Here is a 119,107-nt window from a genome sequence, read left to right as displayed (position 1 = left end):
TCCATTTTTTGTCTACTTGATACTCATACTCCATACCATGGACAAAGAATAATGATGCTGAACTAAGCTCAAGTAGTTATGGTGTTAGCTTCCTGTACATACCAAAGGTTTTGTTTGTACACTGGACATGTCAGTTCAATTATAAAAGATTTAACAAAGTCAATTATATCTTATCTACAAGAAACCCACTTTAAATATAAAGACGTATCAGTCAGTTCAATCGCTCAGTCATGTCTGACTCTTTGCAACCATGTGGACTGCAACATGCCAGGCTTCCTGTCCATCACCAACTCCCAGATCTTACTCAAACTTGTGTCCATTGAATCCGTGATGCCATCCAAGCATCTCATCCTGTCGTCTCCTTCTCCCACCTTCAATCTTTTCAGCATCAGATTTCCCAGTCTATTCCAATGAGTCAGCTCTTCACATCAGATGGCCAAAGTGTTGGAGTTTCAGCTTCAGCATCAGTCTTTCCAATGAATATTCAGGACTGATTTCCTTTAGGATGGACTGGTTGGATGTTCTTGCAGTCCAAGAGACTCTCAAGAGTCTTCTACAATACCACAGTTCAAAAGCATCAATTCTTTGGTGCTTAGCTTTCTTTATAGTCCAACTCTCACATCCATACCTGACTACTGGAAAAACCGTAGCTTTGAGTAGATGGACCTTTGTTGGCAAAGTAATATCTCTGCTTTTTAATATGTTGTCTAAGTAGGTCATAGCTTTTCTTCCAAGGAGCAAGAATCTTTTAATTTGATGGCTGCAGTCACCATCCACAGTGATTTTGGAGCCCAAGACAGCAACATCTCTCACTATTTCCATTGTTTCCCCATAAATTTGCAATGAAGTGATGACCCTGGATGCCATGATTTTAGTTTTTTGAATGTTGAGTTTTAAGCCAACTTTTTCCCTCTCCTCTTTCACTTTCATCAAGAGGCTTTTTAGTTCTTCTTCACTTTCTGCCATAAGGGTGGTGTCATCTGCATATCTGAGGTTATTGATATTTCTCCCAGCAATCTTGATTACTTCTTGTGCATCATCCAGCCCGGCTTTTTGCATGATGTATTCTGCATATAAGTTAAATAAGCTGGGTGACAATATACAGCCTTGATGTACTCCTTTCCCAATTTGGAACCAGTCTTTTGTTCCATGTACAGTTCTAACTGTTGCTTCTCGACCTACATACAGATTTCTCAGGAGACAGGTAGGTGGTCTAGTATTCCCATCTCTTAAAGAATTTTCCACAGTTTGTTGTAATCCACACAGTCAAAGGCTTTGGTGTAAGTCAGTGAAGCAGAAGTAGATGTTTTTCCAGAACTCTCTTGCTTCTTTGATGATCCAACAGATGTTGGCAATTTGATATCTGGTTCCTCTGCCTTTTCAAAATCCAGCTTGAACATCTGGAAGTTCACAGTTCATGTACTGTTGAAGCCTATCTTGGAGTATTTTGTGCATTACTTTGTCAGTGTGTGAGATAAGTGCAATTGTGCGGTAGTGTGAACATTCTTTGGCATTGCCTTTCTTTGGGATTAGAATGAAAACTGACCTTTTCCAGTCCTGTGGTCACTACTGAGTTTTCCAAAATTGCTGGCATATTGAGTGGAGCACTTTCACAGCATCATTTTTCAGGATTTGAAATAGCTCAACTGGAATTCCATCACCTGCACTAGCTTTGTTTGTAGTGATGCTTCCTAAGGCCCACTTGAGTTCACATTCCAGGATGTCTGGCTCTAGGTGAGTGATCACACCATCATAGTTATCTGGGTCATGAAGACCTTTTTTGTTTAGTTCTCCTGTGTATTCTTGCCACCTCTTCTTAATATCTTCTGCTTCTGTTAGGTCCATACCATTTCTGTCCTTTACTGTGCCCATCTTTGCATGAAATGTTCCCTTGGTATCTCCAATTTTCTTGAAAAGATCTCTAGTCTTTCCCATTCTTTTGCTTTACTCTATATCTTTGCACTGATCACTGAGGAAGGCTTTCTTATCTCTCCTTGCTATTCTTCAGAACTCTGTATTCAGATGGGTAAATCTTTCATTTTCTCCTTTACCTTTAGCTTCTCTTCTTTTCTCAGCTATTTGTAAGCCCTCTTCAGACAACCGTTTTGCCTTTTTGCATTTCTTCTTGGGGATGGTCTTGATCACTGCCTCTTGTACAATGCCGTGAACCTCTGTCCGTAGTTCTTTGTGCACTCTGTCTATCATATCTAATGCCTTAAGTCCATTTGTTCCTTCCACTGGATAATCATAAGGGATTTGATTTAGGTCATACCTGAATGGTCTAGTGGTTTTCCCTACTTTCTTCAATTTAAGTCTGAATTTGGCAATAAGGAGTTCATGATCTGGGCCACAGTCAGCTCCCAGTCTTTTTCTTTTCTTTTCTTTTTTTTTGCTGACTGTATAGAGCTTCTCCATCTTTGGCTGCAAAGAATATAATCAATCTGATTTCAGTACTGACCATCTGGTGCTGTCCATGTGTAGAGTCTTCTCTTGTGTTGTTGGAAGAGGGAGTTTGGTATAAACAATGTGTTCTCTTGACATAACTCTGTTAGCCTTTGTCCTGCTTCATTTTGTACTCCAAGGCCAAGTTTGCCTGTTACTCCAGTTATATCTTGACTTCCTACCTTTGCATTCCAGTCCCCTATAGTGAAAAGGATATTTTTTAGGGGTAATAGTTCTAGGAGGTCTTGTAGGTCTTCATAGAACTGTTCAGCTTCTTCAGCATTACTGTCTGGGGCATAGACTTGGATTACTGTGATATTGAATGGTTTGCCTTGGAAACAAACAGAGATCATTCTGTCATTTTTGAGATTGCATCCAAGTACTGCATTTCGGACTGTTTTGTTTACTATGATAGCTACTCCATTTCTTCTAAGGGATTCTTTCCCACAGTAGTAGATATAATGGTCATCTGAGTTAAATTCACCCATTCCAGTCCATTTTAGTTCACTGATTCCTAAAATGTTGATGTTCACTTTTGCTGTCTCCTGTTTGACCACTTGCAATTTGCCTTGATTCATGGACCTAACATTCCAGGTTCCTATGCAATATTGCTCTTTACAGCATCGGACTTCACTTCCATCACCAGTCACATCCACAGCTAGGTGTTCTTTTTGCTCTGGCTCCATCTCTTCATTCTTTCTGGAGTTATTTCTCAACTGATCTCTGGTAGCGTATTGCACACCTACTCACCTGGGGAATTCATCTTTCAGTGTCCTATCTTTTTGCCTTTTCATGCTGTCCATGGGGTTCTCAAGGCATGAATACTGAACTGATTTGCCATTCCCTTCCAGTGGACCATGTTTTGTCAGAACTCTCCACCATGACCGGTCCATCTTGGAGAAACCTATAGGGCATGGCACATAGTTTCATTGAGTTAGACAAGGCTGTGGTCTTTGAGATTAGTTTGGTTAGTTTTCTGTGATTGTGGTTTTCATTCTGTCTGCCCTCAAATGGTTATGGATAAGAGGCTTATGGAAGCTTCCTGATGGGAGAGACTGACTGAGGGTGAAACTGGATCTTTTTCTGATGGGTGGGGCCATGCTCAGTAAATCATTAATCCAATTTTCTGTAGATGGGCAGGGCTGTGTTCCTCCCTGTTTTTTGACCTGAGACCAAACTATGATGGAGGTAATGAAGATAATGGCGACCTCCTTCAAAAGGTTCCATGCACGCACTGTCGCACTCAGTGCCCCTGACCCTGAAGCATCCCACTGTGGACACACGCATCTGCCAGAGACTCCTGGACACTCACGGGCAAACCTGGGTCAGTCTCTTGTTGGGTCACTGCTCCTTTCTTCTGGGTCCTGGTGCACACAAAGTTCTGTTTGTGCCCTCTGAGAGTCTGTTTCCTCAATCCTGTGTAAGTTCTGGCGGGTCTATGGTGGGATTAATGGTGACCTCCTCCAAGGGGGCTTTTGCCATACCCAGATCTACTGCACCCAGAGCCCCTGCCCCTCGGCAGGCCATTGCTGACCCATACGTTTGCAGGAGACACTCAAACACGGTCTGGCTCAGTCTCTGGGCACAAGGGTTTGGGCACTTGTTTGAGTCCTCTGAGCTTCTCTGGCCGGTAAGGGGTTTGAAATTTCTTTCCCTTGGACATTGCATATTTTTTTGTGTGGGGGATCCAACATTTTCAAGTCAATGGTTGTTCAGCAGCGAACTGTAGTTTTGGAGTTCTCGCAGGAGAAGATGAGTGCACGTCCTTCTACTCTGCAATCTTATGCCACAAACATCGCCAAAGACACACACAGGATAAAGTAAACAGATGAGCAAGAATGCCATGCTAACACTCAAACTCAGAGCAGCTATATTAATTTCAGACAAAGCTAACTTCAAAGCAAGGAAAATTATCAGAGATAAAGAGGGGTATCACATAATAAGGGATCAGTCGTCCAAGAAGACATGTGCTCAGTTGCTCAGTCATATCCAACCCATGGACGATAGCCCACCAGACTCCTCTTGTCCATGGAATTTTCCAGGCAAGAATACTGGAGTGGGTTGCCATTTCCTTCTCCAGGGGATCTTCCTGACCCAGGGATCAAACCTGCATCTCTTGTATATCCTGCATTGCAGGCAGGTTCTTTACCACTGAGCCACCTAGAAAGCCCCCAAGAAGACATCAGTTCAGTTTGGTTCAGTCACTCAGTTGTGTCTGACTCTGCGACGCCATGGACTGCAGCATGCCAGGCAAGAAAACATAACAATCATTAGTGGCTTCACACCTATAAGCAAAAAGTCAAAATACATGAGGCAAATACTGATAGAACTACAGGGATAAATAAGTGAATCCACTATTGGAGTTGTAGACTTCAACACTTTTCTATCAGAATAGACAGATACAGTAAGGAGAAAATCAATAGGCACATAGTTGAAGTCAACAATACCATTAATCAACAGACTGTAATTGACAACTATAGGCCACTTCATACAACAATAGCAGAACAGGCATTCTGCTTAGACCCAGCGGAGAAGGCAATGGCACCCCACTCCAGTACTCTTGCCTGGAAAATCCCATGGACGGAGGAGCCTGGAAGGCTGCAGTCCATGGGGTCTCTGAGGGTTGGACATGACTGAGAGACTTCCCTTTCACTTTTCACTTTCATGCATTGGAGAAGGAAATGGCAACCCACTCCAGTGTTCTTGCCTGGAGAATCCCAGGGACAGGGGAGCCTGGTGGGCTGCCATCTATGGGGTCGCACAGAGTCGGACACGACTGAAGTGACTTAGCAGCAGCAGCAGCAGCTTAGACCCAGATGGAATATTCGTCAAGGTAGACCACATTCTAGGCCATAAAAGCATTTTAACAAATTTAAAGGATATAAGAAAATAAATATTAAAATCATATAGACCAGAATGGAATTAAACTATAAATCAATAACAGAAAAATAGGTGGAAATCTCAAAATATTTTGAAATAAATGAAAATATAACATCAAAATTTGGGGAATGCAGCAAAATTAGTATTTAGAGGAAAATTCATAGAAGTGAACACATATATCAGAAAAGAAGAAAGATGTAAGTCATCTAAGCTTCAATCATCTAAACTTCCACCTTAGGTAACTAGAAAAAAGGAGCAAATTAAATCCAAAGTAAGCAAAAGAAGAGAAACAATATAAATATAAATTAGAGCAGAAATTAATGAAATTGAAAACAGAAAATTAACAAGACCAAAAACTATTTCTATGAAAGAGTCAATCAATTAATAAGCCTCTAGCAAGGTTAAGTAAAAGAAAAAAAGGAGAGAAGTTGCAATTACTAATTCAAAAATTAAAGATATAATACTAAATGGCACCCCACTCCAGTACTCTTGCCTGGAAAATCCCATGAATGGAGGAGCCTGGTAGGCTGCAGTCCATGGGGTCGCTAAGAGTCGGACACGACTGAGCGACTTCCCTTTCACTTTTCACTTTCATGCATTGGAGAAGGAAATGACAACCCACTCCAGTGTTCTTGCCTGGAGAATCCCAGGGATGGGGGAGCCTGGTGGGCTGCCGTCTATGGGGTCGCAGGGAGTTAGACAGGACTGAAGTGACTTAACAGCAGCAGCAGCAGCAGCAGCAGTGATCCCATAGACATCACAAGGATAATAAAAGGCACTATGAACAAGTCTATGTTTGTAAATTTGATAACTTAGGTAAAATGGACCAATTCCTTGAAAAAATCAGTCTGCCAAAACATACATAGACTTATATATATAGGCAATTTCCTCATATGTGTGTGTGTGTGTGTGTGTGTGTGAATCCATTGACTCAGTAATTAATAATCTTCAAAAATAAGCCCAGATGGTTTCACAGGTGAATTTTACCAATTCTCTACAATCTCTTCTAAAAAACAGAACCAGAGAAGATACTTTCTGATTCATTCTATGAAGCTAGAGTTACTCTAACAACAAAACCAGACAGACATTACAAGAAAAGGAAACTACAGATAAATACTTCTTGAGAATATAGATGCAAAAAACTCTTCCTTATCATCCCTTTCTCCTGGTCTTACCACCCTGCTCTGGCTTGTCAGTCCAAGGAAAAAGCCTCCATCACTTCTTCCAGCTTCAAGGGTGGAGAGAATAGAACTATGAAGGGGAAAAAAAATGCTATCCCCTCTTCAATCCTTGTACCAATGACAAAAAATAAAATCTCCAATTTATAATTCTAGCTTATCTTTCATTTTGTTTTTTGAATCTATTCCAAGAGCTCTAATCTGGGGCCTCTGACTTCAAGCAGTCCCTGAACTAGAAGAAATTACATACAACATTCTGTGTGTGCACACCCATGTACATTTTGGGAGGGGTAAAGATCCACAACTTTGAACAAAGTATTGAAGAGGAGTTCTGTTCTTTTGAATTCATAACTTCTTTCATGAAGTTAGAATTTATGACCAACAAGTTGTTAATTAGAAGTTATACCAAGTATTAATTGGCTTGTTTTAAAAGAGAGATACAGAACAAATTAACATGAAAGACTTTAATTAATTTACAGTTTTTAGTCAAGGCCAGGTATGTATGATTCCATCCTCTATACATTCTTTTTGTTGGGGATGGAATAATTAATAGTCATAATCATGACCTTGCTGCTGCTAAGTTGCTTCAGTCGTGTCCGACTCTGTGCGACCCCATAGACAGCAGCCCACCAGGCTCCCCTGTCCCTGAGATTCTCCAGGCGAGAATATTGAGGTGGGTTGCCATTTCCTCCTCCAATGCATGAAAGTGAAAAGTGAAAGTGAAGTCACTCAGTCGTGTCTGATTCTTAGCGACCGCTTGGACTGCAGTCCACCAGGCTCCTCCGTCCATGGGATTTTCCAGGCAAGAGTACTGGAATGGGATGCCATTGCCTTCTCTGAATCATGACCTTAGATACTGCAAAATTATGAAATCACAGGTGTATTATAAAAGAAAGATAACATTATACTAATATAGTTTTAGGGTTAATTTGAATTTCAGTTATTAGAAAACAGGTAACCCATGAATTATCTATTTACATAGGGTAACCTTCTCATTGCCTTCCCTCGAAGGTAGTTTTTTGCCTACTTATCTGGCAGATTCCACAGGAGGGAGAAGAGGAAAATCAGGACTCCTTTGTTTACTGTCCAGAAGTTGCCAGTTTGGTTGGCACAAACGAGACACCTTTGATTTCTGAGTTTTGGACCCTGATGTTCTGCACACTGTAGTCTCCTTGTCACCTGAACCTCCAGATTTCCAAGGTCTTCACCTCGCCCTGACCCCGTCAGTCTCTTCTCCGTTACACACACACACACTCTCTCTCTCTCTCAAACACACACAAGCTCTGTAAATGCATTCTCCCCCGCCCCCATTAATGTAAGACTCCCTCCTCAACGCTCAACTTGAATAAAAACACTAGTATCAGACCCTGAAAATTCTCCCGGGCTCCTCCTCTGCGTCGGCCCAGTTCTCAGGTTTCCAGGCGGGCCTGATGGACGGCAGATTAGATTGGCTGAGCTACTGGAGAAGCAGAGGCTCCACCAAATCACAAACCCAGGATTTTCATCCTTCTCGGCCTCCTCCCTAGACTCCTGGCAACAGGCGTGCGTCGTTTCTCTTAGGGGAACCCAGCCTGGGGTTGCTATGGAGACATGACGCTGCGACTTGCAGAACAACTAGGACCCAGATATCGCCTAGCAAACCTAAGCAAAGCCAGTGCCCTGCGTTGCTGCCTTCCATATCTGCACGCCCTCTTCATCCAAAACTTTTTTTTCTCTTAACTCCTTCCATGGAAGATTCCATCCCCGTCAACCAAAAAATAGAACACCAAGAACTTGGGGAAACAGTGCGGCCGTGGGAAGAAACGGTAACTACTTCCCAAGCTCCTGAGCTTGGATTATCCGAGGCCCTAGAGTTGGAGCAGGGGCCAGAAACTGGACTCCAGCCCAGGAGCAGCCCTCCTACGATGCCCCTCTCTGGAGCCAGAACGCCGGATCGACCTGTGGATGACCTCGTAGGACTACGCGCATCATTTCCATCTTCCGCATTTCAGGAGCTCCCTTCCACTCTTTCTCCCCTGGCTCTGGCCAGGCAGGACTTTATGGCACCATGGCAGTCAGACAAGACCACTAGTGTTATTTCTGAAGCTGAGACACCTCATTTTGGCCATTTGGAACAATTATCTGATAAAGGTGGATCAACTCTTCATCAAACATGTCAATCAAAGGGAAACACCTTTCATCAATCTCAGCAAACTAAATATCCCCTGTATGAACTGAGGGATGTGAGCGACCACACCTCTAAACAGAAAGAGCTGAGATTTGACATTTTTCAAGAAGACGACTCAGACAGTAACTGTCATCTAGATCAGCCTGAGTCTGGGGCTTCTCAAGTGGCCCCCAGCATGCTTGAGATTGCCATTCAGAATACTAAGGCTTACCTACTGAAGACCAGTAGCAAGTCGGGCTTAAATCTGTAAGTCTTGGAGGAAAAGAGAGAGGAAAATTTGGCAAAGGGAGGGGCTATGATTATCTTTGTGTGAGGATGTGCTTCTGTGGGTGAATGAAAATATATCTGAAAAGTCTGAATTAGTGAGAGTAATTTCATAACTCTTTGTATTGTAGGACTCAAGACAGGTCACTGGTGGAGTTTCTTTTAGCTTCTTTAAAGGTCCTAGATACACAGAAATAAAATCTAGGAATTATGGAATCTGGGGTTTGAAAGAAACCATTAAGTATCTCTCCAGGATGCTTATTTAAAAGGACTGTCTACCAAAATCTAAGCATTTTCAGTGCCTGTATGATGTGGTTTCAAGTCCCTACCCAGGCCAGTGCTGGAGGGATAAATTACCTGCTTCACCTGGGACTGTCCCAACTAAGCATGGCATCCTGAGAAACTTCTCAGTCCGAGGCAAATCAGGAGAATTCCTTGCTATACAGGCCACCCAAGTACATGCCATTTTATCCAGATCTCTTTTAAAATAACCAATGACCCAGGAATATTCTGACCATCCTATTATAGCTAAGATTCAGATCTCATCATTGAGTCCAGATTTCTAGAGGTTCTTGCTTCCAGGATTACATAATCATAGGGTCAACAAAATTACAGGGCTAGAAGGGACTTGAGAAAACATCTAATATAATCCACTTGCTTTTTAAATGAGGGGACTAAGTCATGGAAAAATTAATTTGCTCAACATTTCTCTGACTACAACACTCTCTGACTCTTACCTTTCCGCCATCACTCTGCTTCAGCCACATGGCCTTGTCAGTTCCAGTGTTGCTACCTTGGCCCAGATGGCTTCTTCCCTAAGTCCTCCTTAGTTTTTGCTGGCTGTCTTCACATCTTAGGAATCAGCTTCCATAGAACTCTATTGTAACTGCCTGCTCTTTGCTTCATAGTACTTAAGGTCATTTATAATTGTATAGAGACTTACAGACTTATATTTAATGTTTGACTCTCCCACTAAAGTGCAGGTCCCCAGAGTACAGGGACCGTTTGATTTTTGAACGCCACTATATATTTAATGCCTCAGAGAAGGCAATGGCACCCCACTCCAGTACTCTTGCCTGGAAAATCCCATGGACGGAGGAGCCTGGTAGGCTGCAGTCCATTAGGTCTCTAAGAGTTGGACATGGCTGAGCGCCTTCACTTTCACTTTTCACTTTCGTGCATTGGAGAAGGAAATGGCAACCCACTCCAGTGTTCTTGCCTGGAGAATCCCAGGAATGGGGGAGCCTGGTGGGCTGCCATCTATGGGGTCACACAGAATCAGACACAACTGAAGCGACTTAGCAGCAGCAGCAGCATATATTTAATGCCTAGCACAGTGTTATCAGCTATTTACTGACTAAAGAATTAATTAATTAATTAGTTAATGACAGTACAGGAGACACAGTCTAGACCTTTTGAATATAGTTAATCCTCAAATGGGGGCTTCCTTGGTGATTCAGCGGTAAACAACACGTCTCGCAATGCAGGAGATGCAGGTTCAATTCCTGGGTTGGGATCTCCTGGAGATCCCCTGGAGAAGGAAATGGCAACCCACTCCAGTATTCTTGTCTGGTAAATCCCATGGACAGAAGGAGCCTAGCGGGCTACAGACCATGGGGTCGCAACAGAGTTGAACACAACTTAGTGACTAAACAATGACAACAATCCTCAAAACAATTTGCTGAGATGCCTACTGATTACTCAGCAAACATTAATACCATTCAATATACGTATGTGGCAAAAGCTTGTAACTATTACTTGGCTTTTAAAAATGTGAAGTATAATCTTATAGTCTGAAGAATAAGATATCAGTTAATATATAATGTGAGGAGTCTTCACAAAACCCAAATTAAAATATTATTTATAAATTACTGTCTTTAATTACAATTTACTTAAACTTCAGGTATGTAATTTGCTGGATTCTACTTGAATTGCTGATATAAACTTCTTGTCACAATTCCCTGGGTTAAATAACAAGCAAGAATTTACAAACTTTGATAAAATGTCAAAAAAGTTCATTATAAATACTTGAAAGTTCACAATTTAAAACTGAATACAAAACATAAAATGGGAAATTTTCTTTTACTGAATTATTTTATAGCTGACGTTGCTTAAATAGCTAAATTTAATTTAGTGTCCAAATGCTAAGTCTCTGAGGTGGTAAATGAATTCCGTCCATAATATTCACTATTACTTTCTAAGTGCTTTATAGCCTGTAGTTAAAAATGGCTCATTAAAGATGAACTAAACTCCATATCTTATACACAGCTCTTATTTAACAACCATGAAAGCTATTTTTTATTGAAGTTAAAACAATTTTGACTAAAATACAAAATTGGTTTTCATTTTGTGGAATAAAAAGCCTGCAAAAAAGACTGCTTCCTTCTTTTCTGCCAGTCATAACATTTCTGTTCATTTATAAAAATAGCAATTTTTGGAGAAAGAAGAAGATATTCTTCATATATAATATTTGCAAACTGTCCTTCACATTTGTCGTGCATATAATTTACCTATTTTCCTTTGACATTCTTAAGATCCACTAGACAAATACAGATATTAAAGAAAGAATTAAATAACTAGGGCAGGGTAAAGATAGTAGGAATTTATTGAACATCCATTTTGTTTCACTATGATAAGGAAGGAGATGTATTAAAACACCAAACAAAAACCTAATTTCAGCCCTGGAAGAACCTACTGCAGTTGCTGAATGAGAAATACATAATGTACACAATCACACCACAGTGTATCAGTGGTCTTAGAAAGGCCCAGTCCACACTGAGGAAGAACAGTTTCAGGAATAACCTGAGTGGTAAGGCTTTGAAGATTAAGTGTATAGTAAATCATTTCTTGAGAAAAATATATATAGGACACCACAAGCAAAGGCTCTCAAGTCAGACAGCAACAAGATGCTGGACAGACATTTACCTTGCTGGGCAGACATTCTAACTGAACTAATTGTTAGAAATGAAAATGGAGAGATATAGTGCTTATCCACCAGAGAGGTAATTTATGCAAGTCCTCACACTGGACAGAGGAATTTCTATCTCTCCTGAGAGCAGTTTGACAGGCATTTTGGGTTCTTCAGTAGTAAATTTCACGTTGAAAAACTGGTATCTTAAAAAGCACCTCCTAGCAGTTATGTGTAAAATGTAATGAATTAATGAGAGCTTAGAGATTAATTAATGAATCAATAGAGAGGTTAGAGGCAGCTTCACTAACTCAGTTATGAAATAAAAAGCTACAGCAGTGGTTTTAACAGAAAAGGACAAAAAATATTAGAGTGCATCACATTTTAATAAACGTGAGAACATCAGATGACATTTTTCTCTCCATTTGTGTGTGTGGGGTGGGTTGGGGTTGCAATATGAAATGTATTTCTTGTAGGTCTAAAAACACTGAAGTATATAACTGGCTTAGGAAATGTGAAAAGAGAATTGATCTTAAAAGAGTCAGCTGGATTTAAAAATCAAGTTGGATTTGATAAGGGGTAGGAAAGGGGGATGGAAAAGAAGTTATGTTAAAAGAATGAAAAATAAGCTTAGTCACTTTTAAATATATAACTGAGAGATTTTGATCTGAAATAAAAAGTAAAAATTGTAGCTGATGTAGAACATGTATCTTGCTGTAACGTGTTTTTCTTTATTAAGTTAAATATTCATATCATATTGAAGGAATTTCTTAAAAAGTTCTAGGATAAGTTATTCTTGACAATGGTAAAAGTTACTGAGTTTTTCCACTAAAAATCTCTCAAGTCTTTAGGTTGTTGAAGTTTCCTAAAAACTCACTGAATATGTATGAAATATTTCTTCAAATGCTTTAGACAGGGATATTATCTGGACTTTTCTCTTTTCGGGTAGATATGATCATCTTTCTGAAATGCTGACCAAGGTTTTAGATAAGCGTCCTGAAAATGCTGTGGACATCATTGAAAATATTAGCCAAGATGTCAAGATGGAACATTTTAGTAAAAAATTAGATACACTCCAAAATGAGAATGAGATGCTTCCAACCTATGAAATGGCAGAGAAGCAGAAAACTCTTTTTCTTCAGGGAAATGTAGAAGGAGCTGACCAAGAACTGGAAGATGAAATAGTAAGTCACTCTGTAAATTTGAATAGGTCAATCTTAACGGTTTTTTTGAGGTGAATGGGGTGTGGCTTTAAATTCATACCCACTGCCTTTTTATAGCTTACTAAATAGTATTTGCAACCTCATTTCACACCACTCATTTCCTTGGTTAGAGTTTCTTATGTTTTCACATTGTGTTTTAGTATTTCACAGATTTAGCTATTTTATGTTTGTGGGGCTAAATTCCTTGGTATCAGTGAAAATGGTTTCTTCATCTTTTATATTTTCCAAAGTGCCTGGGACAGCCTGAGTGCATAGCTATTTCTTATTGAGTATTGTTGAATGAATGAATAAATGGCACATAATTTAAAATTTGGCTTTAAATCAAGATGCATATTTTTCCCTTTAATTTACTGGAAAAATTAAAATAGCTTCTAATGTCATTTGCATTTTCTTCCAAGGCTACTTCTTCATATTGTAACTTGACAGTATGTATATCAATGAGACATAATAGGAGAGAAATAAAAGATTTCTTTTAATCCCCAAAGATAAATTGTTGAGAATATTTACCGAGAAAGTTGGTGACAGAGATTAAAAGCTATCATTCAAGAATGAAATCAGCTGTATTACAGAAATTTTACTTTCAAGTATTTCAAATCAGTATCCGCTTTGTTTCCTAATGCCTGCATTTTTGCAATTTATTCTACTGAGTAATTTATACTGTACATCTACTGAGCTTCTATGTTCCATTACTCTTAGGCTATCTAAAACTGTCTACATACTTACAAATTTGATGTTTGGAGTAAGACACGTTCAAAAAAGGACACAGAGTTCAGTCAAGCAAAGATAGGAGGGGTAGGGATATACCACATGGAACTAATGGTAAAGAACCTGCCTGCCAGTGAGTTAGAGACGCGAGTTAGATATATAGGTCGGGAAGATCCCTTAGAGGAGGGCATGGCAACCCACTCCAATATTCTTGCCTGGAGAATCCCATGGTAAGAGGAGCCTGGAGGGCTACAGTCCACAGGGTCACAAAGAGTTGGACATGACTGAAGCAACTTAGTAAACACACACGCAAACCCTCTAGAGCTCTGTAGCCTTCATAAGGAGACACAAATGACACAGTGAGATATAGAAGAGTCAGAAGGGACAAGTGATAGGTGTCAAGGACTTGACATTAGCTGATCTTTTCTAAAAATATCTTACTCAAAACACTTGGTTATGGAGCTGTATATAGCATTGACAAGTCTGGGGACAAACAGCATGTGGGGATCAAATATTTGTTATTTTTGCTTTTATTTCTTTTGCATTGGGAGACTGATCTAAGAAAATATTGCTATGATTTATGTCCAAGAATGTTTTGCCTATGATCTGTTCTAGGAGTTTTATGGTGTCATGACTCATAATTAGGTTGTTAAGCCATTTTGAGTTTATTTTTGTAGATGGTGTGAGGGAATGTTCTAATTTCACTTATTTGTATGTAGCTGTCCAGCTTTCCCAAAACCACTTGTGGAAGAGATTGTCCTTTCTCCACTGTACACTGTTCTTGCCTCCCCTGTTGTAGATTAATTGACCACAGGTACACAGGTTTATTTCTAGGCACTCTATTCTGTTTCATTGATCTATATGTCTATTTTTGTGCCGGTACCATGCTGTTTTGATTATAGTAGCATTTGTAGTATTGTCTGAAGTCTGGGAGGGTTACACCTCCAACTTTTTTTTCCCCTCAGGATTACTTTGTCTATTCTGGGTCTTTTGTAGCTCCAAGTAAATTTTAGTATTAATTGTTCTAGTTCTATGAAAAAGGTCATTTTTATAAGGATTGCATTAAGTCTTTGGGTTGAAAGCAGTTCTCTTATGGATAAAATATTAATCACAGTGCTTGTATTCCCAGGCAGAACACGCTCTTCCAAACATAATGGAATCAGCTTTTTATTTTGAACAAGCTGGAGTTGGTTTGGGCACAGATGAGACTTACCGCATATTTCTTGCCCTCAAGCAGCTTACTGACACCCACCCAATCCAAAAATGTCGTTTCTGGGGCAAGATCTTAGGTCTGGAAATGAATTATATTGTAGCTGAAGTGGAATTCCGTGAGGGAGAAGATGAAGAGGAGGTGGAAGAGGAAGATGTACCTGAAGAGAGGGACAACGGAGATAGTGAAGCTGATGAAGACGATGAAGATGAATTACCAAGGCCCTTTTACAAGGCCCCACAGGCTATTCCAAAAGAAGAAAGCAGAACAGGTGCCAACAAATATGTCTATTTTGTTTGCAATGAACCAGGAAGACCATGGGTGAAGTTACCAGCAGTGACACCTGCACAAATCGTTATTGCAAGGAAAATCAAAAAGTTTTTCACTGGGCGACTGGATACCCCCATTATAAGCTACCCACCCTTCCCAGGAAATGAGAGTAATTACTTACGAGCACAAATTGCCAGAATTTCAGCAGGGACCCATGTCAGCCCACTAGGATTCTATCATTTTGGTGAAGAAGAAGGAGAAGAGGAAGAAGAAATAGAAAGTGGGCGAGATAGCTTTGAAGAAAACCCTGATTTTGAAGGCATCCAAGTGATCGATCTAGTGGAATCCCTATCCAATTGGGTTCATCATGTACAGCATATCCTCCCTCAGGTAGGGGTTTTGCAATTCTCAGCCTATCAGCTAGTCAGTAAATATGTATTAAATTCTGTCTATAATGCACACAGTATATTCAAGACAAAGGCCTTCAGACTGTAGACAAAGACAGAGACAATTAAAAAATCTAAACACAAAGTAGTGTATAATTGCCAAGTCATTTAGACCCAGGATCTTCAAACAGATTTTATTTCTAAATGGAAGTAAAATGGGCTTTATTTTATTTGGGCTTCCCTTGTGGCTTAGATGGTAAAGAATCTGCCTGTAGTGCAGGAGACCTGGATTTGATCCCTGAGTTGGGAAGATGCCCTGGAGGAGGGCATGGCAACCCACTCCAGTATTCTTGCCTGGAGAATCCCCATGGACAGAGGAGCCTCGTGGGCTACAGACCATGGGGTCGCTAAAAGTCGGACACAACTGAGTGACTAAACACACATGGAGTATTTGGCAAGTTATGGAAGAATTTAGGTTTAGGTGTGTTGTGAAATTATTTTTATATGTTAAATATAAATGGGTACATTAATTTTGGGAAGAGTTCTTTTATTCCATTCTTATTAGCCAAGGAAATTTTTTTGCATGAACAATAAAAGATTTTAACAAAAGCAAGTAAAGTGCCATATAGTAGTTACATAGGACCTTTTCTGCCAGTTTTTAATAGCACTTTATATATAGTAGCTCATTTAAGACTCACACTTGTATAAAAGACTAATTTCTTTATTGTACAGGTGAGGAAACTAAGGCAGAAAGCTTAGGAAATGTCACAAGGGAAACAGATCTAATAAGTTTCAGATGTGAATGAGCAGAATGGATCCAGAGTCCACACTCAAAAAATCCGGTAAACGGTCTCATTGGCAGGTAGAATATCTTCACTATACTTTGATATAGATAAGAGATATTCTTAAATATTTCTAGATGAGTTAATTAAATGAGAAATTATAACCTCAAAACTCCATACCTAATCTTATTATCACGTTGTTGCTATTAATAATAATAGTACCTTACCATCATGTAAATGAGTAAAAGGCATTATTACCTTTTTCACTAAGGTTTGAATAATTTTAATATATAAATACCCTGTAACAATATTTTGCTTGAAATAACATAGATCAAAATAGCATTTGGTAAATATACATCAAATGAATGAATGGTCAATATGCCACACAGTGGAACACCATGCAGATTAATTATTTCAATCCAAAGGAATATTCTGGCATTTTAAGGTCCTCATTAGACCTCTAGATCTTGCAGTATTTTTGCCTAGGGTCGCTGTAATTGGTTCAACCCCATACAAAAAAGTGAGGAGGAAGAGGAAGAAGAAGATGAAGAAAAAGAAGAAGAAAAAGAAGAGCCTGACGACACAGAACAGGAAGTGGGGCCTCCACTCTTGACACCAATCTCTGAAGATTTAGGTAATTTTACATATCCTACATATATATGTGTGTCCATAGATGTGTGTATATATATATATATATACACGTGTATATATATATATGTACACATGTATATATATGTGTTTGTGTGTGTGTGTGTGTTTGTGTGTGTGTATACAGGAATACATAAATATGTACATGTGTATATACGAGCATGAAAGTGAAAGTGAAGTCGCTCAGTCATGTCCGACTCTTTGCAACCCCATGGACTGTAGCCCACCAGGCTCCTCTGTCCATGAGATTTTCCAGGCAAGAGTACTTGAGTGGGTTGCCATTTCCTTCTCCGGGGGACCTTCCTGACCCAAGAATCGAACCCCGGTCTCCCTCATTGCAGGCAGACGCTTTACCCTCTGAGCCACCAGGGAAGCCCGTTTACGAGCATACCTTGGAGACATTGTAAGACAGATTCCAGACCACTGCAGAAAATGTGAATATTATAGTAAAATGAGTCAACTTTTTGGTTTCCCAGTGCACATAAAAATTATGTTTACACTTTACTACAGTCTATTAAATGTACAATAACATAGTATCTAAAAAATGTACATGCCTTAATTAGAAAATACTATATTGTTGGGGGATGAGAGAATTAGGTGAGGGAGATTAGGAGAGACAGATTTCTAGTTACAAGATAAATCACTTATGGCTATGAAATGTAGAGTGTGGGGAATATAGTCCAAATAACATAAGATCTTGGCATGGTGACATGCTGCATGCTAAGTTGCTCAGTCGTGTCCGACTCTGTGCCCCCTTGGACTGCTGCCCACCAGGCTCCTCTGACCATGAGGATTCTCCAGGCAAAAATACTGGAGTGGGTAGCCATGCCTTCCTCCAGGGGATCTTCCTGACCCAGGCATCAAACCGGGGTCTCCTGCATTGCAGGCTGATTCTTTACTAACTGAGCTATGAGGGAAACCCATATATGAATATATATACAGGTATTTCTGGCTTTTCAAAAAATCAATTTACAGCACTTTGCTTTTATGAGAGAAGTACATTAGTACAAATTTTCACTGATAGAAATTAAAAAAATAAAAAGGCAAAACAAAAGTAATGTTCAGCATTTTTTGCAGTGAGCAGTTATAGGGCAGCACACACTTCAGGCTGTCAGAGCGGCACCTCCAAGCTCCTTCCCCAGGAACTACACTCAGCATCAAGTTGTCATAGCTTTGCATTGAGTTTGGAGCTTCCGTGCTTTATCTCAGTTTATCTTGGCAATCTATTAGCAAGGTGTGTCCTAAGGTAATTGCTTCTTTGCTCTATGTCATTTCGGCTTACAAAATGTTTCATAGGAGCGCTCTACTTTTGGATAGTGGGGGAAACCTTTACACACACATACACACACACACTGTAGTTAATGGTGGGAGTAAAGACAGAGGTTGCAGGAGTGTATTGCAGAGGGGAAACATAAGTTGGCTCTCTTACTAGAAATGCTGACAGTTATCTTTTTTTTTTTCATACTTGTTTTGCATTCTACAGATCATAAATACATGACATAGAGTAAAATATCATGAAGTACTATTTTTTTTCCAGTATACTCTTGTTCTCATATTCTTCTTTTCTTCCTGTTCAGTTTTGGAGTGTTCATGCTCCAAACCGTAGCTCTCTTTCATAATACTGAATTGGTCATCACATATTTTTCCCTCTACCACACAGGCCTCCTCTCCCTTGGTAAAACTTATTTTCTCTGTTGTTCAAATGTACACACAAGACAAATATATATAAACACACATTTTTTTCAAATTTCATTGTTCCACAATGTTCAAATGATATCCTCCTGATTCTATGTTAAACAGATGTTTTAACCTTTCTATGTCAAGTGTGTGTATGTTTTAAGGTTTATAAATATAGCTTTTCTGTTACACAGTATATGCTTGTCTATTTAGGAGTTAAATCTATTTTGAATTTCTCTTTGGTTTACAGAGATTCAGAATATATCGCCTTGGACAACACGGTTATCCTCAAATCTCATTCCTCAATATGCGATTGCAGTCCTTAGATCCAACCTTTGGCCTGGAGCATATGCCTTTTCCAATGGCAAGTAAGTATGTGCCCACTTGTAAGGCTGTTATTTTGATGATTTAACTTCTAGAAAGTATAAGTTATCACTGGAATGTGAAGTTACTACTGTTTTCACTCTTCTTTGGCATGTCAAGTCTGTAATGGCATAAGATGAATTCAAACAACATCCATCTTATGCAACAAAGCATCAAATTCAGAACATTAGAATAATTCAGACTTCTGTGTTTTCATCTGAATTATCCAATTAACGGAGCTAAAATGTTTTTTATTCTATGGTTATTTGAGTAATTGATAATCATTTCATGGAGGTAATTCTAAGCAGTGTCAAATTGAGTCTTATCACTTTTGTTAGATATCTTGAGAAAAGATAATTTAAAATATGTATGATTTAGGCTATCACTTTCAAGAGAATTAGGATAAGAGGATAGTCAATGTCCATCTGTCACCCAGAGCATATATTTCCATTTGTCTTATGCTTCCATTCCTTACTTAATAACCTAGGGTCAGGAGCTTGGCTGAGCTGGAGAACTGAGTGGTCAAATGTCAGAGTAGCTATGAGATCAACAAGCCAAAAATGAAAGTGTTTTCAAGCTGTTAATCACTTGCTGTGATGGCATAAGCAAGTTGAAGCACTGATTCTACTCGCTGTCCGCCGCCTCATTCCATTTGCCTGCGTGGAACAGCACACTGGTGGAAGGTCAGATGGGTCAGCACAGATGTGAGGGCATCCCACTGACAAGGAAGTCCTCAACATAAGGCTTTTGCAGTTTTATGGACCTGCTACCAGAGGAAGGTAGGGAGGGCTAGGAAAAAGTACTGGGTACTGGGACTTGCCCTGTGGTTCAGTGGTTAAGACTCTGACTGCCACTCCAGAGGATGCAGATTCGATTCCTGGTCGAGGAACTAAGATCCCACGTGCCATAATGCCAAAAATCAAAAACAAAACAAAAAAACTACTGGGTACTGAGTCAGAGTAAGGGAAAGCATCTATAAGATCTCCTCTTCTCTTACTCAACCCCCATTAGGAAGCCTTGGCAGAGGGGCCTGAAGACTTCTGCTGAAGGCGCGAGATGAAGAGGCTTGGGAATAAAAGGCACCTGGGCCAAAAATACAATTCTATCAAGAGCATCTCAGGCCAGAGGGGCCAGAGTCCTTGCCCACAACTCCTCTGAGACTGCAGTGCACTGGCTCTGCACCAAGTCTGTTGCGGAGAGAGCACTTTTCTCCATGAGGTCTACCAGGGAAAGCTTTTGTGATTGCCCAAGGTTGGACCTGAAAAATCATGCATCGGTTTCTAACCACAAGCCCAAATCCTCATGCAGCCAAGTTTGCTAGATTGGCAACTTTTTATTCTTCCTAACACTAAGGAATGTATGCAACCTTTAACTTAGTTGTTTTGTTTTTCTGAAAATAATTAAAAGATCAAAGGCTGTGGTCCAGTCCAGGTGTAGGGTTCATTTTGAGAGTCTGGCCCTATGTTTTCTTAACCAGGTTGAGCAGTTTGGGTCATAGTAACCCGCTGTGGGCTTCCCAGGCTGTGCATGGTAAAGGATCCACCTGCCAATGCAGGAGACGTGAGAGATGTGGGTTCAATCCCTGGGTCAGGAAGATCCCCTGGAAGAGGTAATGGCAACCAGCTCCAGTATTCTTGCCTGGGAAATCCCATGGACAGAAAGGAACCTGGCGGGCTACGGTACACGGGGTCGCAAAGAGTCGGACACAACGGAGCACACACACACACCTCCCTGTGGTAGAAGAATCATTTAGAGATAGTTCATCTCTAATGCATTTTAAATATACTGTACTGTTTTAACATTATGGGGCTATGATACTCTTAAGTACTTTATTCTTCAGAAAAGGATAAGTTTTTCTTACTGAAAACTTATATATGATCTACATTTTATTTTTAACTTACAGAAAGTTTGAAAATTTCTACATAGGCTGGGGTCATAAATATAGTCCAGACAGCTATACACCTCCAGTTCCACCACCTGTTTATCAAGAGTACCCCAGTGGACCAGAAATTACGGAAATGGATGATCCTACTGTGGAAGAGGAGCAGGCTTTCAGGGCTGCACAAGAAGCAGCAGCAAATTCAACGGAGGAGAATGAAGAAACTGAGGAAGAGGAAGATGAGGAAGATGATTATGACTGATACAAGTAGAATTAGCCCAGTCTCATGAGACTGATACACACATACTCCTTATTTGGGACTGATTTATATATATAAATTACAACTATTCATGTGTAGAATATCATTCCCTGAAAATAAAAATTTGGAATTTCACATTTGGAAGTATTATTATGTACTTTTAGAAAGATGCTCAACAGATTTTTCAGATGCTAAGTGACATTTTCTTAATTAGTTTTGATGGCTTCAGCTAACCAAATATGTACTTCTGTATTTTTTAAGCCTCAGGTTGAATTTCTAATAGGCAAATAAGATAATATATACTCCACAAAAGCTACTTGGGGGGCTTAAATATTTTTTGAGTGTCAAGGAATACTGAGATCAAAAATATTGATAACTAAATTAGAGCATGTGTTCTTCAGCAATTTGTGATACTTTTGCAAATACTGTATGTATATACATCTATCTATCTATCTATATATATATTCCCCCAACCCTCTGTATACAGAGGGTATACAATTCTATTACCTGCTTCAAGACTGTAGGAACATTCAAATTTTTTAGCTTTTACCTGTTACTTCTTAAAGAATCTTCTCAATGTAACTCTTCTTTCATCCTATAGAAATTGGTTTTACCTGATTTGGGGAAAAACTATTTGCAGAGATGGCTAGCTGGGACATCAAAAGACTTCAGACTGATATTTTCTATCACTGCTTTTCTAAAACTAGTTATTTTTATTCACTAAGAAAGTATTTTTAAGTCCTATATCCCTGGCACTCCAAGGCTACTGTTAAAAACTAGGCATTGCTTCAGAAATCTTAGGAGCTTACATTCAAGGAGGGAAATATTTTGTGATACAAATATTATGTCATAGTACAGTGTCAAGCCCTGTGGTGAAGAACCAATTAAAAAATGAAAATAAAAAACCCTTCTACTCCATGGTTATTATGTGTAAAATGAAAGTATCAGTAATTGTAGTTTCTGTAATTTTCTTGTCATAGACTGGCAGTTTGCAGATGAGTGATCTTACCTTCAAGCAACATTGCTTATCAAACCCTTAGAAAGGGAAGTTCCTCAGTCGTGTCCAACTCTTTGCGACCCCATGGACTGTAGCCCACCAGGCTCCTCTGTCCATGGGATTTTCCAGGCGCAGAGTACTGGAGTGGGTTAGAAGGTATATTTAATCCAAACTTGAGCAGTTCAGGAAGCACTTCTAAGAGAAGAACTAAGGAGGAAAGGATCCTAGGCAGCACCAGCTGTATTTTGGCAAAGGACTTTAGGCTGAAAGAGTGAAACTTTGAGCATGGTGAGAATGAAACTGAAGAGGTAAGCAGAGCCCAGATTGTATAGGACGTTTGGATTTTAATCATGAGCAATGAAGGGGACTCAATTAGGCAGTCACAAAATCATATTTGTATTTTAGAACAATTTGGCTTCTGTGTGGAAGATGGACTGACAGAGGATCAAGACAAGCAGACCAGTTAGGAGGATATTACACCATCTAGGTAAGAGATAAGGATGGCATGAAGCACCATAACTGCATGGGGATATAGAGTGGAAACCTGTTTACCAGTCTGAATGACAGTATTAGAAAGGAGGTTTTCCAGAATTTTCCAATTGGCAATACTATTCATTCCAAGAGTGCAACACTTAGTATTTAATATAATAGATAATATTCATAGAACTTCATTCAAGTAAGTTCTTGTTTGTTTTTAATGGGGTAGCAGCCCCTTACTGCTTCTCCTTTTTAATTTAATATCTCTTTTTTCATCTACCCAGATTTCTTTTTAAGAAAGTGCCTCTGACCCATGGTAGATGGTCACATGCTAATCAGATGTGCCCTCTATGGAATCTGAAAACTAAGCAGACATTCTACCTCAACTCCTAACTTGATTGCTCTTGCTATAATATTAGGCCATATTCTAGCCTCAACTGTTGCCTTTGTTCTAGAATAGTTCCCTAGTTACCTGTGGATTCTGTGAACTTCTGATAATTTGAACGAATTCTCTTCTGCTTAAAACTGGCCAGAATAAGATTCTTGCTTCAACCTTAACTGGCAAATCTAACGTGAAACTGAAAGATTCCTTCTTACAGGACACATTAAACATATGACTCTCACAGTTATATAAGAGTGCAAATATTTAACAAAAGCAAATTACTCTTTTCAGAACTATGCCTATGAAGTATTAAGGTTCTTTCTATCTAGTGAGGAGGGAATTTCATTACATATATAATAACAGAATAAAGCAGAATGCTATAATGGTAAGAGCTTGGAGGTGAGACAGTCTGGGTTCACATCTTGGATTAGGGCCACTTTCTTGGGCAAATTACTAATCTCCAAAGTTTCAGCTTCCTCATAGGGCTAATAACAGTATTTGTCTCACAGAATATAAAATATTTTGGAAATCAAACTAATTAATACATGCAAAATACTGAGAATACCTAACACAAGTTAGAACTCAACAAATAGTCATATGACTATAACACAAAACTAGTTTCTGAAACATGGATAAATCAAGAAATACAAAACTCACAATGCAAACAAGATATTTTATTGGAATAATTACTAAACAATGAAGCACTAAAGGTATAATTTAGACATTTTAGAAATTAAAATATAAATGGAGTATTTAGAAAATTCACAGATTCATATGTTGTATTAAGGTTAATACTGGAATTTGGAAAACAAAGAAAAATTCCACAATCACTGAAATGCTGACTTCTTCAAGGGATCTTCTCAGCTGTAAAGACTTGAGAAGCTTGTCTCCTAGCCTTGAAAAGAAATTTTAAAAATGTTAAGTGAGAAGTCAATTAATTAAAATATGCATTATCATCTAATATCAAAAAAGCTAAAATCTTGGATTTTTTTCAAGATAATGAAAATTCTGTAAGGAATAGTACAACTTAAATTTAGGAAATTAGGAAATAATTTTTAAAGTCAATGAAAAAATAGAGAAATTAAGGAAACAATTCCATTCACCATTGCAACGAAAAGAATAAAATACTTAGGAATATATCTACCTAAAGAAACTAAAGACCTATATATAGAAAACCATAAAACACTGGTGAAAGAAATCAAAGAGGACACCAATAGATGGAGAAATATACCATGTTCATGGATCGGAAGAATCAATATAGTGAAAATGAGTATACTACCCAAAGCAATCTATAGATTCAATGCAATCCCTAACAAGCTACCAACGGTATTTTTCACAGAGCTAGAACAAATAACTTCACAGTTTGTATGGAAATACAAAAAAAACCCTCAAATAGCCAAAGCAATCTTGAGAAAGAAGAATGGAACTGGAGGAATCAACCTACCTGACTTTAGGCTCTACTACAAAGCCACAGTCATCAAGACAGTATGGTACTGGCACAAAGACAGAAATATAGATCAATGGAACAAAATAGAAAGCCCAGAGATAAATCCACACACCTATGGACACCTTATCTTTGACAAAGGAGGCAAGAATATACAATGGAGAAAAGACAATCTCTTTAACAAGTGGTGCTGGGAAAACTGGTCAACTACTTGTAAAAGAATGAAATTAGAACACTTTCTAACACCATACACAAAAATAAACTCAAAATGGATTAAAGATCTAAACATAAGACCAGAAACTATAAAACTCCTAGAGGAGAACATAGGCAAAACACTCTCCGACATACATCACAGCAGGATCCTCTATGACCCACCTCCCAGAATATTGGAAATAAAAGCAAAAATAAACAAATGGTACCTAATTAAACTTAAAAGCTTCTGCACAACAAAGGGAACTATAAGCAAGGTGAAAAGACAGCCTTCAGAATGGGAGAAAATAATAGCAAATGAAGCAACTGACAAACAACTAATCTCAAAAATATACAAGCAACTCCTGCAGCTCAATTCCAGAAAAATAAACGACCCAATCAAAAAATGGGCCAAAGAACTAAATAGACATTTCTCCAAAGAAGACATACAGATGGCTAACAAACACATGAAAAGATGCTCAACATCACTCATTATCAGAGAAATGCAAATCAAATCTACAATGAGGTACCATTTCACACCAGTCAGAATGGCTGCGATCCAAAAGTCTACAAGTAATAAATGCTGGAGAGGGTGTGGAGAAAAGGGAACCCTCTTACACTCTTGGTGGGAATGCAAACTAGTACAGCCACTATAGAGAACAGTCTGGAGATTCCTTAAAAAACTGGAAATAGAACTGCCTTATGATCCAGCAATCCCACTGCTGGGCATACACACTGAAGAAACCAGAACTGAAAGAGACATGTGTACCCCAGTGTTCATCGCAGCACTGTTTATAATAGCCAGGACATGGAAGCAACCTAGATGTCCATCAGCAGATGAATGGATAAGAAAGCTGTGGTACATATACACAATGGAGTATTACTCAGCCATTAAAAAGAATACATTTGAATCAGTTCTAATGAGGTGGATGAAACTGGAGCCGATTGTACAGAGTGAAGTAAGCCAGAAAGAAAAACACCAATACAGTATATTAATGCATATATATGGAATTTAGAAAGATGGTAACGATAACCCGGTATGTGAGACAGCAAAAGAGACACAGATGTATAGAACAGTCTTTTGGACTCTGTGGGAGAGGGAGAGGGTGGGATGATTTGGGAGAATGGCATTGGAACATGTATAACATCATATGTGAAATGAACTGCCAGTCCAGGTTCGATGCATGATACTGGATGCTTGGGGCTGGTGCACTGGGACGACCCAGAGGGATGGTACAGGGAGGGGGGGCGCGGTGTTCAGGATGGGAAATACATGTACACCAGTGGCGGATTCATGTTGATGTATGGCAAAACCAATACAATATTGTAAAGTAATTAATCTCCAATTAAAATAAATAAATTTATATTAAAAAAATATAATGAGAAGTAATACCAAGTAAAAATGCAAAGCAAATTTGAAAAAAAAAATGAAGAAAATTTGAGATAAAGATAAAACACAAAAAATTAAAAAGAAAATATCACCTTTTTATGGAATAATGAATCAAAAGTAAAAATCTGGCTGAAATTGAGAGAGAGACAAGTAAAAACAGGGAAGGAGAGATAAAGATGAGACTATGAGCAAAGAAATACCACCAATGCCTCACTTTCAAGACCAGAAAGATAACAGCCAAATAAAATACTCAGCTAAACTCCATCTTAGTATCTAACCTCATCTATGATCTCAAGTTATCTGTATACTGGTGAGCAAGCATCTTGCTTTTTCTAACAGTTAAAATTAACCTCTAACTTCATTCAGCCAAATAAATGATAGGGTTAAAAAAAAGGAATGCAATTTTGGTATTTAAGTCATTGCAAAGAAACCTCTTTGCACAAACATTTGCAAAGAAACTTATCATAATTAAATTGAAGAACTTCTTCAACAATCCTTGCCTTTATATCCCAAGTTGTGAGGCTAAAAAGATTACTCTAGCTCTCTCTCTTTTCAAACAACTTTAGTCCTTTCCCTCATGATCCTATTATTCTTCATAAATGCTCCTCTCTACTGCGGTGTCTCTTCTCCCTTTGAAAGTGAAAGTTGCTCAGTCTTGTCCAACTTTTTGTGACCCCACAGACTATATAGTCCATGGAATTCTCCAGGCCTGAATACTGGAGTGGGTAAGTGTTCCCTTCTCCAGGGGATCTTCCCGACCCAGGGATTGAACCCAGGTCTCCCACATTGCAGGAGGATTCTTTACCAGTTGAGCCATAAGGGATGCCCTTCTCTCTTTAGAGGGAAACAAATGTGGAGTACTTAAGAGGGACTTTTTTTCTTCAAGATTAGAGAATTGTGCATTTTCTAGACTTGATATGCTACCATATAGCTTCTGTTTATACAAATGGAGGGGATCCACTTCTTAGGAATTTTTCTATAATGTACTGCTCATCACTTAAATGCAAGGGATAAAGAGGCAACACCACTGGAGTTAATTTCTGGAATTGTATATATCCAGTAAGTATTATGTGTATGCACAGTTCTTGAATCTGAAAGAAAAACATGTCCCTCAGAATACTTAACTCTCTCAATAGTGTGATAATTATATCTCCAATAGTATACCCAATACATCCAAGTGCCTAACATAGAGCCTCAGGAATCTTTAGAATCACATTTAATCAACCGAGACCAATATGAGCTGGAACTCCTTGATTAAGTTAGACTTTCTTATCATACTGTTGCCATTTTCATTACTCCCTGATAATCAAAATTAAATTATGTATTATAAAATTAAATATTTTTATGAAGTTCTCAGCAAAGTATTTGACAATATTTGGGTATCATCTTAAATTTAAAGATGTCCATTCTGGAATTAAATGAACAACAACATATCTTTGCCAATCTAATATTATAAAATGAGGTGTTAGGAGTTACAAAGGAATAACATTGATTTTTAACTTAAAAATTTTACACTTTGAAGTTCAACCTGTCCAAGCGTCACATGAAAAATATTTAGATACTTACAATTTTCTCCTCTGAAGAAAGCACACCTTCTACTGCCACTATCTGGTATTGCTTATGTTTTAAATTCCCCACAAACTTCCGTAGTTGCTTGAGACTGCTAACTTCCATGTCTTGCTTTAAGAGTTTCTGCATTTCTCGAGAAGGACACCCAGGATCAAATACTAGTAAACACAATGTTCGGTTTTTTTTCTCTTCAATTCCAACAACTGTTCGACTATGACCTATAGAAATATCAAAAAAGAGTACATATATAAATGTGAGAGAGACACTTATTTGAGCAGGTACATACAGGTGTAAGTTACTATACACACACATACACACATATATATAGACACCTTATATATACTTTTTATGTGTGTTTCAAATATAAATACAGTCAGTCCCTCTGACATATTGCTTATCTGAGTTCTTTCAGTTCTCAGACACAAAACTTTAGTTCTACTTCCTAACCTCCAGTTTTCTTTCGTTCAATTTTAGTTTTCCAAAGGCTTCATGGCAAAATATTCTACTTCTACTATGCCAAATATTTTAGTTTCTTTTCCTAATCCCATAGTCCTTTTTATTTAAGTGATCTCAGATAAAAGGATTTGAAATTTAACTGCTGGGGGACAAAAACTCATGGTTCCAAGAGGTAAACAAAAGTTAAGCAAAGTAATGCAGGGAAGAGGGAAAGGAAATGCCAGTGCTAGAGAGGGATGAGTAATGAGTTAAAAAATTTTAAAGGGTGGCCAGGGAAGGTCTCATTGAAGTGAGGAAAAGCCCTGAAAAAAATTAATGATGAACAATAAAGGCAGAGGTAGCCCTGAATCAGGTAGCCCCAAAGATATCAAGGATATCATCTATTACTGCAATGTATTATGATGATGCTATAGCTCTAAAAATCAGAGTAATGTCAGTGTACTTCTCTCCTCTCATTATCAGAATCTTAACATACTCTAAAGCAAAAGCTAATTAGTTGTCTTATATAAATAAATCATCTTATAAGTTACACTCAGTATCTATAAATTATACTAACCTTGATGCTGAAGATAGATAGGAGGTTTAGATGTACACACTACTTTTGGACTTCCTTCTCTCTCTGAAGCATAGTAGCTCAATATCCACTCAAATAAGCGAGGGTGTGTACCCAAAGGACCAGTTGACTTGTGAAAGTCAACAATACGGCACCTATAAAATAATTTACAAAATGGATTATTTAGAAAATATTTTAAAAACTTTTTTATAAATGGAGTTATAAAATGCAAACATTTTAAATTAATTTTATTTCATCATTATTTTCCTAAGAAGAAATAAAAGTTTATTATTTATCTGAAAACTGTTATTTTAGGAGGAAATTCTTTAATAACTTAAGGTTGATGACAGCTATCAAAGTTACAAAAATTTTCTCACACAGAAAATCTCCCTTTGTAGTAAATGAGGATCATACCTGATTTTAAAGAGTCTACATATAACCTGAGACATGGGGACTTTTATTCTAAAGTCTCTAAACCTGACGATTACTTAGAAGTTGATTTTTAATTCCTCAGCAGCCATGAGGAGCTATCAAAAATATCCCAAATATTTTTCCTGTCAGTTCTCTCAAATTTCAATAATAGACAAGAAAAGAATACCTGTAAAGATCATAGAAAACCTGTGTGTACCCCCATCTATACATCTATCTATCCTCTATTTAGCAACAGACCATACTGGTACTGTTTCCTCAAGAGGAAGTCAACCATGAATAAATCAAATTATTTTAACCAGGAGCATTATTTACACTTCTCAACAACTATTTTAAAAAGACTGAGTATAAAGGAAAGGAAAAACAATTAAAAGCTTTATTTTCACTTTAAAGTATAGCACAGATATCCTATTCTTGTCTTTCTTGGCCATAAAGTTTCCAGACACACCCACATTGCACTGGTTGCTATCTTCAGCCTCACCAAGTTTAATGTTGATAACTTTCAGCTGATTACTCCTGAGCTTTAAATATTGAAATGAACTTCTGGAAAAGCTATCAAAAAGTAAGAACAGTGATCTGGGGTTAGCAGTTGACTACAAGTTTAGATTGAGAATTTGCATAGTATTCTATGGATAAATTCACAGAGAGCAAAAGGAAGACATTTAAATAACTAGTAAACAAATTGAGGGTATAGTAATAAAAAGGCTTTACAAAGAACTAACTTATTACAGGTACCAAGAAAACAGCTTGATATATCAGGTACTTTAAACAAAAATTTTCCTTTCCTTAAAAATGACTTAAAAGCTCAAAACATGATATAGTATAAACAATCTGAAGGTGTGACCAGACTGGCAAAAAGGAAAAGAAGAAAAATTTAAAGGGCATTAAAACAGTCCTTTGAATTTAATAATTCAAGAAAGTTATTATATACACAGTCATTTTTCTATTTAAAATTCAAGAAGTATTTTCATCTCTGAATATAACTCATATATAGAAATGATGTAAAACACTGGCAAAATGACTTGGAAACAAACATAAAAGGAAATATACAGTCATGAAGCTTAAGGCAAACTTTCTATTAAAGATGATCATAAGCATTTATCTCTGATGCCTCTTGAAAGCCCAACAACATAATACTGAAGGAGAAAATGATTTAAACACCTATGGAGAAAGAGAATAGGGTCCAACAAGAAACTGGCACACATTTCTGGAAAATGGATAGCAGGAGAGAGTAAACATAAAAGTGAATGCAAAGAAATAGAGACAACTTTCTTAAAACCCAAAAGAGGACAGAAGTTTAATGAACACCAGGTATTGGGTAGAATAGTACTGAGGCTGAAAACAGAGATTAACTCGAAGGTTGAATAAATAGAGCAAATCACTAATCAACTCCTCACCTAGTGGAGGAACTATAGGCAAGAATGGACTCTGAGAAAAGAGCTGTCTCTTATACTAATATTGGAGAGTCCCCAACCACACAGCAAACTTCCACCTAAGAAATGAAGTTTTCTCAACTACAAGCGCCAGAAACCCTACAGGACTGCCAATCAGCTTTTTTAGTGCCTCATTCTTCACTTTAGGAAAAACAGTAAGGATTTTTAAAAGTTAGAAGGAAGTCTTCTAAATGAACAGACTAAAATAAATAGACATGAAACTAATTTAACATGGAGGAAACAGAAAAATGCAAGGAATAGAAAAATTTTACAATCATAAAAGGCTATGATGCTATGAAATTACTCCTTAAAATCAAAAAACATTATTGTTAAAATAAAAATTTCAATACAGTAGTGAGGAGATAAAGTTGAGAATCCAGATAGTAAAACAAAAAGCAAAGATCAAAAAGTAAGACATGACCAGTGAACTCAAAAAGTCAAAAAAGTTCAGGGGCCAACAAACAGGAGTGCCAGAAAAAAAAAAAAAAAAAACTGGAGAGATCATATTCATCAAACAACAGTGAACCCTTAAGCTCTTACTGCATGCCAGTCACAGTCTTAAGCACTATATCATCACTACAAATCTATGAAGCAGTCTCTATTTATGTGTTCTTTTTTCAATGGTGGAACTAGGGTACGAACAAGTTAAGTCATAGAGTTAATAAGCAGAGAGCTAGAATCAGTTGTAGGCAATTTTACTCCAAAAAGTCTAAGCTCTTAACCACTATGTGCTTAGTCCCTCAGTCATATCCAACTCTTTGTGACCCCATGGACTGTAGCCCACCAGGCCCCTCTGTCCACGGGATTCTCCAGGTACATCTTGCCTTCTCATTAAGTAATACTTATTGTTAGAAGCTAGTAGAGGAACAACTTGAAGAAGTGAAGTCGCTCAGTCATGTCTGACTCTTTGCGACCCTGTGGACTGTGGCCTACCAGGCTCCTCCGTCCATGGGATTCTCCAGGCAAGAATACTGGAGTGGGTTGCCATTTCCTTCTCCAGGGGATCTTCCCAACCCAAGGATCGAACCCAGGTCTCCCGCATTGGAGGCAGACGCTTTAACCTCTGAGCCACCAGGGAAGCTTAATCTAATCCATAAATGATTTTGAGTTAAGAATAATATAGCAACACAAACTATCACTCAGTAATAAGACTAGGCATCCTTTCTTAGGAAGCTAATAAAGGAAGTGTTCAAGTAAAAGAGAATAATCCAAAAATGAGAAAGACATGGAAGCCAGGAAAAAAATCCAGGATCTAATGCAACAGAATGAAGAACTGCAACACGATTAGAGCTATGGAAAGGATCTAGAAGCAAACAATCCAGACTAGAGAAGAGGACAATCGGGTTCAAGAAAAACGTCTCCAGGAATAAGGAGTACCTCAGATTACATAAATGGAGTTTCTGCAAAAACTTTACCATGATGCAGTCAAATAGTAAAAGGGAAAAGGTAAGGCAATTCTTAAGGAAAACTTTAAAAAGCTTTTCAGGAAAGATATAAAATCATTAGTGAATAATATTTACATAGTTATGACTCTAACTTAATAAAAACTGGAGATTTAACCATATTATAAAAAGTGAGGAGAAACAGGTGGGAGATATAAGGAGAATGCAACAGGTAATGTCTAAAGCTGACAAACCAAGAAAAAGCCATGAAAGCATATTATTTAAAAACAATGAAAGTGACAGCCGTCTCTAAGAAATAAAACTTGAGAATAGAGAAGAGCAAGAAACAGGGTATGTGTGGTTGGTTTTCATTATAAGTCTTTAATTTTATTAATGCTACTTAAATTTTATTTTTAAACTATCCCTTTGATAAAAAGCACAAACAACAAAAACTTCCTAGACATAACAATAACATTAACTTGGCTTTTTAGGTACATACTTTATCCTCAGGGAGGTGAGAAGGGTATATATTTCACATGCTCCAATCCAGGCCTTTGTTCCCTGTAACTTGTCATTAAGCTGAGAGGCACCCTGTGGATCAAAACCTTCCTTCCATGCATCTTCAATCATAGACTGAATTTTTGGAATGCAAGGAACTGACATACCTAAAATTATACAAAGCAAACATGTAATATGACAGTTACTAAAGTACTGAATAATACTAAGCAGTACATCATATATTCTACAAGAAGCTAACATTTATAAGACAGTTATTTCTGACATCTACTATATCATTTTCTCTTCCTACAACCAGAATGAAGACTTTTAATGCAAATATCCACTAAAATACATCTTTATTAAAGCTATCAATTTTAATATGCATATTATATATTAATTCATTCCACATCATATGTATTTATTAGATGGTAAATTCAGAGTCTGTATTTCACATACCTTTCAAGCTATCATCATAAGCATCATTTTGCAATAATGATGAAAGCAGCATTTGGAAATTTCTGTAACCACAACCCCAACCTTTATCACCAAAAGATGAATGAAAGTGATCCACTCCTGCAGAAAGCCACACACGTCTCACATCTGTGGCAGCATTCTGATAATACCTATAAAGTGCTTCCATAATTCCTAAAGTGGAAAAGAGATATAGAAGGTTTAGAAGGGTATCACCTTTCTATGTCTGTCTCATACATTTCCAGTATCAATCTCTTTTTCAAGGGCACATGTAAATCCTGCCAATTCCATCTTCTACCTTTTTACTGACATAGTCTTAGTTATTGTCCTGCTTGTTTTACACAATGCAAGGTTCCTAATACTAGCGTATTACTTATGCTGAATTGAAATTGTTTGCATTTTTCATTTCTGCATCTACAGGGCCTAGCACATAAAAGTACACTGCTGAACGAATGTTATCTCTCCATTTTATTATACATTATGCTGGATATCATTCTCTCTCAAGCTCAGTTCTAATCAGTTTGCTCCCAATTTAAAAACCTCATTATGGTTTATCACAGAGGGTTGATTTTTATGTGATATAACTACTTCCGGTTGGCATAAAAAAATACCAAGATCTACACGAAGGAATTGTTTTTATGTACATCAGATCAGATCAGATCAGTCGTTCAGTCGTGTCTGACTCTTTGCGACCCCATGAATCGCAGCATGCCAGGCCTCCCTGTCCATCACCAACTCCCAGAGTTCACTCAGACTTACATCCGTCGAGTCAGTGATGCCATCCAGCCATCTCATCCTCTGTCGCCCCCTTCTCCTCCTGCCCCCAATCCCTCCCAGCATCAGAGTCTTTTCCAATGAGTCAACTCTTTGAATGAGGTTGTTTCAGCTGGAGTTTCAGCTTTAGCATCATTCCTTCCAAAGAAATCCCAGGGCTGATCTCCTTCAGAATGGACTGGTCGGATCTCCTTGCAGTCCAAGGGACTCTCAAGAGCCTTCTCCAACACCACAGTTCAAAAGCATCAATTCTTCGGTGCTCAGCCTTCTTTACAGTCCAACTCTCACATCCATACATGACCACAGGAAAAACCATAGCCTTGACTAGACGAACCTTTGTTGGCAAAGTAATGTCTCCACTTTTCAATATGCTATCTAGGTTGGTCATAACTTTCCTTCCAAGGAGTAAGCGTCTTTTAATTTCATGGCTGCAGTCACCATCTGTAGTGATTTTGGAGCCCAGAAAAATAGTCTGACACTGTTTCCACTGTTTCCCCATCTATTTCCCATGAAGTGATGGGACCGGATGCCATGATCTTCGTTTTCTGAATGTTGAGCTTTAAGCCAACTTTTTCACTCTCCACTTTCACTTTCATCAAGAGGCTTTTTAGTTCCTCTTCACTTTCTGCCATAAGGGTGGTGTCATCTGCATATCTGAGGTTATTGATATTTCTCCCGGCAATCTTGATTCCAGCTTGTGCTTCCTCCAGTCCAGGGTTTCTCATGATGTACTCTGCATATAAGTTAAATAAACAGGGTGACAATATACAGCCTTGACGAACTCCTTTTCCTATTTGGAACCAATCTGTTGTTCCATGTCCAGTTCTAACTGTTGCTTCCTGACCTGCATACAAATTTCTCAAGAGGCAGATCAGGTGGTCTGGTATTCCCATCTCTTTCAGAATTTTCCACAGTTTCTTGTGATCCACACAGTCAAAGGCTTTGGCATAGTCAATAAAGCAGAAATAGATGCTTTTCTGGAACTCTCTTGCTTTTTCCATGTATATATATAATTTTTTAACTTTTTATTTTATATTGAGTATAGTTGATTAACATTAACAATGTGATAGTTTCAGGTATACAGCAAAGTGATTCAGTTATACATAATTCTGTTCTTTTTCAAATTCTTTTTCCCATTACGATTATTATATAATATTGAACAGAGTTTCCTGTGCTATACAGTAGGTCCTTGCTGGTTATCCATTTTAAGGGTATAAATATTTAAAGAATATAAAAGGATATGTTTATGATATTAAAGATGCAGGAATTTCTTAAATAAGACACTTAAAAGACACAAGTAAAGGGAAAGATTGAGAAGTCTGATTACATTCAAATTTAAAATTCTGCCTAATTAAAGACACCATATACAAAATTTGGGCTTCCCTGATAGCTCAGCTGATAAAGAATCTGCCTGCAGTGCAGGAGACCCCGGTTCAATTCCTGGGTTGGAAAGATCTTCTGGAGAAGGGATAGGCTACCCAACAGTATTCTCAGGCTTCCCTTGTGGCTCAGCTGGTAAAGAATCTGCCTGCAATGCGGGAGACCTGGGTTCAAGGCAAATTATAGATTTGAAGAAGAAAACTGCTCTTCATATCATCAATGAATAATTAATATCTTGAATACTTAATGGACTGCCAAAAATCAATAAGAAAAAGACAAAAAATCCAACAAAGACGAGAAAAGGGACTAGGTTATTTACAGAAGACGCGAACTCAGGAGACATCAGAGAAATACAATTAAGAGGTGTATCTTACCATTAAATGGCAAAAACTTTAAAGAGTCACAATATAAATAAAGTGTGAGTCAAAAACACAATGACCTAATGTAGGTTACAACCATTCTAGAAAACAATTTCATAATACTCAATGAAATTAATTATGCAAATGCCCTTTAATCTAGTATTTCTAGTCTGGATGTTAGAGAAACTTTTGAGGAGGAAATCTGTTCATAATTTTTAAGAATAAAACACTGGAAACAATGTAAGTCATAAAAGCAAATTCTGTTCAGCAAAGTGAAAGCAGCACAGTTTAAGAGTCAACATATTTAAGCAAATTCAATCAGAGCATACATATTGTATACCAACTTACACATAGTTTAAAATATAAAAGATTATATATTATTATGGAAACTTACATACAAGATAAAATTACTAAAACATATATGAGATTGATAAATACCAAATTCAGGATAATGATTCCCTTTGTGGAGGAGGAGAAATTAGAAATCAAAGAGGGGTATACAAGGGGTCTAAAATACATATAAAAGGTTTTACAGCTTGAAAACATTAAGTTTCATAAAAATTGGGTAGCAGGAACAAAGCTGTTTCCATATAATCTTTTTTAACTATACTAACAGATGGTCATGTATGGATGTGAGAGTTGGACTGTGAAGAAGGCTGAGTGCTGAAGAATTGATGCTTTTGAACTGTGGTGTTGGAGAAGACTCTTGAGAGTCCCTTGGACTGCAAGGAGATCCAACCAGTCCATCCTAAAGGAGATCAGCCCTGGGATTTCTTTGGAAGGAATGATGCTGAAGCTGAAACTCCAATACTTTGGCCACCTCATACAAAGAGTTGACTCATTGGAAAAGACTCTGATGCTGGGAGGGATTGGGGACAGGAGGAGAAGGGGATGACAGAGGATGAGATGGCTGGATGGCATCACTGACTTGATGGACATGAGTCTGAGTGAATTCCAGGAGTTGGTGATGGACAGGGAGGCCTGGCGTGCTGCGATTCATGGGGTCGCAAAGAGTCAGACACGACTGAGTGACTGAACTGAACTGAACTGAACGGATATGTTTTTTTAAAATGTGGAAAATATCAGGAAAAAATACATTCTTTGGAACAAGGCAGATCTGATTGTGAATACCAAATGGGCTATGCAACCTCACCTTGTGCTACTTTGCTTCAGTCATGTCTGACTCTTTGCAACGTTATGGACTGTAGCCCTCCAGGCTCCTCTGTCCATGGGATTTACCAGGCAAGAATACTGGAGTGGGTTGCCATGCCCTTCTCCAGGGGATCTTCCCAACCCAGGGATTGAAACTGTGTCTCTTATGTCTCTTGCATTGGAAGGCAGGTTCTTTACCACTAGTGCCACCTGGGAAGCCCAACCTTACCTTAGGAAAGTAATTTAATCTCTCTAAGTCACAATTTTCTCATCCAGAAAAATATAATACACAAGGTTTTTCTTTTGAGAGTTACATGATACAATATATAAGGTCTTAATGTCTAAAACTATACTGAACAATATGGCAGAAACTATTTGCATATGGTTATCTGAACATCTGAAATGTGGCTTGTCCAAACTCAGATGTTCTGCAAACTAAAATACACATTGCATTTTAAAGAATGTACAAAGATTGCAAAATACTGCACTGATAATTTTTAATACTGATTACACATTGAAATATATTTTGGACATATTGGAAAAATATTAAAATTAATTTCACCTAGTCTTATTTTTCTAATGTGACTAATGGAAATTTAAAATTATTTATGTGGCTCACTTACATTCTACTAGACAGCAATTGTCTGGAAAATAGTAAGCTCTCAATAAAAACTATTCTCAAAGGTCCATTTTCAAATGTCAAGTAAATTGATACAAGATAAAAGTGAATCATTTACTATAAAAATAAAAGATCAGGAGTTTTAAAACAACACACAAAAAAATTATTTGAATACATGGTCTCACCTAAAACTATATAAACTGTGGGCTGTGAAAATCAAGCACAATTCAAATAATCCTATTACTTCAGTGATGTATGAAATATTAAAACCATGATTTGGATTAAATACTCACCAGACGTTTTTGTTTTTCCATCATCAACACCAATAGCTAATGATTCCATCATATCAGCTTTTCTTCTGTGAAATTCAGATGGATGCATTCTTCCCCTATTTACTTCTATCTCCATATTTCGTAGCTGCTGTTGTTTGTACCCTCCAGAATTATCTAAACCATATTGTCTCTATTGAACATAAAAACAAATGACTTAATTTTTATGTCCCTTTACATCAATGAGGTGAGAAATTTACCACTATTTTATATATCTGGAAATATATTTTGAAACATTCTGGTTTATTGACTTCTATATAAGTCAACTTACAGATTTTTATGAAAAATAATTACACAACAAAAAAATCCCTGAGTTAATAACAGCCTTTCTCTACAAACAACCATTACGGCAAGAAACTTCTTTTCCTTGAAGTAGGGAAAGTAGAGAATCCAGTCTTCCTACTAATGGTAATGTGAAAAGCAGATGAGTTCTGACCATTCTGCTGATTTTTTTGAAGACAACCTATCAAGGAGCCTGTACTTCTTCCCTGGTTCCTAGGCTAGCCTACAAAGGCCTACTTAATCCACAATTCACTCAGGTATTCACTCTATGCAGTAAATGAACTATATTTTTGCATACTGACAGAAAATCTAAAATAATATGTTAAAACAGCCCCTACAAAAATATTTCTGAGATCTAAACAACTAACCTGCAAAGTTACATAATAAACGTATACTCCCTTAAACATTGAAAACTTTTGTATTGATAATATAAGGTAGAGAAGATATAGGAAAAGTCAACTTTTTTCTCCTCTGAATCTTGGTGGGAAAATAATTATGCAAATAGATGAGCCACAGATGAGAAAAATAGCCTAAATTAGATATTCTAAAGAAAGAATAGCCATGTGCAAGAAATCAGAGGAAAAAAAGTTAGAGGTCAAACAAGTTCAGGAAGATTATGATATGTACAATGCATATTAGTATATTAAAGGCTTTAAGAAGACATCAGGTACACAAACCTGTTTAATTGAACATTTTCAAACCTATTCATTCATAAATCCTTTTTATTCACACATTATCCTATAAGCACATAGAAAAAACATTTAAAATCTATGAGCATTATTAGCAAATGACTACATAGTCTACAGCAAGTTAGGACTGAAAAGAGTAGAAAAAGTTGTTAAAATATAAAAGAAGCTACCAGTTTAGTTCAGTAGATACTACCATTCACCTAAAATAGGCTCAAACTTCATAAAAAAGCATTTTCCATTAAAAATGGTTCTTTCTAAATTCCTGAACTGCAGTCACTAAAAGAATTTAAGACTCAGGAGACATTAATTCTAAGTTTCTGTTTTAAGTATTTATGCAAACATTTAAAATTCTGAGTCTCAATTTCTTAGTTTTCTCCATTAACATAAGTTTAAAAGTAGGTTTCACCATTTAATACTGCCCAATCCTGAACAAGTTAAGCTACATAAGCACTCTTTGTTTCCATTTCTTCCTCTGCTGTTCAAAAAAAAAAAAAAATCTAAAATAACTTTATGGAGTATGGAAGACTATAAGATACTTTACATCAGGGTCCCCAACTCCAGGGCCACAGACTGGTACCAGTTCATGACCTATCAGGAACCAGGCCGCACAGCCAGAGATGAATAGTAGGTGAGTGAAGAAAGTTTCATCTGTATTTACAGCCGCTCCCCATCACTTGCATTACTGTCTGAAACTTGTCAGATCAGCAGCAGCATAATAAATGTAATGCACTTGAATCAACCTGAAACCATTCCCCTGCCACTCCAGGCCCATGAAAACACTGTCTTGGTCCCTGGTGCCAAAAAAGCTGGGGACTGCCGCTTTATAACAAGTGTTTGCTCCAGTATGCAAATGCATACTTATGAATGGTGGTTGTTATGAACAATAAAAAATATATGTAAAAAATATTTTGTATTATAATAAAGACAAAAATAATAAGCTGAAGTCTTAACAGCATGTTTGAAAAATAAGAACTCTAACTAAACCAAAATAATATAATTATTATTAATCTTTGTACCTGCAGCTTCTGAAATTCTTCCATTTCTTGTCTTGATTCTTCAGATCTCCTCTTTCTGTCTTCTTCTTGTTGAAGCTGTTGAGCCAACTCTAGATCTCTAGAACACTGGACTCTATTCACACCTATTATATATTTTTAATATTTAGAATAAAAGACTGAAATCAAGGCTCACTTATATGTTAGTACATATTTTTAAAATGGAGTAAAGGCTATTATTTTGCCATTTATTCATGACTATGATGTCATAGAAACACTGAGTATAAATCCAGCAGAACTTAAACTGCCTCTGTAAGGGTACAACCTCCACTTAAACCACTAATATTCACCGAGTGTTTAGGCTGTGACAAACACTTCTCATTAATTATCATTAATTATCTCATTTGGATCTTCATAACAGTTAGGAAGTTAAGTATTATTATCCATTGAAGAAATCAGAACTTAAGAGAAATTAAGTAGCACCCTGGAGTGGTGCCCCTCATTAATACATATAAGGCAGATTGGTTTTTAAGAGAAATACTTGGTTGCGGTGGGTATGGTGGAAATAATTAAGGAATAAAAAAACAAGTGAGCAAAGTACAGCTATTAGATCACAACCTAATGTCTGACCTCAAGCAAAGAGTATAACTTGCCCATTTTGCTCTCTATCCAGTGTGCTACACATCCATTATTCAGTGCTCTCTGGCTAGCATCTCCTTGACCTCCCAATTTGATGGTTTAATTATGTATCTAAATATTCTTTCTTTTCCTTCAAATCTCTCAGCCTCTGATACCTCTTCCTAATTGGTCCCCACTTTTACTGGTGGAAATACACAATCCAAAACTGATTTTTAGCATACTTATAAGGCTATCTACAGTGATTCACTCAGACTCACCTCAGACTCCAGCCTATGGAGTACACATAGCCTATGTGTAAGCCTATGGAGGTTACAGAATAACTCATGTACCCAAACAAAGCTTGGGTCTCCCTGGTGGCTCAGTGGTAAAGAATCTGCCTGAGACCCGGGTTAGATCCTGGAGTTGGGCAGATCCCCTGGAGGAGGGCATGGCAACCCACTCCAGTACCCTTGCCTAGAGAATACCACGGACAGAGGAGCCTGGTGGGTTGCAGTCCATAGGGTCACACAGAGTTGGACAGGACTGAAGTGACTCAGTAGCAGCAGCAGCATACAAAGCTTATCATAAACAAAGAATTATCAGAAACTCAACTTCAGAGTTATTCTTCCACAGTAATTAGTAAAGAACCAACACAGTAAAGAACTGTCCCATCTTTACTGCAGCAATTCTCATCTTGGTATTAGGCTGAGTGATCAGGTAATGCTGTCCATGGACATCACTAACCGTACCAGGATCGCTGCTAATGAATACTAGAAACCTCTGCAGTAACAGGAGATATCTATGTACCTTAAGAAACTGATATCCAGTAGAACACAATTGGTTTCTCTTTTTGTCTACTTTATATTTTGTTTCAATGGAATTGTGAAACTCAAATAGGATCTTTCCACTTCTAAGACACCATCATGATTACTTAATCAATGCCACTAGCAAAAAAGATAGGGAAACAGAAGAAAACTTTAGAATCTCTTATAAAACTAGTCAGTGGTAATAAAGAAGCTAGAAGAGTAGTTGAAAATGTACTTGAAAAACTTTGAAGTCACATACTTCACATTCTTTTTAAAATTACATGTGCCATATGGCAGCTTCTGAGTTCATAAACAATTTTTACTGTTAAGATGTTAAATTCAATTACTTCCAGCTGCTGAAAGAATGGCCTCAACTTTTAAATCAAAAAGATTTTAAAAATGGTACAATATTTCATTATCTTCTGATGTTCTGGGTCAAAACCCTGGATGCACACCCCTAATTCAATTGTTGGTCACACCAGTTAATCCTTTACATCTTTTCTGTGAAAAATCTTTGACAAGTTGAAGCTGTATTAAAATTTTTTTAAGGGACAGATTTATTTTTAACCAGTGTGTTTTCTTCCCCTCTATAACACTAATCTAAAAAGTAGATAAGTGTCTAGAAGTAGAAATTAAATCATAACATCCTTATCTTTAAACATATAGTCATACCTTGTCCAAAGCTGCTTTCTTCCAAATGCAAGTCAACATGTTCCTGCAGAATATGGTAGTTTGTACAGACGAGCCCACACATAGGGCAGTCATAGAGTAGTTGATTACAGTCTGTATTAGAGATATAATTTAGTTGGTTTTATTTTTAAAATCTTTAGATTTTTCACATCAAGTCAAAGACTGTCTACTACTCACTAACTATATTAAGTAAAAACTCTTTGTAGTTGGATTTAAAGCAATTTTCTACTTCTAGATGAAAGACTGAGCACAAACCTCTTATCACTACAGTGAAAGGAAATATTAATAATAAATATTCAGCTCTGTAGTCAAAATAAGAAAAGGAGAAAGGAAAATCAAATGGTAAATAGTGGTCAGTCTAGATATGGATTTTGGGGGCTGGATTCTCAGTACCCTCCAAACTAAGTAGTGATGTGCAGAATTCAAGCATTTAGCATAAAGCTGGACATGGATCAAATGCCCTAGTTTGCAGCATAAGATCAAAGAGCTGCATCCATTAACCAGCACTGCAGACAGACAGGTACAACTTGCCCAAGAGAGAAATGGTACTTCTATAAGACCAAGACCTAGCTGATACTGGGTACAGATGTTATTAGAAAATTACAAATTAAAATAAAACAACACTACATATATATTAGAATGACCAAAATCTGGATAGTCAAAATCTGTATGATCAAAACTCTGGTTTTTCTTAGTCATGTATGGATGTGAGAGTTGGACCGTAAAGAAGGCTGAGTGCTGAAGAATTGATGCTTTTAAACTGTGGTGCTGGAGAAGACTTCTGAGGGTCCCTTGGACAGCAAAGAGATCAAATCAGTTAATCCTAAAGGAAATCAACCCTGAACATACATTGGAAGGACTGATGCTGAAGCTGAAGCTCCAATACTTTGAGAATGAGATGGTTGGATGGCATCACTGACTCAATGGACAGGAGTTTGAGCAAACTCAGGGATATATCGAAGGACAGGGAAGCCTGGTGTGCTACAGTTCATGGGGGTCACAAAGAGTTGGAGTGACTTAGTGACTGAACAACAACAACAAAATCATAGACAACACCAAATGCTGGCAAAGACTTGAGCAACAGGAACTCTCATTCACTGCTGGTGGGAATGCAAAATGGTCCAATCCCTTTGAAAAAGTCTGGCAATTTCTTATAAAACCAAACATACTATTACTACATGATCCAAAATCACGAATTCCCTTGTGTTCACCAAAATGAATTGAAAACTTCTGTCCACACAAAAGCCAGTACAGTTTATAGCAGCTTTATTCGTAATTGCCAAAACTTGGAAGCAACCAAAGGGACCTTCAGTAGGTGAACAGATAAACTGTGAAACATCCAGAAGAATATTATTCAATGTAAAAAAAAAAGCTATGAAGCCATAAAAAGACATGGAGGAATCTTAAATGCACATTGCTAAGTGAAATAAACCAATATGAAAAAGCTACATGGCATATGATTCCAATTATACAACATTCTAAGAAATGCAAAAACATGGAGACAGTATAAAAAGATCAATGGTAGCCAGTGGCCACAGAAAGGGAGGATGAACAGGTGGAGCACAGGGGATTTTCAGGGCAGTGAAGCTATTCTGTATGATACTAAATACTAAATGGTGGGTTCGTGTCATTATACATTTGTCAAAACCTGTGTACATCACCAAGAGTGAACCCTAATATAAACATGGACTTTGGGTGATATTGACATCAATGTAGATTCGCTGACTTTGACAAATGTATCACTTGGTATGGGTTGTTGAATGCTGGAGGAGTTTAGGAGCATGTCCGTATGGACAGAGGGTACTTGGGTACTCCCTGTACTTTCTACTGAATCTTACTGTGAACCTGAAACTTTCCTAAAAAATAGCATTTATTAAAATTCAAAAAATGAATATATGCCCTCTCCTTCAGTTCAGTTCAGTCGCTCAGTCGTGTCCGACTCTTTGTGACCCATGAATCACAGCACGCCAGACTTCCCAGTCCATCATCAACTCCTGGAGTTCACTCAAACTCATTTCCATCGAGTTGGTGATGCCATCCAGCCATCTCATCCTCTGTCATCCCCTTCTCCTCCTGCCCCCAATCCCTCGCAGCATCAGAGTCTTTTCCAATGAGTCAACTCTTCGCATGAGGTGGCCAAAGTACTGGAGTTTCAGCTTCAGCATCAGTTCTTCCAATGAACACCCAGGACTGATCTCCTTTAGGATGGACTGGTTGGATCTCCTTGCAGTCCAAGGGACTCTCAAGAGTCTTCTCCAACACCACAGTTCAAAAGCATCAATTCTTCGGCGCTCAGCCTTCTTCACAGTCCAACTCTCACATCCATATATAACCACTGGAAAAACAATAGCCTTGACTAGACAGACCTTTGTTGGCAAGGTAATGTCTCTGCTTTTGAATATACTATCTAGGTTGGTCATAACTTTCCTTCCAAGGAGTAAGCATCTTTTAATTTCATGGCTGCAATCACCATCTGCAGTGATTTTGGAGCCTAAAAAAAAATAAAGTCTGACACTGTTTCCACTGTTTCCCCATCTATTTCCCATGAAGTGATGGGACCGGATGCCATGATCTTCGTTTTCTGAACGTTGAGCTTTAAGCCAACTTTTTCACTCTCCTCCTTCACTTCCATCAAGAGGCTTTGTAGTTTCTCTTCACTTTCTGCCATAAGGGTGGTGTCATCTGCATATCTAAGGTTATTGATATTTCTCCCGGCAATCTTGATTCCAGCTTGTGCTTCTTCCAGCCCAGCGTTTCTCATGATGTACTTTGCGTATAAGTTAAATAAGCAGCATGACAATATACAGCCTTGACGTACTTCTTTTCCTATTTGGAACCAGTCTGTTGTTCCATGTCCAGTTCTAACTGTTGCTTCCTGACCTGAATATAGGTTTCTCTCCTTAACCTTTCATAAAAATTATTCAAATGAATCAGACTTAAATGTAAAATTCAAAACTTCTAGACGATAACATGGGACAGGTGACCTTGGGTTTGCCAGAGTTTTGATACAACACCAAAACATGAAAAAACACCAACCCATGAAAAAAGAAATCAAATAAGACAAACTTCATTAAAAGTAAAAACTTCTGATCTGTGAAAGACACTGTTAAGAGAATGAAAAGACAAGTTTCAGACTGGGAGAAAATATCTGTGAAATATTTGCAAAATCCAATGAAGGACTTGTATCCACAATATATAAATTATTCTTAAAACTCAACAGTATCAAAGAGACATATGATTCTAAATGTGTATGCACAAACAACAGAGCCTCACAATACATGAAACAAGTCTGATATAGCCTAAAGGAAAAACAGACAAATATACTGGGATATATAGATATATATAGATCATAATTGGGAACTTTAACCTCCTTCCAAAAACTGGTAGCATTGCTGGACAGGAAATTAGTAAGGACATGGAAGATCTGAACACAAACAACACACAAATATAGACAAATATAGAACATTTGATGCAACAACAGCAGAATATACATTTTTTTCCTCAAATGTCTATGGAACATGTGAACATGTGCTAAGACAGACCATATCCCATATCTTAGGCCATGAAACAAATTTCAATAACTTCAACAAATTCAAAGGAACTTAAATCATAAAGTTTGCTCTCTGATCAAAAACGAATCAAAGTAGAACTCAGTTAACAGAAAATCAGAATCCCAGACAATCCAGATGCCACTGGCCTGGTGGTAAATAAAAGAATACCCTCTGGAAACTGGTCTTCCCTGTGGCTTAGATAGTAAAGAATCTGCCTGCAATGCAAGAGACCCAGGTTCCATCCCTCAGTTGGAAAGATCCCCTGGAGAAGGAAATGGTAACCCACTCCAGTGTTCTTGCCTGGAGAATTTCATGGACAGAAGAACCTTGTAGGCTACAGTCCATGGGATCACAAAGAGTCAGACAGGACTGAGCAACTAACACTTTCATTTTCACTTTCTTCCTCTGGAAACTAGATTGTGAGTCTACTTCTCCTCAGAAAGTTTCTACAGCTACTTTTGAAGTAGATGAAACATTTACTGTTTGCATCAAAACTCTTTTCCATTATAGTAGTTTCATATTATAATAATGGCAAATGAGCAATGCTATAAACTTAAATTAAAAACACGTTTGTAGTGATCTTATTTACAAACCAACTTTTGGGATACTACATATTAAATTGAGATTCATGCTACTTATTATATAAAATGAATACTTTACCTTCTAACGGAGTGTCTAAAAGATCAGCATGCTTTGTTTTCACATGAGTTTCCATATCTTGACTATTATCTTCTATTTTTCCACAGAATGGACATTCAGGAGGACTGTACATTGTTTCATAAATTGATTCTTTAATTTTGGTTCGGTCAGACTGTTTTTCTGTACTTTTCAGGAATTTTCTAGATTCAGTTAAGTTCTCTGAATAAAAGTCTTTATGTTTTAAAGTACCATCCTTAGGCAGGCTTTGAGCTGAAATCTTCGGCTGATTAGATGCACAAGCTGAATGAACACTTGAATTAATGTCTGCTCTGCACTGTAGGCTGCTGTCCTTCCTGTTATCGGAAATTCCATACTGTACTGTATTAATCCTCTCAAAGTTTCTTTCTAGTTCATTTTGCTCAAAATGAGCAGTTTCAATATGAAAACACATTTCATCATAATTCACACCTGACAACTTGCAAAATGGACATATAACTTCATTTTCCATGTGAACAATTAGGAGGTGAGCCTTCATGTCTGGTTCTGAGGATACTGTTTCACCACAAATATCACAAGATAGCATGGTAGAGCCGGTAACTAGAAAAGAATACAATGTTATTTATGTTAGAAAGTAAGAGCTGAAGAAAAAGAAAATACATTTTATAAAAGGATTTGGAACAACTATATTTGTTATTTATAACTAGATTATTTAGATGAAGAAATTTTCAATGTCCTTACTGTTCCTCAAATATACTATTTATAAATCTCAACCAAAACTTCACTACTGTATTTCAAGTTTATGGTTTGGATAAAACAAAGGCAAAGCACAAGTGAAGTTGCTCAGTCGTGTCTGACTTTTATGGCCTGTAGTCCATCAGGCTCTTCCATGCATGGGGTTTTCAAGGCAAGAATACTGGAGTGAGTTCTTATTTCCTTCTCCAAGGGATCTTCCTGACCCAGGGATGGAGCCCTGGCTCAGACTCTTTACTGTCTGAGCCACCAAGGAATCCCTAAACAAAGGCAATGATACAGCAAATTGAAATAAAAAATTTTTCAAAAATTTCAAAGTGTGTCTGGACTGAGGTGAAGAAAAAATAATGTATATAAACTCGCCCAGGTAAAATAAGCCAAGTAAGAGAAAACAAAGAGAAGAAACCTTATCAACCAATATATCTAAATACAAAAATTTTAAAGTTATTAACAATGAGTTGCACAAATAAATTTCATAATAGCAGTTAACAGTTGAAGAGTTTTACATGTCAAACTAATTTAAGCACCATTACTATCATTCTGGGCTTCACTAATAGCTCAGCAGTAAGAATTTACCTGCAATGCAGGATCCAACCTGCAATGTTGGATCCCTGGGTTGGAAAGATCCCCTAGAGGAGGGGACAGCAACCCACTCCAGTATTCTTGCCATGAAAATCCCATGTACAGAGGAGCCTGTCAGGCTATAGTTCATGAGGTTGTAAGGACTGAATTGACTGGGCACACACGATCATTCTAAATGAAGGAAACTGGCTCATAGTCACCAGCACCAGAAAATGATTAGCCAAAATGCTAACCCAGTCAGGCTCCAGAGCTGCACTCTCCACCCAAAATATAAAAAAAGCACAGTAAACACAGTTTCGGAGAAGGCAATGGCACCCCACTCCAGTACTCTTGCCTGGAAAATCCCATGGACGGAGGAGCCTGGTAGGCTGCGGTCCATGGGGTCGCTAAGAGTCCGACACGACTGAGCGACTTCACTTTCACTTTTCACTTTCATGCATTGAAGAAGGAAATGGCAACCCACTGCAGTGTTCTTGCCTGGAGAATCCCAGGGACGGGGGAGCCTGTTGGGCTGCCGTCTATGGGGTCACACAGAGTAGGACACGACTGAAGCGACTTAGCAGCAGCAGCAGCAAACGCAGTTTAAAAGAGCACCGATTCCAGAGCCAAGAGAACTGGGTTATAATCTCAGGTTTCATAATTTTAGATGAGACACCTCACCTTTCTGAGGTTCGGCCTACAAAATGAGCTGTACTGAACCAGCAGTCACTTCTGGGTTTTACAAAGTTCTGGCTATGACACAAATTTTGCTAAGATGTTTTTTAAAAGCAAGCACAGTCATAACCTTTCTACTATCTAGACTATCTTTCAGCTAGGAATTGTTTTAAAACAAACAAAGTGAAAATAAGGAAACTATCCCCACCATTTAAGTAAATTTAGTTTCATAAGATCGCCCAACTTTGTCTCTCCTCCCCCCCACCCCTTTTCCTCAGACAAGTGAAAACAGTCTCTGATTTTGATGTAAATTCTCCCAAACCATCAGTGCAAAGAACGTGACACCCAGAGAAGTTTCTTCTTTTCCCGGGCCAGGACCCAGAAGAGTGTGCTTGAGCTCCCCAACACTTAGATCAGAACAAGTGGATGACAGATGTGTGGAGGTCGGCGAAAGGTGCCGGAGCCTGCCCAAAGGTCCATGCCAACGTCCCAAGGCCAGGACGTGAAACCAGTCCCGATACTAACTGGGTCAAAGCGTTGGGCCTAGGGATCCGGGGCTGGGACGGTCAGTTCCTACCGGCCTGCAGAGCCGGCCGCTGTCACACTTTCCTATGCTTGGCTTCCTCTTCGGATCCCGCAGCAGATGTCGTCTGGCTCGCGGGCAAAGGAGTGCTGCCCGGTGTCGATTACCTTTCCCGGCCTGAAAATCTGAGGTAGGCCCTTATTTTTACCCAGAGACTCACGGTTAACCGAGAAGAGAACCGGCGACTCTGAAAAGCCTCAACCCACAGACGCAAATTCTAAAAAGCTTTTCCTCTCTTCCCCGGAAGAGAAGGAATCCCAGCATGAACCTCTGCACGCTAATCTGGGTCGTAGTGCATTGTGGGAGTCGTAGTCGTTTTCCCGTCAAGGTTCCAACGCCTAATTTAAGAGGAGACACTAGACTCAGAGGTCTCTATAAATGAATTCCCAGGTTGGGTCCTAAGGCATTACGCGAATCCACAATACCCACTGTCTAGGGCCTGACTGAGTAGCACTCTATTACACCATCAATCAAGGGCTTATAATGCTACAGCGTGCCAAACTCCGCGAACTATGGAGGGTGGCAAAGACCTGTTTTTGCCTCAAGGTTTCAAGATAACGCTATTTTGACCCCTGATTAAAAATATGAAACAGCTCTTGGTACTTAAAAAATACAATATCAGAATTTAAAAAATCGTATCAATAGAGAGCTGTAAGGTAACCCAAAAACTTTCTCAGAAAAGAGAACAAAAAAGAACAAGAGATGGAAAACAGGAGCTTCTTTGGGGAAGGAATCATGTGCTAATTATCTTGCATATTCTGTGCCTTGCACTACATAAACAATCTGTTTTCAATACTGCTTGTTCAACCCCAAGGTTGAATCATGTGTTGAACAAGGCTATATGTGTGTTATAATAAATTAAGAATACTTTACTTGGAGTTATTTATTTCATACATCAGTGGCTACTATTTTGCAAAAAAAAAAAAAAATCCACAGATGTTACGGCATCCAAAATTTTTCAACTGAAAGGTTGAAACAAATGAGCAGAGAAGATAGGAAGAAGTGAATGAAGTTGAAGAAAATGAAGCTCCACGAGGTCAGGATTTTTATCCGTTGTGTACACTATTGTACCTCCAACATCAAATCAAGTCTGGCACAGATTAGTCCCTCCGTCAATACTACGTTGTAAAATGAATAAATGAATGGATGGAAGCTTGGATGTATGGATGAACAAAAGAACGAACGGGTGAATGACAGAATTGGCAGGGAGCGCTACTGCTGGCAGGGCAGTAGGACACACTTCTGCCACAGCAACGCACAGAGTTAAAATCCCAGAGTCCAGAAGTCGCCGGATCCTCCATGAGTGGGTGGGGCTGGGGCGTCCGCTTCTCTCCGCCCCTCTGCCTGTCGGTGCTGCAGCTTCGCTGCCGCCGCTGCCGCCACCGCCGCCGCTGCCGCGTGCAAGGGCTTCTGGGAGCCCAGACTTAGGGGTCTAGAGTAAGGGGCGCAGGAGGCCGCCATCTTGAGTTGTGAGCCTGGTCTCTGTACTCATCGCTAGGGGCGGAGTGCTGACCCCACAGTTACCGCAGCAGCCACCACAGCCGGGGACTGGGAAGTCAGGGCGCCGGCTAGTGCCACATTAATGGGTAAGTGGGAGTGACACACACCAGGTGGGGTGAGCCTCGGGTTTGGTCCTTTCGGGAGCTACTAGTTCCTGAGGCCACTGTTTTTATCCTCCACTACAATTGGAGAAAGAAATGGCAACCCACTGCAGTGTTCTCTTGCCTGGAGAATCCCAGGGACCGGGGAGCCTGGTGGGCTGCCGTCTGTGGGGTCGCACAGAGTCGGACACGACTGAAGCGACTTAGCAGCAGTAGCAGCAGCAACAAAGGGTTCAGGGCCGGGCCGGGTTCTCTCAGCTTTTCCAGACGGAGACAGCAGTGGCGGGGGCGTGGCGGCCAGACCTTTCCCTTGAGGACGCGAAGCCGCAAGGAGCTCAGAGCCTCTCCGAGAGCCAGGCTGATGCTCAGGAGCTTTAGGCACAGGATCCTCTCGCCGCTCTGCTCCGCTGTCTCTCGGCAGTTCTTTTTTTTTTTTTTTCGGTACATGGTCTTAACAGACGTTGCCTGTCACTTCAGGGGCTCAGCAGCCTTTTCCGCAGCTCAGCTTGTTAGAAGTTCCTTCGTGTCCAGAATAAGGCAGGTTCAGCCCCAGGGGCCTACGTGTCGCACCCTCTACCGCCAGCGCTGCCGTCCACCTGGCGCAGATGCCTTGGAAGGGCTCAGTCCTGACGCGGGCCAGAGCGGGTTAGGTGGGTGCTTCAGTTAGCTCACTTCCAAGGTGACAGTTTAATAGTGTCTCCTCACTAATGCACAAGACATGAGAGATGAGAGGAATTGAAAGCTGTGAGAAAGGATAGTGCTACTTCAAAAGAATATGACACTGGCATTTACTCTTTGACTTTTTGAACACTTCTTTAAAAAAACCTTCTGATCTGATGTCTCTTAGTTACAGCATTCCATGATTTATATTTTATTTTAAAAAGTGACTTTCTCTCATGGTAAACAGGAAATAGCTCTGTCCTTTAGATCTTCAAGTACTGCTTGTTTGCTTGTAGGGGCTCTGGTTGCTGCACTTTCCCCTTTATACTGATCTTGTCATTTTACTAACAGACACCCAAGCCCATAGAAACGCAGGCTTTATGGAGACAAGAAATTCCGTTAATATGTATTAGAAAAAGTTCAGATTCCAGTTATTTGCCCAACCTCCGCACAGTTTTTTCAAAGAGCGGAGTCAAAAACAAGCTTATGACTGAAAAAAATCCTCTGGCAACTTTATAGTGTTTGAATGGCATTTCTTATATTTGAAATAACTTGTATGAGACAGCAGGCTTTGAAGTACTGTCTTTTAAGCTATATTCCAGAGAAAGAAAATCCCCTTGGGTGAGGCAGCTTTAAAAAATCATTTTCCTTGAACTTACCCCCTTTAAAGCAACTGCAGTGAGGATGCAGATGTTAAATAAGGGACAAGAAGTTAGTACTATAGAAGGAAAACAAACAATATATGAGTTGCTGGGGCGAGATTTTATTTGGTTAGCATTTATACTGAAAGATTTTAATTTGTCATTGCCTAGATTGATGGTCTTATGAGTACTGTCTGCTGTGTGTGTTGGGAGGCACAGGTGATTCAATCAGATGTGGGGAGAAAATATTAGAACTTCTGCTTATATTTTAAAACTTTTCTTTTTTTAATAAACTTCTGTGAATTTATAAGTGGATAGTTTATTAAGTTAGTAATATGCATATATAAATAAACAAGCATATTGAGGGTGAATTCCCAAATGTATTTTGTGTGCATAGGATATGTGATCAAAAGTTTAGAAGCCAGTGGCCTAGAAGATGCCTAATGCATAGGTGGTAAATATTGTAAAGAGGTTTATTGCTGCGAACATTTCATTTTGCTAAGATATTTTATACTGTTGAGTGTAATTCAACAATAAATATGAAGCCATTTGCTCGGTAATTAACTTTGTTTTTCCCTTCCAAGAGCCTAAGCTTTTATTAGTGCAACAGAGCTTTTATATATAAAATAGAGAATAATGCTAAACATTGTTATTAAGAAAGTTAGATTGAACTGTTTCTAGACATAGGTATTTGTAGGTGCACACAATATTGCTAAAATTAATTTATTGACTATTTTATAAAGAGATATTGGTTGATTATACATGTATTTTAATTGCACAACTATATACATGTGTTAAGAGGTGCAAAGTACTTTTTAAATCATTGTAAAGTCCTCAGCCCTTTCCATTCTACCTTTAGTTCCACCACTAAAGAAATTTTTCTTACTTTACCAGTGACCTGATTATCAAGTCTACCTTCCTGTGGCACTTGACTTATTGTAGACACTTAAATATTTGTGGGATAAATCAATGAATGAATAAATTGAGTGACTTTTTTTTTTTTAGGGTCACTGCAACTGAAATATTTCTTTATCTTTTAAATTCCCTTCTTTTTCAGGTCTCTTATTTTCTTCTGATCCTTCTATTTATGTTTGGTTTCCTTTGTTTTCCATTTTCCATGGAAATGTGAACATCCTTAAGACATCCTTTGGGCGTCTTTCTATTATAGCTCTTGTGCTCTTGTATGATCATTCAATACTCTTTTCCTGAGTTTGACTCATAATTTTTAACCATTTATAAATCAAAACCTTCTGTTTGTGCTCTATGTACTATAAATTTAACACATTTAAGATTAAATTCACTATACATCATTAGAGTTGCTGCAGTAAACAATAACAAAATTCTAACAAGGGTAGCCAGGATACAGAGCAACAATAATAGCTAATGGAAATGCAAAGTGGTATACTTACTTTTCAGAATGGCAGTTATAAAATGTGAAGCATATGCTTGTCCTGTTATCCATAGATTCTACTCCTAGATATTTACCTGAGAGAAATGAAAACTTATATTTACACAACCTGTACATGAGTGTTTATAACAGTTTTATTTGTAACTGCCCTAAACTAGAAACTGAAAACTACCAGGGCTTCCCTGGTGGCTCAGAGGGTAAAGTGTCTGCCTGCAATGCAGGAGACCTGGGTTCGATCCCTGGGTCAGGAAGATCTCCTGGAGAAGGAAATGGCAGCCCACTCCAGTATTCTTGTCTGGAGAATCCCATGGACAGAGGAGCCTGGTGGGCTACAGTCTACTGGGTCGCAAAGAGTTGGACACGACTGAGCGACTTCACCTTCACTAAACTAGAAACCACCTAAATGTCCTTCAGCTAGTGAATCAATAAACTGTGGTATATCTGTACAATAGAATATTGCTAAACAATAAAGAATGAATTTTGATACATGCCAACACTATGGTGACTCACAGATACACTATGTTAAATGAAGACAATTAAGACTATATACTGTTGTAATTTCATTTATGTGAAATTTGGGGAAAGGCAGAGCTATGGAAATAGTGGTTGCCAGGTTTTAGGAGTAGGAGAAGGACTAAATAGGAGCAGCATGAGGAAGTTTTGGGGGGAATTATGAAGCTGTTCTGTATCTTAATTATGTTGGTTATACGCCTGAGCATTGTGTCAAGTTCGTAGAACTGTGTACTGAGTGATTTTTGCTGTGTGTAAGTGAAAAATAAAATAATTGAATTCATTGTTTTCATCTCAAAAACAAGGAGGCAAGAAAACAAAACCACTACGCCAATCCTCCATCTGTATTCCCTTCTTGGGTTATTTTGTCATTATTCTGAAAGAGTTCATGCTGGAAACCATGAAATCATCCTCAACTCCTTTCTCTTTCTTAGCACATATTTCTTATGCTCACTTGGCCTCTAATTCTTATTGAATCAGTATCTGAAATGTTTCTGGAATCAGTCTGTCTTCTGTGTTTTTCAGTGCAGCTACTAATTTACTTTAGGTCTTTTATCATCAATGTTTGAAACAACCTTCTCTTTAATTTCTTAATTCTTCTCCTTAGGATCAAGACCAGATTTCTCAGCTAGATTGCAGGAACTATATATTTCAACCTTACCTACCTTTCTGGTTTTATCTCCTGCCCTTTTAAAATATATTTTATGTTTATATGTTTTGTATATTTATAAAATATTTATGTGTTAATTTTTAAAATATGTATAATAAAACTACTTAAAATATAGAAATATTTCAGTATTTTAAATGAACTGATTATACTCTAGTACTGAAAATTGGTATTGTAGTCATAAGTCAAGTCCTGACCTGTGTGGTTTTAGTTCTTTAGGCAGTTCCTTAAGTAAATGAAAGAAGCCAGACACCAATAAATACATACAGTGTGCTTACTGAAACTTGATGCTGTATTTTATTGAAAATAAGACAATTCGTTGCTGATTATTTCTTGATCTTTCCAGAAGCTGTGATTTAGAAGTTTTTTATCCAACTGTTTTCATGACTGTTTCCTGGCTAACAGTTATTTTAAGATGCACCTCACTTATAGAAAGGTTAAAATACCAGGGATAGGAGAGTGCCTCTCCGAATCAGTGAAATTATGGTAATGACTTTGTGTTTAGACCAAAATCTATTATTTGTTTGATAGTGAAGTCCTAAAACATTTGATTATTTTCCTCCAATTTTGATGTGGAGGTGAGAGGATGTATTCATTGTACATAATTTTCAGGATGAGTTTTATTGGTGTATTTAATCCACGAGCCTGAATTTATTGCCCCAGAGTAAACATCTCATGTTATTTTGAAAGTAATTGGTACCTATTTTCTTCACTCCTAATCTTAAGATGCCATGGCCAGTCCAGGGAAAGATAACTATAGAATGAAAAGTTATAAGAATAAAGCCCTAAACCCCCAGGAGATGCGTAGACGAAGAGAAGAAGAAGGAATACAGCTTCGAAAACAAAAAAGAGAAGAACAGGTAGGTGTCTTAAAATATTTAATTCTGTTATTGCTAATTTTTAGATAATTTTAAATGAAAAATTTTTTTCTAGGAAATTGAATATAAATATATTTTTATTAGAATCCAGTAATATTAGCAAATTCATGAATCAGAATCCTGTGCTATTTTAATCACTGACAAGAATGACTTTTCTATTCCATTGATGAACCTTTTATGTCAATATTTCTACCCCAGCTAAGACATATTTACTCTTGAGCCTATTTGTATCACTTCCACTCAGTGTTACAAAATTTGCCCCCTAGAAAAACATTAACTGTATTCGTCACTTTGTGGTTTTCATAACCCTTGCCCCTAAGTTAATTATAATCGTTTTCCTATGCTACTCATACTGTTCTCCTATAGTCTCATCAGGCAGACCTCTTAGCCTTCTCTGTTTGAGCTTTATATATGGAAAATAAGGAATAGAAAAATTCATTTAAAAGAATGCATCTCCACATGTTTCATTCCAAGACACACTGAAATTTAGAAGTATTCATCAATAAGTAGAAGGGTATGGTCCTCACATACATGAATTAGAACCACTATGTAAAAGGGACTAGCAATGTAGAAAGTTAAAAAAGGCGTGTTTTGGAAATATGATTATCCCCCCTATTTATAGCATCTAACATAGTCTCTACTATATTACAGTAGGTACTTAAGAAAAAAAAGTCTGTTAAATAAAGGAATAGGAAAAGAACTGTGTAGAGACTGAGGAAGAGCAGAATTTTATTTAGCTATCAAAAAGATTATGATACCAGATTTTTTATCAGTTTTGATTTATGAAATATACCTGTAAATCTTGCTCTGTGACTTGACCATGTCTCTCTCTTCCTCTCTTTTTTTTTTTCTTTATGTTCACTCAGTTATTAAGCATAGGGTCATCTTTCCTGAGAGTTGTTCTTGTTACTTGTTAGTCTGATATACTGGCTCTGTTAATATATCACATTATCTCACTCATATAACAGATCTGCTTTTCTTCTTAGATATCTCATAATTCAGTGTAGGCATATGTGTTTTTCTAAGTGCTGTAAAATATAAATGTGTGTTCTGTTTATGGTACTGGAAATTGGTTAAAAGACCTGAGATTAAGAATGTCCCAAAGCAGTCTATAGGACAAGAGCTAATCTAGCCCCAGATGTTTAACTTCTCTTGAATAATTTAAGTGTTTATGGTATGGCGATTACAAAATACTAAAATATTCAGAACTTTAAGTGATAAAATGATTGTTTTGTTCACTTAAAGGAAAAAATAATTCTATGGGAATTTAGGGTTTTATGGAAAACTTAATGTATTATTTCTCTTTATTATAGTTATTCAAACGCAGAAATGTCTCTTTGCCCAGAAATGATGAATCTATGTTAGAAAATCCTATCCAGGATCCAGACATCAGTTCCACTGTACCCATTCCAGAGGTAGATATTACAAATGTATTTCAAATTATATTTCTTCAGTATTTCAGAGATGTACTGCAAAATTATTAATTTAAAATGTTTGGATAATAATTATATTTTCTGTGTTTTAGGAAGAAGTTATTACTTCAGATATGGTTCAGATGATTTTTTCTAATAATGCTGATCAACAGCTAACAGCTACACAGAAATTTAGAAAGCTGCTTTCTAAAGGCAAGAATTATTTTCAGTGTGCTTATTTGATGTTACTTATTTCTTGATGTTACAGGAATTTGTAGTGCAATTTTGTTAGTTTTTTTAAAATTTTAAGACTCTTTGCCAGTACGTCTTAATTTTTTCTATAATCTCTTTTTTAAAACCATTATACTGTCAAAGTTAACACATGTTGATTGTAGAATATCTGCAAATGTAAAAGAATTTAAAGAAGCAAAATAGTCCCAAATCAGTCCCATTGCTAAGAAAGTTAGAGATACATATTTATAAATTCTTACAGAAATATTTTTCAGACTTTTTAAAAATGGCAGCATGACAGCAGAGCATGAATGTAAAATAATTTAATCAGATATTTCTTTTTTTTACAAATTTTAAAAAATTTAATTTCTATTTTATATTGGGTGGGAGTAAAAGCATTAATATTATGTATTATCTTGTTGATGTTTTATAACTGTAAGAGCAGTTTAGGCTGTAGAATCCAGACTTTTCATATAGAACATCAAAACAAAACTTTGTAGTATTTTACTAGCTTTGCAGAAATCTCCCAATTTTTGAAAAAGTTAGGATAGTAAATTTGTAGAAAAAAGAAAAGGAAAAATGTCTATTCCTTTTTTTTTTTTTTTGACCACATTGCTTGACTTGTGGGATCTTAGTTCCCAATCATTGAACCTGGGCCCCCTGCATTGCAGGTGCATTGGACTGCCAGGAAATCCCAGAAATATCTTTAAGTTTGCATTTATTTTAATTGCATTTACTTTTTGCACTTATTTTAATTTGCATTTAAACTTCTTAGAGATTTTATTATTCTCTTAAGTCCTCACCTATTGTGAGAGTTTATCAAGAATTCTACATAGTTCAATAGCATTTTTGTAAATAACATCTTGAGAAGATAGGACTTGTCTGGCTGAAAGACATTAGGCAGTTCATGGTTGTAGTGAAAGGGATATCCCTGGAAATTGGAGTATGGTTATGAAGAATTAGAAGGACTGTTATCCTTAGGAGGGTTATTATCCTTTGATTGGTGTTTTGAGTATTGGACTGAAATACTCCCATACTGTAAAGGTGACCTGCTAAATAGCCTTTAATTTATGAATTTTAAATATTTGTTTAGGAAATATTTTAAAATTTTCTTACTGTTACACTAATGAAAAATAATTTGCTTTTTTGTAGTTTTTTTTTTTTTGGCAGCAAACATTGCAGTTATGAGAGCATTTATTTTCTTCAGTTACGTCCAGCTAAGGGTTTCAAGTCTGGGCAGTGAAATCTAGGAAAGAGTTATTTTGTGTGTCCTGTTAACTGACACAGGGTCCAGATCATTGTGCTTTTGTATCTGCATAATAGCTTCATTCTTTTTTAATTTTTAGAACCTAATCCACCAATTGATCAAGTTATACAGAAACCAGGAGTGGTGCAGAGATTTGTGAAATTTCTTGAAAGAAATGAAAATTGTACATTACAAGTGAGTTCTGTAGTTTACGTTCTTAATTATCTTTCCAGAAATGACATAGGATTAGTTTCTAGTGAAAGCAACTTCTACAGTACTGAATATATTGTAAGCATTCAGTAAATATCAGTAGGTGGCGATTAAAGGTGGTGCTACCTGTCTTGCCCTGGTCAAGTTTACAGTGCTAATTTTTTCTAGGAACTATTACTTTCTCTAGAAACTATTATCATTAAGCAATTTTTTTTGAAAAATATATTTAAAATCATTTGTAATTTTAAGAAAAATTTTATAGTTGTCAACCTTTAATAACTTTTGCTTTAGAAAATCATAAATCAAAATGTTAACTTACTTAATAGTTAAATTTATTTTGGCTCCTAACTAAAGTTGTGACTTTTTAGTATAAACTCTTGTACCTCTTAAAACATTTTTATCTGATTGATCAGTTCCTTTTTTTTTTTTTTTAAGAAAGAACAAATCAGTATAATCTACTTAAAATGTGACCAAAGTTAAGTGTGTCTTAAAGAGTGTTGCTTCTCAGTTATAGTGAAAATTTAAAGATGTCTTCCAAATAATTGGCTACTAAAAATATTGAAGTTTGCAAATATTTTACTGTTTAGGATTGTTCTTCCTGACTTTCATTGCTATATATATAACCTACACCTACTTTCTTAATGCTCTTATTGGTATAGGAGAACTGTTCCTGGTATTTGAATAATTTGAAATTACATCTTAGAATAGTGTTCCACTTAATCTGAGTAACTTGGGAAAGATCCTCTCTCTAGGTATAAGCAAAGAAATGTGCTGCACTTCTGAATATTACCCATCATGAGCTTTATAAAAAATGCTGAGAATGTTTACAATAAGGATAGTCTTATGTCAATTAAGTGATAATGCTATAAGGACTATTAATCACCTAAAATCTATCTATCAACTAGGGTCTTTATGTAATAGTGCTGTAAGGGCTGGAAATCATGGTTTGGTCATTGACTTTATTTGTAAGCTCTGAGTCCAAACTAAAACCTAAGCCTCCTGATAGCAGTTTATTATTTGGCTCTTTAATTCTAAGTGATTGAAAGAAGAAGTGAATGGATAAAATTGAATGTTACTTTAAACAATACATTGTATAAGGCATTGTAGTTACAGATTGGTAAGATATTTCTCTCTTTGCAGAAAGTCTTCACTCTGTTGGGGAAGACAAACACCTAAACAGATCTATAGTACTATAGATGATACTATAGTACACTTAGTGCTAATAGAAAATTGTTATACAAAGTACTTTGAGAGCAGAGAGAACATAGCAGCTTATGTTTACAATGTTACACAGCTAGTCTTAAGGGGGAATGAGAGTTTAACAGGCTGAATAAAAGGAAAAGTAATTTCAGGTTGTGAAAATAGCATGTGTAGAAAGCACACAGTATTCAAGAACGTTGGGGATTTGAGAGTTTATCAGTCATTGTATGTGTGTTAGTCACTCAGTCATGTCCCTTTGTAATCCTGTGGACTGTAGCCCTTCAGGCTTCTCTGTTCATGGAATTCTCCAGTCAAGAATACTGGAGTGAGTTGCCATTTTGTTCTCCAATTAATCATTATACTTGAAACCTAGTGAAATTCAACAGTGTGTTCTTGGGGCAGCTATATGGTGTGCCATATTATCCAAGTTAATATGAAATATATTGTTCAATATATTCTTGAACCATACCAAAGAATGCTCAAACTACTGCACAATTGCACTCATCTCACACGTTAGTAAAGTAATGCTCAAAATTCTCCAAACCAGGCTTCAGCAATATATGAACCGTGAACTTCCAGATGTTCAAGCTGGTTTTAGAAAAGGAAAAGGAACCAGAGATCAAATTGCCAACAATCACTGGATCATCAAAAAAGCAAGAGAGTTCCAGAAAAACATCTATTTCTGTTTTATTGACTATGCCAAAGCCTTTGACTGTGTGGATCACAATAAACTGTGGAAAATTCTGAAAGAGATGGGCATACCAGACCACCTGACCTGCCTCTTGAGAAACCTATATGCAGGTCAGGAAGCAACAGTTAGAACTGGACATGGAACAACAGACTGGTTCCAAATAGGAACAGGAGTACGTCAAGGCTGTATATTGTCACCCTGTTTATTTAACTTATATGCAGAACACATCATGAGAAACGCTGGGCTGGAGGAAGCACAGACTGCAATCAAGATTGCCGGGAGAAATATCAATAACCTCAGATATGCAGATGACACCACCCTTATGGCAGAAAGTAAAGAAGAGCTAAAGAGCCTCTTGATGAAAGTGAAAGAGGAGAGTGAAAAAGTTGTCTTAAAGCTCAACATTCAGAAAACTTAGATTATGGCATCCAGTCCCATCATTTTATGGGAAATAGATGGGGAAACAGTGGCTGACTTTATTTTTTGGGGCTCCAAAATCACTGCAGATGGTGATTGTAGCCATGAAATTAAAAGACGCTTGCTTCTTGGAAGAAGAGTTATGACCAACCTAGACAGCATATTGAAAAGCAGAGACATTACTTTATCAGTAAAGTCAAGGCTATGGTATTTCCAGTGGTCATGTATGGATGTGAGAGTTGGACTATAAAGAAAGCTGAGCACTGAAGAATTGATGTTTTGAACTGTGGTGTTGGAGAAGACTCTTGAGAGTCCCTTGGACTGCCGGGAGATCCACCCAGTCAATCCTAAAGGAATTTAGTCCTGAATATTCATTGAAAGGCCTGATACTGAAACTCCAATACTTTGGCCACCTGATGCAAAGAGCTGACTCATTTGAAAAGACCCTGGTGCTGGGAAAGATTGAGGGCAGGAGGAGAAGGGGACGACAGAGGATTAGATGGTTGGATGGTATCACTGACTTGATGGACATGGGTTTGGGTGAACTCCGGGAGTTGGTAATGGACAGGGAGGCCTGGCGTGCTGCGGTTCATGGGGCTGCAAAGAGTCGGACACAACTGAGTGAATGAACTGAACTGAACTATACTAAGTTCTGTTTTGAGAGTGCATTTATCAGTCCAATAACGTTACCCTAGGTACCCAACTAACACAATTGGCTATATAGTACTGTGCTGTAAAAGGTTTATAATGCTTTCCACACAAATAATACATAAAAAACAACCAAAAAATAAAGAAAACATTTTTAATCTCGTAGTATACTACCTTGAAAAGTATAGTAGTGTAGTACAGCAGCTGGCAGGCAGGGGCTGGCATGCCAGGCGAGAAGAGTTACTGACTGGAGGAGGGAGAGAAAGTGGGGATGGTAGAGCTGAAGGATCGTCAACAATAGGAGATGGAGGTTAGGCTGCAGATATACATCAGTATATATATATGCAGTATATCTGTATCACTCTTGCCTGATGTTGATGGAACACACGTTCACATCTTTGAAAGTTTGTATCCTGAAGGCTCATATGTAGGGGACTTACTGTAATTGAGAGGCCTCAAACTGGGGACCTACATGTTTGGCCTGCACATGTTTTAAAATATATGAATTCAGATATCAGGCTTTCAAAAGTTGAAGAATTTCAAATGGAAGTCTAGATTTGGGCTTCTTTTTACAAATCAGAAGAATTGGCATTGTTGCCACATACTGAAGATCTAGTGGAGTTGAATAGGAGCTCTGCCTCTTTTTTTTTTCCTTTTAAAAAATATAACCATTTTCTCTAGTTTTATCTGTACTTTTCATGCCTTTCACTAATGCTTTTTATTACACTTCTATTAATCATAATAATACCTACCTTAATGTGAAAAGTTGTCTAGGCCAAATATTTTTAAAGCCATTGTCATTATTGTCACTCCTTAATTTGCAGGTCTGATTTGCTAGTTGGTTAGAGAACCATGAGTTAAAATTTTCTCAATTGCATCATTATAAATCCATCACAGATAAGTATATCTGAAATCTGATTGATATGAGTAACTTCCCAGAGGCACTGCTACTTGAAAGAATACCACAAGTTCTTATGGCTCTGCTAATAATGAACTCTTTCACCTTGAACTAACCACCTAAATGTATGGCTTTCTAGTTTTTCTTATTTAAGTGAGAAGGTTTAGAATAGATGATCCTTAGGGAAACAAAAGTAACCTTTTATGATTCTGCTGCTGCTGCTGCTAAGTTGCTTCAGTTGTGTCCGACCCTGTGCGACCCCAGAGATGGCAGCCCACCAGCCCTCCCCCGTCCCTGGGATTCTCCAGGCAAGAACACTGGAGTGGGTTGCCATTTCCTTCTCCAGTGCAGGAAAGTGAAAAGTGAAAGTGAAGTCGCTCAGTCGTGTCCGACTCCTAGCGACCCCATGGACTGCAACCCACCAGGCTCCAATGCCCATGGGATTTTCCAGGCAAGAGTACTGGAGTAGGGTGCCATTGCCTTCTCCATTTATGATTCTAAGTTCCATAAATATTCTATTAATTAAGTAGTGTGTATCATTTTGTTTTAAACTGCTTGATTTAGAATACCTGGCTCCCTAATAGTAAACATCAGGGGTTTTATGAAATATAAATTCAGATGTGTTCATTTATTGTTCATGATTTTATAAATTTTTATTCTTCTCAGTTCTTATTTTTCCAGATTGAAGAGTCCTTTTTAAAAAAAAATTTTTTTTACCTATCAAATCTGAATTCACATTGAATCTTATTAATCGTAAGTGAATCTTTCTCTCAGACTTATTCAGCTAAGTCTTGACTCCCTCTCTTCTTCCTTTCTTCCTCTTTCTGGCATTTCTTTGGGGCTTTCATCTATTTTGCTTTTATTTTTCCTTAGTTTGAAGCTGCGTGGGCATTAACTAATATAGCATCTGGAACTTTTCTGCATACCAAAGTAGTGATTGAAACTGGGGCTGTTCCAATTTTTATCAAACTTCTTAATTCAGAGCATGAAGATGTTCAAGAACAGGTAAGTTTCTAACTTGAACTGTTATATCTACTAGATTTTAATTTTCTCTTGAAAGTGCCATTTGTGATTATGATTTGAAATTCATTTTTACCAAGTTGCCTGTGCATTACATTTGTTAGAATATAATAATTTCTGTTTAGTGTCAAATTGGAAGGAAGAATGAACTGTTTTAGGTATTATCCTAGCTCCTTTGTATATAGATTTCAGCTATTGAGAATTATTATTCCCATTTATAGAAGAGCATACTGAGACCCAGAAAAGATAGTAATTTACCCAAAGTCACGGTGAAGGGCTGAGCCAGGTTTTAAACCTGGAACAGTCTGACTCCTTGTTCTTTACATGTATGTAGATTATTTTATTGTTTCTTTTTAATATGTCATGTTATTTTTAATAAACCATTTTAGATTAGACTTTATAAATAAATTATCATAGTTGTTGTAACAGGGAAAATCTAATCACATATAATTTTTACCATCTAGAGAAAGTCAAATGTTTTGTTATTTTTGTTTTGATTCATGTTCATGCAAATTGATCCATAGATCTCACTACCATTCCATTTGTTTGTTTATATATATTTTTTTATATTTTTTCCCACTTAACAATAGTATTGAGAGCTTTTTCTTATGGCATTAATTATTCTTGAAGAAAACTTTACTGATTACTCATTATCCATTCAGGTAGCTACATAATTTATTCCTCAGTAGTTGTACAATTGAGTTATTTCTAGCTTGTTGGTGTTAATATTGTGGTGAGCATCATTATATATCAATCTTGATAGTAATATGTCTTGACATTAATATATGCCTTGATTATTTCATTAGGGAAAAATGATTATACTCAAATAAAAGCTTTTAAAGTGCTATTACTATTTCAAAGTTGACTTCCAAAATGTTATAAAAATTGATATCCCACAAACAAAATACTTCACAGGGTGAAAAATGTCATCACTTTAAAAACTTTTTCTTAAAAATGTAAAAAATAAACTTAGGTCTAGAGTAGATGTTAAAAATATTAGTGTAAATTTTAAATGTTAAAATATAATTTTCTCAGTTGAAAAATTAACTTATGTCTACTTTTGTACTTATGAGAAACTTGAAATGAAAATATAATGATCATTTGCATTTGTGTAATTTCTTATCGAATTGAAATTTAATACAGGAATAATTTGATCTTTTACTGTCATTTATTTAATCTGGACTATCTCTAAGCTTATTTTTAAGCATTAATTCAAGACAGTTCTCACATTAGCTTTATCTTATAGTTTACTATGCTTTATCTCTCCTTCCTTTTTTCTTTTACAAGTTAGTTCCTTCCCAGTGAGTGGATTCTTTGGCATAGTAGCAAACTTCTAGCATAGGTAATTGTAAAATTCCCTAAATAGATATACAGTTGACCCTTGAACAAAACAGGTTTGAATGTGTTGGTTTACTTACACACAGTTTTTTTTTGCAATACATACATACTGCAGTACTATACAATCTGAAGTTGGTTGAGTCTGCAAGTGATCTTGGGTAAGGAGGGCCAGCTTTAAAGTTATACATGGATTTTCGACTGTGCAGGGGTTGATGCCCCTCACTGCCAAATTGTTCAAAGGTCAACTATATTTTGTCTCTCCATGTAGATTCAAAGTAGACAAACTATCTCCTTCTTAAAGAGAATAAACATTTCACTATCATGTAAGAAAAAATTTTTAAATGCCCTGTGTTTTAATTTGACTAAAAATATTATTAAAGATACTTTTGAAGTTTTCCTTTCTTGTCTACTAGCATGTTTTTTTTTTAACATCTTGAAAACTTACCAGTTTTTTCCTTTTACAATAAAATTTCATTCTTAAGAGAGAATCTTATTTAAGATATTGTCGTAAAAGAATATTTTTTATTGTTTTTTGAAGGCTGTTTGGGCACTTGGTAATATTGCTGGTGACAATGCAGAATGCAGAGATTTTGTTTTGAATTGTGAAATACTTCCACCTCTTTTAGAGTAAGTACTTTAAGTTTATCACAATTAAATACTATTAACTTTTGGAAAAGCAAACTATTTACACTATATTTCTACGTACACATTTACTTCTTCAGTGATACTTTTAAATTTTGCTTATGTTTGGCCAAGCCTGAAATAGCTTGAAATTACATAAAACTAACAAAATTTCTGGTTGTATCATATCTGTCTTTTATGTTCCCTTAAGCCACACTTCACAGCATTCATTGCTTACTTGATGCCTACTGTGCTAAAACAGTTATTCTAGAGAACAAGGATAAGTAGTAGTTTTTAATACACTAAAAATTTAAAAGTTACTAAAGCAGATGATATTGAGTTGATGAACAGATGATGTGTTGAACTTGTCAGATTTTCATATTTGATTTTGAAATGTTCAGAGAACAGAGAGATTTTTTCAGAATTAGAATTTTACTTAAAATGACTTAGCTAGTGGTTTCTTTTTCTAATACTTTACACTTTTTTTAAGAAAAGAAGCTCCCCTATAATATAGGGTTCTTTACAAAGATGACGTAAAATTATTTGAAAGATAGGTTTATTTATCCAAGTTGGTTATCATTTATTGAGAGAATTTTTATTTAGGCTGAATACCATTGGCAAATAGTGAAAAAGGAAAAAGTAATTGAGATATTTTGAAAGGGAAAATTTTACTCTTACCATTTCTGTGCCATTTGCCATCCTTTCCAAGCTTAGAAATTAGAATATGTTTTTAGATACAGTTTTGTTTTGTTTTTAGATACAAAGAATATGTTTTTAGATACAGTTTTGCAAAATATATTTTATTGTTTTAGAATGTGTAACTTTCCGTGGACAAAATGGATTTCTCAGCATCATTTCACTCAACTCACACTGAGTACTTAACTATGTTCAGGCCACTGAACCACTTGTGATTTCATTTACTTTGGGCTTATTCAAAATAATATCTGAGCAGTTAGTCCAATTATAAAGGAAAATACTGATTTAGCATTCAATATCAGAATTATTTTGACGTTCATACTACTAAAAGTATCTGTTAAATTTTCAACTTAGGGTTTTTCTGGCCTGATTTTATGGTTTGTAGATTAACTGTGAGCACTTTGTTTCTCTTTTTACTTTGTCTCTAGGCCATATTCTTTGCTGTCTGTCTTTGGGTCATTTATTATTTGTTAATATTTAAAGTTGGTAATGGTTTATGAAATAATAAGTAAGCATTTCTTAGTTCTAATTACTCTAAATGTTCTGCTGTTAAGTCACTTCAGTCGTGTCTGACTCTGTGCGACCCCATAGACGGCAGCCTACCAGGCTGCCCCGTCCCTGGGATTCTCCAGGCAAGAATACTGGAGTGGGTTGCCATTTCCTTCTCCAGTGCATGAAAGTGAAGTCGCTCAGTTGTGCCCAACTCTTAGCAATATTTTAATTATGACTAAAGAAACCAAACTAAAAAACAAAGGTCTAATGAAAAACAAACAGTACCCAGCTATCTAATCATGGTTATAAACATAATAAATTTCAGAAAAAGAGTAGGTTTAGAAGTTTTCAAAGTTTCATTAAAAAATTGAGAAAGGTGATAAGAAGGAAGGTATGTCAAGATGTTCTCACCATGGTTGGTCAAAAGGAAAAATGGTATTACCTTTAAGAAGATTATGGATAATCTATAGTTCACATTGAAGTTAAATTAACATTTAGCTAATGTGTTAAGTGTGTATAAAATTTTTATTAATATAATACAGTTTTATCAGTTCTGCCTTTTGATTCTCAGTAAATGTAAAGCTTTTACTATTATGGACTTTATATACTGATATGGTGATTTAGTCACCAAGTCGTGTCTGACTCTTGTGACCCTATGGGTTGTAGCCTGCCAGGCTCCTCTGTCCATGGGATTCTCCAGGCAAGAATACTGGAGTGGGTTGCCATTTCTTTCTCCAGTGGATCTTCCCAACCCAAGAATCGAGCCTGGGTCTCTTGCCTTTCAGGCAGATTCTTTACTGACTGAGCTACTAGAGAAGATCCCAATATACTGTTATAGCTTTGTTGTTTTAATTTAATGCAACTTTAATTTATAATACAGCAAATTTGGATAAGAAAAGATTTGTAATTTCTCATAATATTCCCATTAATACAAGGAGGATAATATACATCACAGCTTAGCCAAGTACAGTCTTCATGCCAAATTTGGCCTGTGCCCTGTTTTTGAAAATTAAATTTTACTGGATCACATCAATTTGCTTACTTAATGTCTGTGGTTGCTTTCATGCTGTATCATCAGAGTTCAGTAGCTGCAACACAGGAAGGCCTGTGAAGCCAAAAGTATTTACTGAAAAGTTTGTCATTTCCTGATGTAGTAAGTCAGTGTAACTACCTTATTTCTAAATGAGTTATGGTTTTAGGAGGTTTCAAATATTCTTTATAGCAAAAGTTTTAGAGCATATTTTTGTGTGACAGAATATACACAATAAAAAATTTACCATGTAAAAGTTTACAGTTTACTGCCACTCAGTATGTTCATAGTGTTTCTCAACCATAACAACTATCTAGTTCTAGAACTTTCAATCATCCCAAACAGAAACCCCAATACCCTTTTTTCCAAGTACTTGGATACCTCTAATCTGTTTTCTGTCTCTGTGGATTTGCCTATTCTGGATATTTAACATAAATGAAGTCATATACTGTGTGACCTTTTGTGTTGGCTTCTTTCACTTAGCATATGGTTTTCAGGGTTCATTCATATCATAGAATGTATCAATACTTCATTCTTCTTATAATTAAATAATATTCCATTATATGGATATACCACATTTTGTGGTACATTCATCACGTGATGGTCATTTGGGTTATTTCCACCTTTTGACTACTGTATATATGCAGTACTCCTGTGAACATTTGTGTGCAGGTTTTTGTTTGAACACCAGTGTTTTCAATTCTTTTTAGGTATATACCTACCAGTGGAATTGCTGGAATGTGCTAATGCTGTCTTTACCTTTTACCACCAGACTTTTTCCATAGTAGCTGCACCATTCTATTTCTACCAGCAATGTGTGAGAGTTCCAGTTTCTTACCAACAGTTGTCTGTTATTTTTTTGATTGATATTTTAATGGAAGCTAATTACTTTACAGTATTGTGATTTTTGCCATACATTGACATGAATTAGCCATGGGTGTACATGTGTCCCCCCGCCCCTGACCCAAACCCCTCTCCCACCTCCCTCCCCATCCCATCCCTCTGGGTTGTCCCAGTGCACCAGCTTTGATTGCCCTGTTTCAGGCATTGAACTTGGACTGGTCATCTATTTCACATATGGTAATATACATGTTTCAATGCTTTTCTCTCAAATCATCCCACCTTCACCTTCTCCCACAGAGTCCAAAAGTCTGTTCTTTATATCTGTGTCTCTTTTGCTGTCTCACATATAGGGTCATTGTTACAATCTTTGTAAATTCCATATATATGCATTAATATACTGTATTGGTGTCTTTCTTTCTGACTTACTTCACTGTGTATAATAGGCTCCAGTTTCATCCACCTCATTAGAACTGACTCTAATGTGTTCTTTTGAATAGCTGAGTAATATTCCATTGTGTATATGCACCACAACTTCCTTATCCATTCATCTGCCGATGGATATCTAGATTGTTCCCATGTCGTGGCTATTATAAACAGTGCTGCAGTGAACACTGGGGTACACGTGTCTCTTTCAGTTCTGGTTTCCTTCGTGTGTATGCCAAGCAGTGGGATTGCTGGGTCGTGTGGCAGTTCTGTTTCCTATTTTTTAAGGAATCTCCACACTGTTCTCCATAGTAGCTGTACTAATTTGCATTCTCACCAACAGTGTTAGAGGGTTCCCTTTTCTACACACCCTCTCCAGCATTTACTGTTTTTAGACTTTTTGATAGCAGCCATTCTTACCTGTATCAGATAGGACCTCATTGTGGTTTTGATTTGCATTTCTCTGATAATGAATGATGTTGAGCATCTTTTCATGTATTTGTTAGCCATCTGTATGTCTTCTTTGGAGAGATGTCTGTTTAGTTTTTTGGCCCGTTTTTTGATTGGATCATTTATTTTTCTGGTATTGAACTGCATGAGCTGCTTGTATATTTTTGTGATTAATTCTTTGTCAGTTGCTTTGTTTGCTATTATTTTCTTCCATTCTGAAAGCTGGCTTTTCACTTTGCTTATAGTTTCCCTTGTTGTGCAAAAGTTTTTAAGTTTAATTTGGTCCCATTTGTTTATTTTTTCTTTTATTTCCATTACTCTGGGAGGTGGGTCATAGAGGATCCTGCTGTGATTTATGTGGAGAGTGTTTTGCCTGTGTTTTACTCTAGGAGTTTTATAGTTTCTGATCTTACATTTAGATCTTTAATTCATTTTGAGTTTATTTTTGTGTGCAGTGTTAGAAAGTGTTCTAGTTTCATTCTTTTACAAGCGGTTGACCAGTTTTCCCAGCACCACTTGTTAAAGAGATTGTCTTTCTCCATTGTATAGTTTTGCTTCCTTTGTCAAAGATAAGGTTTCCATGCTGCTGCTGCTGCTTAGTTGCTTCAGTGGTGTCTGACTCTGTGCAACCCCATAGACGGAAGCCCACCAGGCTCCCCTGTACCTGGGATTCTCCGGGCACGAACACTGGAGTGGGTTGCCATTTACTTCTCCAATGCATGAAAGTGAAAAGTGAAAGGGAAGTCACTCAGTCGTGTCTGACTCTTAGCGACCCCATGGACTGCAGCCTTCCAGGCTCCTCCGTCCATGGGATTTTCCAGGCGAGAGTACTGGAGTAGGGTGCCATTGCCTTCTCCGAAGGTGTCTATAGGTTTGTGGATTTATTGGGCTTTCTGTCTTGTTCCATTGATCTATATTTCTGTCTTTGTGCCAGTGCCAAACTGTCTTGATGACTGTAGCTTTGTAGTATAGTCTGAAGTCAGGCAGGTTGATTCCTCCAGTTCCATTCTTCTTTCTCAAGATTGCTTTGGCTATTCGAGGTTTTCCTAAGTATTTTATTCTTTTTGTTGGCAGTGGTAAATGGGATTGTTTCCTTAATTTCTCTTTGTTTTCTCAGTGTATAGGAATGCAAGGGATTTCTGTGTATTAATTTTATATCCTGCAACTTTACTATATTCATTGATTAGCTCTAGTAATTTTCTTGTTGTGTCTTTAGGGTTTTCTATGTAGAGGATCATGTCATATGCAAACAGTAAGAGTTTTACTTCTTTTCCCATCTAGATTCCTTTTTTTTTCTTTTTCTTCTCTGATTGCTGTGGCTAAAACTTCCAAAGCTATATTGAATAGTAATGGTGAGCGTGGGCACCCTTGTCTTATCCCTTACTTTAGGGGCAATGCTTTCAATTATTTGCCATTGAGGATAATGTTTGCTGTGGGTGTATCCTGTATGGCTTTTACTATGTTGAGGTATGTTCCTTCTATGCCTGCTTTCTGGAGAGTTTTCATCATAAATGGGTTTTTTAATTTTGTCAAAGGCTTTCTCTGCATCTATTGAGATAATCATATGGCTTTTCTTTCAATTTGTTAATGTGGTATATCACATTGATTTGCAAATATTGAAGAATCCTTGCCTCCCTAGGATAAAGCCCACTTGGTCATGATTTGTGATCTTTTTAATATGTTGTTGGATTCTGCTTACTAGAATTTTCTTGAGGAGTTTTGCATCTATGTTCATCAATGATATTGGCCTGTAGATGTCTTTTTTGTGTGGCATCTTTGTCTGGTTTTGGTATTAGGGTGATGGTGGCCTCATAGAATGAGTTTGGGAGTTTACCTTTGCAGTTTTCTGGAAGACTTTGAGTAGCATAGGTGTTAGTGCTTCTCTAAATTTTTGGTTGAATTCACCTGTGAAGCCATCTGGTCCTGGACTTTTGTTTGTTGGCAGATATTTGATTAGTTTCAATTTCCATGCTTGTGATGGGTCTGTTAAGATTTTCTATTTCTCCCTGGTTCAGTTTTGGAAGGTTATATTTTTCTAAGAATTCACCCATTTCTTCCAAGTTGTCCATTTTATTGGCATATAGTTGCTGATAGTAGTCTCTTATGATCCTTTGTATTTCTGTGTTGTCTGTTGTGATTTCTCCATTTTCATTTCTAATTTTATTGATTGGATTCTTCTCCTTTTTTTCTTGTTGAGTCTGGCTAATGGTTTGTCTATTTTATTTATCTACTCAAAGAACCACCTTTTAGTTTTGTTGATTTTTGCTGTATCTCCTTTGTTTCTTTTTCAAATATTTCTGCTCCGATTTTTGTGATTTCTTTCCTTCTGCTAACTTTGGGGTCCTTCATTTCTTCTTTTCTAGTTACTTTAGGTGAAAAGTTAGGTTGTTGTTTGATTTTTCTCTTTTTTCTTGAGGTAAGCTTGTATTGCTATGAACCTTCCCCTTAGCACTGCTTTCACTGAATCCCGAGGTTTGGGGTTGTTGTGTTTTCATTTTCATTCATTTCTATGCATATTTTGATTTCCTTTTTGATTTCTTCTGTGATCTGTTGTTTATTCAGAGGCGTATTGTTTAGCCTCCATATGTTTGTATTTTTAATAGGTTTTTTTTTTCCTGTAGTTGACATCTAATCTTACTGTATTGTGATCAGAAAAGATGCTTGAAATGATTTCAGTTTTTTTGAATTTACCAAGGCTAGATTTATGGCCCAGGATGTGATCTATCCTGGACAATGTTCTGTGTGCACTTGAGAAAAAGGTGAAATTCATTGTTTTATGGTGAAATGTCCCATAGATATCAATTAGGTCTAACTGGTCCATTGTATCATTTAAAACTTGTGCTTCCTTGCTAATTTTCTGTTTGGTTGATCTATCCATAGGTGTGAGTAGGGTATTAAAGTCTTCCACTATTATTGGGTTACTGTTAATTTTTCCTTTCATACTTGTTAGCATTTGCCTTACATGTTGAGGTGCTCGTATGTTGGGTTCGTATATATTTGATTGTTATATCTTCTTCTTGGATTGATCCTTTGATCATTATGTAGTGTCCTTCTTTGTCTCTTTTCATGGTCTTTATTTCAAAGTCTATTTTATCTGATATGAGTATTACTACTCCTGCTTTCTTTTGGTCTCCATTTGCATGGAATATCTTTTTCCAGCCCTTCACTTTCAGTCTGTATGTGACCCTTGGTTTGAGGTGGGTTTCTTGTAGATAGCATTTATAGTGGTCTTATTTTTGTATCCATTTAGCCAGTCTTTGTCTTTTGGTTGGAGCATTCAACCCATTTACATTTAAGGTAATTATTGATAAGTTTGATCCTGTTGCCATTTTGTTGTTTTGGGTTTGATTTTATAAACCTTTTCTGGGTTTCCTGTCTAGAGAACATCCTTCAGCATTTGTTGAAAAATTGGTTTGGTGGTGCTGAATTCTCTCAGATTTTGCTTGCCTGTAAAGCTTTTGATTTCTCCTTCATATCTGAATGAGATCCTTGCTGGGTACAGTAATCTGGCTTTTTCTCTTTCATCACTGGTTCATCACTTTCAGTATGTCCTGCCAATGCCCTTCTGCCCTGAAGAGTTTCTGTTGAAGGATCAGCTGTTAGCCTTATGGGGATCCCCTTGTGGGTTACTAGTTGCTTTTCCCTTGCTGCTTTTAATAGTTATTGTTTGTGTTTGATCTTCGTTAGTTTAATTAATATGTATCTTGGGATGTTTCACCTTGGGTTTATCCTGTTTGGGGCTCTCTGGCTTTCTTGGACTTGGGTGCCTATTTCCTTCCGTATTTTAGGGAAGTTTTCAACTATTATCGCCTGAAGTATTTTTTCATGCCCTTTCTTTTTGTCTTTGTCTTTTGGGATACCTGTGATTTGAATGCTGGTGCGTTTAACATTGTCCCAGAGGTCTCTGAGGTTGTCCTCATGTCAATTCTTTTTCCTTTTTTCCTCTCTGCTTCATTTTTCCACAATTCTTTTACCTCACTTATTCTCTCTTCTGCCTCAGTTATTCTACTGTTGGTTCCCTCCAGAGTGCTTTTGGTCTCAGTATTACATTATTCATTATTGATTGACTCTTCTTTATTTCTTCTAGGTCCTTGTTAAACATTTCTTGCATCTTCTCAATCCTTGTCCGTAGTCTGTTTATCTGTAACTCCATTTTGTTTTCAAGATTTTGGATCATCTTTAATATCATTTATTCTGAATTTTTTTCAGGTAGACTCCTTGTCTCCTCCTCTTTTGTTTGTTTGGTGGGTATTTATCATGTTCCTTTACCTGCTGAGTATTTCTCTGCCTTTTCATTTTGTTTAGATTGCTGTGTTTGGGGTGCCCATTCTGTAGGCTAGAAGTTCATGGTTCCTCTTTATTGTGAAGTCTGCTTCCTGTGGGTGGGGTTGGACTAGTGGCTTGTCAAGGTTTCCTTGTTGGGGGAGCTTATATCTGTGTTCTGGTGGGTGGAGCTGAATCTGTTCTCTCTGGAGTGCAATGAAGTGTCCAGTAGTGAGTTTTAGGGTATCTGTGGGTTTGGCATGGCTTTGGGCAGCCTGTTTTTTAATGCTCAGGGCTTTGTTCCTGCTTTGCTGGAGAATTATCACTGTATGTCTTGCCCTGGAACTTGTTGACCCTTGGGTGGAACTTGGTTTCAGTGTAGGTATGGAGACTTTTGGGTGAGCTGTTGTCTATAAATGTTCCCTGAAATCAGGAGTTCTCTGATGTTCTTAAGTTTTAGAGTTAAGCCTCCTGCCTCTGGCTTTCAGTCCTTCTCTTACAGTAGCCTCAAGATTCTCCATCCATAAAGCACAGATGATAAAACGTTTAGGTTAATGGTGAAACAATTCTCCACAGCAAGGGACACCCAAAGAGATTCAGAGTTACATAGAGAAGAGAAGAAGTAGGAGGAAGACAGAGTTGACCAGGAAAAGAAGAGGGGGAGTCAAAAAGGGAGTGAGCAATCTAGCCAGTAATCAATTCCCTAAGTGCTCTCCACAATCCAGAACACCCAGAGAGATTCACAGAGTTACATAGAGAAGAGAAGAGGGAGGGAGATAGAGGTGACCAGGAGGAGAAGACAGGGAGTCAAAATGGAAGAAACCAATCTAGCCAGTAATCAGTTCCCCAAGTGTTCTTCACAGCCCAGAACACCCAGAACAAGTAGAGAAGAGGAGAGGGAGTAAGGAGATTGAGGTGACCTGGGAGAGAAAAGGGAGAGTCAAAACGGGAGAGAGCAGTCAAGCCAGTAATTACATCCCTAGGTGAAAATGGATACTGAAGATTAAATTCTTAAATGTACAAAATTGATTAACAAATACCAAAATGCAAAGATTAAAAATCTAGAATAGAGGTTAGACTCTCAAAAATGTAATATAAAAATTACAAAACAAAATCAATCACAGAAATTTTAAAAGAAATATATATATGTGAAATTTGCTTTAAAAATAAGGTCTTTTTTTTGCAAGGTAATAGTAGGTTATAAAAATGAAAATTAAAGGCGTAATAAGGAACTTGAAAAAAAAAGTGATAATAGTAAAAATATATCTAGGAATTTCTCTGGAGCTGTTGTGGGCAGTGTGGGTCAGTTCAGTTTCAGATAGTTCCTTGTTCCAGCTTTTACTCAAGGTCAACTTATTCTCAAGGTCTGTAGGTCCCCTTCAATGCACAGTTAATGTTAACTACAGGGTTTCTGAAGGAGATCAGCCCTGGGATTTCTTTTGAAGGAATGATGCTAAAGCCGAAACTGCAGTACTTTGGCCACCTCATGCAAAGAGTTGACTCATTGGAAAAGACTCGGATGCTGGGAGGGATTGGGGCAGGAGGAAAAGGGGACGACAGAGGATGAGATGGCTGGATGGCATCACTGACTTGATGGACGTGAGTCTGAGTGAACTCCGGGAGTTGGTGATGGACAGGGAGGCCTGGCGTGCTGCGATTCATGGGGTCACAAAGAGTCAGACACGACTGAGTGACTGAACTGAATAGGGTTTTAATCTGTTGCACCTGTCACTTACAGAGCAGTTCCCTCTTTGTTTCTTTTGGCTTCCTTTGTTTGCAGGTTTCTTTAGTGTCTAATTTTTGCCCTAACACAAGGGGGCGAAGGTGGTCACTTATTTAGGCTTACTCGTTCAGTTGTGGGGAGGAAGGGACACTGCAAACAGATATCTGGTGTTGGGGGAGTGGTCTCAGCGTATGGACCACACTGAGCTTGCCACAACCCAAAGCAGCATGTGCTTCCTGGGTCTACACTGCTCAGGCTCCAGGGCAGTCTGCAAGGTCACTGTCCCAAGTGGACCCTGCGTTTCATGCACTTCCCAGGTCTAAACCACGCATGTTCTTGGGTACTCCACAAGAGCACAGACCCAGTTGGGCATGCGTTTTGTGCCCTTCCCAGGTCCGAGCAGCTCAGGTGACCAGGTGCTTGGCGAGTGCACTGTCCCAAATTGGCCGTGCGTGTGTCTGAATCACCTCCCTGGTCCCAGGCGCTTGGTGTTTTGGGTACGCTGCAGTGGCACCATTTCAGGTGTCATGTGTCTCCTCTGGGGAGTTGATCTCAGGCTGCAACCCTCCTGGCGGATGTCAACCACCCAGGATCCCAGGAAGACATGGTTAGCAACTGGGTGCCTGCTCAGTTTGGTGGAAGATGCTGAAATGTTGGTCTCTGGGGCCGCCCCTTGCCTTCTGGCTGCCTCTCTACCTCCAGGCTGGGGAGGGGTGGGGAGGGTCCTATTTGCAGCTGTCTAGGATGCAGGCCTTAGAGCCCCTCTTGGGAAAGTTCCTTTTTTTTTTCTCTCTGGAGATCCCACAGTTTTGGTTGCTATCTCATGTTAGATCCTTCAGATTGTCCTCAGGGCACTCAGGCCCGGTCTGATGATATAGCCCAGCCTCAGCAAGCCCCTGGGCTGCTTCTCCACTGGCAATGGTGGTTAGGCGCATAATGTGTGGTTTTTTGTTTTTTCGTTTTTTTCCTCCCGGTTATGTTGCCCTCTGAGATTCCAAAACTCCCCACAGACCTGCCTCTGAGAGGGTTTCCTACTGTGGCAACTTCTCCTCCTTCACAACTCCCTCCCCAGGACGGATATCCATCCCTAAATCTTCTCTCTTTTTTTCTTTTATGCTTTATCCTACCTCCTTTCAAAGAGAATGAGTTGCCTTTCTGGGTGCCCGGTGTCCTCTGCCAGCATTCAGAAGTTGTTTTGTGGAAGTTGCACAACATTCAAAGGATCTTTTGATGAGTTTATGGGGGGAGAAAGTGGTCTCCCCATCCTATTCCTCTGCCATCTTCTGTTGTCCATTATTCTGATTAAAGCCATCTTAGTGGGTATGAGGTGGTATTTAATTTTGCTTTGATTTACATTTCCTAATGACATTGCATATCTTTTCATACATTTGTTCGCTATTTGTGTATCTTTGGAGAAATATCTAAGTCCTTTGCATATTTTTAAATTCAGTTGTCATTTTGTTGTTGAGTTGTAAGAATTCTTCATGTATTCTGGATAGATTCTTATCAGATAGATGATTTTAGAAGATCTTTTGCATTCTGTGGGTTTTCTTTTCACTCTCTTGATAATTTCTTTGATTCACATAATTTCTGAATTTGAAGTCCAGTAGTATCTATTTTTTCTTTTGTTACTTATGTTTTCAGTGTCATATGTAAAAAACTATTGCCAAATTTAAGGTCATGAAACACTATGTTTTCTTCTAAGAGTTTTACCTCTTATATTTGCATTTTTTGGTCCATCTTGAGCTAATTTTTTTGTGTGACTCTAATTGAGATACATGTGGACATCCACTTGTTCTGGCATGGTTGCTTGGAGACTATTCTCTCCTTGTTGAATGATCTTGATACCTTTGGTGGAAAGGAGTTGACCATCCATGTGTGAGTTGAATCTGCAGACAGATTCTTTACCCAGTGAGCCACCATAATGTTGCATAAAAGTGGCGACATTATGTTTTTTATCACTCATTCACCATTGAGAATAATGTTAGCTGTGGGTTTTTCATAAATATCCTTTATCTTATTGAGATGGTTTCCTTGTCCTAGGTTGCTGAGTGATTTTATCATGAAGAGGTGTTGGGATCTGTTAAATGCTTTTTCTGCATCAGTTGACATCATCACATGTTTTGTTTTGTTTTCCTTTATGCTGTTAATGTGGTGAATATATTGCTTGGTCTTTGTTCATTGAACCATCTTTGCATTCCTGGGATAATTCTCAGTAGTTCATAGTGTATAATTCTTCTAATATGTTCCTGGATTCAGTTTCCTAGAATTGTGTTGAAGATTTTTTTGTATCTGTTAGTAATACACACACATACACTCTTGTCATATCTTTGGCTTTGGTATCAGGATAATGCTGGCATCATAAAATAAGGTAGGAATGTTCTTTTTTATTTCCTAGAAGAGTTTGAGAAGGATTTAATTCTTCTATAATGTTTAGTAGAATTTACCAGTGAAATTGTTTCATGTTTGACTTTTCTTTATTAGGAGGGTTTTGATTACTCATTCAGTATCTTTAACTGTTATATATCTATTTAGATTTTCTGTTTCTTCTTGAATCAGTTTGGTAGTTTATGTGTTTCTGAGAAATTGTTCATTTTCTTTGCATTATCCAATTTGTTGGCTTAGAGTTCATAGTATTCTCTTATAATTACTTGTGTTTCTGAAAGATAAGTAGTAATATCCCTAACTCTCATTCCTGATATAAGTCTTTTACTTTGTCAGTCTGGGTAAATGTTTATTTTGTTGATTTTTCTTTCAAAGAATCAACTCTTGATGGAGTTCATTTTCTCTAGTGTTTTTCTCTTTTCTGTTTTATTTATCTCTGCTCTTTATTATTGCCTTCTTTCTTCTAGCTTGAGGTTTAGTTTGATGCAGATTTTTTAGTTTCTTAATTAAGATGAAGGTTTATGTTATTTATTTGATATCTTGTTTAATGTAGGTGTTTTCAGTTATAATTTTCTCTGTGAGCTTTCAGTGAATTCTGTAAGTTTTAGTATGTTGGGTTTTCATTTTCATTTATTCTGAAATATTTCCTCATTTCCTGGTGACTTTTTTGACTTACTGGTTGTCTAAAATTATATTACTTAATTTCCACTTATTTGTGAATTTTCCAGTTTTTCTTCTTTTAGTGATTTTTAGCTTCATTCCGTTGTTCTCTGTATAATTTCAATCTTTAAAAATATATCAGATTTACCTTGTGGTCTAATATATGGTATATCCTGGAGAATATCCCATGTGCACTTGAAAAGAATGTATGTTCTGCTGTTAATGAGAAGAATGTGGTATGTGCTGTGCTTGGTCATGTCCACCTCATTATGTCCCCATAAACTGTTAGGTGTCTAACTATTAGTTGATTTATAGTGTTGATCAAGTCCACTATTTTTCTTATTGATCTTCTGTTTAAGTGTTCTAGCTATTACTGAAAACTATATTAAGGCCTTTGTGATAGTACAGCTGTCTATTTCTCCCTTCAATTCTGTCAGTTTTTGCTCTGTACAATTTGCTTTGTTGCTAAATGTTAAAACTTCATGATGGATTGTCATTCTTATCAGCATGTAATGTTATTCTTTATCTCTTAAGCAATTTTCCTCTTAAGTCTATTTTTCTAATATTAATATAGCTACCCTGGCTCTCTTTGGGTTATTATTTGCACGGAATATTTTTCCCATCCTTTCACTTTCAACCTGTTTGTATCTTTGAATCTAAAATGAGTGTCTTGTAGAATGCATTACAGATGGCTCATGAATTATTGTTTTTTAATTTGTTTTTTAATGCATGCTGCTAGTCACTGCCTTTTAATTCTAATTCAAGAGTTCAGTCTGTTTACATTCAGTGTAACTACTCATGGGAAAGTACTTCTGCCATTTTGTTGTTTTCTATGTATCTTATGCCTTAAACCTTTTTTGTTCCTCACTTCCTTCCTTCTTGCCTTCTTTTGCATTTATTGACTTTTTAAAAATAATATACTGTATTTATTCCTTTCTCATTTCTTTTTTAGTATATTTTTTGGTTGTATTTTTTAAATCTAAGGAGTACAGTGAACATCTTAAACTTAAAATAACTTTGAATTTATACCACTTTAGTCTCAGTATGCGGAGAAGGCAATGGCACCCACTCCAGTACTCTTGCTTGGAAAATCCCATGGATGGAGGAGCCTGTTAGGCTGCAATCCATGGGGTCGCTAAGAGTTGGACACGACTAAGCGGCTTCACTTTCACTTTCCACTTTCATGCATTGGAGAAGGAAATGGCAACCCACTGCAGTGTTCTTGCCTGGAGAATCCCAGGGACGGGGGAGCCTGGTGGGCTGCCGTCTATGGCGTTGCACAGAGTCGGACACGACTGAAGTGACTTAGCATAGCACAGTCTCAGTATGATACAAAAGCTCTGCTCCCTTATATCTCTTACAATAAGTTACTGTTATTACAGATTACATTGTTTTACATTGTGTGCCTGTTATTATAGATTTGTAACTACTGCTGTAAATGTATATATTTTAAATCATAGAAGAAATTATAAACCAAAAATTAAATAATGTCTTTTATAATTACCTGTGTAGTTATTTTTAATGTTGTTATTTCTTCACACAGTCCTGAGTTATTCAGATCAGATCAGATCAGTCGCTCAGTCGTGTCCGACTTTTTGCGACCCCATGAATCGCAGCACGCCAGGCCTCCCTGTCCATCACCAGCTATCTTATTTCAGGACATTTTAGTTATTTTAGTTATTTTTATAAAGTAAATATACTAATGATGGAATTTTCTCAGCTTTTGTTGTTCCTTCATTTTTGAAGGGTAATATTGCTGGATATAGAATTCTTGTTTGATTAGTTTTCTTTCAGCAGTTTAAGTATATTATTGCCTCTGTTCTCCATGACTTTTGATGACAAATCAGCTATTGATCATAATGAGAGAACTCCCAGTTAGGCAAAACAAAGGCAAGCCCCCTTCATCAATCTTTCAGGGAGTACCCAGATAGGTTAAAACAGAGAAATACAATAATTACTTGGAAACAAGTCTCCATAGACCCTTTTGGAAACAGAACTCACAGTGGGAACTCCAGCTTTTGTCTTCAAGGCTGCTTCCAGGCTAGGGAGGGGACTGGACAAAAAGATAAGATATTGCCAGAAAGCTCTCCTTCCACATTTCAGTCCCTTCCTGATTAAAAGTTTACTTCCTTACTATGAACATTTACAATCTTGGACAGTTCTAATTAAGCTAATACTAACAGAGTTTGCAAAAATTGGTGTTTTGGGGAAGGATAGGCCTCCAGGGTTATCTTCTGTACCATTTTTGCTGAAGTCACTCTGGAATAAGAATTCTTCCTGAATCTAGGTTCTCTGTACTTCTTGCAGTTTGCTAGCAGGCTGCAGATGGAAGTACTAAGACAGGCAGTCTGTTAAAAACAAAACAAAAACTATTTTTTCTTAATATCTGATCTTCATTCAATTTGACTCTGTATTCCTTACTTAATGAATTTGTATTGTGTATTATTTTCATGGTAAAAAACAAGTAATCTAATAATGTACTCTTTTAATTTTTTTTGGTTTTGCTTTTGTTTTTAATATAAATTTATTTATTTTAATTGGAGGCTAATTACTTTACAATATTATATTGGTTTTGCCATACATTGACATGAATCCACCACTTGTGTACATGTGTTCCCCATCCTGAACCCCCCTCCCACCTCCCTCCCCATCCCATCCCTCTGGATTCTTTTTAAAATATATAGAAATAACTAAGTCAATTTCCCATGGCACTCTTTATTTTGAATGTTTTTCTTTTTTTCTGGAAATATACTGAATCTTTAAAACTCACTTTTCCTTTTACCACATCAGTTTGATTCCTTATAAGATATATTAAGAATTTTTGTGTTATGATAGTAGAAGCTAGCTGAAAAGGAAAAATGAATATAAAGTGACAGTTCCTTTTTCTTTTTCTTGGCAGGTTACTAACAAATTCAAACAGACTTACAACAACCAGAAATGCCGTATGGGCCCTCTCAAATTTATGTAGAGGCAAAAATCCTCCTCCAAACTTTAGTAAGGTATTTGTAAAGTACACAAATTAAGGAATCTATGTACAAAAATTTTTAAGTCTCCTTATAATAGATTTTTAGAGATTGAAGGGACTGTTATCTTTTTAGTAATTATTTTTTAATTGACTGGACAGTGTTTGCACATACATAAAATCAAAAGATGCATAATGAAAAGGCTCACTTGTTTTATTTTCCCAAATTAAAAAGTCTGAGAAATATTTGACTGAATAACAATTAAGAGTCAGTCTTTTAAGTAGAAATGGTATTACTATAGGGAAAATAAAATAGCAAATTCAGCTTGTAACTCACATGTATATATTTTCTGGAGATAATCATCATAGTTTTTTGATATGCAGAAGTGCTTGATGTGTACTTTCCATTTTATCTCACAATATTCAAAAGACATGTATTCAGGAGTTGAGGTTTAATAAAATTAGTAATATTTACTGCTTCTTTGGGATTATTCTCCCTCCCCACTATTAACTATAAGTATGTGGATGTGAAGACTACAGTGATCTGTGGTACATTTTGGTATCACTGCCTTTATTTGTGTAAATGTGCTGATAATTTTACTACCCACTATTGTTTTTATACTTTTAGTGTAAATGTCAACAAAATAAAAAAGGCTGATTATGTTAGTATAAGCTAACACATAATAACTATGAAAATAGTTTTGGCATTGCTGCTGCTGCTGCTAAGTCTCTTCAGTCGTATCCGACTCTGTGCGACCCCATAGGCGGCAGCCCACCAGGCTCCCCATCCCTGGGATTCTCCAGGCAAGAACACTGGAGTAGGTTGCCATTTCCTTCTCCAAAGCATGAAAGTGAAAAGTGAAAGTGAAGTCGCTCAGTCGTGTCCGACTCCTAGCGACCCCATGGTCTGCAGCCTACCAGGCCCCTCCGTCCATGGGATTTTCCAGGCAAGAGTACTGGAGTGGGTTGCCATTGCCTTCTCCGAGTTTTGGCATTAAAGACCCCCTAAATACAGTGGAGGAGAAGGCAATGGCAACCCACTCCAGTACTCTTGCCTGGAAAATCCCATGGACGGAGGGGCCTGGTGGGCTGCAGTCCATGGGGTAGCTAGGAGTCGGACACGACTGAGCGACTTCACTTATTTTTTCACTTTCATGCATTGGAGAAGGAAATGGCAACCCACTCCAGTGTTCTTGCCTGGAGAATACCAGGGACGGGGGAGCCTGGTGGGCTGCCGTCTATGGGGTCTCACAGAGTCGGACATGACTGAAGCGACTTAGCAGCAGCAAATACAGTGGAAGTGAGAAATAGATTTAAGAGACTAGATCTGATAGACAGAGTACCTGATGAACTATGGACAGAGATTCGTGACATTATACAGGAGACAGGGATCAAGACCATCCCCATGGAAAAGAAATGCAAAAAAGCAAAATGGCTGTCTGGGGAGGCCTTACAAATAGCTGTGAAAAGAAGAGAAGCGAAAAGCAAAGGCGAAAAAGAAAGATTTTCCCATTTGAATGCAGAGTTCCAAAGAATAGCAAGGAGAGATAAGAAAACCTTCCTCAGCGATCAATGCAAAGAAATAAAGGAAAACAACAGAATGGGAAAGACTAGAGATCTCTTCAAGAAAATCAGAGATACCAAGGGAACATTTCATGCAAAGTTGGGCTCAATAAAGGACAGAAATGGTATGGACCTAACAGAAGCAGAAGATATGAAGAAGAGGTGGCAAGAATACACAGAAGAACTGTACAAAAAAGGTCTTCACAACCCAGATAATCATGATGGTGAGATCACTGACCTAGAGCCAGACATCCTGGAATGTGAAGTCAAGTGGGCCTTAGAAAGCATCACTGCGAACAAAGCTAGTGGAGGTGATGGAATTCCAGTTGAGGTATTTCAAATCCTGGAAGATGATGCTGTGAAAGTGCTGCACTCAATATGCCAGCAAATTTGGAAAACTCAGCAGTGTAACAGGACTGGAAAAGGTCAGTTTTCATTCCAATCCCAAAGAAAGGCAATGCCAAAGAATGCTCAAACTACCGCACAATTGCACTCATCTCACATGCTAGGAAAGTAATGCTCAAAGTTCTCCAAGCCAGGCTTCAGCAATATGTGAACTGTGAACTTCCAGATGTTCAAGCTGGTTTTAGAAAAGGCAGAGGAACCAGAGATCAAATTGCCAACATCTGCTGGATCATGGAAAAAGCAAGAGAGTTCCAGAAAAACATCTATTTCTGCTTTATTGACTATGCCAAAGCCTTTGACTGTGTGGATCACCATGAACTGTGGAAACTTCTGAAAGAGATGGGAATACTAGATCACCTGACCTGCCTCTTGAGAAACCTATATGCAGGTCAGGAAGCAATAGTTAGAACTGGACATGGAACAACAGACTGGTTCCAAATAGGAAAAGGAGTATGTCAAGGCTGTATATTGTCACCCTGCTTATTTAACTTATATGCAGAGTACATCATGAGAAATGCTAGGCTGAAAGAAGCACAAGCTGGAATCAAGACTGCCGGGAGAAATATCAATAACCTCAGATATGCAGATGACACCACCCTTATGGCAGAAAGTGAAGAGGAACTAAAAAGTCTCTTGATGAAAGTGAAAGAGGAGAGTGCAAAAGTTGGCTTAAAGCTCAACATTCAGAAAACGAAGATCATGGCATCTGGTCCCATCACTTCATGGGAAATACATGGGGAAACAGTGTCAGACTTTATTTTTTTTAGGCTACAAAATCACTGCAGATGGTGATAGCAGCCATGAGATTAAAAGACGCTTACTCCTTGGAAGGAAAGTTATGACCGACCTAGATAGCACATTAAAAAGCAGAGACATTACTTTGCCAACAAAGGTCCGTCTAGTCAAGGCTATGGTTTTTCCAGTGGTCATGTATGGATGTGAGAGTTGGACTGTAAAGAAAGCTGAGTGCCGAAGAATGATGCTTTTGAACTGTGGTGTTGGAGAAGACTCTTGAAAGTCCCTTGGACTGCAAGGAGATCCATCCTAAAGGAGACCAGTCCTGGGTATTCATTGGAAGGACTGATGCTGAGGCTGAAACTCCAATACTTTGGCCACCTCATGTGAAGACTGACTCATTGAAAAAGACCCTGATGCTGGGAGGGATTGGGGGCAGGAGGAGAAGGGGACGACAGAGGATGAGATGGCTGGATGGCATCACCAACTCGATGGGCATGAGTTTGAGTGAACTCCAGGAGTTGGTGATGGACAGGGAGGCCTGGCATGCTGTGATTCATGGGGTCACAAGAGTCGGACAGGACTGAGCAACTGATCTGATCTGATACCATCCCTAGCCACTGACCTCCACATTTTACTCTTTTTTGTCAATACCTTTTAATATAATATGTGTCTTTTTGTTGATTTTTTTATATTTAAAAAAAATCTTTCTTCCTCTAAAGTATAAAATTCTTAAAGTTAGGAGTCTTTTTCTTTCATTAGACTTTTGTTAAGTAAATTTTTTGTGATTTTCTATGAGAGAAATTCTTTTATCATGCGAAGTTTTAAAAATTTTATTTTTACAATCATTTTATTTCTTCAAGAATAGTATTTTTTGTTCTTTGATTGCTCATCTTTATATTTTTATTCTTTTTATTCTTTTATAATTTCAGCAAACTGTCTTATCTGTGTAGGTTTGTAATTTTTGAATTTTTCTTTTTTTCTGATGTCTCCTTCATTTTGTTTATGGTCTGTTTATTTTTATTTCTTCCCTACTAGAGGCTCTCATGGAGAAGGAAATGGCAACCCACTCCAGTGTTCTTGCCTGGAGAATCCCAGGGACGGGGAAGCCTGTAGGGCTGCCGTCTCTGGGGTCGCACAGAGTCAGACACAACTGAAGCGACTTAGCAGCAGCAGTTAACAGAGGCTCTCATACAGCTGGTGATCCTTGACACTCTGGAAATACTCCAGAGGCAGGCACTAAGAAGCTGATTGAAAGATGGGTATATAGGCTCATCGTCTTATGAGCTTCACTATAGACTAATTGGGTAGCAAAACCATGTTTTCTTTGAGGAACTCCAAACTTCAGTATGTTTTCTGAAACCGTTTTGTTTCTCTAGGAACAGATTTTCTACTCTCCTGTTGGAAGGTGGGTAGATTAGGTTGAGTAGGTAATACCATTACAGATCTAGGACCTGGGAATTGCAAGAGGGCTGCAAGTTTTCAATTCAATCAGTATGTAACTTTTACTTAATCTCTCTAGTTTACAGTCCAGTGTTTCATTTCAGCTTCTTCTATGAACTGTATCCCAAAGTTCAGTTTCTGTAGCTCACCAGTTGTAGTCAAGATTATAAATGTCTACTGGACTCCTCAAAGCTAGAATTTGTATTTCTATTTCTTCTTTTTCTAGTTTCTGAGAAGACAGTGGGGCAAAAATGTTTTTATTTTGTTTTCTTAAAACTAGAACTCTGTAGGACTTCATTGTTTTTTAAATCATTGTGGGGGTGTGTGTATATGACTCAGACATAGGAGATCCCTAATACATAATTATTTTTACAAACTTTGCCAAATAACTTATTCAGTATAAGATAAATAGGAATCATAATCAGTTTCATGTTTATATGTAGTTTTCATGATCATAGTTTTAAAACAGTGGAATGTCTTAATTTCTCTGTTATTTTTCTAGCTTAAATTTTGTGTTTAAAATTTTTATTTTAATTTAAATATTTTATTTTTATTTAAAATATTTATTAAATATTTTTATTTAAATATTTTAGAAATTATTTTCCTAAAGAAACTGTTTTGGATAGAGAAAAATTTTAAAAACTGGTTCTTTCTTCCCTTCCAGGTTTCACCTTGCTTAAATGTCCTGTCACGATTGTTATTTAGCAGTGACCCAGATGTATTAGCAGATGTGTGTTGGGCCCTTTCTTATCTTTCTGATGGATCCAATGATAAAATTCAAGCAGTCATTGATTCTGGAGTCTGTCGAAGATTGGTGGAACTTTTGATGTAACTATAATTTATGGTTAATAAGTATATGATTGTGTTTTAAGTTTAGCAGAGTAATGGTCTTCTAAACATCTCGAGTTACAAACTTCAGGAAGGATTGAAAAGCTACCAAATCCACTCTGCAGAATAGCTGAAATACTGAGAATCTGACCCTTAAACTTAGCTTTTATATCCTCTATTTGGAACTAGTCAGTTTGTTAATGAATTTGACTAGTTTAATCTCTTCATGAATGGGCGGGACTTAATTCAGCAAGTATTTATTGAATGCCTATTACCTGCTAGAGTGTTGTGCAATATGTTAATAATGTATGGAACACAGTTCTGCTCTCACAGAACCAATAATCTAGTTAATTGTTCGTTACAATAATCAATTTGTGTATGGGTCCATGCAGTGAAAAACATTTAGTATTTCACTTGTATTAAAGATCATGTTTTTCTTTGCTGGGCTATTGTTGCTACTTTCATTAAAAAGAACAGATTTTCTATAAAAGAAATTAAAAACTTGTAAGAAAACTTGTTTTAAAAAGATTATTTTAGCTTCCTCATGCTCTTCTTTTAAAAAAGTGTATTATTTTTCTGCCTTTTTTCTTTTGTCAAAAAGTCATCAGGTAGGCTCAAACAAGGAAGATGGTACAAAAGAGAGGTTCAGTAAGAGGTTGTGGTCCTAGCTTGAAGACAGCATCTGAGGAAGAGGGGAACACAGTGCAACAGAGGGATCAGATCAGGGCCCACACTGATGATGACACCCACTAGAGCAGAGCAGATAAGCAGGCTGGAGCAGGAATTGGAACCAATACACGATAGCAGTCTAGCTGAATCAGAAGACCGTTCATACATAGGGAGGTTGTGATAATGGAAGCCAGCTTCGTATTCTTAGAAAATGGAGATATATGTCTGGAAAGGAGAAAAGCCGGAATAATCTTATGGTGCTAGATCAGAAGTAAAGGTATCAATGTGAGCTCATGGCTTTCATCATAAAGAGATAGAAATAAATATATATGTAAATGTACATGTATGTGCGTATGTGTCCTCTTAGAGGGCCTGAGAGCAGTGACAAACCTATACTAACAAGATGAGCACACCGAATGCACAAATCTTGGTTTTTAAACACTACTCTCATCAAGTAGAGTCATGGGTTCTTGAAGAAATGACTAATACCAGGGCTGGGCCTAAAAAGAAAAAAGGCAAGATGAACCCAGAAAATATTGAGAGCTCAAAGAAGCTGCTGCTGCTAAGTCGCTTCAGTCGTGTCCGACTCTGTGCGACCCCATAGACGGCAGCCCACCAGGCTCCCCTGTCCCTGGGATTCTGCAGGCAAGAACACTGGAGTGGGTTGCCATTTCCTTCTCCAATGCATGAACGTGAAAAGTGAAGGTGAAGTCGCTCAGTCGTGTCCAACTCTTCACGACCCCATAGACTGCAGCCTACCAGGCTCCTCCATCCATGGGATTTTCCAGGCAGGAGTACTGGAGTGGGTTGCCATTGCCTTCTCTGGCTCAAAGAAGAGAGAAGTATCAAAAGGACACAGAAGGCCACTTGAAGGGACTCCTACAGTTTAAACCTGGAATGATTTGAACATTGAAATAAATTGTAATAACATATTACAACTTTTTTGAATAAAATAGCAGTCCATAAGTCCACACTTAAATAAGTAGATAGATCAATAGATTAAAAAGAAGGTACATAGTGTAAGTGATAGTATTAGAAAGTCATCGTTGGCAACAATACTGATGATTATTATTAATTCAGACAATAAATATCAGAATATGCTAAAGCTAGTGGTGAAAGTGGATTAAGGAATGGTATTTTACATAGTCTAAAAGTATTATTTTCTCACAAAACACTAATTACAAAGGGAAAAACAGTAGTGAAGAAATCTGGTGGACACCATCTTATTTAAGTGACAGAGGTCAGTGCCACTATAATGGACAAAATAGATACCATATGCCATACAATACCATGTAATGAAAAGACTATAGCATTTCTGATATCTCAGCCAAAAGCATGTAACTTCATCTTAATCACTGAACAAAACCAAATAATTAGCTTTTGATTGTCACAGGGAAAACGAAGGAATTCTTTTGACTTGACAGAGACTGGAAAGACATGGGTACAACCCATGATTCTGGGTTAGATTTCTTTGTTAGAGGAATATTACTCGGAAAATTAGTGAAACTTGAAAGGGATCTCTGGGTGGAGTATGGAGGAATTTTTTGTACTATTTTTGCAATTTTTTTGTAAATTTTAATGTAGAATGTAAGTTCATATTTTTATTACTTTTAGGCACAATGATTATAAAGTTGTATCACCTGCGTTAAGAGCAGTTGGTAATATTGTGACTGGTGATGATATTCAAACACAGGTGAGTTCAGACTTTAATATGATAAATTGGTAACTTAAGGAACTTTTAAGAAGTTTATCATTTTCATATGACTCAATTACATGTTAATCAAGATGTTAGTATTACCATTATTGTGCAGGCATCTGTTATATGTCAGTAAGCATATTCTCAGTAATAAGTAATCCATCTCAAATACCTCTATATGAAGGCACTATCCTAGACCTATATCAATGTAAAGAAGTATAGGATAGGAATTTGGCTCTTGAGGGGTTTACATTTCAATTGAGGAGACAATATATAATGAAATAAAGCAAATTACCTAAGGTAGTATGTTTCCTGAGAACTGATTTGTCCTTAAATACTATAAAATTTTTTTTTTAAAAATCGGTGTGCTGAGAAATCTTTGTAGATTCCATAAAGGAGTTGGAATTAAAGCTGGAGAATTTCAGTAGACTAGAAGAAATTTATGTGGTATGAGGTAGAGGCACACATGTGTGAGTTATGATTAAGAGGTGTTAAACTTGGCTGGAAAAGAAACTGCTTAGGAGATGGTGATTGATTATAAACAGGTTAAAAGTTGGGTTGGAAATGCAAGGGTCTTTGTAATAGATTGAAAACCTAGATTATGAGAGTTGAAGGAAGGATAGCAAGGAAACATTTTCCCTCTTTGGTAACTAACTGTGTGTGTCTGTGTCTGCATGTGTGTGTGTCTGTGTGTGTCTACGTGTGTGTTTGCCTGTCTTGGATGATGGTGAGACTTAAAAAAAAAGATGTGATGTCAAACTGATTTCAGATCTGGAATATTCTTTCTTAAAGATACAAACTTTAACTCAGAAACATTAAATTATCCATTGCTATCATGAACTGTATATTCTAATCTACATTCTTTCAGTTTTAGTCTTTTGAAGTCATATTTAGATATTTAGTTACTAAACAGTAGATCTTTAGTAATTGATAGTTATTAATTTAAAATAGGTCTTTAAAATAAAATGCACTTCCACACATACACTGTTTTCAGCAGAATTTTGGTGCACTGCTTCATATGTTCTTCACCAAGTAAACATAATGTAAATCATTGTGGTTACTGTGAAAATGGAGCATAATTAATCTTGCCGTGAAATAAAGAATGTAAAGAGACAGAGCAAACCGTGCTGTGCTTAGTCACTCAGTCATGTCCCACTCTTTGTGACCCCATGGACTTGAAGGCCACCAGGCTCCTCTGTCCATGGAATTCTCCAGGCAAGAATACTGGAGTGGGTTGCCATGCCCTCCTCCAGGGGATCTTCCCAACCCAGGGATCGAACCCAGGTCTCCTGCATTACAGGTGGATTCTTTGCTGTCTGAGCCACTAGGGAAGCTCCTAAGAATACTTGAGTGGGTGGGCTTTCCCTTCTCCAAGGGATCTTCTGACCCAGGAATTGAACCAGGGTCTCCTGCATTATAGGCAGATTCTTTACCAGTTGAGCTACCAGGGAAGCAAACTGTACTTACTTACAAAAGGAAAATAGGACAGTATAAATTTTAATGAAACAAATAGACTTAATATACACATTTCTTAACAGTTTCTTAATAGACACTATTTCTTAACAGTTATGGAATTGGATACATTGAAACTGTTTGAGGTATAGATATAGATACATTTCCCCCATTAATTTATTTGGCAAAACTTAAGTGGTTGGATCCTGACCAATCACTAAATCTCTGTTCAAATAGTTGTGTCAGTTGAACTCTGAATGTATTTGTAAACTTGAAGGGCACACCTCTGTATTCTGCATATTTGCAAATGAGTGGATTGAGAACAGGGCACTTCACTACACCAAGTTTTGGCAGATTGGGAGCGTAGAAGACAGCAAGTACGTAACTAAGTTTTACTTTGAGAGAAATTTCTTTTTTCTTAATACAGTTTTCCAGAATTATTATTGTGTTTCTAAATAGTATATTTTTGTATAGTTCTTTTCCAATAAAACTGTTTTCATTTTGTTATTGTTGTTTTAGGTAATTTTAAATTGCTCTGCTTTACCCTGTCTTTTACACTTATTGAGTAGCTCAAAGGAGTCAATCAGAAAAGAAGCCTGCTGGACTGTTTCAAACATCACTGCTGGAAACAGAGCTCAGATTCAGGTAAATTGCTTTCATATCTGAAAAAACAGGAGATCTCAGGAGTTATTTTGGACAAAGGTCAGCATTTTATCAGTGATTTTTTTTTTTTTTTTTAGTGAGTTACTGAAAATATTTTCTTAAAAGATCCTTGAAAAGTTTTTTATAGAACTGAATTTTCCTCCTCTAAAATAATAACATTTACTTGTTGTAGGTATTCTAGTACAGTGCCTGACACATAACAGTTAGTCATTAAGAAGAGCTTGAATTTCATTAGGTTTCAATATCAGCAATGATCAGGCTTCCCTGGTGGGTCAGATGGTAAAGAATCTGCCTGCAAGAGACCCAGGTTTGATCCCTGGGTTGGAAAGAGTGGCTACCCACTCCAGTATTCTTGGAATGGCTACCCACTCCAGTGTTCTTGCCTGGAAAATCCCATGGATAGAGGAGCCTGACGGGCTACTGTCCATGGGGTTACAAAGAATCAGACACGACTGAGCAACTAACACACTAGGCAATAATCTTCCTCTCAATGCTTTTAAATAATGATTTATTAGTGTCCCATCAAGCTCCTTGAGTCATTTAATACTAATTTCATCTTGATCAATGACCAGCCTGTGCTTTATCATCTTTAAAATTTATATTCTGCTAATATATTTTCCAATCTTTAAAAGAAAGTATGTGAAAGTTTGTTGAAAATTTAGAAATAAAGTATTTCTAAAGGTGTTTCCAAAAAGTCTGACATTTTAAAGCCAATGAGTTTCAAGATTCCTCTACTTCATAATATTTATAAGACACTATTTGCATTGATTATGCTATATCATTTTTTCTCCTCAGGCTGTTATAGATGCAAATATTTTTCCTGTTTTAATTGAGATTCTTCAGAAAGCAGAGTTTCGCACCAGGAAAGAAGCAGCTTGGGCTATAACTAATGCAACATCAGGAGGCACTCCAGAACAGATCAGGTGAAAAAAAATTTTTAATTGTTTTTTTAATAGAAATAGGACAAAATTTGGAATAATACATACTTTTTATTTGTTGATAAAACTAAAACATTATTTCTAAGTTAGTTTTATAAGCATTTCTAATGTGAAATGATAGCATTTGTTACATCTTTTATTCATTCACAGTGGTTTATTTTTGTCAAAGTATAATTGATATTCTCCTAGGCAAACTATGAAAAATCAGAGATTAAAAATCTGAAAAAAAAGTGTATGTTAATTTGAAAACTATATTATTATGGGCATTAAGTATTTTTTTGACCATTAAAATCTCATGCATGTAACTTTATAAAATGGCTAATAAATTCGAATATCCACTTATTTAAAATAAAATTGAAATAGACATTCCTAGTTGGTTGTTAGCCTTGCTGCTGGTGCTGCTAAGTCGCTTCAGTCATGTCTGACTCTGTGCGACCCCATAGACGGCAGCCCACCAGGCTCCCCTGTCCCTGGGATTCTCCAGACAAGAACACTGGAGTGGGTTGCCATCTCCTTCTCCAGTGCATGAAAGTGAAAAGTGAAAGGGAGGTCGCTCAGTCGTGTCCGACTCCTAGCGACCCCATGGACTGCAGCCTACCAGGCTCCTCCGTCCATGGGATTTTCCAGGCAAGAGTACTAGAGTTGGGTGCCATTGCCTTCTCTGGGTTGTTAGCCTTACCTGTGTATATTATCTCACTTTTATTCTTTCATAAATAAAATTTATTTTTTTTCAGGATACTTGTTTGGTTCTAGGATTTTTATTGTTTTTGTTTCTTTTCCTAACAACGTAAATAATAGGTATATGGACTTTGAAGTTAGCCTGCTTTCAAATCCTATTCAGTAAAAGATGCATGACCTTCCAAAGTCATTTAGTCTCTCTAATCCATGATTGTCTTCATTTTTTTAAATGGATAGTATGTTATGGTAGTGTAATTTGTACACTTCCAGTCTTACAGCATGGTGCCTAAACATTAAGCTCTCTACTAAGATTAGCTATTATCATTATTATTTGTAATCACCATAATTTTTATTATCGGTATTCTCTTTTCTGCTGTCACCTTTTTTTTTTTCCTGCATTGGTGGTTTGCGGGATCTTAGTTCCTGGACAGGGATCAAATCCATATCCCCTTCAGTGGAAACACAGAATTCTAACCACTTGACTGCCAGAGAATGTCCTGCTTTCACTTTTTTCCTCCATAGCAAAGTTCTACTTTGCCGTTCTATCTACAGAATCTTCTTTTTCTGAGGATCATTTCATGAAACTCGAAACTTCTTTGGTTTCTTGACGTGCTTATTTAGGAAATAATTGTCTAATACATATTTGATTTAATTATTAATTTATACAAAAGAAGTTAGGCTGCTATGCCAATTTATAAATAACTAGGAGGATTTTGAAATCTACTTTTTGGGAGATCATTGTCTATTATTGCCTTCATTTCTACTGTTGTTTTCTTTTCTCAGATGTGTTGATACCATCTGTCTCTGCCTTTTATTTTCTATTCCTCCTCTTTGATTTAATCAGTATTACTTCCATTTCATTTGTGTCACGAATACAAACAGTAATAAAATCTTTCATTTGTTCTAACTTGTATATTTTTTTGATGCTGATGTTATTTTTGTCTGTTTTGGGGCCCAAAGTTTGTAAACAGTTTATAAACAGTTGTATTTTCTTTTTCAATTTATTTTCATCTTTGTGTCTGTTCCTTAAAATGTATTAATATGAATCAGGTGTCCAAATTGAGATAATTATTTTTCTAGCCATTTCCACCATTTCATTAACTCTACATATAGGGGAAGGAGACTTGATCTCAGATAAGGTTCAACATTCATATCACTAATATTTATTGACTGCTAGTTGTTATGCTAAGTCATTTCAGTTATTGAGCGTCAGCAGTACATCAGATGCTTTCACGTATTTCCATTAACTTTATAACTATGAGATAGTTATTCATTCAGCAATTACATTTGATCAGTCACAGGTTAGTATATGGCAAGCAAGTATTCCAGTGAAGATATGCACATTTAAAAGAGGTGGGGATGAAAACTAACTTCTACTGAATGTTTGCAGTATTCTCACAGCAACATTCTAGTTTAGTACTATATTATTTCCACTTTTGATGTGGAAACTGAGGCACAGAGAAGTTACACAAAATCACACAACTAAATAAGGAGTGGGATTAGGACTTGAAACCATGCAGTTTGGCTTCAGAGCATGTTTAATATGGACTTTAGAGCATGCTTAATATGGACTTTTGCCAGGTGAAGAAATTAGCTATTTTAAAGATCTAATAACAACTAGAAAAGGAAAAAGCATTAGGAAATGAGTAGAATAATTTTTGTGATCGTTGTTTATTAAGATTATTCACAACATGGCCTGTTCTGCTTCTAAAAGCCTTCTGTGCTTCTGAAACACAGCCTATATTTTAGAACATTAACTACGATTGTTTCTGTGGAAAATTTCTTTCAGTTTGATTTAGGTGTCTTTTTTCGGTCTTCATTTCTACCTACCCCGATGTGGCTTCATGTGTTACACGGGCTAGAAAGAAAGTGAAGTCACTCAGTCGTGTCTGTCTCTTTGCGACCCCATGGACTGTAGCCTACCAGGCTCCTCCCTCCATGGGATTCTCCAGGCAAGAATACTGGAGTGGATTGCCATTTTAACCAACCTTTAAAACAAAAACAAACCTTGAGCCAACTATTCTCTGCACTCATATGCTATGCAAAAACAACTATAAGTACCAATTTGCTTATATGTATTTTTGGTAATATTTGTAATACCATTAATTGCTAATTATGTTAAATTATGAAAATAAGAGAGTAAGAATTTTCGGGTTCCTATATAAGTAAAAATTTAAGTATTTTTAATGTTTGAGATTGTTTAGGAATACTTAAGTGTTTATGTAACATTTCATTGAAGAATGTTTTCATGTCATTGCTATAAATATTTAAATCTTTTAAAATGTTTCTCCCCCACATTTTTTTTTTAATTACTCTAAAGGTATTTGGTAGCCTTAGGCTGCATTAAACCACTTTGTGATCTGTTGACTGTTATGGACTCAAAAATAGTTCAAGTGGCTTTAAATGGACTTGAAAATATTTTACGGCTTGGAGAACAAGAATCTAAGCAGAATGGAATAGGCATTAATCCATACTGTGCCCTCATTGAAGAAGCATATGGTGAGCATTCAGTAAAATTTATAGTTGGTATCAATTTTTTAATTGAGATCCAAGCGACACATTGGTTTCATGTATATAACATAATTCAATATTTGTGTATACTGCAAAATGAATGTAATAATTATAGTTCATGTCACCATAGTTAAAATTTTTTTTCTTGTAATGAGAACTCTTCAGATTTCCTCTTAGCAGCTTTCATATATATATTACAGTATTATTAAATGTAGTCCCCATCACTGTACATTACTTCCCCAAAGCTTATATAGAGTAGAAGTTGGTGCCTTTTGACAGCCCCTTTCACCCGTTTAATTCACCCCCTCACCTCCTGTCTCTGGCAACAGCCAGTCTATACCCTGTATCAATGCGCTCACTCTGAGCTCTTTGTTTTTGTTTGTTTAGATTCTGCATATAAGTGAGATTATAAGGTATTTGTATCTGTGACTTGTTTCACTGAGTGTAATGCCCCCAAGGTCCATCCAGGTTGTTGTAGATGGCAAGGTTTTCTTCTTTTTCAAAAAAACTGAATAATATTCCTCTGTATGTGTATGTGTTGTGTGTGTATGTACCACATTTTCTTTATTGATTCATTCTTTGATAGATAAGGTTGCTTCCATGTCTGGGCTGTTGTAAATAATGCTGAAATGAACATGGGGTTTCATAATATCTTGGAGTTCATTTTTTTTTCATTTTCTTGAGATAAATATCAAGAAGTGAAATTGCTGGATTATATTTTTTTAAAAATGTAAAAAGTTAAAACTAAAACTACCATATAATCCATATTGTTATCCATAGGGATTGCACCAGTTTGCATTCCCACCAATAGTGCACAAGGGTTTCCTTTTCCCACATCCTTACCAACACTTCCTGTCTCATCTTTTTGATGGTGGTTATTCTAACAGGTGTAAGGTGATATCTTATTGTGGTTTTGATTTCCATTTCCCTAATGATTAATGATGTTGAGCATCTTGTCATATACCTGTTGGGCATCTGTGTATCTCCCTTGAAAAAATGTTCATTCAGATCTTCTGCCCATTTTTTAATCAGATAGTTTGGTTTTTGAGTATTGAGTTATATGAGTTCTTTATATATTTTGGATATTAACCCCCTACTAGGCATATGATTCGCAAATACGTTCTCTCATTTCCTAGGTTATCTTTTCATATTGCTGATGTTTTCCTTTGCTGTGCAGAAGTTTTTTAGTTTAATGTGGTCCCACTTGTTTATTTTTGCTTTTTTGTCCTTTGTGTTTGGCATCAGATCCAGAATTCAAACAACTGTCATCAAGACCATGGAATTTATTTCCAGATGAGGCATGAATCTAAGTCAGTTCTTTTTCCTCTCAGTATATTTCCATTAAATATTCACTTTCTGTCTTAAGTCCTATTAAATCCATTCAAGCTTTTATTTGCTATTCAACCAAGCCTGGTAGACCACTTTGCCTTTATTTCAAATTATATAATGTCACTGGTTAAGACATCATATAAACAAAAGATATTAATCGCTGATTTAAGAATATTTCCTACTACAATTATTATTTTGGCCCCAAGTTATACTAGAGTTTGAGCTATTCTATGAGTATATATAGATATGATTACTTGATATATTTATATCCTGCAACAAATTGAAGAGGTTTATCTGTAATTAAGTGAAAAATACTTTTAGCATCATCCAGACTTACATGTGGATTATTTTCTTGTAAGCAGTAAAATAAAGCACTGTAGATTCTCCTTATACTATGCAAATGGGTTTTTTCAGTTTCACTTATAAACTGTATTGGATTTACAAATAGTATTCATTTATTCCTTATTGATACACTTTGGCTTATTCTGTGAGAGAACTTATTGTTAGTTTGCTCATTAATTTTAGAGTTTTGTTTTGTTTTGTTGCTTTCCCTTTTTGTGCTTTTTATTTAGCATGATTACTCTGGAAACAACTTGTGGAGTTTACATGATCTAAAACTGTCATTTTAAAATTCAGAAACTTAAGTACAGAGGAATCAAACTTATTTGGGAAAAATCATACAACTAGAAGGGTGGATTCTATGACCTTCCTACTGCCCAGCCTATGCTTACTCTTCATACCCTATTGCCCAATATTTTTATTCCTGAACTATAAAGCATAAGTATTGACTGTCATTATACGCAAAAATCAGATAAAAGCTGCAGAATCACTTAAATGTGTAATCTAAAAAATACTACAAACTAGTGACTATAGCAAAAGAGAAGCAGACTCATATAAACTAGTGGTTACCAGTGCAGCCAGTGGGGGTGGAGTGCAAATTATTGGGTAAGATAGGCTCAAGGATGTGTTGTACAACACAGGGAATATAGCCAATGTTTTGTAATAACTGTAAATGGAATACAACCTTTAAAAATTATGTTTTAATTTTTAAAATTAGATTAAAAATAATAGTTCCATTGACAGTGGACTGGTGATACTATTGATTGATTATTTTGATTTAAATACATGTTGAAATCTGAGTAATAACTTTGATTTTATATATATGCTTTATATAATAGGTCTAGATAAAATTGAATTTCTGCAAAGCCATGAAAATCAGGAAATTTACCAAAAGGCTTTTGATCTGATTGAACATTACTTTGGTGTAGAAGATGACGACCCCAGTATTGTACCCCAAGTGGATGAAAATCAGCAACAGTTTGTATTTCAGCAGCAGGAAGCACCAATGGAAGGGTTCCAACTTTAACTTGGTAGGAGGTAAATTAATGGCTAAGAAGGGTAGCTTTATATACCTCCCCTTTCTTGCATTGTCAGTAGGAATATTTGATGTGTTTTTGTGTAGAACAAAAAAAGAAAGAAGATGCACTTTTAGAAAGCAAAACAAGTTTCCATTCATATGCAACCTTTTATTATAGTTTTGTTGTTATGTTGGTGTGCCTGTATATATGTCTGTCATTGTTTTATCTTTTTTTGTATCTATTTGAGAACAGTTAAATACACTATTTAATAATTTAAGCCTGAGAAGGAGAATTCTGGTAAAGTATTACAGTAATGGTTCTGAATGTTTCTAGCACTTGTGGAAACTGCACATCAACAGCACAGCTGTTGATGATTGCATTTTGGCAGTGTCTGACATTCCCGCTCTCTACTAAATCTACCTCTCAAAGCAAAAGCAAAACAAAAAAGCTTCAGAAGCATGAAATAGAGAAAAGGCTAAATTAGAATGTAAAGACAGATGTTACCAGAAATTATAAATCACTGTGCTGTAGGTTATACTTTGCAAAAAAATAAAAAGGTTTAACAAAACCAGTAAGAGTTACTTATAAAACATAGGAAAAATATTGTACTGATAATCAATTAAAATGTAGCAATTGTGAAGAGAGAAGCTGTTCTTCATATTGAACATATTAAAATAATTACATAACATTTAAATATTTGTGTTTTTAACATATAAATGCTATATTTTATATTTTGACCAAATATGCTAACATTTTTGAAATAGCTTTTTTTTTTTTTTTTTTTCACTGCTCATTTTAGAGAGCATCATGATAGAGATGCCATTATGAATCTAAAGTAGTGCTGCATAGCAAAAATAATACTGTATTCCTTTCTCTGATTTTTCAGAGCAGTAATTGAAAAGTTTCACTTTCTGTGTAATAATGAACTTAGGTATTTGAATGGCAAAATTGTCCTGAAGAAATCACCTTGTTATGTATTAAATTTTATTAAATGTACTTAATGTTTGGACACAAAAGGATGATATTAATGAAAATTACTAAGGATTCTTTAATTGGTTGAAACCTATATTAGGATTTTTTTTTCCCTTTGGTAATACTCAGAGGGTCATACTGCTGCTTGTCAATGTACCATTGTATTAGATTACATTTCTATCAGATTGGTTAATATAATGTAAGTGTTTATGTATTAACAGCAAAAACCTCTTCATATTGTGAAACTTTTAAAAAGTTTCAATAGAAAATTATATATATATTTATTTATAGATCCATATATATGCATGTGTCTTATGTGTTTTTTTTCACAGTACTATATTCGGTAGTTTTCTAAGCAGATATGGTACTGTTGAGCTCAGTCTTTTCATTTATAGTTATATACAGGCTATTTACATTTCCAGTTATATATCTAAAATACTTATTTAAAAATTAGTTTATTGCTGTTTTAAGATAGAAACTAAAAGCATTTTTGATATGACTCATAGTCTATTCTGTAAAGAAAGATTTCATTTATGGTATCATTTATAATGTTTCTGCTGGAAATCAGAGGCATGTTAACAAGAAGAAAATGTATACAGAGGTACTTTTAAATAGTATGACACTTTGTAAAATTATATATCATGAAACTAAGCTTTTGGCAAGACACTTAAAACCTACAGGCTATAGACTACAGGTTTAAATGGTGTCTGTAATGCTGACTGCATCTGCCAAACCTCTTTATATTGTTAAGTAGAGTATTGTATCTGTGCCCTTTTTATTGTAGTAGAAGTTATGAAGTTCAGTATATGTATATTCAAAAGAACAGGGTAGTTATATTAAAGATTACCAAACTGATGGTGAATTTATCAGATCAACACTTTTTTGTGATGCTGATAGTCTGAGTATCAGGTGACAGGGTATTCCACTCTTTCTAATCAATTGAACTTGATAATGCAGCATAATTCATAAACTAACCAGCTGTGCCTGCTTTTATTTTGAGGACCCTGTAGTCAGTTTAGGAGATTTAGATTAATAAATCTCTAAGCCACGTCTTTCAAACAAAATAGTTCTTACAGAAGGAAAAATAATGGAAATAATAGAATGGCCTTTAATTTTAAATTTTTGCCAGTAAAGCAAGCATTATACCTCTAAGTATAGAATTTGACCATATTTTAGGCATTTATATACAAAAATTATATTTAATTCATTGGATCTGTTACTAGGATAATTGATTTGATTAGATTTGAATGCAAGGGGCAATATATAATTAATTGTTGGGACCAGCTATTGGTGTGGTAATAACTTTATTGAACCAATACTAGCAAATACTTTGTTTCTAAAATTTTTCTTAATATGACTACTCTTTTCAAATGTACTATTTTAAATGCTCCAAAATGTATTTTCCTTAATCTTCATTGGCCCTTGTGGGAAATTTTTTTCTTTTTTCAACTTGCTTTCCTAAGATTTATTATATTTAAATCCGAGAGAAACTGTGCCAAAAAAAAGAAAAGAAAACATGTTCTAAAGGGCAATGCATGCAACATTAATGCAGAAATAAAAAAAAAAATACTTGAAAGAGTCCTTTACGTTTAATTAAATTTGGTGTTTTAGTTTTGTCTGAATTTGAATTTTTACTAGCTAACCTATGCAATTATGCTTACTTGTTTTATATTTGTAAGTACTTGACTCAATGACCTGGGTGTTTTTACTATCAGTTTTATTTTGAAAACTGTTTTTAGAATTTAATTTTTAGTGTCGTTTTGTTCACTTATTGGTAGCACTAGAACAGGAAAGCAAAAAATAAAAACAAAAAAAATGTAATAAAATCTGCTGGCACAGAAACAGCATATCATTCGGTAACTGTAAAACCTATTTGCAGATAAAGATTGATTTGTTGATAAAGGACTTTTGTTGGACAAAACATTACCTTTGCCTTCATATTTTTTCTTCTCTTAAGAAGGAGCATTATGGAAAAAGTAATTACAATACAAAGTCTTAGTGGATTTTTGTTGCTGTTCTAAATTCAGCAGTCTACTTGCTGCTTTGTGAAACTGTGAAATCAAAGTAATTGTTAACCTTTACTCATTTTAGTTCATAGCATTACTGTTTTATAGAATGTAACATATTAGGAGCCCATATGATAGAGCTCTAGAAGGATAATGTGTCTTTAAGTTGGGAAGTGGGATGGGGAAGATGTTCTTGACTAACTAAAAAAAAATCAACATTTGAGTAATATGCAATATTATGAAATGTTACAGCACTATATTAAAAACAATAAAATCCTATTTTACAATTGCATTTATATAAGTGTGTCTGTTTCATTTGTTCTCACTTAGGATTGTGTATTCCTAACAGCAAAAATAGATGCCCTCAATGATTAAAATTCCATCCCCTTTCTAGAACCAGTACGATTTCGTTGGTAGGACTATCTGATAAAGTAGTATGTTGCTTTTATTTTAGAACATATATTCAACTGCAATGGAGGATGTATCTAATTTATGTTTGTATCTCATGCCTTGGCAATTAATGGAACATTCACATGTTCAGCTGAGATTATTTTTCCTTTTCTATTATTTTAATGCAATACAGTGCATTTATTTAAGGCTTAGAGTTTTGGAAATAGAAGGGAATATCTGATTTAACTTTCTTAGTGTGCTCTGAAACACAAAATCACACAGTAGCCAAGCTTAGCCTCCCCCCCTAGTTTAGTGTTTTTATTTTCTTATTCTACTACCTTTTTTTTTTTGCTTCATCTGGCCTCATTTCCTTCAGTATTTGAAACTTTGTTAATCACAGAGTAGTAAAAGTAGTTATGTCAGTTATTTTTAGGGTTTCTTGCTCCCAGTAAAGCAGTCTGCAATTTTAAGAAACATGTACATCATATCATTATTAGTCACTTTAACATTTCAATTTTCCATTCTTATGAAATAAAATTTTCAAATAGTTGCACTTGCAAGCATTGCTGTACAGCACCACCAGAACTAAAATATTGGTTGGGAGCAACCCCACCAAGTAAAGAGCTTAAAATGCTCACTAGCTTTTGCATAAACACTTAAATTTGGAAGCAGTAGGCAGTTTGGGGAATTTAATGTGTAATGCTCAAAAGTACCTGTTATTTAAAAATTGGGAGTTCTAAACTTTGGACAGCTTTACTTTAGAGGGATCCCTCTTGTTCCCTTTCAGTCATGGTTGTTTTTTTTAAACTGCTGTCTAAAAAAGTATGGCAAAATTTTAGGGGTTTAACATGACTCATTATTTTCTGAGCATTCCACCTTCTAAATTGTTTTATTATAAAATACACAAAGAGAATAATGTGTAAGAAGACAGTTGAATAATAAAACACCTGTGTATTCACCATCCAATTTAATTATTATCAGTCCCTTGTAACTATTACTCTGGATATTATTAATAATCCTTGTGCTTTGCTTCATTGTTTCATCTCATGTGTATATATATCCCTAAGAAATATAGCCTTACTTATCTGTTTTCTAAATGTATAAACTGGAAGTTTACATATATTTTCTGTATCTGGGAATTTGGGGTTTTGGCTCAATGTTAACATTTTTTGAGATTCATGTTGATGCATATATGTGTGGTTTGCTCATTCTCTTTGCTGTTTACTATTCTGTTTTGTGACTACATCGTGATGTCTGGTAGGGGAAGTTTGTTTTACTTTTGTTCCCGAGGCATGTGGGATCTTAGTTTCCCAACCAGGGATGAAAACTGTGCCCCGTGCGGTGGAAGCGCAGAGTCTCAACCACTGGCCCGCCAAGGTAGTCCCCAGAATGCTCATTTTAGCATCATCTCTAGTGGCCAAAAACTGGACCAAATAACCAGATAAACTGGCATATTCATACAATGGAATACTATAACAATGAAAATGAATGACTTCCTGCTACTCACAGTCTGTGGATGAATCTCACAGTATAATACTGAGTATAAGAATTTATACAAGTGTATATTATATAATCTTATGTATATAAAGTTAAAACAGGCAAAACTAGTCTACGGTGATAAAACAACATCTTTTTTTATCTGTGTGGTAATGACTGACTGAGGGCAGAAATGAGGCAGAAAGGAGATGTTTTACATCTTGATCTGAACAGTTATATGGTTGTGTTCACTAAAATTCTATCAAACCATGTACACTTTTGTGCACTTTCTAAATGTATGTTCTACTTCAGCAAAAATTTACTAAAAGTAGAAATAAAAAAAGACTTCGCCATTCTTGTTACCAAATAAAGCCTTGACAAGTACTTTGTCAAATATTCTCTTTTACCTATCATTTATTGTTGCTGGTCATAGTGATGATATTCCGATGAACACTTTGTCAGTTAGAATATCATTTAGCCTTGGCCTGTGCAGCCAGTGCCGCTTCTTCACGCCATTTTGCCTTCTTTGCCAGGTTCCAACTTGTTAAAGATTCATGTCGTTCTGCAGCCTGCAGAAGCAAAAGGCAAAGCATTTTGACGCTCTGGAAAAATTTGTGTTTTAGAGATACACAGCAGACTCCATGAAAGAAGAAAAATAACAAAGCGTCAATCACATGTAGCATTTAAGATAAACGATCCTTTGATACAGAAAAAATCGGCCTAAGTTATTAGACTTCTAGACAACAGTACCGCTATATCAGAAATCTGCCCCCACCTCCTCTTGGCACACAAAAGATACAGTTGTTGGACAAAACATAAATCACTTTCAAATAGTTAAAATCAAGAAAGGGAAATCCTCAGGTACCTTTTATGAAAAGAATGCAGAAGGCATAAGTTAATGGGGAATGAGAAGGACAAAAGCCAGGATAGATGGAAGTGGCTTTATTAGGGGGAAATAATGGCTTTAACAGCTGTGGGTTGAATCGCTATACCAATAGGCAAGTTCAGGATTTAGATCATGGGCATGGAGCTGAGGTATTCCTGTGGAATGACTAAAACTCTTACCAGCCTGAGAACTGGCAAGGACACTAGGCATTTACCTGGGGGAGAAAAAATTACTTGTAAAAAGAGAAGACAATTAGCATTGTGATCAGGAGGAAAGAACTCTAGCTAGAAAATGGATCAGAGGAAATAATCTAAATGCGGCACAGAGATATAAGTACAAAAAAATAGAGAAGAGACTTGGAGAATAGAATTAGAAATTCCAACATATATTCCCAACAGGTGAGTTATTAGAATGAGGGGAGAGGTCATATTTGAAGTAATAACAGCTTACACTTTTTCAGAAGTGAGCAAAGCTATAGGTCCCTCAGACTGAAGAACATACAAAGTCATTTGCAGGAAAAAAATAAAAATCTAATAGATACTGATGGAAGCCTAATACGCATTTCACACTTAACATATCCAAAATAGAGGACTTGATATATTTTGTCTGTCAGGGCTACCAGTTCTTTCCCTAGCCATAAACATGGGGAATGGCAACACCATCCATCGTAGATTCTCAAGCAGAAATCCAGGCTTTTTTGATGTCGTTCTTCCATTTTGTTTCCTCCTCCCACACTGAACTTACCATAAAGGTCTATCCTTTTTACCTTTCCAAACACATCTCAAATTGCTACCCATTTCTCCATCTCTATCTGACAGCATCTTAGATAAGGTAACATATTAATTATTCAAAGTGACAGATGAATTGGAGAGAAGGAAGATGGATACAGTTCAGTTCAGTCGTTCAGTCTGCGACCCCATGAACCACAGCACGCCAGGTCTCCCTGTCCATCACCAACTCCCAGAGCCTACCCAAACTCATGTCCATTGGGTTGGTGATCCCATGCTCTCCTCCTGCCATCAATCTTTCCCAGCATCGGGGTCTTTTCAAATGAGTTAGCTCTTTGCATCAGGTGGCCAAAGTATTGGAGTTTCAGTTTCAACATCAGACCTTCCAATGAACACCCAGGACTGATCTCCTTTAGGATGGACTGGTTAGATTTCCTTGCAGTCCAAGGGACTCTCAAGAGTCTTCTCCAACACCACAGTTCAAAAGCATAAATTCTTCGGAGCTCAGCTTTCTTTATAGTCCAACTCTCACATCTATACCTGACTACTGGAAAAACCATACCCTAGGAATCCCTTAGAAGAAATGGAGTAGCCATCATGGTCAACAAGAGAGTCCCAAATGCAGTACTTGGATGCAATCTCAAAAACAACAGAATGATCTTTGTTCGTTTCCAAGGCAAACCATTAAATATCACAGTAATCCAAGTCTATGCCCTGACCAGTAACACTGAAGAAGCTGAAGTTGAACAGTTCTATGAAGACCTGCAAGACCTTCTAGAAATAACACCCCAAAAAAGATGTCCTTTTCTTTATACGGGACTGGAATGCAAAAGTAGGAAGTCAAGAAACACCTGGAGTAACAGGCAAGTTTGGCCTTGGAGTACAGAATGAAGAAGGGGAAAGGCTAATAGGGTTTTGCCAAGAGAATGCACTGGTCATAGCAAACACCCTCTTCCAACAACACAAGAGAAGACTCTACACATGGACATCACCAGGTGGTCAACACCAAAATCAGATTGATTATATTCTTTGCAGCCAAAGATGGAGAAGCTCTATACAGTCAGCAAAAACAAGACCGGGAGCTGACTGTGGCTCAGATAATGAACTCCTTATTGCCAAATTCAGACTGAAATTGAAGAAAGTGGAGAAAACCACTGGACCATTCAGGTATGACATAAATCAAATCCCTTATGACTATACAGTGGAAGTGAGAAATAGATTTAAGGGGCTAGATCTGATAGACAGTGCCTGATGACCTATGGATGGAGGTTCGTGACATTGTACAGGAGACAGGGATCAAGACCATCCCCAGGAAAAAGAAATGCAAAAAGCAAAATGGCTGTCTGAGGAGGGCTTACAAATAGCTGTGAAAAGAAGGGAAGCGAAAAGCAAAGGCGAAAAGGAAAGATATTCCCATTTGAATGCAGAGTTCCAAAGCATAGCAAGGAGAGATAAGAAAGCCTTCCTCAGTGATCAGTGCAAAGAAATAAAGGAAAACAATAGAATGGAAAAGACTAGAGATCTCTTCAAGAAAATTAGAGATACCAAGGGAACATTTCATGCAAAGATGGGCTCAGTAAAGGACAGAAATGGTATGGACTTAACAGAAGCAGAAGATACGAAGAAGAGGTGGCAAGAATACACAGAAGAACTGTACAAAAAGATCTTCACGACCCAGATAATCACAATGGTGTGATCACTCACCTAGAGCCAGACATCCTGGAATGTGAAGTCAAGTGGGCCTTAGGAAGCATCACTACGAACAAAGCTAGTGGAGATGATGGAATTCCAGTTGAGCTATTTCAAATCGTAAAAGATGATGCTGTGAAAGTGCTCCACTCAATATGTTAGCAAATTTGGAAAACTCAGCAGTGGCCACAGGACTGGAAAAGGTTAGTTTTCATTCCAATCCCAAAGAAAGGCAACACCAAAGATGCTCAAACTACCATACAATTGCACTCATCTTACACGCTAGTAAAGTAAGGCTCAAAATTCTCCAAGCCAAGCTTCAGCAATATGTGAACTGTGAACTTCCAGATGTTCAAGCTGGTTTTTGAAAAAGCAGAGGAAGAGATCAAATTGCCAACATCTGCTGGACCATCGAAAAAGCAAGAGAGTTCCAGAAAAACATCTATTTCTGCTTTATTGACTATAATGAAGCCTTTGACTGTGTGGATCACAATAAACTGTGGAAAAATCTGAAAGAGATGGGAATACCAGACCACCTCTTGAGAAACCTATATGCAGGTCAGGAAGCAACAGTTAGAACTGGACATGGAACAACAGACTGGCTCCAAATGGGAAAGGGAGTACGTCAAGGCTGTATATTGTCACCCTGCTTATTTAACTTATATGCAGAGTACATCATGAGAAATGCTGGGCTGGAAGAAGCACAAGCTGGAATCAAGATTGTCAGGAGACATATCAGTAACCTCAGATATGCAGATGATACCACCCTTATGGCAGAAAGTGAAGAAGAACTAAAGAGCCTCTTGATGAAAGTGAAAGAAGAGAGTGAAAAAGTTGTCTTAAAGCTCAACATTCAGAAAACTAAGATCATGGCATCCGGTCCCATCACTTCACAGCAAATAGATGGGGAATCAGTGGAAACAGTGGCTGACTATTTTTCTGGGTTCCAAAATCAATGCAGATGGTGACTGCAGCCATGAAATTAAAAGACACTCCTTGGAAGGAAAGTTATGACCAACCTAGACAGCGTATTAAAAAGCAGAGACATTACTTTGTCAACAAAGGTCCGTCTAGTGAAGGCTATGGTTTTTCCAGTGGTCATGTGTGGATGTGAGAGTTGGACTCTTAAGAAAGCTGAGCACCGAAGAATTGATGCTTTTGAACTGTGGTGTTGGAGAAGACTCTTCAGAGTCCTTTGGACTGCAAGGAGATCCAACCAGTTCATCCTAAAGGAGATCAGTCCTGGGTGTTCATTGGAAGGACTGATGCTAAAGCTGAAACCCCAATACTTTGGCCACCTGATGTGAAGAGCTGACTCATTTGAAAAGATCCTGATGCTGGGAAAGATTGAGGTCAGGAGGAGAAGGGGATGACAGAGGATGAGATGGTTGGATGGCATCACCAACTCATGGCCTTGGGTGGCTCCGGGAGTTGGTGATGGACAGGGAAGCCTGGCATGCTGCAGTTCATGGTGTCACAAAGAGTGGGACACAACTGAGCAACTGAACTGAACTGAACTGACTAGACGGACCTTTGTTGACAAAGTAATGTCTCTGCCTTTTAATATGCTGTCTAGGTTGGTCATAACTTTTCTTCCAAGAAGCAAGCATCTTTCAATTTCATGGCTGCAATCACCATCCGCAGCAATTTTGGAGCCCAGAAAAAGTCAGCCACTGTTTCCACTGATTCCCCATCTATTTGCCATGAAGTGATGGGACCAGATGCCATGATCTTAGTTTTCTGAATGTTGAGCTTTAAGACAACTTTTTCACTCTCTTCTTTCACTTTCATCAAGAGGCTCTTTAGTTTTTCACTTTCTGCCATAAGGGTGGTGTCATCTGCATATCTGAGGTTATTGATATTTCTCCTGACAATCTTGATTCCAGTTTGTTCTTCCTCCAGCCCAGCATTTCTCATGATGTACTCTGCATATAAGTTAAATAAGCATGGTGACAATATATAGCCTTGACGTACTCCTTTTCCAATTTGGAGCCAGTCTGTTGTTCCATGTCCAGTTCTAACTATTGCTTCCTGACCTGCATATAGGTTTCTCAAGAGGTGGTCTAGTATTCCCATCTCTCAGAATTTCCCACAGTTTATTGTGATCCACACAGTCAAAGGCTTCATTATAGTCAATAATGCAGAAATAGATATTTTTCTGGAACTCTCTTGCTTTTTCAATGATCCAGCAGATGTTGGCAATTTGATCTCTTCCTCTGCTTTTTCAAAAACCAGCTTGAACATCTAGAAGTTCATGGTTCATATATTTGTCAAGCCTGGCTTGGAGAATTTTGAACATTACTAGCGTGTGAGATGAGTGCAATTGTGCGGTAGTTTGAGCATTCTTTGGCATTGCCTTTCTTTGGGATTGGAATGAAAACTGATCTTTTCCAGTCCTGTTACACTGCTGAGTTTTCCAAATTTGCTGACATATTGAGTGGAGCACTTTCACAGCATCATCTTTCAGGATTTGAAATAGCTCAACTGGAATTCCATTACCTCCACTAGCTTTGTTCATAGTGATGCTTCTTAAGGCCCACCTGACTTCATATTCCAGGATGTCTGTGGCATGCTGCTGCTGCTGCTGCTAAGTCGCTTCAGTCGTGTCCGACCCTGTGCGACCCCATAGACGGCAGCCCACCAGGCTCCCCCGTCCCTGGGATTCTCCAGGCAAGAACACTGGAGTGGGTTGCCATTTCCTTCTCCAATGCATGAAAGTGAAAAGTGAAAGTGAAGGCGCTCAGTCGTGTCCAACTCTTAGCGACCCCAGGGACTGTAGCCTACCAGGCTCCTCTGTCCATGGGATTTTCCAGGCAAGAGTACTGGAGTGGGTTGCCATTGCCTTCTCCGTCTATGACATAGAATCACGAAATAGTTAGAAGTGCAAAATTTGGAAGTGATGACCACAGAGGCTAGTTTGCCTGTGTCCTGTATATGAGCCCTTTTCCTTGCCATCTCTAATATGTAGTTTCTGAAGGGAAATTATGAGGTAATAACTTTCTAATTTTGCTTCTTGCTTTTCCCCAATTCTTGCATCTGCTGATCAGTTTTTACCATGAAATGCAGCCCCACAAATATTGATATCTCTGTGAAAATTTTCTCTAGTCTGAATTTCTCCATCCCTAACAACTTTCCTCTGTGTTGAACTCTCCTCTGGACACACTCCAGTTTATCGGTGTACTTCTTCATGGTGGTACCTACAACTGAGCCCATTTGAGTGTGATTATAACTTCTTTGTTTTAGAACTATGTTTTAGTAACACAGCCAGGGGTGGAACTGGATTTTGGTAGCCTCATCACACAGAATAGTTTGCCTGGAACCAACTAAGCATCTTTGACTCTCTGTGATGCTATGGACTGTAGCCTGCCAGGCTCCTCTGTCCCTGGGATTCTCCAGGAAAGAATACTGGAGTGAGTTACCATGCCCTCCTCTAGGGGATCTTCCCAACCCAAGGACTGAACCCTTGTATCCTGTCTCCTACATGTCTCTTAGGTCTCCTGAACTCTCCATGCAGGTTTTTTACCACTAGTGCCATCTAGGAAGCTCTAATGTTATCTATATGTCTATTATTTTGGCCATGCCACGTGGCATATGGGGATCTTAGTTCTCAGACCAGGGAGTGAAGCCTTGCCCCTGCAGTGGAAGCATGGTCTTAACCACCAGACCACCAGGGAAGTCCCTATACATATCTATTTCTTTCTGTTGGCTTGGCAAAGAACTTAGGCTTTGAAATTATTCTTATCAAATGGAAATTTTAGTAAATGTTTATTGGAATGAACACTTAAACATAGAAATAAAGAAATTCAGTCATCTCTAGTTTTTAACCTACCTTAGAAACCTGCCTATCCAGTTGGTGATTCTCTAGCTCCTAAATGACAGATTGGATTCTGATATTGCCTGGACGCTTCGTGTTTCAAACTGTCTTCCCTTTATACTTCAGCCACATTAGTTCGTTTTTTTTTTTTAAATATACTAGACACTTTACTCTCTGTAGGTTTTCCTCACTTATCTTGGCCTTACCCTAAATGACTTATTCTCATTCTTCTCAGAGTGAGCTTCCCTGACCACCACATCTGAAACACTCTCACTCAGGTACTATTTTATTATCTTCCCAGCTACTCATAAGTAAGTCACTATACACCAGCAATCCTATTGGCTCTGCTTAAAAATATATCCCGGTTGGACTGCTCCACATCATCTCTCCTGATATCACCCTTGTCTGAGATAATCTGTTGCCTAGTTTATTGCAATATCTTTTACATAGTCTCAAGGCTATGGTTTTTCCAGTAGTCATGTATGGATGTGAGAGTTGGACTATAAAGAAATCTGAGCGCCAAAGAATCGATGCTTTTGAACTGTGGTGTTGGAGAAGACTCTTGAGAGTCCCTTGGACTGCAAGGTGATACAACCAGTCCATCCTAAAGGAGATCAGTCCTGAATATTCATTGGAAGGACTGATGCTGAAGCTGAAACTCCAATACTCTAGCCACCTGATGCGAAGTACTGACTCATTGGAAAAGACCCTGATGTTGGGAAAGATTGAAGGTGGGAGGAGAATGGAACGACAGAGGGTGAGATGATTGGATGGCATCACCGACTCGATGGACATGAGTGTGAGTAAGCTCCAGGAGTTGGTGATGGACAGGGAAGCCTGGTGTGCTGCGGTTCATGGGGTCGCAAAGAGTCGGACACGACTGGGCAACTGAACTGAACTGATGCCATAGCTAAACAGTTCATGATTTAAGGAAGGGTGTAGTTTGGATAACTTTCATACAAAAAAGTTCTTCATTTGCCAATTTTAACCAGGTTATAAACTGTAATTTCTCATTTTTCTTTGTCTTATAAATGGAAACAAGCTTCTGTCCCTTCTGTCCAGATAGTTAATTTGTTGACTCAAATTTCCATGAACAGTGTTGTTTTCAGTACAATTGATATATGCGGATGGCTCAAGATGTCTGAGATGAGACTGTTCTTACATTGGAAAACCAGCAATAATCCCCCAAATGAGAACAAAGCTATAATCTTTCTTAAAATTCACAAGTCTATTTTTACTTTTAAGAGGTACTCACCCTTTTGGCTGATGCTATCACTGCAAAGCAGGCGATGATTGTGAGTCCAATCATTATGTAACAAGCTTTCACCCGAGCTTTGTTTCTTGCAGCATCTATCATTTCTGGCCTAAACCAAGATGTGTATTCTATTAATTACATTAAAGCAATATGATTTCCTGACTGGCATAATAGACAATGATTTTTTTATGTAAATATTCAAAAATTTCCCTGAATGCAATTGGCAGATGTGAAAGCCTTACAAATTCTAGTACATTATCTTACTAATTTCAAATTAACAGGTATTTATTATTTATATTGCTGCAGTAATATGAAGTGGCAGCTTATAAATAGATATAAGTAAAGAATGATTTTTGAGAAACTATTCAGCAGTATTTTTTCTTATCTATGTTATTTGAATAGAATGCAGTAACATAAAAAAATAATTCTAGGAAGTAATTCCTCTTAAAAATTAAAAAATGTATCTTTAACTTTCCACTAGTTGAAAGAACACAGAAAACCAATATCTAGCCTGTTTTCCTCAGGTTTTAGGCAGATTAATGTAAGTTTTAAGATATTAGTTGCAAACAGGTGAATATTAGTACATTATTAGATTACACTTGTTGTTAATTTTTGTTCCAGATGGAACCTGAAAGATCTGATCTTTTTTACCCATCCATCTGGCTTTGAACTGCTATACCAAATTAGTTTAACACTGAAAAGAAAGGAAAAAGTACAGTCATTATTAAATATCATTAGTGTATGGTACAAAAATTATAGGTCAGTTGTTAATTATATGTCCATTAAAAGCATAAAAGTGAAAGCTGTTTACATTGTAAATCTAACACTTAGCTTAGGAGGCATATCTCTCCTAAATAGCAATGATTTGAAAATTATAGAAAACAATAAAAAATATTCAAATACTTTCATGTCTCCAACCCCAAACTATAATACTTTTCCTAGGCACCTTGCTCAAAGTTAATTTAACAGAATTTCTCCTTTTTACGATATTTCTTTGTGATCGTGGGGAAGAATTATTTCTGTAAAATGGGTCTCTTCACATATACAGCTATATTGCTATAATATTGGGTCTAGAATCTCTAGACATGCGTTAATTTACAATAATGCAGGTTCTTTACATTTTTGATTACTCTGTCATATAGCCCTAGAATTCAAAATCCAAAAACACTGAGGGTGGTCTTTTTAAGGTTTTCTGGGGCTAATTTCTGCTCTGGGCTAAATTATAGATCTCAAGGAAAACAAAATTTGTTTTGTAATATTAGAAAAAAAATCTCCATGGTGAATAAGTGCTGAAAACAGAGTTCAAATTCCATGTCCATTCCTCATTAAATCATTTAATCCAAGAAAGGAATAAAAATGTTTGAGAATTCATTACTGAACATTTTCCCATATTTTTCCCATTTGAAATGCTTTTGATGACTAATAAATTGACAATCAATAAAAAGTGTGCACAATATGCACAGAACAAGGTGTAGACCCAGTTTCCATCATCCATTCTAACAGGCATCGATCACATCATATAAAATAATATTTGAACATCTGAAATCCTTATTTGATTTTATAGTTCTAGTCTCACTTTTTTTTTGACATCAGTTTAAAAAGTGGTAGATTGGTTTTGTCCTTAGTTTCCTTCCTTCCCCTTTTAACCACTCCCTTGTAAAGTGCTGGGAAGATTTCTGGGCTTTGCATAAACTGAAGCTGTAAAAAAATGTTTTTTACGGGTGACCTTTACTTTATTTTTATTTTCGTAAAAGATTACATTTACCCTGGAGTTGAAGTTGTCAGTTTAGGTTTTATCAAGCGAACGTCTGTCATGGATATGGGATGAGGAGGCCAGAGACACAGATGCGCCCTGGCTCCTAGTCCTAGAAAACCCGCGCTCAGAGGGCTGCAGAACCGCGTACACCAGGCATCTCCTGCCCCAGAAGAGGAGGTCACATGGATGTGGCTTCTTCCCAGAGACTCTTCGGCCACACCATGAGTTATGATCCTTCCTTGGGTGGATTAGGGAGCCGCAACTCCTCCCCTCCCCAGCCCAGGCCAGGGCCCCTCTGCCTCTCAGCCAGCCGGGCATATGCGAGGACCCTAGTTTTTGTTTGGTTGGCTTAAGGGTTCCACTGCCTCCCGGCCCCTGAGCTCGCCAGGGGCGGTTATCTGAGCGACCGTGGAAGTATCCATTGAACTTGGGGATTTTCACCCAACTTCAACAATCTCCCCATAAGCTTAGCTTGTCTCTCACAGTCCAGTGAAGGAGCTTGGCATTTAACCGCACTAGGGGCGCGTGAGTAATTCCCTATAGAGTGGTAAGTAGTACTGTGAAGACCCGTGTGGCTCTGCACACCTCTCCCGACCTCTGTGCGCCCAGGTCGGGAAGTCGGTGGACCCCGAGCCTTCCAGGCCTGGGGCGGACCCTCGAGGGCTCCCTCAACCCGTCCCGGCACGGGCCACACTTACGGAATCCGAGGCGGGATATCCTCCATTGCTTTGAAACGCCCGGTCCACAGCAGGATTCTCTTGTCAAATTGCGACGGCTTGTGCTCGGCGGGGACCCTATGGACCTTCTCGGCTGCGAAAGCGACAGGGACATACATAGTGACGGAGAGACCGACGGCCCAGTGATCGGGGCGCACTCACGCCTCCATCCCCCAGCCTCAGCACTCCACGGACCCGTCCCTCCCGGGTCGTTCCCAGCCCCTGCTCACCAGAACCTGGGGGCTCCGAGCTGCAGGGGCTCCCGCCACTGGAGTACTGGGGGTGACCCCGGGGCCAGAGAGACGCGACCGGCCGCCGCTCGACTTCTGGGGGCGCTCCCGGGGCGCAGCAGGGGATGCGCCCTAGGCGGAGGCGCAGGAGGCTCCCGACCGTGGCCAGCATGCTGCTGAGCCCTGGTCCAGCGCCCTCAGCCCAGCCAGGGCCGGAGCTCCCGGGACCCCTGCCGCCCCGCCCCGCGCCGCTCCCAGGGGAGCCGGGGATGCGCAGCTGGAGTCTGACGTGCTCACTCTGGGCTCCGGGTCCCCGCCCCCAGCCGGCGACCCCCGACCCGGGAGTCTCGACCCTGGGGCAGAGTCGGTCCCCTGGCGCGCCGCGGACGACTTTCCTCCCGAAACAGCTCCATGCCTTTTAAAGGCAATTCTTGGTATTGAATAGAAACGTGTTTCCATCACATATATATACATGTTTTTTTTGTTTTTGTTTTTTTTTTTTAATTTCACTGTTTGGTGCTTAAGAGAATAAATTTAACCGCTCTCTCTTCCAGGGAAAGCCAACAATCAGACCTTCAAGAGCAGGTCGTTTCAGTTGTTTACCAAGTGAGAGTAAGGGCTTTCAACAAACTTCTGACTTTCCCATCAGGCGATTTTTTGAAGTTAGCTCTCCACCTCACCCTTCACTCCCATACTTTCGTCTTCTCCAGACAAAACAACCTCAGTTCCCACAGTTTTTGTCCACCTCTTCATTTCTTAGATCGCAAACTCTCCAAACACTCTTCAAAATGAGCTTTTCTACATTTCTACCATCTTCCCTCTCAAAAAGAGGGGAGAATCCTCTATTCTTTGGCATCTAAATGAGGATAGGAACTCAGAAAAAAAAGGGCTTGTAGGAAAACTGTCAACTCTAAAGAAATATACTTATTCTATGTCCTCATATTCCCTGGTGGCTCAGAGGATAAAGAATCTGCCTGCTATGAGGAGACCTGGGTTCCCTGGGTGCGGAGAGCCCCTGGAGAAGGGAATGGCAACCCACTACAGAATTCTTGCCTGGAGAATTCCATGGATAGAGGAGCCTGGAGGGCTACAGTTCATGGGATTGCAAAGAGCCAGCAGGACTGAGCCACTAACAACACGACTTCCTCAGATTCAAGGGACCACAGACCCCATCCAAGTTAAAGTGCTCCCCTGGGGGGAGCCCCAGGCCAGTTCACCCTCTGGCTTTTTCTGTCTCTGAGGTTTTTCTGAACCCAGACACTGAGCTACTTTTAGCTGGGTCTCCAGATACTTCTTTCCTTCCTAAATAGAAATGTCCAGCTCTTGAGGGCAATATCTCTGTAACTTTGCATCTTTCGTGTAATATGTTCAACAAAAGAAAACATTCATATCTCCCTAAAGAAACATGCGTTGAGAGATGTGATAATGGAATGAACCATGAGCTTTGCTTTCACACCAAGGTTTAAACCCCTAATTTGTGATTTAAGAGTTGCACAATTATTAGCAAATCATTTAAGTCATTAGTCTTGGTCTCATTTGTAAAATAAGAATGGCTTCAAGTTCATTCATGCAACAGCTATAAAAAACAACAACAACAACAACAACAACAACAACAAACCCTGCTCTATCTATGCCAGCTACTCCTCAGAGCTGGACTTAGAGCAGTGAACAATGTCCAGTGAGGATTAGCATATGAAGAGGGATAAAAAGACCAGGATGAGAAAAAGTAAGAAGACATGAGGTAGAAACTATTTAGAGAGGATGGTTAAGGATACCCTTCTAAATGTCCATGGCATGTTAATAACCTTTCAAAGATGTTTCCTTCCCTTCACATTCTTTAACTAGTTCCCAAGCACAAGTGCGTTTTAATTCATGAAATCCCTTTTAGGGAACTGTAGGAGGCTATGAGCTCTCTGAGGGTATAGCCCAAACACTGGCTCTTAATAGATACTTAATTTTAATCTTACACAAATGAAAAAATTAATGTGAATCTTCAATAATAAAATGGATTGCATCTGGGCTAGTTTAAGAAGAGACTGGATACTTAGGACATGCTGCATGATAAACAGAATGAATTCCTACCTGAAAAATTATGTTGCCATAGGTAATATTTGATGGTTGCAAGTATATGCCACTTGAAAATTCTCCCATTATTCAAATGTGTTTCTTCCTTTATTATTTTATTTTTCTTCACTTCACCGAGAATATCCATAGAGCTAGAGAAAAACATCTCTGTGAATCAGCCGGTCATTAATAGTTCACCAAGAAATATTAGACTAGTTATATAAATTTATTTCCCTGGAGAGAACCAAATGTCAGGCATTGACACATGGTTTTCTATCTCAGGCTTCTCTAGCATTGCAGAACCACAGGGCAAGAGAATCGTGGCTTATATCATGAGAGAACAGTTTGCATTCTGTTCTCTGTTACTGATGGGATTAAAATACCACTATTTGGCAGTGTTCTCCATTTTTAAAAAGTTACAGCTGCATGAGAGATAATTTTCTTTAGCTCTAGAATTGGGACAACCAAACAAAAACATAAACAAACAAACTCAAATCAACTCCTAATAGAAAAAAAAATGCCAATTATATTTCTTTCTTTCTTCTAAACTAGGACAGTTCATTTCTTCATTCCACAGATGTTCATTGAGTGTCTCCTGTGCGCTGAGTACTGTTCTGGGCTTTGAGGTCATGGCATAGCAGGTAAACATACACAATTTTTGTTTCTCATAGAGCTTATTATTCATCCGTGGTGCTTTCAGTTTACCCATTCCATACAATATTATTTCTCAGTCCAATGGTTCGTCTAATTTGCATGTACTGTTTTCAGTTTTGCTCCTTCAAAGCTTGTTTGAATTAGTATAGTTTACTTTCCCATTTCTTACAGTTAATTTACTTGTGTTATAGATATATAACTTTTTAGAATAAAGTTATTACATAAAGTAAGTGGAAAGTGTGGGTAATTTTAACTTTTATCATTTTTTTATTATTAAAAGCTAGTGTATGCTCAGTACAGGGCTAAGGCAGGAAATGCAAAGACTGCCACAGTCCCAGAAGTTCCCAGTTTGGCTGGGATGATATTCCCTCGTCAGGAAATGCCTTGCTCCCAAAGGAGGAGCTGGGAGGGACTTTAATCTGTTTCCAATCCCCTACTAGTCCCTCTGTAGGGAAAGTTCTAAAGTGACAGTTTCCTGGCAGGCCCAGGTTACAGTGGTCTCCAATGGTTCACGCAGCCTTGCCACGTGGGTGGTAAAGTGTCGGATTATCTGCTCTGTACTACGTGTGTGCTGAGGACACCAGCCAAAGTTCAAAATGAGATCTTGAAAACCAAAAAGATCTATGTACTTCTCTTCATGTTATTCCTTTTAATTTCCATTTTCATTGCTGCAGTTCAGTCTTTTATTCTCTTTCAATCATCCTATTGTAAGGACCTCCAAAGTATCTTCCCCATCTCTGGTCAGTTCCATCTCCAGTCCTTTCTCTGCCTAGTTGCCGGAAATAGTTTTCTAAAACATGGATGTTATCGTGTAAAACTTTCATGGTGCCAGTCTCTTCCCTATTCCTTTTCTAATCCTGCTCCCCACATCCCGATCCCCAGACTACAAAAAGGACCCTGAAAAAACTTATAGCGAGGCAGGGAGGACTCTTTTAAAGTCTTCTGCTTTGATATTTTGCCTAGTTTGATTCAAATCTATGCCCTTGTCATATTCCTAGACATTTAAAATGTTACTAAGCACAGGTAGGTAGATTACATTGAATTACTCTGTGCTAATAGTGATGCACAACAGCAATCAACTAACATCACGGTTTAGTTCTGGCTTATATAGCTGGGTAGGTGCAGTACTCATTAGGGCACGGCTGAGTTCTGACTGGCTGAGTTGCTTGTTGTCCCATTGTTCTAAACATTAGTCTGAGAAATACATTCAGAAGAAACCAGGCTGCATTAGCTGCTTCTGCACCAATCAAAGCCTTTTATATTTTCAGTAATACATAGCTTGCATTTTTTTCTAGAAATAGCAAGTCTGAGATATAAGCATATTTATGAAGTACTGTTTATGCAAACTGTCCCCTAGGGCAGTGAAGAGGCATCTGTAGTGGTCATATCTCTCACTTTCTTTGGCTGAAAGGTTATTTTTGTAGCCTACTTGAATGTCTATAAAGACACATAAATGTCAGATTTTATGTAATTGCTAATCATTTTTGGCGGAGCAGCCTCTGGCACCCATGATCAATTTCAAACTCCAGAATTCCTAGTAACAATCTTTTACGACAAAAATGAGGATTTTATGGTCCCCTACCCTGAATTTGCTATAGACTTCACACCCTTGAGGCACAGTCATGCCTTTATGTGGTTCAAATCTGTATCTTGCAATAGAAATTTATAATGACTTGCCAGTACGTCTCCAGCTCCGAGCCCCACATCAACCTCTTTACACATGAATAGGAAAGTGGTCTTGCAAAAGTTAATGATGTCCATTATAAATGTATGATATAATACCTTACTTATACAGTTACAATTGAAGAAGGTGTTTGATTTTTTTTCATAATCATGATGTGAATGATGCCATCTCACGTTCTCTTAAAACAACTGCCTGTTTTCCTACATGCATCTATTCAGTTCTTCAGCTTCTCTCAGCTGCTTTTCTCTCTCTTGGTTCATGTGATCATATTTTCTAGGAAATGGGGAATTGGCCTATTTGAATGTTTTCCCTATTCAGGGATAAAGAGATCAGCTTAACAGAATAATTTTCATTTTGCTATTGTGAATCTTTTTTCTTGGGGCTACTCATACCGATTTCTAATTTCCAATGTGAAGTCTAATAATATCCAGGCACAGCTAATTTTTAAAAGAGTAGAGTCTCAAGAGTTTCTTTTTTTTTTCATATTTCTCCTTACACCACCATCTACAAATTCACACTAAATTATTATTTACTATTTATGATTGTGATAATGAAGATTAACAACAGAATTTGTTAAAGGTAATTGACAGGACACTAATACCACAAGTCATTTAAATTATCAGAGCTCTCCTACAAGAGAGCTAGGTAAAAAAATCAAAATCTAGGGAAATATTTTAAGGTCAAAACTAGATGGCCCAGGATACAGAATGTTATATAGGTTAAAAATCAGCTATTATTTGTTTATTATTCCTTCATTCTTTCACTCAACCAAAAAGTATAGATTAAACATCTATTCTCAAAAGCTTAATACTACTAAACATCCGAGAGTCAACCCTACTAGACTATCCAAAAATAAAACATTAATAATATTAAAAAAGCTATCTCCTTGAATACATACTTGTTATTGGAATTTCCATGTGTATTTTGACTAAATGGAAGTTCTAAAACAAAAAAAATTATGACACTGAGAGGCTGAAATATATTGATTCAATAACAAAGTTTTGTTTAGATCATGCAAAAAAAAAAAAAAGTTAAATGGAAGCAGAGACAGAGGTACCTGAATGTTAAATACTCTTTACTTCTATTACAAACATCATGTTCTGAGTTTGAAAGGTTTCCTGGCTTCCTCTGCTAAGTCACTTCAGTCGTGTCCGACTCTGTGTGACCCCATAGATGGCAGCTCACCAGGCTCCCCTGTCCCTGGGATTCTCCAGGCAAGAACACTGGAGTAGGTTGCCATTTCTTTCTCCAATGAATGAAAGTGAAAAGTGAAAGTGAAGTTGCCCAGTCGTGTCTGACTTTTCGCGACCCCATGGACTGCAGCCCATCAGGCTCCTCCGTCCATGGGATTTTCCAGGCAAGAGTACTAGAGTGGGGTGCCATCGCCTTCTCCAGGCTTCCTCTAGTAGTCATCTAAAATCTTGAAAGCTGGTTCATAAAAAGCTAGACTGCTCTAAGAGGCCATTAAAGTACTTACTAGTTGTGTAAGCATTGTATTTAAAAATTGAGTTATAAGGCCAGAAGGGAGTGGCATGATATATTTAAAGTACTCAAGGGGGGAAAAAAAAAAAACTATAATCCTATGATACAGGATACTTTACCCAGGATGGTTGTAATTCAGAATTGAAGGGGAGAGAAAGCTTCTCAGGCAGAAAAAACTAAGTGTTCATCAATCCTGAACCAACTTTATAGAAGCGTTAAAAAAGAGCTTCTTTAAATACAAAAAGAAAGGCTACAACAAGAAATGCTGAGTGAATGAATAAATGGTGGGAAACTTTAAAAAAAAATTGTGAAGATTTTGTTCATATGTGTTATAGTTTGACTTTTTAGGGAAAAAAAGCAATTTCTATAACCAGTTATCCCCAAAGAAAAAAATGTTTAAAAGTTGAAAATAAGGGATCATTGCCCTGACAAAATGAAAACTTGTAATTTTTT

General features: G+C 37.4%; 4 protein-coding genes across 10 annotated transcripts; 2 read left to right on the top strand and 2 right to left on the bottom strand.

Moving 5' to 3' along the window:
* The first annotated feature begins 8,108 nt into the window (after positions 1 to 8,108).
* On the top strand, positions 8,109 to 22,740 carry RSPH4A (radial spoke head component 4A). Of its 5 annotated transcripts, none has more exons than XM_070376384.1 (6): positions 8,109 to 8,913; positions 12,789 to 13,023; positions 14,897 to 15,637; positions 16,902 to 17,049; positions 18,991 to 19,108; positions 22,644 to 22,740. In XM_070376384.1, the coding sequence occupies exons 1-6, from the start codon at positions 8,228 to 8,230 to the stop codon at positions 22,723 to 22,725; spliced, it is 2,010 nt and encodes a 669-aa protein (XP_070232485.1). In that variant the 5' UTR covers positions 8,109 to 8,227; the 3' UTR covers positions 22,726 to 22,740. The 5 variants fall into 5 exon arrangements, with proteins under 5 accessions (XP_070232485.1, XP_005896928.2, XP_070232486.1 ...); XM_005896866.2 differs by lacking the exon at positions 22,644 to 22,740 and adding an exon at positions 21,007 to 21,376; XM_070376385.1 differs by lacking the exon at positions 22,644 to 22,740 and adding an exon at positions 20,115 to 20,983.
* Positions 22,741 to 23,750: 1,010 nt separating this feature from the next.
* On the bottom strand, positions 23,751 to 48,594 carry ZUP1 (zinc finger containing ubiquitin peptidase 1). 2 transcript variants are annotated; one of them, XM_005896860.3, is made up of 10 exons: positions 48,303 to 48,594; positions 45,813 to 46,388; positions 41,584 to 41,694; positions 39,512 to 39,633; positions 37,489 to 37,657; positions 32,897 to 33,085; positions 32,442 to 32,607; positions 28,702 to 28,853; positions 27,687 to 27,907; positions 23,751 to 23,992 (listed from the first exon to the last, which is right to left on the bottom strand). In XM_005896860.3, the coding sequence occupies exons 2-10, from the start codon at positions 46,372 to 46,374 to the stop codon at positions 23,945 to 23,947; spliced, it is 1,740 nt and encodes a 579-aa protein (XP_005896922.1). In that variant the 5' UTR covers positions 46,375 to 46,388; positions 48,303 to 48,594; the 3' UTR covers positions 23,751 to 23,944. The 2 variants fall into 2 exon arrangements, with proteins under 2 accessions (XP_005896922.1, XP_070232489.1); XM_070376388.1 differs by having other exon boundaries at positions 48,355 to 48,594.
* Positions 48,595 to 49,335: 741 nt separating this feature from the next.
* KPNA5 (karyopherin subunit alpha 5) lies at positions 49,336 to 100,940 on the top strand. The gene is made up of 14 exons (XM_005896858.3): positions 49,336 to 49,946; positions 54,574 to 54,707; positions 56,039 to 56,140; positions 56,251 to 56,350; positions 57,715 to 57,809; positions 62,552 to 62,683; positions 64,575 to 64,663; positions 80,522 to 80,621; positions 85,395 to 85,558; positions 87,842 to 87,920; positions 89,895 to 90,020; positions 90,834 to 90,961; positions 93,975 to 94,153; positions 96,673 to 100,940. Exons 1-14 carry the CDS (start codon positions 49,943 to 49,945, stop codon positions 96,858 to 96,860), a joined length of 1,620 nt encoding a protein of 539 aa, XP_005896920.2. The 5' UTR covers positions 49,336 to 49,942; the 3' UTR covers positions 96,861 to 100,940.
* Positions 90,470 to 113,031, bottom strand: FAM162B (family with sequence similarity 162 member B). Of its 2 annotated transcripts, XR_011465329.1 has the most exons (5): positions 112,771 to 113,031; positions 112,523 to 112,634; positions 110,069 to 110,177; positions 102,104 to 102,265; positions 90,470 to 93,642 (listed from the first exon to the last, which is right to left on the bottom strand). XR_011465329.1 is itself a non-coding variant. In XM_014478575.2 (4 exons), exons 1-4 carry the CDS (start codon positions 112,940 to 112,942, stop codon positions 102,167 to 102,169), a joined length of 492 nt encoding a protein of 163 aa, XP_014334061.2. In that variant the 5' UTR covers positions 112,943 to 113,030; the 3' UTR covers positions 102,091 to 102,166. The 2 variants fall into 2 exon arrangements, 1 of the variants encoding a protein (XP_014334061.2); XM_014478575.2 differs by lacking the exon at positions 90,470 to 93,642 and having other exon boundaries at positions 102,091 to 102,265; positions 112,771 to 113,030.
* Positions 113,032 to 119,107: the final 6,076 nt, after the last annotated feature.

Source organism: Bos mutus, chromosome 9 (genome assembly GCF_027580195.1).
Source record: "Bos mutus isolate GX-2022 chromosome 9, NWIPB_WYAK_1.1, whole genome shotgun sequence".
Classification (NCBI taxonomy): Eukaryota; Metazoa; Chordata; class Mammalia; order Artiodactyla; family Bovidae; genus Bos; species Bos mutus.
This window is presented reverse-complemented; position numbering and strand designations above follow the sequence as displayed.

Bases quoted from the DNA above. Each gene is read 5' to 3' on its own strand.
- RSPH4A (XM_005896866.2), top strand. From the start codon at position 8,228: ATGGAAGATTCCATCCCCGTCAACCAAAAAATAGAACACCAAGAACTT. The intron at 8,914-12,788 runs GTAAGTCTTGGA...CTTTTCGGGTAG, and splicing joins AGCAAGTCGGGCTTAAATCT to ATATGATCATCTTTCTGAAA. The intron at 17,050-18,990 runs GTAATTTTACAT...TTTGGTTTACAG, and splicing joins ACCAATCTCTGAAGATTTAG to AGATTCAGAATATATCGCCT.
- ZUP1 (XM_005896860.3), bottom strand. From the start codon at position 46,374: ATGCTATCTTGTGATATTTGTGGTGAAACAGTATCCTCAGAACCAGAC. The intron at 41,695-45,812 runs GTAAAGTATTCA...TCTCTAATACAG, and splicing joins TTTAGACACTCCGTTAGAAG to ACTGTAATCAACTACTCTAT. The intron at 27,908-28,701 runs GTTAGTATAATT...ATATTTCTATAG, and splicing joins TATCTATCTTCAGCATCAAG to GTCATAGTCGAACAGTTGTT.
- KPNA5 (XM_005896858.3), top strand. The intron at 54,708-56,038 runs GTAGGTGTCTTA...TCTTTATTATAG, and splicing joins AACAAAAAAGAGAAGAACAG to TTATTCAAACGCAGAAATGT. The intron at 57,810-62,551 runs GTGAGTTCTGTA...ATTTTTCCTTAG, and splicing joins ATGAAAATTGTACATTACAA to TTTGAAGCTGCGTGGGCATT.
- FAM162B (XM_014478575.2), bottom strand. From the start codon at position 112,942: ATGCTGGCCACGGTCGGGAGCCTCCTGCGCCTCCGCCTAGGGCGCATC. The intron at 112,635-112,770 runs GTGAGCAGGGGC...TCGCTTTCGCAG, and splicing joins CTCGGAGCCCCCAGGTTCTG to CCGAGAAGGTCCATAGGGTC. The intron at 102,266-110,068 runs GTGAGTACCTCT...TTGCTTCTGCAG, and splicing joins TGATAGCATCAGCCAAAAGG to GCTGCAGAACGACATGAATC.